This window comes from Thermobia domestica, chromosome 6 (assembly GCF_964235325.1).
Source record: "Thermobia domestica chromosome 6, izTheDome1.hap1.1, whole genome shotgun sequence".
In the NCBI taxonomy this organism is placed as follows: domain Eukaryota; kingdom Metazoa; phylum Arthropoda; class Insecta; order Zygentoma; family Lepismatidae; genus Thermobia; species Thermobia domestica.
Genome location: NC_137459.1, coordinates 172,671,316 through 172,814,360, shown reverse-complemented (window position 1 = coordinate 172,814,360; position 143,045 = coordinate 172,671,316). Strand labels below are relative to the sequence as shown.

The 143,045-nt window shown below is 35.7% G+C and overlaps 1 protein-coding gene across 2 annotated transcripts; it reads left to right on the top strand.

The window, feature by feature from the left end:
• The first annotated feature begins 68,749 nt into the window (after positions 1-68,749).
• On the top strand, positions 68,750-141,373 carry Jwa (PRA1 family protein Jwa). 2 transcript variants are annotated; one of them, XM_081762457.1, is made up of 4 exons: positions 68,750-69,249; positions 99,178-99,395; positions 104,865-104,981; positions 128,997-129,040. In XM_081762457.1, the coding sequence occupies exons 1-4, from the start codon at positions 69,059-69,061 to the stop codon at positions 129,023-129,025; spliced, it is 555 nt and encodes a 184-aa protein (XP_081618583.1). In that variant the 5' UTR covers positions 68,750-69,058; the 3' UTR covers positions 129,026-129,040. The 2 variants fall into 2 exon arrangements, with proteins under 2 accessions (XP_081618583.1, XP_081618581.1); XM_081762455.1 differs by lacking the exon at positions 128,997-129,040 and adding an exon at positions 137,457-141,373 and having other exon boundaries at positions 68,756-69,249.
• The last annotated feature ends 1,672 nt before the right edge of the window (positions 141,374-143,045 follow it).

The following is a 143,045-nucleotide window of genomic DNA, read 5'->3' as shown; positions in this document are numbered from 1 at the left end:
CGTCAAATCTTTTGGTTTTCGCTGGACACACGAGTTTTCCAGATGAATGTTCTTGACACAAAATACATAGGTTCCAGTTAATAATGTTTTCAGGTCTACACTCACTACACTTGCAAATCTTGGTCAAGACCGATTAATTGACACTTCTTTCCCTTCGACATGGTTTCTCTGTGAAATGTGTTCCAAACATATCCCAAGTGGAAGTTAACTCAAGGGCGAACGTAAAAAGACACAAAACAAATAAAACTATTAATTTTGTAATTGTTAATGACATTGAAACAACAATGATAAATGTGTCATTTGAAAGCTCTTGAAATGCGGGATTTTTATTATTTCAAAGTGTTTTTGTGAATTCGTACTCGTTTCATAGTTATTCACCGTTAAACGCAAACATTGTTTTCGAGTAATTCTTTCTTTTCACTTTGAGACGCCATTTTTAAAAATGGCGGACATATATATATAAGATATTTTCTATATAATTTAAGACCTGGAGTATGTTCTCACAAATAAAGCACGAACGAAGTTTCTATGTTGAACGGTAGCCAAGTTTTTACTTTTTTTAATTTAAGGAAATTAATTCAGCTGGCGGCCATGTTGATGACGTCATACCAGGCAAACCACGTCCCCAGAAGTTTGGGTCTATATCCATATTTTATCCTTACATAAGTACACATCACTCCTGAAAGTAGCATGTTGGTATCACATTTTGCACGATTTTTCCACTAAGCCACCTAACTATAGGACCTGTGCCTTAAGACTTGTACCGCGAAATGATTTTTAAGTCTTGTGCTGTTTAAGTCTTATGCCGTTTAGGACTGGTGCCGTGTCCCCACTGTATAAATAAAACTAGTTGTAGGAAGAAATAACTGAATAGGAATCTGTTAAGGTGTATTTATATAGTTTAATATTGTGGTCTCAATAGGGTTTCTCACCCCAAACCTTGTGATTGTTTTCACAGGACATTTTGAGGAGAGGGGGAGTTGTGTGAATCACAATGTTTTGGCATTCGGGATATAAGTGGTATGTAGTTGGGATCTTGGAACCTTAGGTGAACGGATAGTTTAGTAGAATGCTTGCAATAATCAGTTTGATGCTTTATAGCTGTTTGTATTAGGCATTCTTATTATGTAAGCGTTTATTTGTCATCTCGTTGTTTTGAAGGGACGCATCCCACTCTCAGTTCCGAGAGCATCTCTCTCTCTTTTTCTCTCTCTGTATCGATATAGGGTTTCCCAAAAGTACGTATACAGTCCCGTACTGATCAACCCATTGCTTTTTATATCATTTCATATTGTTATCCATCAGGTAGACTTAGTCTCTTTATTGTTTGTTTTAAATGCCTTTTTACTTATATCTTAAGCTTGGAACAGCCGAAGAAAATAAATCTATAAGCTAGAATGTTATATTTGATCAATTCAGGGGTGTATACCTACTTTTGGGACACCCTGTATATACAGAGAGCGGAAGAGAGAGAAACTTTCGAACTGAGGGTGATTTTCGTCTCAGAGGGTGATGGACGGCAAAAGTGCATAGTTTTGCGACATTTCTGACACAATAGTCTCTGCAATATGCATATTTATGAAGAAATTTGCCTATTGTAGAGACTCACATGTGCAAAATTCGGGGAAAATTTTGTTTTTCCTACTGCCGCCCTCTGATACATACACCTGATTAGATATACCTGCTTCCGCGTTTTCATTGTTTCACTTCTCTAATAAATGTCACTGGAATATTTACGTCGTTTTCACTTAACATATTAAACGGGTAATACGCTTTATTTTACCACCTCTCATGTGCTGTATGCATTATTAACAAAAAAGATACTCGTTGGAGTGGATTCGAACTGACGTCCTTTGGATTTATAATCTAGCGTCTTAACCACTGATCATTCGATGCTTGGTAAGTTCTTAGTTGTTGGCATGTTTGTTCGCATTTGTATTTTAAGTTCCCACTTCGACAAGCTTTACCCTTTTTTCTCCGTTTACTAGCTGTTTCTGAATTTTTCTTTTGGTGTCGTCCTTTATTTACATCATGCGCTATTTATATTCACAGTTTGTGCCTTCTTCAATGTCTTATTCAGATTTTGCTTTTCTCCTTACCCGTCACTACACATTTGATTGATTTAATTCTCATATTCTCCGTGGATAAAGCGCAGGATTGCCAGACAAAAAAGAGATGTACATTTACTTTCCTGACAGACAATACCACAACCTACGTAAAGTTTTTTTTGCAAGTTTGTTACCACTCCGTGAACGATTTTTTAACCACTCCCATTTAGTAATGTCCTTTCGGACCTGACACATCTTAGTGTCCATCGGTGTACTAAATTTCAACTCGAGTTTTTGTTTTTGCAGCGCAGTGTAAATTGTTACAATCCTCATCCCCTTATAGGATTGTCCTTTCAGTCAAATGAATAAATGCTCCATTCGTATTCAAGAGGTTCAAGCCCCCCAGTCGATAACCCTTTTATCTCTGAGTAGGAATTGTTGGGGAATCCCAGGGACAAGGATTCTCCTTGACAAAATTTTATCCCCCAGAAATGGAAAATTTTCATCCCTGCCAGAGATCGCATTTTTTCTTCTCCAGAAATTTTTCTAGTGGTCGTGTAGATATTAAGAGAAAAAACTTTTATCTTGTAAACGAAAATACTACAATTTCGAACAAGTCTTATTTTGTAATGTATGTGCACACTGAGTTTGACTAGCAAACATGCAGCTACTTCTTCGAATTCGATGTTTTCACAAACTGGCAAACATCCCAATCAACGTGCATCACGAACCGACTAATTTGCAAAATTTGATATGTTGAATCTTCGTGTCGCTGCTTATATTGGATCAATTTGCATTCTGTACTGTGAACATGTGAATCCTCCATTGAGTTTGGCTCGTATTTTTATTTTGAGTAATTCGCAAATAACGCAAAATTTATGGCTTTAGCCTGGAGTGTATCTAATCTAATCTAATCTAATCTAATATAAATACAATAAAGAGTTTGTTTGTGTGTTTGTCTGTCTGCCTGTGTGCGGGCTGGGAACCAGACAATTGGACCGAGAGTTAGTAAATTTTGGTCAGGGATACGTTGGTCCAGGCCCCAGAACAAGACAAAACGTCTTTTTAATTCAAACCAGGGGGTCTGGTTTGCCGGGGCGCGGCGTTTGCCGAGGCATCTAAAAGTAGTAGAAAACAACCGATATTAGTGTCGAATTCATAGTTTCCGCAGCCGCTGAGACCAATGGTGAAACTCCGATCGCATTGATCCCATTCGGCTGCGGGACACTAGTTACCGGGGGGAATACCGAGACATTTAAAAATAATCCAAAATGACCGATATTAGTGTCAAATCCATAGTTTTCGCGGGCGCTGAGATTAATGATGACTCTTCCTTTAGCGATGACTTGCAAATTCAGTTACCATGTATGCGAGCCGGGGCTTCTCTGTGGGTGGGGGTTACCGAGACAGGTAAAAATAATCCAAAATAACTGATATTAGTGTCAAATCCATAGTTTTCGAGGTCGCTGAGCTCAATGGTGAAATTCAACATTGCACTTACTTTGAAATTTAGCCCCCATCAACTAAGAAACGGGAGCCATAATTGAGGGGTCATCGAGACATGTAAAAATAATCCAAAATAACCTATATTAGTGTCAAATCCATAGTTTTCGGGGTCGCTGAGCTCAATGGTGAGATTCAACATCGCACTTACTTTGAAATTTAGCCCCCGTCAACTAAGGAACGGGGCCCATAATTGAGGGGTCATCGAGACATGTAAAAATAATCCAAAATGTCCGATATTAGTGTCAAATCCATAGTTTTCGCGGTTGCTGAGATGAATGGCGATAGTTGATTTCCAAATACAGGCCCCATCGGCTGGGGGCCAGAGGTGATTTTTTTTTTAATTCGAACCAGGGGGTCTCAGACGGGCGTTCAGCGGGATATGCAAAAGTAGTAGAAAATGACCGATATTTTTTTCGTTGTTCTGTTTGTTTAGATAGATGTTTTATCTGATTCATGCCAAGAATGGGTATATTCAGCTAGTGTACAATAATGCTCGAAACTTACATATGATATCCTATAATTCTTTCCATTATTATGCCTAACTCTTGTATTATGTATATGATGTTTTGTTATATTGTTCTCCCGATTTTTTTTTAACTGGACGTTTCGGAACGTTTGTGCTGATTATAGCCCAAGTTTCGTAGAAATTAATATGACTTTACATACGTGCATTACAGTTATATTTTCTAAGGAACGCACAAAAATAGCTATTGCACACATTTATGTGGTTTCTTGCAAATACGACATGAATATTTCCAAGAGATCAATTACGTCGTACAACCATTACAAAACTGCACACAAGGAGAAAGTGTAACATTTTGTCACGTACAGGTGATAAACTATGACAAGTTACAGACACGTTAAAATAATTGGAATTGTTGTGTGAATGAGGTATGTCTTTCAGTTGTACACATATGTTTGACTCGCTCCTATGTTAACAAGTATCGGTCGTATTTTATGTTTACAGTTTTGTTTTAGCTGAAATATTAAAATAATATAAGAGGTACTGGGTACTAAAAACGAAGTAAAATATATTTCCTTCACTTTAAATATATTTTTATATATACACCAGCAACAAGTTGAGTATTTAGTTCTTAAATTGTTCCCTGATCATAAGAACATGCTGAATTGTATAATTCTGGTCACATAAAGAGGGACAGCCTTCCACAGACTGAGTCCAAAAAACTGACCCAGGGGTGTAGATGAAATTCCGGCAGAGTTAATTTTAGCTAGAGGGAAAAATTGTAGAACAAGATACACAAACTCATTCTCCTTATCTGGAAAAAGGAGGAATTACCACAAGAGTGGAAAGAATGAATCATTGTACCAATTCACAAGAAAGACAACAAAGCGGATTATAATTATTATCGAGGCATTTCTCTTTTGTCAACATCCTATAAAATCTTCTCAAACATTTTATTAGCAAGATTGATCCCATATGCGGATGGAATTATTGCAGATTATCAGTGTGGATTTAGACGAAATCAATCAACTGTGGACCAGATATTTACCATGCGACAAATACCCGAAAAGAAATAGGAATACAATATCCCAGTACATCAATTATTTACTGACTTTAGAAAGGCTTATGATTCTATTAGGATATAAATATTATAAAACATTCTTGAAATTTTGGAATACGGAAAAAGCTAGTAGAAAAATCAAAGATAGCAACAAGGGCCTAGAGCTGAATGGTATTCACCAGGTTATGGCGTGTGGTGATGCTGTAAATCTGATAGGTGATGGTAGGAGAACAATAGAAAGAAATGCAGAGACATTATTAAATGCTTGCAGGTTTAGAAGTAAATGCAGAAAAAACTAAAAACATGGAAGGTCACCGGAATACTGCAAATTATGGATGCGTCAAAGTATCAAATAATATTTTATATAAAGTGGATACTTTTAAGTATCTAGGATCAATATTAACAGACAAAGATCATACTAAAATTAAATGTCGACCAAAATCACGAAGAAATTAAATGTCGACTGAAAGCAGAGAATTCCCCTTATTATTCAGTTCAAAACCATTTGTCGTCACAAATTCTGTCGAGGAATTTGAAGCTCAAAATATATAGAACGATAATCATGCCTGTTGTTCTGCATTGTTGCGAAACAAAGTCGCTTACTTTAAGAAAAGCACGCAAACTGAAAGTATTTGAGAACAAAATCCTGAGACAAATATTCGAACTCAAGAGGGACGGCAATCGTGAGTGGCGCAAGGAACTGCATAAGAAGGAACTGCATAATTTATATCGTTCACCAAACATTGTTAGGGTCATCAAATCTAGGAGGCTCAGGTGAGCCGATCATATAACGATAATGAGAGAAAGTAGAAACGCCTTCAGAGTTTTGACTGGAAATCCAATCGGAAAAATTCCATTAGAAAGACCTAGGCGCAGATGAAAGGACAATATTAAGATGAATCTCGCAGAAATAGGAATACAAAGTAGAAACTGGATTCAGTTGGTAAGGACAGATGTCATTGAAGAGGTTTTATGAACGCAGCATTGAACTTTCGGGTTCAATAGGCCATAGAGTTAGTTAGGTAGATCTTTTGCGGTAAAAAATATTCTGTGAAATATAACGGAAATTAAGAAGGTTTAGTTTTTGTGTGTATGTAGATAGATGAAACAGAGCACAACTGATACGTATGCTCAAAAAACATATTCTGGCGATACAACTAATTGATGAAGAAATGATCCCAATAAATTCCTTCAAATTACAAGCATTTCATATGTCAATGGAATAAAAAAACATCACTGGTAGTGATTAGTCTCTGAAAAAGACGAAATTCATTGGTTTAAGTTCTGACTCTTTACTACTACTACGATTTCGAATATGTTATTATTGCCCATATTTACCTTCATTTTAAATATTCCCGCGCAAACAGCAGCTTGCGTGTGTCTTTTCACTAATTTCATTTTCACACCTTCATTCTCACCATCATGATTAATCCGTTTGGGTAGAAAAGCGTGATTAACTAAGGAAAATCATCACAACGCTGAACACGAAAGTATTTCAGACTGACCTTTTCTGACATTAGAAATGCCCCTAAGTTTTACTCAACACCTTCGCATATCACATCGTCATTAGTAAATTGTATATAACAACTTTCTTTAGGTAATAAGTAAAATCTTGTTTTAACACTTATTGAAAATGAGTTGGAGCTGAGCGAGCAAGAAAATTTTTAAAAAATGTATTTCTTTGCAAACCGACAACAATATTGATTTAATAGGGCGCCAATTCTTTTACGGGGTGCCGTGTCATTTACTCTTTTTCGACACCTTTACTTTCTTCTTGCTCGTTCGGCGCTCCCTTGCTATCAGCGCCCTGGGCAACCGTCCCGTTTGCCCTCATCTAGCTACGGCTCTGCACAGACCTACATAAAAAAATTAAAAATATATATAAACGCTAAAAGATACAATAAAGAGTAAATATATTTTCCACCATTTATATTAATGGTAGATAATTATTTAAAAAATAGCATCAACCATTACTGTAAAAGTAATTTCCTTCCGTCATTAATCAATCAAATGTGTATACGAGGGTCATTTAGCTTGAAGTGGTAACATAGTTGTGAAATGGAATGTAGTGAATCACTCACCTCAAGAAGCTTACAGTCCTTCGATGTAGTCTCCGGCAGCCTGTTGAACCCTTCGCCAGATATCTGGTAACCGTTGAATACCTGTCAAAGCCCCACCTTGTGAGAGGGTGTTGACAGTGCGCCCTAAGGCACGAACAATGCTAGAAATATCTCTGAAACGTTTGCCTCTGAGAGGTTCTTTCATTTTTGGGAAAAGATCAAAATCATAGGGGCTCATATCCGGGGATTATGGCGAGTACTCCAGTACCTTCCTCCAGTAACAGAGTCTGTACTAGATTGGCTGTATGGCATCTGGCGTTGTCGTGTATGAGAATTGGTTTAGACTTCAGGAAGTGTGGACGTTTGCGCCGCAATGCTGGTCGCAAATAGTGACTGAGTTATGAAGCATAGTATGCAGAATTGACGGTAGCGCTCGGTGCAACTTGATGTGACATGATAATGCCTTCGTGGTCTATGACATTATCATCATCACTTTTCCGTTTGATGGCTCTTGCCTAAGCTTTCTTGGTCGTGGAGACTCTGGGTGGCGCCATTCATTCAACTGATGTTTCAATTTAGGTTCGTAGGATCTTCCCCACGTCTCGTCACTTGCAATAATGGGGTGCAAGAAGCCATTACCTTCCTCATTGTAACCTTGAAGGTCTAGGCGCGCACATTCCCACTTATGTTACTTTTGAAACTCGGTCAGAGCATGGGGTATCCGTCTGGCTTCAATTTTCCGCATGCCAAGATCTTGTGTTAGCATTCGGAACACTGATCCAGAAGAAATGATCAGATCCTTAGCCAATTTACTACAAGTCCAGCGCCGATCACCGTCAAGCAGCGTCTGTAGTCTTCCAAGATGAATTTCTTCCGTAGCTGTTCGCATACGCCCTCCACTGCGAATTTTGTCTGTTGACTGTCATCCCGCCTGAAATGCTGCAACCCATCTCGCCACTGTCCGATACGGTAGAGCAGCTTCACTACAGGCTTCTACTAATTCTCTGTGAATCATCCTAGCATTTTGCCCTCATGCAATCTGGAATTTCATAAACACACGCTGTTCTGAACGCGTGAACATTGAATTAGGGCGGTTATTTCACACGACAATCACTTTAACAATGTCAACTGACTCGTACGCATCCACGTTTGTCATTTGTCTCCTGCCCACACGACACTCCAATCGTTCTTCAGTTCGTATATATCCATAAGCGTGGGAGCGGGCCTACCCAAAATTAAAATCCTAAAGCCACCCCTGCTCGCAGACGATGGAAAGAAAAGCGAAATAGGCCTATAGGATAGCACGTGGCCACCACTTTGACACTCATCGTCTGCTGATGGATGGTTTTTCCTCAATGGCGTGTTGTATGACCTCAGAATAGGTTACACTGAGGTGATCAGGCTTTGGATAATCTTCGACATTTTTACAGCCTGTATTAAAATTCTGGAAACAACGAGTTAGCGTGCTTTTCACTGGATCTTCCTCTTTTGCATGATAAATATATTGCGTGGTTCCCGAGTGTTGTGCCCGAGTTCGAACTTTTACAGTAATACATAGTTTACATTTCAGACGTTGTTGAGCACTCATCGTCATTCCCACTAAAAACTCATTTAATATATTGATGGAACGGCGGTCTCCGTGTTAAGTAGTACGCTTACTACAATACCTCTTGAGCCAATTTGACCTTTATTTCCTTTCGATTATTGCGTATACATACGCCTGCTGTTTGTGTTGTGAAGATATTGCGAGACTTAAGATGCTGCCTTGTAATATGACTCATATACAAAGCAACTTCAATACCCATCTTTCATTTGGAAGTTCAATGTAGGGGTTCTTGGCTTAACCCCGGGCCATAAGTATTTATAATGGACATCCTATCTTGGTTTTCTCTGGGTTGTCCCGTTTGCTCCCAATTTCTCATTTAAACGATTCTTCCATAATCATCCACTTTCGTCAATATTTCATTTCCCTTAGCATATAAGGCATAAAATGGTACCTAAAACTACAAATAACTACGTATTACATTTCATTTTCATTTAAAGTTCTATGATTTTCGAAGAAATATTTCAAAGATGTTATCAATGTATCAATGTCTTTGTTTTTATTATAATCCTGATTATGCGTAAGAACATTAATCTTCTTAGAGAGTTTAGTGTAAAGCTTCCTAGAACATGATTGAACATAAAAGAGTTTTAAAATGCGTAGTTCGAACAAATTAGAAATAAAACTTAAAACTAATTTGGTAAGATTTATTGATTTTTCTTTGTATTTCAAATTAAAATAAAGTGAGAAAACTTTAATGTCGTCCGCCTCACAGAATTTGGATTGAACCTTTACCGTTTTTTCTTGGGTCTGGACAGTAATATGACTAAGAAATATATCTTGACACTCATCACCTCCCCAACATCAGCAGATCCACCAACATCGCCTCTCGTTTGACCTTCATTTAATAAAAAAAAGAGAGAGAGAGAGAATGACAGTATATATTGATCTGCATTTTATCTTACCAGGATGCTGATTTTTTCTGCAGCATTTTATTATTCTCAAAGATACTGCTCTTTATGATTCATTCAGTTCTTAATAGTATATGGGTCAAGTAAATGAAACAGAGAAAGATGGTTAAATGAAGCTCTTTTTCGATCATTATGAACCTATCTTTACAAAATTCTTAGAATGATGTGCAACACTAGTGCAGACAACGAATTAACATCCCAGTGTCGCTTTGGGGGATCAAGAGCTAAAGACGTAGTATCCTAATGAGGAGCATTATATTTGTTATATGCTAGGTTCTACATACAGCATAGTTAGTTGATTTTGAGTTTAACGTCCCGTTCGGCAGCGAGGCTATATGAGACGTGGACCTACTGATTAACGTGGAGTCCAAACCACATGAGCTACCGCCGGAAATCGAATCCGGGTCTCCCACGCCAAAGGCGCCTACGCTAACCGCTTAGCCACGAAGGAGCTCACACATACAGCATAGTATGCAAGTTGTACTCCAGTGTACAGTACTGGTCTATCCCCATGCAATTTCTGATGTTTGGAGGAGCTCGAAAAAGTGAATACCGTACATAAATTAAAAAATAAAAAATAAAAACGTACAATTGCCTTCATTAACGTAACCAGATAAAAGTTCTTCAACAGATAATCCGTAGCCAGGTTTTACAGGAGAAAAAGTTTGACGATAATTTTTGAGAATATTGTCATGTGCGTACATTTCTTTCCTTTTTAGGTTTCCACAGAGCTTAATTTGATTGACCATTGAAATTTGATATGATGAGTTTGAATCAATACTGTTGTTTTTCTTATTATCATCTTTCATCTTAGTACAATGGCTCAGAGAATAGATATAGCTACGCATAGATATAGCCATGTCAAGTACTTATTTTTTCTCTTTCTTTTGATTTCAGAGCGCTTTACAACACAACTTGTCAACACAAGAGGACTTCATATGTATACGAGGATATTTTTATGACAAACATGAAAAGAGGTGCAAAAACATTGGAGGAGGATATTTTGTTTTCGCATATCCATTTCGTAAGTGTAAAAACTTGAATTTTATACATCATGATACATTCTGCAATTTCTATTACGTCTGTTTGTCGGAAGTGTCTGTGTTATTTAAGTGTCCTCGAGGAACTTACTTTAATAAAGAAACAAATCGCTGTGCAAGGGAATTATCATCTAATTGTTACAGACGAGGAGATTTTTTGTACTATTCACCATGCTCAACATTAGGCACATTTCCAGTATCTTCAAATTTGACCATGTATTATGTGTGTATTCCGGACAAAAAAGGATTACTTGTTCAAAAATTTTACACATGCTATGAAGAAACTATATTTTGTCGTGTCTTACAGAAGTGTACAAAGATATGGTATTGCATCCTACTGACGAACAAAAGGAATTTCATTACTGGTCTTCACTCACATGCCTCTAGAATTTTACAGATCTATTTAAACTATTTGAGACGTCCCATACTTGAGCACGACAAAAGAAGAATTCAAGGACATATAGCATACAATTCAACTACAGTCGGTTACTTTGACAAAATTTCACCATCAATTATCTTAAGTTCAACAACAGAAGAACCATTATCAACTACAGATCTTCATTCGGACGATTCAATATGTACCGAAGAAGGGCGATTTGCTACTAGGGAATGTAACAAGTTTTATGTTTGTACTCTAAATGCTCGTGCACAATTTGTTAAACAACATTTCGTATGTCCAAGAGAACAAATGTTTAGTAAATCAATGAAGCATTGTGTTCATGACATTGAACAGGAGTGTTCTGTTCGTGAAACAACCGGGAATCATATTAGTGAGGAACCTGATTCATTTTATTTCTTTCCAGCTTGTGAAGAAATTGGACAATTTCCTATGCCCAGAGATTGTTCACGTTATTACATATGTACGCGTAATCAAAATGGAAGACTTCACCAAGAAATTGTCTCATGTCCTCCAAACACAACATACAGCATAAAACAACAGCTCTGCGTACAGGGTGCGCCGCTGAACTGCGATCTTGAACAGATCTCTTCAACACCTTCTTCAGAATGTAACGTGGAAGGCAGATTCCCTGCTCCAGACTGTAGGAGATACTATAGTTGTCTTCCCGATGTTAATGGAGTTTATGTTATGATGATGTTTTTCTGTCCTTCAGGACACATCTTTAGTGCCATAGACGATAGATGCGTTAGTTCTACGGAAGCTAACTGTAACCAAGAAGAGGAGTACGTAAAGTCAGAATCTGTTTCAGGTAAGTTGAATTTGTTCTTTATATGGAATTTGATAAGAAAATATGTGAAAATGTTTACGACAGTGTGTATGGTGTATGACAATTCTTTTAATATGGGAGTCTCAAACGTCAACATTTTGACTCTTTCTTTCTGAATACGTAACTACAGCAGAAATTTGCAATTAAAACAATGAGATATTAAGTGTCACGACTCAAACGATAGCTTTCTTTACTTTTCCAATGTTGCATTACATAAACTAAATTTAAAATTTCAATATCTATTTTAGAAAAGTAATTTTAGTATTTCTTATATGGTAGAATTGCATCAAATACATACATGGCAAAAGATAATTTTTATTACAGACTTCCAGGGTTTGTAATAGATAAAGAGTAGGATACATTTAAGTAGAAACCCATGTCTGGAAACCATATACCTGCCACATTGAAAACAAAAGAAAAGCAAGACTGAAAAATTCGTACTGTGTATCTGTTTATTGCATGCAAGTGTTATAAAGAGCAGGGGTAGAAGATGATGTTATGTATCTTGTACCTCTTCTGCCTACCACTGCACATAGTGTGTGCTTATTCGTGTTGTCGGCAGTTTGGAAATCAGTGGGTAACGTTCATCAACAAATGTGATCTTAGCAGTACGGTGCCCACCACACTTCGCATGTGCTATATGTGACAATCTCAACAAACATTTTGGGGAGATAGATAGGACAAGATAAACAAATGTTATGATCTGCATACTTTCCTGATTTAATTCCAGTTGATTTTGTTCTGTAGAGTCTAGGAAAAGTTCAAGTTGAATTTAGAGGACCTCATTGAATCAGAAAATTTGCTTGCGCGTGATACGGCCGAGGTGGGAGCTATTCACCAAAGAACACAAACGTTCAAGCATTTATGCTAGAACATAATTACTTCGCAGGTATAATGTGTGTATCGTCATTGGTGGTCCCAAGTAGAGTCACTTGTCTAAGTGTACACGGACGCAACGCAACATGTTTCCTTACCGGTGGCATCAGATGTATTATGCCTTTTCTCTCTGCAGACGGATTATTTTCACACTTGGTTTCCTGCTGTTGCTTGATTTGTTGACTTAATTTGCTTGATATGCAGTAGACAAATGATATGTTTCAAGACATGGGCTTATATCCAAACTGTACTCTGCTCCGTGCTCACTACAAGCCCTAGAAGTCTAGAACAGGTTTGTTTTATCACTCTAAATAAGATTCATAATGCAAAGACATGGCATTCAATGTGCATCAACTACCCAACATGATGGCGGCATTGGTAGGTAAGAGTTTTGAGGCTCCCAGTGTAGATATTACAATTAAGTGTAAAATTTGTGACAAAACGGAAACAATGCGTCAAAGGTATGTAAACCATGAGAAATTAAAATTAGAAACAAAAATACAATTATCACAAGAGCAACATCAAGAAAAATGCCAATTTCCAGTTCAGCAGTGACAAATGACAATCAATGTTTAATGGAAAGTGCTGAATGTAAATGTAACACACCTGAAATATTAAGTGTATTATATGAAGAACTATGTGCTTTAAAGTGTGAAACAGAATCTTTGAAAGTTGAAAACATGGAACTAAAAAAATAACTCAAAGAAGTAAGTATACAAATTGACTCTGTAGTACAGGATACTGCTGGTCACGATAAGACACAAGTGGGGACAAGGTCTGTGAAGTTGGCCTACCCAAATTAGCTTACCCACTTTTATCTACATGAGCCGTTAGTTCCTCGTTAGTTCCCATTTGTTCTTACTAAAGTTACGTTAGATCCGCGATTTTAAAGAAATTATACACAAAAACCTATGGGTAGCCAACTTCAAATGTGAAGTTATAGTACCCAACAAGCTTTCCCACATTTTCGGCATAAATCGTTAGTTCCTCGTTAGTTCTTACAAAAGTTATGTTAGTTCCGCGATTTTAAACAAATTAGAGCATAAACAAAAATGTGTGGGTAGGCTAACTTCACATGTAAAGTTGGCGTACCCAACGAGATTTCCCACATTTTTCGACATGAATCGTTAGTTTCTCGTTAGTTCCCGTTAGTTATTACCAAAGTTCCGTTAGTTCCGTGATCGTATACATATTAGAGTATAAATAAACATTGGTGGGTACGCTAACTTAACATCCTGGCGTACCAAAGAAACTTCATGAGTGGCTAGTTCTTCGTTAGATCTTATTGAAATGACGTTAGTTCCGCGATTTTATACAAATTCTATGTAAATAAAAATTAACCCTTTCCGTTCCAGATGTCATTTTCATATGTGCGTGCTATAGCATTTTATGACATGCACATGGATGTCACTGGAACTGAAAAGGTTAATGGGTACGCTAACTTTACATGTGAACTTGGCATACCGAATCAGTTTACATGAATCGTTAGTTCTTTTTAGTTGCCGTTAGGTATTACGAAAGTTACGTTAGCGGAACTTTTTGTAAGAACTAACGTGTAGTAACGAGGAACTAACGATTCATGTCAAGAAATCTGGGAAACTTGTTGACCCAAACTTTACATGTGAAGTTAGCCTATCCATAAATTATATTTATGCTCTAATTTGTATAAAATCGCGGAACTAACGAAACTTTTGTAGGAACTAACGGGAACTAATGAGGAACTAACGATTCATGTCGGAAAACGTGGATAAGCTTGTTGGGTACGCCAACTACACATGTGAAGTTGGCCTACCCATTGTTTTTTGTGTATAATTTCTTTAAAATCGGGGAACTAACGGAACTTTTGTAAGAGCTAACAGGAACTAACAAGGAACCAACGATTTATGAAGAAAAATGTGAGAAAGCTTGTAGGGTACGCCAACGTCACATTTGAAGTTGGTCTACCCATTGGTTTTTGTGTATAATTTCTTTAAAATCGCGGAACTAACGTTACTTTAGTAAGAACTAACATGAACTAACGAGGAAATAACGGCTCATATATATAAAAATGGGTAAGCTAATTTGGGTAGGCCAACTTCACAGATCTGTGAGTACATAATAAAAGGGGAAAAGAAAAACAAGTTATTTGAAAAAAGTAATACACTGAATGAAGGAGGTCTATCTACAACATTATATTCTGTACCAGTGAACAATAAATATGAAGTTCTATACTGTGAAGTGGTAGAATATTCAAGTGCAAGGAAGAACTGTGCCTATGTACACTCAAGAAGAGCAACGGGAATCTTCATATCAAAAGCATCATCATTCATACATAGGGAAGAAAAATTCAAACCAGAAACAAAAGAACGTCGCCGAAGAGGTGAAGCAAAACTCAGAGGTAAAAGAGGAAGTAACTTTGTGTAAATTGCAATTAAATAACAAACGACGCGTTTTGATTCTTGGAGATAGTCATGCAAGAAACATAGCTAATCTACTACACGAAAACCTACAATCAAATTATGATGTGAGCTGTATTACGAAGCCTGGGGCGGGAACTAGTGAAGTGTTGAAATATTGTGTATAGCTCTAGAAAAAACATGACTTATGAAATACACATTAATAGTGATTGCGGGAGGGAATGACGTAGCAAGGAATAAGGGCCAGGAGGCAGTGCGAAACTTGTGCAAAGTGCGTACGTTAACAAAGACTAATGGGAATTCCATACAGTAGTGGGAATTCCATACAGACATGACCTGGCAGAGAATTCATGTGTAAACACACTACTGAATTGCACCAATCGTAAAAAAGCAAAGGTATGTAAGTCCTTCCCAAGTGTAAAGTACGTTAGTTTGCAGTTCTAGATAGGTCACATTTCACTAGATATGGGGTACATTTAATTTTATACGCCTTATGAGTAATAAATTTGTTCAGCTCATAATCTCACAGTATACTGCCTCAGGTGATGCAATACCTCTAGCTCATGCTAAATATTTAGATCAATAGAGTTTAATGATGCAGACCTAACCAAAAATGTTAATGTACAACAAAGCCACTCTATTGATTTTCAAGTGGGCTACTTAAATGTTCAAGGAATCAACAACAAACATGTAGTTTTAAATGAATTTGGGAATGATAATAATTTAGATGTCTTAGGTTTAAGTGAACATTGGTCCAAAGAGGACGAAATTGTGTTTAATAAATTAGATGACTATGTACTTGTTAAAAGTTCCTGTAGGAATCACCGTGGTCACTGTGGGGTAGCTATTTTTGTTAAAGAGAACTCTTATTTAAGTGTAAGAAATTAGACCTTGACTTTCTATGTACGGAAATCGATTTCGAGGCCACATGTATCGTTATTAATTGTTTTAAGTTGGTTTTCGTATCATTATACAGATCCCCAAACGGCATTCCAATAGTCTTTCTACATAGGCTCAAGGAACTGGTAAACTTTTAAAGTAGGCCTAGCTTTAAAAATTTTAAGATAGTAACAGGTAATGATCTAAATTTTTGATTTTGACGTAACAACAGCAAAGAACACTGTAGATGAATTTTAAAAAAAATGTTAAGGCAATTCAATTATAGTTACAAATATGGAACCAACAAGAGGTCTAGCTTGTCTTAATAACATATTTATAAATTTCAATTTAAGCCAAACTTTTTTTGTTGTATTCATATTTCCATTTTCCAATCATGATTGTGTATGGATAAAATTGTATAACGCAGTATTAAGTAAAGAGATTGATGCCGTGTGCACAGAATGTAAAGTAGTTTTCTCTAGGCCAATAACTTACGGTAAAATATCTGAGTTTAAGAATTCACTCTGCAACATGAATTGGTTTGAATTGCTATCGAATTACAATGACTCTAATGCACTGTTTGAACGCTTCTTGAATTTATTTCTCTATAACATTAATATCTTCATCCCACAAAGAACTTGTAAAGTTAATAAGAGTCTACTTAAAAAGCCACATAAAGAAAATAATTCCAGCTGGTATACCCCTCAACTTTACTCAATGAAGTGTAAGGGGATGTTACATTTAAGTACATATAAGCGAGAGAGAAATGAAGTGACTAGGTCAGTCTATCTCAAAGCTAGGAAAACATATAAGCAAGATGTTAATGAAACGAGAAGTCAGTATTATTCGGCAAAAATTGAATCGTCTGTTAATAAGTGTAAGCAATCTTTGAATGTAATTAATACTGCAGTTAAGAGTAATCGGGACCGCGTTTACCCCCATCCAGAAGATTTTAGTAATTACTTCGTGAATTCTGCAGATGAGGTGCACAATAGTATTGACAAACCTGATATAACGACAGTCAATCTCATGGAACAATCTATAAATCTATACAGGGTAATTTTGTATTAAGAAATATATCTCCCCAAGTAGTTCTCAACATTGTAAATAACTTTAAGTGTTCAAACAGTGTTGATGTTTATGGATTATGAAGTAATGTAATTAAAAAGTTATTGATGGTGTTGTTCTGCCGCTTACCCATTACATTAACCAATGTCTAACACAGGGAATCTTCACCGAAGTTTTGTGCCTGTCTATGAAAAGGGACCCGAAAATAGTACATCTAGTTGTCGACCAATTTCTCTGGTATCAGTCTTCTAAAAAAATCCTGAAACTGAGTGATTCACAGTTTGGTTTTGTAAAGGGTAGATCTACTGTTGGAGCTATCGATTCGTTAGTAAGGAAGGTTATTAGAGGCTTTGAAAATAAGGATTTTGTTTAGGTAATATTTTGTGATTTAAGCAAAGGCTTTGATTGTGTTGAACATACAATTCTCCTTTTAAAAAATAGCGTACTACGGTAGCAAGGGTTTGAGATTATTCAAGTCTTACTTAGAAAACCGTTAGCAAATTGTTTTGGTAAATAACAATAAATCTGGTATTGAGTCAGTTAAGTACGGAGTACCCCAAGGTTCAGTACTTGGGCCACTTTTATTTTTACCAATGATAAATGATTTATCTTACTTTTTATCTGCTTACTCTATACTATATGCTGACGATACCACCTTCCTAAATACTAGTCCTGATCTTAGTGCACTTAATGCTTTAACTGAAAATACATGGGATCAGGTAGTGATATGGTTTAAGGCTAATTGTTTTTTACTTAATGAGAACAAAATTCAAGATATGACTTTTAGTCTAAAAGAAGTGCCTGTTGAGAATAACTTAACATGTGTAAAGTTTCTAGGTATCTATATTGACAACAAGTTATCGTGGGAACAGCATATTAATTATATTTCTGGGAGACTCTCAAGAGTAATATATCAGTTAAAACAACTAAAAAATCATGTCCCTGATAACTAGTCAGATCAGCTTACTTTGCTTTTTTCAGAGTATAATTTTGTATAGTATATTATTTTGGTGTAACAATTGTCATGTAAATAGCATTCTTTAATACAGAAAAATGCTACCAGATTTTTTTTCACACACAGACAAATTAGTTCATTGCAGATCTTTGTTTATCAATCTTGAAATTATGACAATAATCAATCTATACATTTGCACAGTATTCCTTTATATTAAAAGTAATCACCAAAATTTACAACTCAGGCAAGGCATCCATTCGTACAATACTAGAAGCAATAAGCTCACATAACCCATATCAACGACTGTCCAAATCGTTAAATAGTTATGAGATATTTGGAATGAAACTGTATAACAAACACTAACAAGTGATAGATTTAAAATTAAGTTATCAATTGGTTACTTAGAACGCCCTTTTATTCTTTACAGGAGTATTTTAATTGTTTAGTAGAAATGTAACGTATTTCCTAATCCAGCATTCAGCTAGTATTCAAAACGCATATCGTTATTATCATTTATTTTGTAATGTCATTTCATCGTTAATTTAGTTATAGATTATTATTCATTTATACTTATGTATCAATATTATATCTCATTTTGACGTTGTCTATTGCAATGTATAGCTTAACGACATTAAAATTCTTTATTATTATTATTATTATTATTATTATTATTATTATTATTATTATTATTATTATTATTATTATTATTATTATTATTATTAAAATTTAAAGCTTGAAACTTTTCCACCGTATATAGGTTCATACAATTTAGGTTATAAACAAAACTTGCTTTAACCCTTTCACAGAGGAAGTCGACTTTTGTCGACAGAAAGAAAATTTCCTTAACATGCGAATGTCGACTATAGTCGACGTGTTAAAATTTGTTTGTCCGTATCTTGGCTTTGTCGAGAGTAGTCGCCAAAGTTGTACCGTTCAATTTTTTGTGTTCTATTGTTTTCGATAAACAATAGAAATCACACAGAAAACCTTTGGCGACTACAATCGACAAAAATTTTAACACGTCGACTATAATCGACATTCGCAGGTTAGGGAAATTTTCTTTCCGTCGCCTTCCACAGTGAAAGGGTTAAATACGAATGAATAAATATTAATCTTACCCTAGAACTTTATGTGCTTTGAATGAGTACCAACTAAATCTCTCCTAGAACTTCAAGTACACTTTAGATTTCCTCAATGGATTTAACCCTTTTCGCATAATTTGAGCAAAATTACAAGAGAATTAATCTTGTAATTCGTAAATACTACGAAGGGACTGAGATAGAAAAAGAAACCATAGCAAAGCAAATACTTTAAAGTCGTTCTTAAAAACTTAAAATATATTGTCTTCAAAATTAATCTTGCTGGTTTGTGTCATAGCTTAACTTAAATTTTGATTTTCCTTATTGTAAACTCATTTTTTAATTATTACAACCTTTTAGCAATGTTATATTTTTAAAACATAGTACATTTTGTTTACAGAAACGTGATCCCAAAGCCGACATTTGTGATTCTAAAACGAGTACGTGATTTTTAAATTTACATTTTGTTGTTTTTTGTTCATTTTACATTTGAGTGTTTATTGTATGCATTGTATTGGGTACACAATGCTATTTTTTATACACAATCGTTAAGATCATTATCTTGAAATCAGAGTCTTGTTTGCATGTAATAATTTGAAATCTAAAGAGGACCATGCGACATATTAAGCACTATTAGAATTTTATCAGAAATCAGTGGCGGATTAAGCTTCGTCGGCGCCCTAGGCACAAACTTAATGTGCGCCCTCCTCAAAAGAAAAATAATATTTGCAGTATCTTAAGGTTAATATAAAATTAGTGAACGTACTGAAATAAAAAGAGAAAATCAATAATAAAAGTAATAGGCCTAGTACAAACAATTCATTTTATGTATATGCTATACCTAAAATTATGTAGTGTATTGAGAAATTATTTCACCAGCCACCACTCACCAGTCATAAATGCTGCTGCTTTTGTTTCATTTTCGTTGCTGCAAACTCGTGTATAAGTTCTTCAAAGTTGATGTGTCCATCAGTCAAGATGTCTGCTTTGATGTGGAGAATAGATAACTCGTTCAGTTTTTTCTTGCACATGGTTGAACGGATATAAGTCTCCAGTCTTTTTAGAGAGGAAAACGAACGTTCAGCTGAACAGTTTGTTACGGCAGTACACAAAAATATTCTTAATGCAATCTCCACATTTGGAAACACAGACTGCAATTTTTCTTTCCGTATAAACGCTAACATTTCTGTTGGTGAGTCTCAGATTCATCTGGTTTTCAGAAGTCCCGCGAAATGCACATATTCATTTGGAAATGTTGAAACTAGATGTTTCATATGCAGCCTGAAGATTGGCTGCGCGTTCAGAAATGACACAAAAATGAAACTTTGCAGAACTTACTAAAAGCCATGAAGGTGTCAGACATTATTTTATTGCTTTCCTTACTTCTAATTAATTCAACGTGCAATTTATCAAGAATAGGAAGAAACACCTCAACTTTAAATTTTCTCTTCCTGTTAGAACAACCTCATTGTCTCTTGCTTCATCGACTTGAATGATACGTTTTCTAAACCTTTTATAACTACACTAGTAATCCATATCAGTTTTCTTCATGGATTTTTGCTCATAAGAGTTGAACATGTCACGAAGAGAAGTTACAAAGTTCACAAGTGATTCAAATAAATCATGTACTATTGTTAAATCTATGTTGACACTTTGTAATTTCACGGTGACACTCTGAAATCTCTTCACTATATCATTCCAAAAAGTTATCATGAAAGCTGTTTCCAGCCTGTTTAGTTGATTCAAGAGGGATAAGGCCTCATTTCGAACTAGAGGTTTCTCAAAAGGATCATCGCTCACATGAGTAAGGATCTGAATTACACTATCCCAGTTTTCATTCTCCTCTCGTGCTGACCAACGTGTATGTGATAAAGATTTTAGTGTTTTCGTTCCTGGATACATGAAATAAGCAAGTAAGATCCAGCGTTTTGTTGAACTGGAAAAAAATTGTAAACATTTTGAAGCGTAGTGAAAAAAGAACATGCTTCCCTACAACTGCTTGCTGTATTCCGACAAAATTCAAAGAATGAGCTGCGCACGGCACATAATACGCTTTAGAATGTATTCCTTTAATTCGAGCTTGTAAATCTCTATATGTCTGCGACATATTGCTGGCATTGTCGTACGACTGACCTCTGCAATTAGTAAGGTCAATAGAATGTCTAGTCAAAATATCTATTACAGATTCGGCTAGATTTTCAGACTTGTGTCCTGGATTTGACAGAAACGAAAGAAACCTTTCAACAGGTTTACCCTCTTCATTCCCATATCTTAACACAAAAGCTAACTGATCAGTATGCGAAATATGTGGAGTTGAATCAACTATTATGAAGAAATATTTGCTTTGTCTTATGTCATTAATAATTTATTTTCTCACTCTATAAGCAAGCAGTTCAATAACTTCATTAAAAGTTGTAGAAGACAAGTAGCTTGTATGACTTTTGCCCGGATTTCCATACCGTTCAATGTGTTCCGCAAGAAATGGATCAAACTCGGCAATAAGCTCTAAAGACATCATGCATTGCCCGTTGTGCAGAGAATTGAATTTTTCTTCGTGACCACGTAAGAGAAGCCCGCGACTTGTCAACTTATTTACGACAGAAAAAAATATCTTCTTAAGACACCGACACAGTACATATGTTCTGTCTGAATATGTGACTGAAAATGGTTCTCCAAGGTCCCAACAAATTTCTGCCTTGTTAAGAGTGCCAACTCGCAGTTTTTGTGTTCTTCAGAATTTTCGTGTGATGCTAGATCATTTGAAATGTTTTTCCAGTCTGAAATGCCGTGAGATGCAATCTTTGTCTTGCCTTTGAACAACCTACATGATGCAGAATAAACGGCGCCAGTGGTATACGAATATACCAGGTAATTCCGCCAAATGGATTCGCCATTTACAAGTTTACGAAAAAGCGCACTCTTATTTAAAAATCTTGTCTTAACTGCTATGAATCTTTGCGATTTAGAAAAACCGTTTTCAGTATTCTGATTAATTCCACGTCTTAGAAGAATGTCAATTGGAAACTCATTCAGACACCACTCGGCAGGATCGTCACCAACGAAATTTACACTCTCACTGTCACTAACTCTTACGAACTAAGGAGACACTACTTTAAGTGCACTTTCTTCTTCAACTAAACCCACAATATTGTCGACATTTTTCGTTTCATAGAGTTCACCCGATGTAACCGCTTCCACTTCAGTTACTGAACTGCTTTCGGAAATCTCTTGTTCTTTTCGCCCAAAAAATGTATCCACTTTACCAAGCTTTTTCTGTAAGGTTACTTCTCTTTCACGATTTTAGTTTGCAAGTTTACGATAAGCCGTCCCACTTAATTTTTTTTTCGCTTCATGCTGCTGGATTTAAAAAAAAACAGCAAATTTCAAGAGCAATAGCAACCAACTGAATGCACCAGAAAATACAATAAGGCAAAAACTAGTTGCATCGAATTAGATATCTGCGTAATTATTTATTGCAAAGCACAAATACTTGTCTGCGTATAACAAAAGTAGCTCCGAGTAGATTAATAACACGGTTCAAAAACAACCACTTTTTGCGACCCATGCGAAAGATGCACTGACTCACTTAAGAGCAGTCTCAAAAATGGCCGACTGAATTTTCTTTCGCTCTGTCTTTTTATGTTTTTTAAAAGACTGACATTGTACAGGCAATGCGATTATGCGAATTTCAAACAATCAGTCTTCTTTGTCGCCTAGCCATTGGTTTCGCAAGGGTGGTGAGAGATCGACGGTTTATTTACAAAAGCAAACCAGTAAAGTTGGGTAGGCGGCTTGCATTATTATCCTTGTAGGCGATAAAAGTCACAGCACGGGTTAGAAAACAAAGCGATTGATGCCTCAATCCGAATCTGGAGGAGGCAAAGCAGACGAAACATTTCCCGATAACACATAAATACGATACACCAAGGTTTCTTTCGTATGAGGGGCAGAGTTGGCGTGGGTCAATGAAAACTTGACCCACGACCCACTGACCCACCATCCATCGTGACCCACGACCCACTGACCCACCACGAACCACTCTGACCCACCACCCACCGTGACCCACTCTGACCCACCACCTACCATGAACCACTCTCATCCACTGTAACCTACTCTGACTCACCAAAATCCATCGTCGTCAACTCTGACACATGATCCATGGAAGACTGTGAAATTGTCACTAGTCTGAGTTGGAATTTCTCAAGCACCACTCTGTTACAATAACGGTGGATCTGACGTTTACAATATCAAATGGTAAAGTGTTTGTCAGTGAGGAAATTGAAGCACTTCGAGGTGGAGGGAAATTAGTGTGTGCCTAAAATGTACTTGTACTAAGAGAGTATTCTTGCAAGTGTTAATTTCTCACACTTTCCAAAAGAAACTTCTATCCGCAGGAAAATACCACTGTACAATATGGTAAATGTTATGATTTCTCAGTTCACAGTATTTTTCTCACAAAAGACTTGAAAAATCAGCTTTTCATAGCATATAAAGGTGCTCGGGTACCTTCTGAGAGAGCATCTCTATAAAGTATGCTCATAATTGTAATTTGTGTAATCAATAAAATACCACGTTAAATTTAAGTTACAAATATGTATAATTGCAATTATTACTAACATTTATTCAAACTAGTTTACCTTCTAGTTTATAAAAAGCAAAGAAGAGATTTATTAAAAATTAGACACAAAGTTGAATAACACAAATAAGCCATTAGTAATAAGAAGTATACATTTTCCATCACTCGTAATTTGCCACCTTAAAACAAATCTGAAATCGGGTTTATATCCTGTTGGCCTCCAAGACACTTTCGTGGCAAATCATCCGCAGCGGAATGATGTCCATCCTTCAGCCAAGAAATAACTAGCTCGTCTACTTTGAGCATGTCTAGCATTGGACCATTAACATTGATGAGCAATGTTAGTTAGACGATGTTTGAGCACTTAGTCTATTTCTAATATCAGTCATCTGTATGTAAATTCATAAGGGGAAATCCTAGTTCGCACTATGTCATGGAAATTGATAATACTTCTACCCGATTTCTGGAACTCCTCATCGACACTCTGCTTGTTAGACTTAAGTCTGATAACGATTTTTCTCGGTCAGTTTTGAAATACTCAGCAAGAAGTATCACTTCTCCATCACCATACATCTTTTCCATATCGACCATGTCAGTTGGCAATGTCGACTCATGGGGAACAGAAACTTCATCTACCACACCTTCGATAGGGAATCTTGTACATAAATTATCAATTAAAGCCTGATAAACTGACGATTTCTTATTTGTTTATAAATTTAATTTTTGTAATTACACATGAAGGTTTGATGTCATTAACAAGTTCCCTCCCCTCTCCTAGAATGCAAAAGGGAACGAGGTTCCGGGGAAGTGTTCAGAGGTGAATGGAATTTCCCTCCTTCTTTCCCTTCAATTACCACATTGCTGTTTGCCATATGAATTTCAATTAAATTATCATAGTATTATTATTTCCTTGTTGAATTGTCGATACTTTTCAGTGGGAAAAAGGATGAAATTTGAAAGTCCCAAATCAAGGTAAGTAGACTAACGTAAAAGAAAAAAGTGTAAAATTTTCCATATAATTATGCGTACAATCCAAACTTAATATTTCCGTGTAATTAAGCTTACAGTACAAAATTTATGTCTATTTTTCTCACAACTTTATGGGTTGATTGCCCTGTGCTGTAAGCGCTCCATATAATAAACATAAGCTTCAGCAATTATTATAGTAAAAAGCAATGGATATAAAAGCAAAGCACTGCATTTTTTGCTTCTGAAATTTTTTCTCAACTAATATCGATCGTTTTCGGTCATTGTTACAAACCAACTCACTACCAATTTTTCATATATAGAAAGTGCCCCCTCCCCCATATAGGAGAATTTAAAAAATGCTAGGACACATTCTGTTTATTTTCAATAAGGAGTTAATACACTGAATTTCAGATCCGTAAGTTTAACGGCTTGCAAGATACTCTTCTTTTTTCCGCAAAACTTCGGATTCTCACTACCTCCTTAGGATGACATTATAATGAAAGCAAAATTATAACACCCCAGTTTGGATTAAGAACTAATACTAAAAGTCATTTCATTTGACTTTGCAATTTGGCCGGGATGGTCAAGCACACATAGTTACATTCAATTGTTTATATAATAATTTAAATATTACAGTGATTCGAAAATGTATTTTGCCCAGTAGTTAGCTCCTCTAAAAACTGACAGGCCTCGAAAGCCAAGCAGTATTATAAGTCCTATTACAATTATTACAATTACAAATATCAATATCCAAAAGTGCCCGAAGTTATTTTTTCACTTAGATATACTCACCTCAGGTAAGTAGACAGAAACAAATGGAAAAGGAAAGGAAATGAAGATTTTGATAGTAAAACGCAGACAAATTTATGTCTTCAGAAGATACTGTCTACAATGCAGTGAGCAGAGTGAATCGGTGGGTCGCAATGGGTCAGGGTGGATAGTAGGTCGCAGTGGGTCATGGTGGGTGGTGGGTCGCAGTGGGCCACGATAGGTGATGGGTCACAGTGAATCACGGTGGGTGGTGGGTCGCAGTAAGTCACCGTGGGTGGTGGGTCAGAGTGGGACAAATGCTGTTGACCCACGGCCCACTGACCCACTCAGAAAACTTGACCCACTTGGCCCACTCCATCTCTGATGAGGGGTGCGGTGGCTCAGTGGTAGAGCGTTCACCTCCGGCGCTTGGAGTCCCTGGTTCGATCCCAGCTCGCGCCGTCTGGACTTTGTGGTGGACGCACCTTTGGCGCGGGAGACCCGGGTTCGATTCCCGGCGGGAGCTCATGTGGTTCGGATTCCACGTTAATCAGTAGGTCCACGTCTCATATAGCCTCGCTGCTGAAAAGGGACGCTAAACTGAAATTCAACTCAACTCAACTTTGTGGTGGACAAAAACCATGTGCGTGGGTTTTCTCGGGGTTCTCCCGTTTCCTCCCACTTTCTTCATTCCAACTTTTCTCTCACCATCACCGTCTTTTTTAGCCTAACTGGCATATTCGTGGGACGTAAAACTTAAAGATTTCATTTCATTTTTCTTTCGTATGAAGCGAAAGTGTTGCAAACCACTGATTTGAAACATTGGTTTCAAAGGTCTAAATTGTTAGTGTGGACGTGAGACATTTTTATATTCTGGAGAAAAGATTTGCAGCCCCCAAGAGTTGCCGTCCCTAGGCACGTGCCTAGTAGGCCTATTTGGTAATCCGCCACTGCCAGAAATTAATAGCTGTTCTTTCATTTTAAAGATATTATTTATTGAATGATAAGGTTTTCCTAAGTACAGTGTTCAGTCGTTTCTTTACATACGATTTACATTATTTGTATAGAACATAATTGTTACAGTTTAGTAACTTAAGTGTCTTACATTTGTCTTATACATCAATGTATAGTTTTAATTAATATGTTATGTATCACATCTTGATTTTTCCTTTGTGGACTGTATTTTTAGTATATTCATTCTGGTTCTATTACAAAATAAAAATTATGAATCTTGCCTTAGTATATTTATACTTGACTGACAATAAAAAATGTATTACAACAATTGAATCATATTGCACTTTTTTGTATGGAACATGACTTTTATAGGTTATTTGGGCCACATGGTGATAAATAAGAGCAATTATTGAAGTGTTTTATTTTACAAAGGGTTCTCTATGCACGTGGCTGATCCCTGATAAGATGTCATCTTTTGAACAGGTCGCAGACAAGCGTTAGCTGTATTGTGAAATATCAATGAAAACTAATACTTGCCAAAAACGTAAAGATAGACGATATATTAAATGTAGAGAAGTGTATTAGTGGTTCGGCGAAAGATAAAGATAAGAGCCACTCCCGAGTTATTATGTGGAATAGGTTGGGAATGTACCACATTATACTGTGTATATGGTTTAAGTACAGAAATGTGCAGGCTGATGGCAAGGGAAGATTGTTTGTCGCGTGTCATTGCATTACATTTGCATAAAAATATTGAACTTTTTTTTTCATACTCGAAAGTTAGAAAGTGTCACTTATCATTACCTTTAACCGAGCCAATCATATGTTGAAACACCTTTTCAACCTTAAAATATCGTCAAGATTGGTAACTTCGTCCAGAGTTTGGGACAATACAGTTGTACAAATTTGTGGTGATGATTGGCAACATAAAACCCATATACAAGTAACATGGTGCTGCTTAGAAATGTACTAAAGAAACATCAAAGCAATTACATCATATTAAGGAAGCAAACCCATAATCCTTTTGGTGATCAAATTATTCCATACATACTGTGATTACATAGTTATCAGGACAAAATTAGGATGCAATAAGATCGTTATATACAGTATAATAGTCAAAATGTACTGTGCATACTATTACAAACTACAAAACTGCAAAATTAAACATACTTTTCATACCTACTTAATAAAATTTTATTTATCACTTCCCTGGTATATACACTGAAATGTACGATGTTCTAAAATAAAAGCCTTTTAAAAATAATAAAATTAAGTATCACATGGAAAGAGTATTAAGTTTTTCAGTACACAAAATAAACAATGTACATGAATCATTTCCTTCACATGTATCACACATGTAGTAGTGGTTGTAGGATATCTAGTTTCACACTCCTCAATTCCATGTCAGAGTGAAATAAACTTAAGCTTATCAGATCCCCTGTACGTGCTGTATTAGCATTTGCATATTCCACAAAGATCTTCATCGTATAACTCCCCTGTGGAACTTGTAGCGTTACCGTTATTCCCAATTTGCCATGGCTCAACACTTTGATCAGGAACAATCTTTCTACCACTCTTTTTTCTGTGTTTTAATAGTTTTGAATGGAGACTCTCGAACACTCCTGTAAAGCTATATAGTCGACGGTAATATCTCAGAGTTATCTATCTTTCGGATAACAAAGTTACTCCAAAGACGAAGTTACCCCGTCTGACGGTATCCATCTTGTAATATAAATGACAAGTTTAAGGATCATTTCTGAGATGCCAGCTGCAGGTATGTTTGCCTTTAAAAGAAAACAGTTATCTACAATGGTTGCAATGAGATTTAGAACAAGCTATTGTGCCAATTCGATCGAGATACACCATTATAAAAATATGACGTAATTGTTGTTACATTTGTTAGTAAGGTGAGGGAGAACCTGTGAAGAGAACACAGGAAAATTGAATTTGATGTGAAGAAAAGATTAAGGAGTTAGTACTCTGGAAATACAGTAAAATTGTTCCATTTATTTTTGAATCAAATTTCGGAAGGGTTTCCTAGTACTTTATGATACCAAATTTGAGGTAATATGTTTTAAGGTAAAATGTATATATGTAAAATGTGTACCTAGTTCCCTCATACCTTATATTCAAATGACATTATTTATAATTTTTACCTTTTTCTTATTCTTGCAGAACGCCTATCTAAGGATACGATGGTCTCAAGATATTCTGTAACAGGAACTTTTCTGGAGGACGATCACTTTCTTAAAACTAAGGACACTGAACCTCAATATTATAAACTGGAAACAAAGGAAACTCTAATAAGCACCACAGAAAACATAGAACCGACTATTTATATATCAGCTTTAAGAACGACAAGTACTTCTTTTGCTTCAACTTATCTTACGTTAAATGAAACGAATAATGACCTAGGTATATTCGGAAAACCTGAGCAACCGTTATTCACTGCATATCCTACATCACAAGATTCTTATACAACAACATTCGAGAAAGGACACATCACAGAAGTAGAGATTATGCATAGTGATCACTTAATAACGGACTCTACAAGACAATCTGAAAAGTACAGCGAATCAAATGTTGAGGGTATTACAAATGAAACAATATCTACAGCAACAACTACGAATATTGACAAATATTCAGCAGCACCACATCTCATGAGGCACTCGAGTGCTCGAGTTATGCAACTAAACACTACAGTTTCGAAATCAATCTCCGTATACAAGGACAATCAATTTCTAAAATATACAAGAAACATAGAACCCCAACATTATAAACTGGAAACAACAGAAAATGCCACAACTACCACAGAAAATACTGAACCAAGTACTTCAACTTCCAGACCAGAAAGCACAAATATTTTCTCCATTCCACATTACTTCAGTTTAAATGAAACTAATAATATCACTGATATGTTCGGAATAGCTGGAAAACAGTGGACTACTCCATATACTACATCAAAATCTGTTAATATAACAAAATTAGGAAATGATCACATTACAGAAACAGGGGCTGCGTACATTGATGACTTGACAACTGAATTTACAACACAAACTGAAAAGTACAACGAAGTGAATGTCGAGAATATTGCGCATGAATTGACATCTATGGCAAAACTAAAAACTACTGATAAATATTCAGCAGCAACAGAACTCGTGGAGTACAAAACAGCACAAGATCTGCCACTAAACATCACATTTTCAGAATCTGTTTATATATATAAAGGTAATCCATTTCTAAAGTCTACAACAAACGTAGAACTCCATCACAAACTGGACACAACAGAAACAGCAACAACTACCAGAGGAAACATAGAATCGATTATTTCTGAGTCCGCTTTAAGAACGATAAGTTCTTCTTCCACCTCATCATACCTCATTTCAAATGAAACGCATATTGGTACTGATATATTCGGAATAACTAGACGACTGACTACTCCACCTACTAAACCACAATATTCTAATATAACAACACCCGAGAACGAACACATTACAGAAACAGGGATCACTAATATTGATCAATTAATGAAATCTACAAGACAAAGTGAAAAGTACAGCAAATTCAATTTTGATAATATTACAGATGAATCAAAGTATACAGCAAAAATTACGAACATTGGTAACTATTCGGGAGCAACACATCTCATGGAATATGAAACAACACGACATATTCCTTTAAGTATTACAATTTCTAAATTGATCTCTACATACAGAGATAAACAGTTTCTAAAGTCTACAGCAAAAACAGAACCCCAATACTACCAACTGGGAGTAACAGAAACTTTGACAACTACCAGAGAAAACACTGAACCGATTATTTCCATACCCACTTCAAGAACAATAAGTACCTCTCCTACACCACATTACCTCACGTCAAATGTAACGAATAATAGCACAGATGTATTTGGAATAACTAAACAACAATTAACTACTCCACATACTACATCACAATATTCAAATAAAACCATGTTCGAAAGTAAACACATTACAGAAACAGAGACTACACATATTGATCACTTTGCAACGGAATCTACTGAAAGATATACTGGAAAATACAGGGAATCAAGTATCAAACATATTACAAATGAATCCCAACATTATAAGCTGGAAACAACAGAAACTTCAACATTTATCAGAGGAAACGCTGAGTCGCCCATTTCTATACCTACTTCAAAAACGACAAGTTCTTATCCCTCATCCCTTCTCACTTTAAATGATACCAATAATAGCACAGATGTATTCAAAACACTTGGACGATTTACCACTTCCCATACTGGACCACTGGATTCCAATATAACAATATTCGAAAATGAACACATTACAGAAACAGACGCTACGAACATTTATCATTTAACAACGGAATCTATAAAACAAACTAAAAGGCATAGTGTACCGATAACCGAGAATATTACAAACGAGTGGATATCTACTGGCAAAGTTACGGACATTGGCTACTACTCAGTGCCAACACGCCTCACAGAGCATGAAAGATCACGAGATATATCACTAGACAACACATTTTCAAAATCGACCTCCACGTATAAGGACGATAATGTTCTGAAATATACAACAAACACCGAATCGGAACATTATAAACTGGATACGACAGAAATGTTGACAACTACCGTAGAATACATTGAACCAAACATATCTATATCTACTTCAGAAACGATAAATAGTTCCTTCTCTTCACATTATTTCACTTTAAATAAAACGAATAATGATACAGATATGTTTGTAATAACTGGACGATTGAGCACCCCTCATACTACACCACCATATTCCAATATAACAATGTTCGAGAATGAACACATTACAGAAACCGAGGTTACACACATTGATAACTCAACAACGGAAACTACAAGACAAACTGAAAAGTACGGCGAATTGAGTATCGATAATATTGCGAATGCATCAATATCGACAGAAACGACGAACACTGACAACTACACTGCAGCAACACAATTCCTGGAGTATGAAACAACAGGAAATATACCATTGAACATTATGTTTTCAAAACTAATGTCCACTTATAAAGATGATAAATTTGGGAAGCCTACAACAAATGCAAAAACCAAAGATTATAAACTAGAAAAAGCAAAAGTTTCACCAGCTACGAGAAAGGATACGAAATCAACTATTTCTATACCCATATCAAGAACGGTAAACATTTCTGCTTCACTTCGTGAAACTGTTAGCCAGTATGAACAAGTGACTAGAAGCAATATATCGCAAGCATCACGCAGCAGTATACTTTATACGCCTCAAGATATCTCAACAATTACTAAACAACATTTACCGATATCAAACACATTTTCTAAATGGAGCACTTCTATCTATAGAAAACCATATGTTCCAACGTATTTAAGTACAACTCAACTTGATCTTACTCGTAAGATTTCAGAAGATGTGTCTAAATTAACTACCAGCAGTTTTGTAGAAACAAGTTTGACGAACGTAACGAGCACTTCAATATTAATACCTAAAACTACATTTGTAGGAAATGAAGTAAATCAATCATCTAAGGAACAAGAAAGAATTTCAACGGGTATAAGTCATGGAACGCTCTTTTTGTCGAAAAGTACGTCAGCAGCAGGTAATTATAATCTTGTTGAGAGATCAAAAACTTTAGAAATAGCTCAAAATACATTGATTTCTCTAAATAGTACAGTTCTTCATACTATAACTACAGAAACAGACTTTACACCAATTTCAGCTTCAAGGAAAAGTGAAAGTAAATCGGGTACAACCCCTGAGACGAGACCAATTGATATCAGGTCGGAAGTATTTACAGATAAATCCTGGACTCCCGGGTTGGTTTCAAGAACACCTCCATCAATATCACTTCCTTCAAGAGAAGAAGATCATACTACAAGCTCTTTGAATAAATCAGATGAAAGAAAATCACAAACGATATCGTTAGCTAAAGCATTATCAGAATATTCTTTGTATTATTATGAAGAATTAAGTAATTGTTCTAGTGAATACTCGGAGGAATTATCTGATGAAATTATAGATAATAATATCACCGTTAGTGATTTGAAAAGTCAGTCAGAGCTGCGATCATCTACGTATAGTTATATAGCTATAGGTGCTACTTCAAAACTAAACGATGGTGACTTCACCGTTTCCGATGCAACACAATCAACCACCACCGATACAAATACTCAAATTGAGAGAGCCACCTATGGTAACCATAATAACACACTTAATTTCTCACAAACAACTCGAATTTTGATACAATATATCAATCAGTTTGTTGACCATGATGTGCCACGTAAACAAACCAATCACGAAAACTTTCGGTTAAAAAAATTAACTTCAACAGCCAAAAACTATCAAACGACCGATGATTTCCTAAACTCAGAAGTCAGCACTGTCTCTAGTACGCACTATTTGAATACTGAACTATTAAACGTGAATACAAATACAAATTCTAATTCTAGTTCCTATACAGAAACTACAGAAAAACCAATATTCAATTTCAATTTCGATTCGTCACTATTTTCATTTACTGACTTTATTAGACAACTTATGTCATATTTTACAACTCTGGAGACAAGCCATGCAGATAAATAAGCAGAATCAAGTTAGCTACTCCCAGTGAAGTGTTTAAGGGGGGCTTCCGGGCTTAACATTTCCAGGAATAAAGTTGCAAAGACCCCCCCCCGAAACAAAATCGTAAATACGCCACAGGCTACTCCATTCACTATAATAATTGATCTTGCAGAGTCTGTTAGGCAAAAATTTGTTACACTCAAGTAAAATATATGTATATATTCCTGATCAGTTTTAGGTAAAAATCTTGTAGAGAATACATTTGAATTTTTATTCTTTTAAAAAAGAAAAATCAACATAGATTTGGATTGGGGTAATGTGTAACAAACAAGGAAAAATAAAAGAATCAATAATTACAATGTTAAGAGAATACCGTACGTGGGTGTCATTCCGTAGCGGTCTCCTCAAATTTTGCGTATCACAACGGAACGCAATAAATAAATAAATAAAGACACCTGCACCTGCAGTTATAGACCCTATGACGATTATCGTAAGCCAAACGAAAATTTTGCGATACGTTGACGCAAATCGATAGGGAATGAGACTCCTTATGTGAAACGCAAAGTATTAGTTGTTAATACAAAATAATATTGCTAAACTACTAGGCTGAGATTCTCATTGAACAGAACAAAAATAAATAGTTGCAATAGTTTGTCACAGACATGTCAAACTCATGGCTTGCATATCACATGAGATTTTCAAACTGGTGATCACTTTTTATTGACTTATTTACTTATCTCTTCATTGTCATGCAAAAAGTTTGGTGATCAGCAAAAAGTGTTTAATGAATATCATATGTATAACGTGCTAAATCGGTCCTGTTTTCAAACATGCAAAACTTCATGGTATAAATTTCACGAGAATTATAAAGTACGTAGCTCTACACACTCAAAGGCTTATTGCATATATAAGGTTCGCTTTGGTCGCTCATTTCTCGTATGCATTTTTTTCACTTTTCATAATTAACCCGCGTCAGGTACCATGGGGTCAAATTTGACCCCGGTGTTCTTTCCAGTGCTGTAACTTTTAATTCATTCGAAATAGCTTCTAGCCTCTTTTTTTTTTTTTTTTTTTTTTTTTTTGTATTTTCACTTTGGTTTCAGACAGCAATTATGTTTAGTATATACTTATGCTGGGGTTTACCTAATAAAGGGAATTTGTTAGTATAAGTGTGTGGGTTCAAAATTGACCTCATAGTACCTGACGTGGGTTAAAATTCAATTTTTAAAACGTGGGCCTGGGCGCAATAGTGGTCTAAGCAAGAAAAAACAATTCAAAATGAGAAAGACAGTTTTAAAGTGACCATTCTATTCTGAACATTATTTTACAGATTTTATAACTGACAGTTAGTACAACCTCAACTTATACGCTGCACTGTATTCCTGGATTTGTTCCAGAAGTTGAGATTTATTGTGCATTTTTTAAAAAAAATATGTTGTGGACCTAGAGATGTCAATGTTGCTTAGAGTATCATTGCACTCAGGTGCACAAATGAAAAACAAAATATTGTCGTGTATGTAATTTGTTAGGATTTTATTATAGTTTCTGGATTTAAGAAAAAAGAACATATGCAAAGCAAAAACTATTACCAAGATGTGGATTATTGTTGAGAAATGCATGTACTGCACTTTCGAATTTAGACTGAGTGCTGTGTCCTCTAAGGAAAACTTATCGGCTAGGCCACCGCCATATTCGTAAATTGGAACATACAGTTCAATCTACATGAAAATATTTTAGTAGATTATGTTAATACTACAGACCTTATACACTGACCAGCAAGAACAGTATGACCACCTACCTATCTCCTACGTCCACCTTTGGCTTATAGGACAGCAGCAATGTGGTTTGGCATGGAAACAATGACATCTTGATAGATGACTAGATTGAATTGAAATTCACCATTGTGCTCCTTGAAACACAGCAACACAAGCCTTATGAAAAGGAGTGATATCCTGCTTAAAGATGTCATTCCCAGTTGGAAATATGGCCAACATGAAGCAATATATATGATAAACAATGACTTGCTGATAGCTAGAAGCAGTTATGATACTCGTTGTACGCACTACCGGGCTCAAGGATCACCATGTAATGATTCTTCAAATCATAATAGAACCACCACCTCGAGCAGTTATTCCTGTGGAAAACACCGGATTCTGACCCGGCCATCAATTTGATGTTCGTAGTATAGTCATTCATCGGACTATTCAACATTATGTTATTGCTCTGCGGTCTAATGACGATGGGCACGTGACCATTTCAGTCGTAATCGATTATGTCATGCGGCTAACATTGATATACATGTTGGACGTCGGGTGTGGAAGCCCGTATTTTACAGTGTAATATGGATAGTGTACTCAGACCACCTGTACTTTGTCTCCAGTTAAAGTCTGTTAATCTGCTGTTAATTGTGCCCCTTCCTATTGTGCCAACCTCGATACTCTATGACGTTCAAAACCTCTACTGAGACGTGTCCGCCTCCTGTCTTTTGGTTTGGTGCTGGTTCACCGCTCTTTTCCCACTTTTGGAAGATGCTAAACGACGATATCTCGCGAACACCCGACCAGTAGCGCTGTTTTCTAGATGCTGGTTCCCAGGTGACTGACCAACACAAACGGGCTCCAATGAAACTCTGATACTTCGTTAGCCTTCCCCATTCTACGCACAAACATAGCCAGCAGTTCTGTGTACCGCGCCTCTTATGTTAGTCCAACGACTTCGTTTCAAAAGTAGAGAGTGATCATAATGTTTTGGCTGGACAGTGTTTATATATGAGTGTATCTACCGTTAAAGAAAAGTAGAGTGCTCGTAAATGTTATAATATGTATTTATTATTGTAATGTGATTTTCTACAACTTTTGTAGCCTTTGTTTTGTAACTTCTCTCGTACATGTATCTTTGTTATTTTCTGAAAACCTGTTTCTTTAGTAAAATTTTATTGTTGCGTTTTCCAATTCAAATAGCCAACTATTAAGTGATTTTGTTATTTGGTTTCATCCTCAATGATGATCTATTTACATACAATTTTTTTTTTTTTTTTTATACAGCAAAAACAATATATCGTCATTTCATAGTCCAATTGCTGCAGTGCTCGTTCTTCGCAAGGGGAAAATAGGTTTGTTAAAATAATTGAGCCTCCTCTAACCCTTAGGATACGCATTTCAATGAAAGTTTAATAATAGAATCCCAATAAGATATTCTATTTTTGGCATATAGTTTGAAACCCCTTCACATTTAATCACAGATACATGATGAAATTCCAGCTTGCTATACGTACTAACTAAATTCCAAAATTCATTTCAAACTGTTATGCAGTTTCCTCGTGCTAATATCACAACAGTAACATTGCTTCAATTGTGAAAACTAAAATTACAGAAAATATCCCATTCCACTTCTTAAACGGAAATTCTCAAGAAGGCTGACACGTGCTCACTTATTTTTAATTATGAAGCTAACCAAAAAATTAGTTCTTGAACTCTTTCACCCACCAATACGAACATTGATATGTCACCTGAGATGTGCCCGAAAGATCAAAAATAGTCCCCATCAGCAACGACGACCTTCTGCCAACGTTCTGGAACGCCATGGATTCCATCACAGTGGAGCTTACTGGACCGTGAAGCGAAGAAAGTATCAAGTGCATTTTGCACCTCTACTAGAGATTTGAACTGGCGTCCTTTAAGGTGATGATCCAAGGAATAGAACGGGTAATAATCGGAGGGTGCGGTGTCCGGGCAGTATGGCGGATCCAATAGTGTTTCCCATTCAAGACGTAGAATGGTATCCCGGTTCATCTTAGCCGCGTAGGGCTTAGCGTTGTCCTCTAACAGGAAGAAGCCTTTTGCGATTCAGAAGTGCTGGGTCCAGAGTTTTCAGTTTTTCTTGACCATGACTCAACTGCTTGAATATAGTTGCATTGATGTTCTGACCAGCTGGTAGCAGTTCCCGATCCACGATGCACAATGTCGCTAGCAGTCCACATAACACACACGACGCCCTTCATTTATATAAAAACTCTTTATGATATTGCAGCAACTATGGCGATGCCGTGTTAGGGAAGAGGACAGGGATTCAGGAAAGGTGTTGTCCTGGTATTGCCTAGTGTGACTGGTGAGAAACACTGCAAAACTCTGATCAGGGTGGTCGCCAGAAGATATCTAACGCCGGCGTAACGACTGGGAAAATGTTTTTACCCAACCGATAATATTCTTGCTATTGCAATCAGCATACCATAGTGTGCAATATTTGTGATACCAACACTGAGTGTAGTTAAGTACATGCTCCATGTATACATGTACTTCTTCCCGCATGTGGGTATATAACCCCACATATCATGTTTCGTCCGCCATTTTGAATCTGCTTACGCTACAAATATCTATCACAGCAAACCGTACGTATTGTAGTCAAACCGTACATTTCGCCTATTTTGGTCCATTGTTCCTTTAAAAAATTGCTGGGAATCCCTCTCCTCCTTTGGGGAATCCCTTGAGCCCTCAGTGTACTGACTGTACACAACCGATCACTGCAACTTTGGATTCTCTGCGCACTGTTTCTTTGTAGCCGCTGTATATATATATATATATATATATATATATATATATATATATATATATATATATATATATATATATATATATATATATATATATACCCAGGGTGTTAATTAACTATACCGACAAACTGAATAAGAGGTGATTCCTCACATCAAAACAAGAGAAAAAGTTCATATGGACCTATGGCAAAAAGTACATATTTTCAGAGCTAGGGCTGTCCAAAATCTTGAAAAAGCTAAATTTCAATAGGCCTTATTTCGAATTCCAGAAACTGTGGATGATAGTTCTTATACGCTTAAAGGAAGCCACGCATACACAATCCAAATGTGCATATTTCATCAATTGTCAATAGGTGTCGAGGGTATTCCCTACAGGGTGTAATTCTCAGATATGCTCTCAATACAGTTTTAAGATATACCCTGAAGAGGTAAACTTTGAAACAATGGACATCCAATGCTTTGGAAAGACGTCGGAAGGAACAGGCATCTCCATGTTTTTTTTTTTGTGTGTGTGTGTATGTGTGTGTGTGTGTTCGGAATAACGTGTGATGCGATGTATTCGACAAGGTATATTTCTCGTTTTCTTCACTTACAAGCGTGAAAGAAAACATTACAGATGCGTTTTCCTGAGTACGAGAGATCGTGCTGCTGACGATCCTTAACACTTCCGACATCGCGTCAAAAGACTCCGTGTTCACTGCTGTCAAGGCTTATCGTTTGCCTACCTTGGACCAATCGTAAAGTTAGGACATATCTCAAAATTCGGTTGATGGCAACTCTGGGAATTTCACCCTGCAGGGAATATTTTGTACACATATTGAACATTAATGAAATGTGCATTTCTGGATTGCGTATGCGTGACTTCCTTTATGCTGATAAGGACCATCATCCACAGTCTCTCGTATTCGAAATGGGGTTTCTTGAAATTTGATTTTTCGCGATTTTGGATAGCCCTAGCTCTGAAACTATGCACATTTCGCCATAGGTTCGTATGAACTTTTTCTCTTATTTTGTTGCAAGGGATCACCTTTTACATTTGTCGGTATAGTTCATTATATATATATATATATATATATATATATATATATATATATATATATATATATATATATATATATAAAATTCACCGACTGCTAATATAATATTTCACCGACTGCTAATGATATTTTAACGTTTTGTAGTTGGCAACTCTGTTTGTAGGAAAGAAGTGAACAGAAGACTGGTGTTGTGTTCCGAGACAGAACTGACTATAAGTCCAGTAGCAAATTATATACAACGCTTGGATACCAAGTTTTAGCTTATTATCCATGACCCTGATTTAACTATAGCTAAAAAAAACTACATGTTTTTATTCTAGGTACCTGCAAACTTGTCTTTTATTTCACAATAACTGCAACGAACGAACTTAGGCTCCTCTCTGCAAATTAATGAAACTCCAAACAATGCTACCAACTTCATTGTTTCCTGTTGCTTAAAGTATGTATGCACTATGTGGGTTTAAGCTTCGTCCTGCTCATATTTTCGGACTGCTCATATTAAGCTAACTTCCCCTATATATATATATATATATATATATATATATATATATATATATATATATATATATATATATATATATGTGTGTGTGTGTGTGTGTGTGTGTCTGTATCAGAGCAAAAAGCATAATAGATATCGAGATGCTTTTTTTCCGGCTGATTTCGCTTACAAATATAGGTTCCACATCCTCCATTATCTTACTTATCTGACCAGAAGTGTTACAAATCAATAATTTCCGTTCAATGTTTGTCGCAATAGGACGAAAACGGTAACAGTGAGAATAATGTTCTGCAAACAATCCAGTCTCTTAAGGTAACGTACTACGACTATACCAAACAATCTACCAAAGTCGAAAGTAGTTCAAATTTAATATTACTTCAGGTTTCAATACTGATTCCCACAGAACAAAAACAGTAAGAGCTATCGAGGTACGACTTTCTGAAATCGATTCATCGTCCTAACAATAGATTCCATCTTCTTCATTAACCATCTTTTCAAACCAAAAGTGGTTTAAATTAGCCATTTCCAGTTTCGACACTCGTCGTCATTGAACAAATTGGTAATAGATAACGGTAAGTGCCTTTCTGTAATCGATTCAGTGTCTCAAGAAAGCATATCACTTTAATCCATAACATTGTACGAAAATCGAAAGTGGTTGAATTTTACTACTACTTTCGGTTTCAAAACTGATTTTCACAGTGAAAAATCGGTTCTGAGATATCGAGATGCAGTTTTTTGCAATCGGTTCAGCGTCCAAGAATAGATATTACCTCAACCATTGATCCTCTATTCAAACTGACGATGAATTTCAAGTGGTGCCACACCACGCAAATGGAGAAAACGACGAGTATCGTATCAAAAACTGTCATCCCTCTCATCGCTGACATTAAAGTTATGTGTGCCTTGCAATGTTGTCATCTCTTTCATGCATTGACAAGAAATACTAGCGTGTTCTAAAACAAACACCACGTTTCTATCTGTTACCAGTCCTGAGAAAAACATGGAGGTATTATAACTTGAATGCACTTCGTATATGCAATACAAATTCAAGAAGTTGTATATAGAGTATGTTGAATGGATTATTCAATATGCGTCAAATATTTTCTGAAGTCAAAAGCCTCCTATTCCTGATGTAAATATCAGGAAATCTAATTTGTAAAAAATCCATCAGTAGATCAGTAGGTAAGTTGATAATTCAGGATAGGGTTGCCAGATTTTGTAAACGAAAAACCCGAACACCAATCTCGGGCTATATAGGGGTCTATAAGGTAGAGGTTTCTACTCATTTGGTCAGAATCCATTAATTACCTTTCTCTTACAGGTTACTACTCACAATTTTCCAGTTCATTGTATACACAGTTAACACAATGAAGTTCGCTAGGAATGTATAAAGAACGTGAAAAGGTAACATAAGAAGAGCTGCCTGGCGTCTGTTATTCCCAATTCCGAATTGTTGTGTTTAACAGGTCTAACCGTCTAACTAGGGAAGTTCGCTAGGTGTTACTCTGACTTCATATCGATACTATGCTCAATCGACTCGTTTTTACATATGAAACAATTAAACAAACGCAGAAATCCTCGATCGGAAGCGTGTTCGATTTACGATCGTTTAAAGTTCAAAATTGAACAGATTTTGCAAAAAGTTTGAAGTAACTATTTTTTTAGATACATGCTTCATTTTTGGTATCGAGGTTTTTTCTTGGGTACCCAACACAGCAGTGAGGTCAAAACATACACAATTTGGAAGGTAAGGGCACTTATTTGGGAGAGGGCAAAGAGTAATGGTGTCTTACAACTTGCCTCCTGTTTGGCACACAGTATCTACAAGCGAAAAATATGTTCTTGCTACCACGATTCGACTGTATTATCATTCAAATATCACTTTCCTGTGTGGTCACCTTTAAACTAGACAATGACATTAGTCTCCGAAACGCTTTCCCAGGCGTACGAAATTCAATGAAATACGTCCTGTATTCATAATTAATCTTTCCCTTCTGTAAGTACGAATGAGACCAATATTTTCTTAAAAGGCTCTGTCACTAATGTGTTGTTTTGCCCATAGAGATGCGCACGAGTCGAGACATGTCTGAAATCTCGACTCGACTCGAATTCGAGTTGAGATTCTAGTCGAGACACACTTTGTGAAATTTGAGACGAGTCGAGACAAATGTATATCTCGACTCGAATTTTCGAGTCGAGACTGCTCGTAAAAATCTCGACTCGACTCGAATGTCTCGAAAACCTTTCTATAAGTTTTGATATTATTTTGAAGAAAGTATTCACTGAGAAACACTCGGCACGAGAATTTTGGAAACTACTGGACTTATCGGGTGTTCGAGGAGTGCTGTGGTAAACGTCTTCAACAAGTGGCGAAACCAAGAAGAAACGACGTCCAAACGTCGAGGGGTTGCGCACCCCTAACTCATTACAGATGTCGGACGTCGTAGGCTGGGCAGATTGGTAGAACAGGCAGCGAACTGTGGCTGAACTCACATCAAACTTTAATGCTGGCCAAAGTGCAAGTGTGTCTGAACACACAGTACACCGAACACTCCTAACGATGGGCCTCCGCAGCCGATGAACCATCCATGTGCGAATGTTAACACCACGACATCGGCAACTACTACTGAAATGAACACGCGACCATCGCCACTGGACCTTGGCACAATGGCAGAGCGTTGCATTGTCTGATGCATCCCGATTTCTTCTTTATCATGACGATGAGGGGAATCCGTCGTATTCCAAGGAAAAAGCTCCTTGACACCTGTACTGCGGGACGGAGACAAGCTGGCTGCGGCTTAATTATTCTCTGGGAAACTTTCACGTGAGTATCAGTGTGTCTTATGGAGCTTGAGCTAGGGTTGCGCACGAGTCGAGTCGAGTCGAGATTTAAGCTTGTCTCGACTCGTCTCAAGAAAATGTTATCTCGACTCGAAAATATGTTTCTGTCTCGACTCGACAGTTTCTATCTCGAGTCGACTCCAATTCAAGACGAGACGTCTCGAAATTCGAGTCGAGACAAAATATACGAGTTAAAATATACGCACACATCAGTCAGAACATTATGATTACCTACCTAATTGTCAGTATCTTCACCTTTGGCACGGATAACAATGGCGACGCGTCTTGGCATGGACGCAATGATCCTTGGAATGCATAGACACAGGTCATCTAATTCCCGTAAATTCTGGGGAGGGGGCGAAGCGCTCTGACGTCACGTTCAATAACATCGACCCAGTGTACGAAACAGAAGGCAGTTTGCAAGTTGTAAAACACCATTACGCTTTGAAGTGCTTAAAAACACAAGACCAGATGAACAATCACTTTTCAAAGCTCAGTCACATTTATTCACTATGTTCATCAATTAGGCTATATACGAAGACACTAAAATGTGGAACGTTAACGATCCTTATTAGCGTTAATACCACATCCGTTATAATGAGAACAGATTTGTGATCTGAATACCAACCTTAAACCATACGTCCAAAATGAAAATTATTCATGTTTTTGATACCTATTGCAACACTCAGTTGTAATATAGAGAGTGAGAGTGCGAAAGAGAGAGATAACATACTGTATACAGAGTGCGGAAAAATTCCCGGAACGGTCCAATATCTCGCGAAGTATAAATATCACCAAAACAAAAATAACACATGTTAAATAGTTTTAAAGAAGCTATCCAATGATAGAAAACGCAATCACCTATCCCTACCTCCTTGGTGACTACGGGGGATAACTTTAAAATTTTAAATGGGAACCCCTATTTCTTATTTCATATTTGGATTCTCCAGAAAAAGTGATAGTGATTTGATCAAAAATTGAAAACAGTGTGTGCGAAGATGAAGTTACATGGAATACGTACAATATAGATAATTGTTTTGCAAAGTAGCTTTATGAAGTAGTTCTTAGTAGTAGGGTTATTTACAACAAAAATAAGCCATTTTTGTCACCATTTGTATTTTCTTGCAAATTAATAAATATGGACAAATGCATTATTTTATGGAAGTTAAAATGTATGAATTCGTTATGTGGGTAAAAAAATCACATAAAAATTTTACTCTGCGTGGGAATCGAACTCACGACCTTTCATGCCGCAGTCCCGTACGCTAACCGCATGGCCCAGAGCTCAACACTGAGGGGCCACATTTTCATAAAGATTTGCCGCCTCCATTTTTTTATGTGTCGATTCAAGTGCTATACGTGAAGGCACTGTTTTCAATTTTGGGTCAAATCACTGTTATTTATTCTGAAGAATCCAAATGTGCAACAAAATATGGGGATTTCCATTTAAAATTTTAAAGTTACCCCCCGTGTGGGAATGGAGGGTTGCGTTTGGTATCATTGGATAGATTTTTCAAAACTGTTTAACACGTGTTATTTTTGTTTTGCTGATCTGTATATTTCGCGAGATATTGGACCGTTCCGGGACTTTCCCCGCACCCTGTATAAGCTTGTATTTTTAATTAAAACAGTTAGTGTAAATCATAATCTGGATTTTTATAAAGTAAATTAAACAATCATATAGAAAATGTATACAGTTTAAAATTGAATTAAGTTGCAATTCCAGAATCTGTAACATTATACATTTCTTATTTATTTACATCGAATGTTAACTTATTGTATAGTTTATAGCATGAGTATCAGCTGATATGTAACACAAAATTATCTATAAATTGAATTTAAATAGGAAATTATATAGTTGCTATAAGAACAAGTTTATGAAAATGAACTGTATAATAATGGTTGTATTTGAAACAGAGTTTGCGTAATGGAGTAAATATTTACACCGCCAGCTTTGCAATACTGTGCGGTTTAAATTCTCAATCTCATCAATTTTACTTATTTCGCTTGAATGTTTATGGAATTTAGTATAGCATTATGAAACATTCAACAACTGATCTAGTAGTGAAACATATTTAATAAGATTACCGCACATTACGGTAGATTCCGAGATCGCTCCCAGCTTTGCGAGCACTTGATAATATTTTATTATTATATTAGATAAAATATTATGTGGAAGAGCTAAATTAAATTAGAAAATGAAATGAAATATTTAACATCCCACTATTACGCCCTTTAGGCGGGAAGGTTCTAGATTGCTGTTCCTCACATAGAGGAGAATTTGGATTAGTAACCAGTTTGGTTCTTTTCTTTATCAAATCTCAATACACAATTCATATAGTAATGTCGAGCAAGCGATAGCGAGTGAAGGCAGGTTAACCAGGTTGATTGCTTTCTTCATCACCACTCAATTGGTATACGGACCAGTGTTCTAGAATCCTGCTATTTTAGGCTAAGGGAGAAGATAATTAAAGAAAAATGATATAAGAATTGGTGGAATGAGAAAGTGGAAGGAAAAGGAAATGCTTTGAGAAAAGTCACGGACGTAATGTTGTCCACCACAAGCTTACTTGGACGGAATGAAACCAGAGACCGCATGCACCAAAGGTAAGCGCTCTACCAGTGAACCATCGCGCCCCATAAATTAAATAAGAAAGATAAGTAGTAGGCATTTTATAATTGAATATTGTATGTAAGAAACTTATTGTCCATAAAGATTCTTTCTCTTCAAGCTTTTGTAATTGATGTTGCAAATTGTTCGATGCTTTGCAATGCGGGTCAAAGGAATAAATGCATTTTTTCGGGATAGTATCGTCTGCCCCTTGCTGCTATTGGTGGTATAAAAGTAGTGTTGAGTTAATTTTTAGTTTCTTGTTCCTTTTGTTATGTGAATATAGACTAGACCAAATTTTTTTACTGGTGTCCATTTCAGGATCACTCGGTAGCATGTTTTTAGTGGAGGAATGTTACGTGAATATAGATTACACCAAGTCACAAATATTTTGACAAAGATATACATTTTTATTACACAAATAGTTTCTGCTATTCCTTTTACTGCAAATGTTTGTTTCTAATAGTGATTTTTATTCGTATTGTATCCGTGAATACACATTCAAGACTTTTTTTTAAAAAAATAAGTTGTTTAATAAGGCACTGAAAAGTGTTGGATTTTGTAACACTCTAACACTTAAAAACATAATACTGAGTGATCCTGAAATGGACACCAATAATTAATTTACGTCTAGTCTATATTCACGTAACACTTTCAACAGCGAGGCTATATGAAACGTGGGCTTACTAATTAACGTGGAATAAAAATAAAAAAGTCTAGTGGCTAGCGCGAGTGTTTTTGGTTCTTGTAGTCTCGGGTTCGATTCCCGGTAAGGGTCGATTCAGGTTAAATTTTCAGGGGAGTTTATGGGAAAAACGTTAAAAAATATAATTGCAAAAGTCTAATGCCAGTGTTTTGTAAGCTATTGACAAAATAATAGAAAGACAAGAAAGAAATTCTCTTGAGAACTGAAAGTGAACAATGTTTTCGCATTTATGCTTAATTTGCTACTAGCGTGACACATTAAATTGAATATAATATAAATATTAGACACAAAATTCGCTACTTCACGGTTGATAACATGGTAAATGCTAGGTATTGTTAAACATTAAACGTAACACCTCAATTTTATATCAATAAATAACTTAAATAAATAAATAACAAGACAGAACAATACTATTAACCTATATTTGCATAGTATATAAATTAAAAACACGTTGTTTATCATAACGAAAAATGGCTGAACCGTTTGAAATGAATTTTATGAACATAGTTAACACCTACCTCGGACTGGGTTGTTGTCGCGCCATTTTTATTGAAATGCGTATCCAAACAGAAGAGAGGGGGTTAAAATGTATGCCAAAAATAGAATCTCTCACGTTTGTGAGATGAAATATGATACATAAATTCCTTATTTAAAACGAGTGTGCACGTGTCCGATCGTGTTTAGAAATTTCGGTACTAAATGGAGAAGAGGGGCAATTTGTATCGTTTTTGCTCAATATTTAAGAATGATGACATCGAGATTGTGTCTTGTCTTCACAGCAAAACGGATGAAGCACTTGAAATTATCTTTTAAATATACGGTATTTAGCATTTGGTCCAGTCGGATTCATTAACACATATGTCGTAAGAGGAACAGATGGATATAAACACGGTTGAAGTGTTAAACACGGTTGAAGTTTTAAAATATGTGAGCCCATCTTCCGTTGTCCTTAAAAATCCACTTTTGAGGGGGAAATGGGGCAAGTTCCAAATAAGGCGGTCAATATGTAAAAGTGACGTCGTGTTTGTCTGTCCGATCATCACGGGAAATCAAATCAGCCGTTTGAAATAAATATTTGAATACATTTAGTACTTGGAAGAAAATGGTTAGCTGACGTTCACTAGAAACTTGACAAAACTTCGATACAAATTAGAGGATAGTCAGCTATGCCTAAATCTAATATTGTAGGTGGAAGTGAAAACGACGAACGAAGTAACAGCGGATTAAAATTTAGCATTAGAAGTCATTGAAAAACAGAATGTGATGCGCGAAAACGAGAAAAAAAAGGAAAAACGTAACGTTGCCGACGACAACACACTGGATGGTACTTATCAAAAGACCCATAAACGCTATTCATTAGCTCATTCTTCACGGTTTGGATTGCAAAAAATAAAACTATTTCTTCGTGCTAATACGCCTCTCAAAACGAAATGTTATATTTCTGCAAAATTTGTTTTTCTCACATGACTGGATAATTTTTAAACAAATTCTATTGTGCTGAAGAAAACAAAACCATATGACAAGCTGTATTTGATCTGAAGACCCCATGATCTTTACTACATGTTGTTATTCATTACATCAGCGAGACGTTGTTTGCAATGACACTGATACATTGAGTGGTTTGTTCGAGAAAGTTGTTTGTCTCGATTTTTTTTAGTCTTTAGGTTTTTCGTAGACTACATGAAAAAGAAATACATTTTTCGCTTAGATATCCAGGAATCCTGTTTTAACTGATCAGAAAACAGCAATCTACTGGTAAAATGATATGGGGTAATGTGTAGTATTTTGTTTTCACGCCATCGATAGCAGCAAGGGGCACATGAATTACATAAAAAGAGAGTGTGTTGTTATGAACTACTAATATCTTTTTCAAAAAAACGTACGTGTTACTTCGTAGCTCAGGGGATAAGTGAGAGATTACAATACACAAGTTCGCACGATCGAGTCTTGTCCACTGCTATGATGTTTTTTTTTTCATTTTCATTGTTTAACGGTGAAAGTGACGTAGATACATTTTCATTGGCATTCAAAAACAAGAATGGAAGCGAATACGTAGCCCTGAAAAGGGCTGTTTATATATAAGTGTCTAATAGGAGGTCCAATGACCTTCTACATCGATGACTGCCTGGAGCCTTCTGGGCATGCTTTCGGTAAGTCTGCGAAGAAAGCGTTCACTACGGGAGACTTCCTCCCAGCTGTTTTCAACGATTTCCCATAGTTGATTTTTTGTGGATGGAGGCGGGTTAGGCCAGTTCTCCTTCATCACCCTTTTGACCTCTGCCCATACTGTCTCAATTATATTCATATCGGATCCACGCGGTGGCCAATCTAGGACCTCTAAATCAGCCTGCTGCGAGAGCCAATTCTGAACTAATTGACACATATGAACCGGAGACCTGTCGTGCTGAAACTGCATTACTCCATCGGGGTAGATAAAACGCACAGATGGCAACATAACATCCCGAAGGATATGTAAATATTGCTCACCTGTTAGACGCCCCTCTACCCTATGGAGTACTCCAAGACACTGTGATGTCATGAAACCCCAAGCAGATACAGATACGCGTCCACAGTGACGTTTGTGGAAAACGTATCTGGGATCATGCCTGGAGCCTCTCGGACGATACACGACTACTGGGCCATTATTTGAGGAAGAAAATGTGCATTCGTCTGTTAAGACAACATTTCTCCAATCACGGCTCACATTTTCTTCCGCAAATTGAAGCCGTCGTCTTATATGCTCTTCCGAGAGGAATTCTTTCACCGCAGCACGACGGGCGTGAAGATTAGCTTCCCTAAGACGCCGTACAGCAGTATCTCGAGAGCCTGGAAAACCTTATGCGTGCCGAAGTTGTCTGGCGGTCATGTTGGGATTAAGTCGCGCAGCAGCAACAAGCTGCGCATCCTGCTCAGGTGTCGTCACACGACGCCTACCACTACCTCGGCGCCGCACAGTTTCTCCAGTCTCTCGAAAACGCTTTATCCACTTCTGTGCTGTTCTTGGTAAAACTCCACACCTTTCAGCGGCTTGTGAAGCGCAATAGCCTTCTTGCACTAAAGCAAGAACACGCTCTTTTCTATTCTCAGCCATTTCTGACTTCTACCCTTTTCACGAGTTGCACGTTGAATGAGCACCCCTTTTAGTTGAAGCTATTAAACGACATGCGCAGTTGGTTACTCCAAGAGCTAGTAAGATAGTAGTTCTTATTTGCTAAGAGGCAGAAAACACGTTATTTCGATATATGTTGTTTGACTACAAGGGAGCACTTCACAACTGATTACTGAGTGATAAGATCTGTGGTATTCTGTTCAACTTTCCTTTAGGCAATTTTAAACGTAATAGACAATATTTGTCTGACCTTGTGAGTGCCTGAGGCAGAAGACAAAATCGATGAAAATGTTTTCAACATAACATTTTCGATTTATGTTTATCTCGTATCCGTTTTTGTTACGATTGCCTCCTTTAGAAATATCAGCTCTTTTTTTGGGCCCGTAAAGGAAATGCTATTGCGGTTTTCCAACGTTCAATATTTTTGGCAAAATTAACACTTTCAAATAAAGCTAAACAAGCATATGTTTCACAGACAAAACAATATGTAAAGTTCTACTTTCCAGTTAGGCAACATTCCTTCAAAAAATTGCAACTATAGTTTGCATCTCAAGTAATAGGGTAAATGCGCCAGTAGTCGACCATTTAAGGAGATTTTCAACTTTGTTAAAGTATAAAACAATCATTTTTTACTAATAACTTTTAATGCATATGTCATTAGAAAGGACACTGTTTAAATTTTACGTTTGTGTAGCTCGCATAGGAAATCTTTTATACATAATTACACAGGAAAAAGAAAATACCAGAAACCCTGAAAAAAACAGTAGTCGGCATATGAAAACCAAAGGTCAGCCATTACTTTAACCACTACTCAGCCACACTATAGAATTGACTTTTTTTAATGGAATTTTAGAGATCAATTCCTCAGTAGCAAATTAAGGGGCAAATATATTGCACTCAGAGTTCCTACAAAGACAAACTACGTGGAAAACAGGCCCGCAACTAGAGGGAGCTAGGGGGCCTGGCCCTCCTAAACTTTTCGTGGCCCCTCCAGACCTCAACACAAAAAACACAATTTAGATATGTGTAAGAGATTTTTAATGACTTGCCCCTCCAAACCTCTGTGGCTAGAAGCAGGCCTGGTGGAAAATATATTGCGATACAGGAAAAAAGACTTCTTGTATGATATTTACCATAAACTAAGAAAAATGTGCCTCGGCCTAGACTAGCCTATTTAAAACTAATATATAGGCCTATTTATATTTACATTTATATTTACATTGATATTTATATTTAGCTATGACATTAACCCTTTAATATGAAGTTCATTAAGCACATTCAGGACACATAAGCACTTGTTTAGCAGGTTCCTCGTACGATAATTCACTGAGGCACGTGCATTTTAAGTGGTACCAGTGATCACAAAAGTGACACCCAAAATATTTAAGTGTATCGTTCTCAATATCACTTATGAATTCTTCTTCAGGCCTTAGACGGCATTTCAACAACTTCTTGCGTCTCGTCTTTTTAACTACTAGTGCTATTGGGCTTGACAGTCCTTTTCTTTTTGTTTGACTTAAATTTTTTCCTTTCTTTTGTATTCTCTCCCTTTTTCATTTTAGACGTTCCTCTTCTAGTTTTCTTTTCTTTTCATCCTTTACCATCTTATAATTTCTCCATGCTTGGGAGGATACTGCACTTTGAACTTTTTCTCTGGGCACATGTTTGGTAGTTTTGCTTTTGATTGGAGCTAGCCAGAAAAGATGCTAATCAAAGCCAGATGATATGGAAGTATTTTACGAAGGTTTTCTTTGAATTTCTTCTGAGATCATATGGAGTTATTTCTGGCTCTACTGACTGTAGAAACAGAAGCAGACCTTTCACCTTGCGTCGCTTCAGTACAAGATGCCATAACGGATATGTTGTTTTCCTGGTTTGAGTCAGACGTAACGTCTATTTCTGATATGGAAGATATATTTGTGGGCTCTAGATGGCCAATTGCTAAAATTTGGTATGGTCCAGGACTAAGATATCGAACATTTCACTAGCAAGTATCTACTGATAGCAGATCGATCCTCTTCGGACAGAACAATAGCCTTATATGTGTTCATTAGTGTAGAATAAGAAGACTCTTTGGATAGAGTATCCTCAACGCACCTGATTGCAAAAACATCTGACACTGAGTCTATTCCAGTAGATGTCTTTGGACTGGTTGAAAGAAACGCTAAATCACGCGTTCTTAAACTGTTAGACATATTTTCCTCACGCTCACAGTGAGTTAGAATGTAAATATTTATGATTATTCTGTATTGTTTCGGCAATCAGGCAACTCTAGGAACAGAGCAGATAAGAACAGATAATAATAATAATAATAATAATAATAATAATAATAATAATAATAATAATAATAATAATAATAATATCTTAGTATCAAACTTTAAGCGATTTTTATATGATGCATATATTCATGAAAATAGTCACTACTTGTTATGTACTCATTTGGTGTTCCCCTAGGGTTACTAGGAATTGAAATCAGGATCTCTGACTGTGCAGTCCAGTACGCTAACTGTATGACCACAGACCACGGATCTGACAAAAAACATATTCATAACGTTTTGCTACCCCTCCTTTTCCCGTATCGATTAAAGTACCATCCGTGAAGGAATTGTTTTCAATTCTGGGTGAAATCAGTCACTTTTTTCTGGAGAATCGAAATGTCCAATAAGAAATGGGGGTCCCACTTTAAAATTTTAAAGATACCCCTACCGCCAAAGGGAATGGGGATAGCGGATTTTGTTTGGTATAATTGAACTATACATATAAAGCAGAAACATAGTGTGCTAGCGTTTCCATAGTGTCATCTTCGTATATAAACAGATGGTGAATAAAAGTGACAGAGGTTTGAAAGCTGGCAGTTTATCTGATTTTGTTTTTATAACCAATTCAAATGTTAAAAATGTAACGTTGTATTTAGAAAAAATAAAATATCCTTATGTTGAAAGAAAACCGGACTGGGAACCGAACCGTCAATCATTACTGTAATTTCAAGCGCCTCGCTAAACCCACTTATTTTCTTCTTAATTTACGTCGCGAAAGGCGGCCCCGAAGTTCACTTACCAAAGTCTACTTTCCCCTTATCAGTAATTTCTGTATATTTCCTACTTGGTTATACACGTTTTACAGTAACCTTGAATGATAGGGACACAAACACAGACACGTCGAGAACATTTAAAATTCCAAAAGTTCTCCCACCGGGAATCAAACCCGGTACCCTGTACACCACAGACACACATGCTAGCCACTAGACCACACAGCCAAGTTATAAAGCCAGCGCGTTTTAATAATTCTACTGGAAATGCACGAGATATGCACTTGTAATACATTGAGTGATTTATTCGAGAGAGGCAAAGCACTTTACTTTGAATTCATTTCTTGGTTTCGTTTCTACTGTGTTTATTCTTTGTATTTTTCGTACACTACTTGAAAAAGCAAATACATTTTTCGTTATGGTGTCCAGAAATACTATTTTAACTGATCATAAAACAGAAATCTTTCGGTGAAATAATATGGGGTAATGTGTGCTATTCTAGTTTCATACCGAGTTCCTTCGTAGCTAAGCGGTTAGCATACGCACCTTTGACGTAAGAGACCCGGTTCGATTCCCGGTGTGAGCTCATGTGGTTCGGATTTCACGCTAATCAGTAGGTAAACGTCTCATATAGCCTCGATGCTGAAAGGGATGTTAAAATCAACTCAACATTATTTTATACCATCAATTGAAGGAAAAGGTAGACGATACTATCCTGTTAAAAACATGAATTTATTTCTTTGGCACATATTACAAAGCATCGGACTATTTGCGACACTTCAAGAAAAAGATGCTTTATGAATATTAAGTCGCTTCAAGCGTTCAAATCGCTTTGTAAAAATCCAGATTATGAATTGCAATAACTTTTTACGTTGTAATTAAAATAACAGCATATATTGTTTTCTATCTCTCTCACATACTTTCTCTCTCTCTCTTTCTTTCTCTATATATACACACCTGTATATTACAATAGGTATCAGAACATGAATAATTTTCATTTTGGACGTGTGATTTAAGGTTGGTATTCAAATCAGAAAGTTGTTCCCATTATAACAATGTTAACGTTCCTCATTTTAGCGTCTTCGTATATAAATGATGACAGGGTGAACAAATGTAACAGGCTTTGAAACGTGATAGTTCATCTGATTTTTTTTTCAAGCACTTCAAAGCAGAACTTTATATTTAAAGAAATGTTTCCATGTGTTGAAAAAAATCAAAATTGCCGGGAGACAGATTCGAACTGCCGCCCTCTGATGCTAGACTTTCAAGAACACTACTAAACACACTTGACCACCAAGACAATTCATGAAAGAATACGTTGTAATAATGCTCATATATCGCTCCAAGCGCACGTTCACATCTGAAGTTTTAAATAGTCATTTTCTCCCTATATCAGTAATTTCAACTGAAGATATTGACTGATTTTGCATATTGGAACTGTGCATGAAGTGTGAATTGCATATTAAACGCAGAAATACGTAGTTGACTCTTCAGTTCATGTTTCTGTTCAATAGCTTCACATGTTAGTGAGTGTTTCCTAATACCTGTGTCATTTTCCCTCTTTTTTCCCACGGGATATTCTTCGTGTAATTATTTGACACACTAAGGTTTCATAAAATTAAAGGTTTTTTGCTTATAATTTTCTTATTTTGCTTTATTTTTCTCTAAAATAATAAATAATTATGCATTATTACACTGCTTTGTTAAGGAAAGCACAAAGAAGCGATAATATAGTCAGAAAAGCGAGTTATTAATGAAAATGTGGAAGTTACAGTATATGCGAACAATTTATTGCGGATGAGGATACGCGGAGTATGACAGACGCAATAGTGTTTTCTATCCGAGGCGTAGAATGGTGTCCCGGGTAATCCTAGCCACGTGGGACTTACCGTTGTCCTGTAACAAGAGGACCCCTTTGCGATTCAGAAGTGCTGACTCCAGATTTTTGAATCCCAGCCCCCGCCAAGTGAACTTTGTGGTGGACAAACACTGTGCTCGTGGGTTTTCTCGGGGTTCTCCCGTTTCCTCCCACTTTCTTCATTCCACCATCTCACTCATCTCTCATCATCACTGTCTCCTTTAGCCTAACCGACATAACTGTGGGACGTAAAATTCAAAGATTTCATTTTTTCCCCAGATTTTTGAGTTTTTCTTGAATATGGATCAACTGCTTGAACATAGTTGCATTGATGCTCTGGCCAGCTGGTAGAAGTTCCCGATGCACAATGCCGCGAGCAGTTCATCAAACACACAGGAGGACCTCCTTCCTGGTGCAGTGCTGGTTCCAGCTGGTTTGGAACCTGTTCATGGGATTCTAACCAATGATGACGGCGCCGTGGAGCTTCGTAGAGAAACCACTTCTCATGACATGTCAACACCCTGTCCAGAAATGACTCCTTCGTCATACGAGACAGCAAAGAAACACCGATGCCTGCTCGCTTTGCCTTCTGGCCCGTAGTCAAATTATGTGGGACTCATCGACCTAATTTTGTAGTGTTTCCTAAGTTGATGGAGATGTTGCCGAATGTTTTCTTCACTCACCCTGAATTGTAGTCTCAGTTCCTCACATTTCTGTCCACTGTTGGCCTCAACTGCTGCCTGAAGATCTTCATTTTGCACATGTGTTGGTCTTCCGGCATGTGGTGTGTCTTTGAGTTTTTTTTTTTTTTTTTTTCATTCGCTCAGCCGCGTTACTGTCAGACGGTGCCTTGAGCATTCAAAACCGGCGAAGTATAATCATTGCGAATGATTTCTCTTTTGGGTTTATTTATTTCATAATTTTGAAGAAGGAAAGGGAAGGGGAAAAGGACGTGAAACCAAAACAAGGGATTGGACAAAAAATAAAGATAAAACGAACAAAAAAAACTAAACTTAATATTAGCTTATCTCTACTTTCATTTTTAGTCTTGTGAGATTTTGTGTGTTTTTTGTTTTAATGAGTTTGAGTTTGTTACGTGTGTGTTGTTTTGTATGTCGTATGTTTTGTGTTTTCGTGTTTACCTATTGGTCATCTTCTTCTTTCTTCTTTTCTTCAGGTTTTCACTCTGTATGTTTGGTTTCTCTGGTTTCTGCCTGCATTTCTCTCCTGTGAGTTCTATTTCACATTTGCACTATTTACATTGGCTTTTCACCTTTATATTTTACCTCTTTTTACTATCCTGCATCAACACTACACTACACTCACTACAGATATTGACACTGACTGCTTTTGATGAAATCACTAACCTTCACCAACTAGTACTTACACTATGAAACAAACACACTACACTTACTTTTATCTAAATTTTCACATTTTCAAAACTTTTAATTTCCTGATGCTTCTATGTAAGCGTTTCCTGTTACTTTTGCTTTGATGCTTTAGTGTTCTCAGTTGCGTATCAATGCCAGTTTCCACCCATTTGTGCTGGCTTGAGGTCCAGGGCCCACTCAGAGCACTTAGTGCAGGACCTGGTCCGTTTTATCCTTCGGCCGGCACGCCCGGGATGGGCCGTCCTATTGGCGAGAGTTGCTCTATGTTTTCTCTCTGAGACACTATCCTCGCTTCACCTCTACTCATGCACTCACGCAACATTCACTCTTGCACCGGAGTTCCTTTCCAAACCGAGAGGCAGGAGGTGCAGCACGCATTCTGGTCCTCGGCGAAAGCACGGTAATCCAGTGCTTGGGTTCCAGGAGTCTTTTCTCCGGTCCGAGGACTTCTTCACACATTCTTCCACTTGCACTCATCCTTCTATTCTTCTTCTGTAAGTTTTTCGTCTTAGTTCGGAGTATTCATTTGTCAAATTTTCCAATTTTTTGCAGTCTTCCTCTACTTCTATTATTTCTTTCAGCGGTTTTTCTCTTATTTGAGTTCTTAGTTCTAAAATTTCTTCTAATAATGAACACCACATGACATGGTGCTCAGGAGTTCCTTCTTCTTCGCATTCACACGTTGGGCTGGGTCTTAACTTGATTCTGTGGAGGTGTTGTTCGTATGGTCCATGGCCTAATAGATAACGAACCAATCCATATGTTGGATTTAAGTGATTTATTTTTAGTCTATCGACGATGCTAGGAAAAATTCTATGTAATCGTTGCGCTCCACTGTATTCCTGCCATTCTTTATCCCATAGTTGTATTATGTTGTCATTAATTTCTTTCTCATCTTTTAGATCCCTGTTAAAAATTTCTCTAATTTTCCTTTTCTCTTCTTTCCTTAGCCAGTAATTAGTTGCCCTTTGCAATAATACATTGTTCATTGGTTGGATACCAAGGATTATACAGAGTGCGCTATGCGAAGTAGTGTTAAAAGCTCCATACATTCTGATTAATAGGTTTCTTTGTGGTCTATTGATTTTATTTTTGTAGGTCTTATTTCTTAATAGTCTATCAATCCAAACGCTGGATGCGTACGCCATGGTAGCTGACAAAATAGTTTCTTGGTATAGTCTTAGTATTTTTAATGCTAGCCTGTATCTGTTTCTTGCAATAGTGGTCAATTTATTCGCTACACTCTTTCCCCTTTTTACTATATATTTCAAATGTTCATCAAATTTTAGTCTATCGTCTAGCATTATGCCAAGGTATTTTATGCTTTGCACTCGTTCTATTCTTACTCCACTTAATTTTATAGTCGGATTTCTTTGTAGTTTTGTGCCGAAAATTAGATATTTGGTTTTCTTTGATGATATCCTTAATTTACTCTCCATACTCCATTCTTCAAGTGTTTCTGTTATCTTTTTAACTTGTTCTTCTAATTCCCTTCGGCTGTTTCCTGATGTTATTGCGACGTCATCGGCGAATGCCACTATTTTATCGACTTCTTGCTTTTTGTTTATTTTTTCCAAGCAAGGTTATAATTCTATGTCCCATAGTAGGGGTCCTAATATTGATCCTTGCGGGCATCCTTTCTCTGTTTTAATTACTATGTCGCCCTCTTCATTGGATATTATTATTTTTTCTGTTTTCTAGATAGTTTCTTATCAAATTCAGTAAGTATTCTGGCATTTCCAGTTTTTTTTTTTTTTTTTTTTTTTTTTTTTTTTTTTTTACATTTTCAATCAAGGATGGAAACCATAAATTATCAAATGCTCTTTCGATGTCAATGAAGAGCGCTAATACACATTTCTTTTCGTATATCTTTTCTTTGATATCATCTAGAAGAGTATTTATGGCGTCTTCTGTTGATTTTCCTACCCTGAATCCAAATTGTAGTTTGTCTTCAGTTACGTTTCTGTATTTTTGAATTCTGTTTAATATTACTCTCTCAAAAATTTTTGATATATTTTTTAATAAGCATATAGGTCTATATGAGTTTACTTCTGATGGATCCCTTTCTGGTCCTTTTGAGAGAATAATTAATTTTGATGCTTTCCACGGCTCTGGAATTTCTTGTTTCTTTATTAGTAAATTGAAAAGCTTCGTTAGGTAGGGGACCCATAAATCTTTAGTCTTCTTGTATATTTCGTTTTTGATGCCATCTATACCCGGAGATTTCTTGTTTTTAAGTTTTCTAAAGATCTTTTCTATTTCTTCGTTAGTGACTTTGTCCGATTCTGGTACAGTTCCTGTATGTTGTTCACCCATTTTGTTTCTTAGTACTGTGTTTCTTTCTGTGTCGTTATTGTTTTCATCTCTGAGAAAAAATTTGTTCGCTAAAACTTTTAGAGTTTCTTCTCTGTTTGAGGTGTATGATCCATCTAATTTCTTGACGGTATTTAATACTAATGGGTTTATTTTTTGTGTTATGAGTTTGTATGGAACACCCCATGGATCTATTTCAATATTTTTCTTGAGGTAAAGATCCCAACTCCTTTTCTTAGCCTCTAATATCGCTTCCTTATATTTATTCTTTGAGTTTCTATATTTTTCTAATCTTCTTTCCTTTAGTATTGGGTTATAAGTTGCTTGATAACTTTTCCGGGCTGACGTTGCAAGTCTCTTTAATCTTTGTAGTTTAGGTGTCCAAAAGTCTTCATATACTCTTCCTTCTTGACTTTCCGGAGTAGCCTCTTTTAAAGCTTTTTTTGATGCTTGTTCAATTTCGTTGATTATTTCGGTCAAGTTTTCATCTTCATTTATTTGGGGTAGATTTAATTTGTTCTTGAAAGTAATCCAATTTGTCTTAGCTATATTAATTTTTTTTGTTCTTTTCCATTTTTTCAATTTTCATATCAAATATTATTTCGTGGTCGCTGAGAGTGAGTTTATCTCCAATCTGCCAATTTTCAATCCTACTTGTTATTTCAAATGTTCCGCATGTCACATCAATATGAGAGCTGCCTCTATTCCCTACAAAAGTTGGTCTGATTTCTATGTTTGAGATTACAAGTCCGTTTTGCATTACAAAATCTTCAACTATTTCTCCTCTATCTTCTGTTTCCGGGGCACCCCATAAGATTGATTTTGCATTTGTATCGGCAAGGATTAATATTTCCGTATTATTCCTCTGCCATATTATCTCTTGAATTTTGTCTATGAAGTCACGTGTTTCTAAGCTGTATTGGAAATACGCATTTATTAGCCAGAATTTCATGTTTCCACACTTAACTTCAGCTGTTGTTATCCAATTGTTACTATATTGGGTTAGTTTAAGTACTTCAATTTCTCTATTCATGAAAACTATAACTGTTTTAGATTCCTGTCCTCCGTACATTATTTTTGAGCTTGCTGGAAAGGTTGTTAATTTAGTAAATATGGTTCTTGTATTGCTACGATATCAATCTTTTGGATTTCTGTTAGTCTTCTAAGTTCCATTGTCGCTATTTTACTTCCTTGTGCGTTATTCTGCATAATTTTCAAATACTTCTGATTTTTATCCATTTCTCGTATATATGTAGGCATCCGTTCCTGATTTCGTTGGGTCGAAGTATACTCTACCATGCGCACGCACCAGTTGTTTGTAAACATTTTCTAGCGTCCAGTATATCCCTCGTCTCTCAGAAACCTCATCCACTAGATCAAGTAATTCCCATCCGTTTGCTGGGAGATCATAAATTCGCAGTTCAATTCTATCGGCTTCCTCCAAGGTTGGAAATGTTATAGTTCTTCCATTTATATGAATATATCTTACTATCTGTCTTAGTGCGGTCATTAGGATTTGTTTTTCTTCCAATTTTGCTAGCCTATACATATGGTTTATATTTTCGTATAATTGTACATTATTTATTAAAATTTCTTCATTTGATGGTTTTACTGGAGTATTTTCTGTACTTGAAACTTCCGGATCTTGGATTTGTTGTATATGTTCTTCTTGAATTGGGAAAAGATATTTTTTTCACCGTGGACAAATGATTCATTAATGTTAGGAGTCTGTTGCATACATTTATAATTCTTTTCGTTAAATTTATTTTTCCTATTCTTTTTTCTATTTTCTAGAAGTGTTTCTAGTCCTCCTTTTTCCTTGTCGTTTTTTGTTAACTTCCCCATTTCGTTTTCTTCAGTTTTTATTTTCGATTTTTCATTTTCTTTTGTATCATATGTTTGTGTTTCTTTATCTCTCTTTTCTTTAAGTAGTTGTCTTTTTCTTTCTAGAAAATTGTCCAATCTTTGTTTGTCCCTACGCTTCTTACTTGGGCTTTTTCTCTTTGTATTTATTAATTCTTTCTTTTTACTCTCCATAGTTTATTTAAGAAATTATCCTTTCTCTGTCTTTGAGTGTTCATCACTTCGTGATCGTCGTTATACTTGTTAAACCACCGCTGCATTGTCCGCGTAGTCACGAAACCTTCACCAAAGGCCTTAGTCCAGTAAAGATAGCCCATTTTTCTGCCAAGAAAGGAACAAATTAGTAACAAGCTGAAAATTGGTATGAAAGTAGGGGGATGTGTCAGGAATAACATACTAAAAATCCCCTAAAATCCCACTGTAGCTTTTCCCGCAATTTTGAAAAATGTCCGCCATCTTTAGATGACGACAAGGAATTTATGGAAATAGTCACCCTTTATGTTTATTCTTCTAGCCACCGTTCTAATTATCACAAAGCCATGAATCATATATGGTTGGAAAGCTTGAAAGACAGAGAATCTAAGTAAATAACATATATGCCCATCGTCCTAAATTTCTAGAAGAAGAGGAAGAAGAAAACAGCTTTTTATTTAAAAAAGGATATTTTCAGAAATCATGAGAAGTTTGCAACACTGACAGTTATTGTACACCAATGAAACACAATCAAAAGATACTCTTGATTTTTATCTCAATAATAGCCAACAATGACACAAATCGGTGCAATACAAGCCGAGAAAAAATATAACTTATGTTACTTTCTGATATCTTTGTACAAAAGTGCATAAGATGACATACACTTTCACGGTTCTAGTCAGCTTCTTTTATCACATAGGACCAAGAGTTATATATAATTGGAAATCTTAAGAAACGTAAATTCGAACGAGGTAACACTTATACTAAGCAACCCCAATTTGTGGAAGAAGCGCAAAACCCAAAATTTCGGGACAAAACGTGATTTTCGCATAAATTCCTTAAAACTTGAAACACTGACAATTATCGTATGTTAACACAACTCAGCCACCGTTTTCACTATCATCATTATTAATTTACTTTTAAAATGGCCAACGTTTTACCCAATTGAGTGAGCTTTTATGATACATAGTTTTACATCACTTAAATATAACACAAAAATCATTTATTGACAGCATTAGAAAGTAGCAAAAATTGGTAGTCTCCTATTCATAGGAAAATCGTAATTCACAAACTTAAAATCACTCTCAACTACAATAGTCATTTGAATGTCATTTTTAAAAAATGTCTTGTTTAAACTAGAATGCAATTTTCCTCCTAGTATTCTTCAAATCAATTTAATATTTACATTACACGTTAGTATGCACTTTAAGAACATTTTTGTAACTAGTCCATTCGGACTTATTTTTATTAAAAATCAATGAGGTTATCATTATCTCGTTCATCTCCATGGTTTTCAACATTTGGTTCTGCATTCACACATCCAATTCCTCGAGAATGACATAAATTAGAGCACACAATTCCTCCTTTCCGACAACCGTACATACTTTCACAGCCCTTTTTACACTTACAGGATATTACACGGAGCGGGTTCCTTGGTCATTCTTGCTGGTGCGAGAATACCTCCTGATGTTGTCCATCCATATTCAGTCGCTCGCAAATCATTTCCACGGTACTATTGAACCTGATGATATGGTGTTTCGCAGCATCACTGGTAGGTGGCAGTTTTGCCAATTGTATTTCGTTCTGAATTGGGAGCGACTTTCGGCAAGGATGTATGAATGATACTGGAATTCATCCAGTAAGGCTACTATTGCTGGAGAATCGTAGTGTGTTAGTAGAAATGATGTGCCAGCTTCATAGATTGTACACTAGCATTATAATGGTTCAAAACTTCAAGTGATCGGCATAAATCTTCCCGTTTTTGAAGTAATCGTAATGGCTTTTTCTTTCCCTGTCGATACAAACTACATGATGTGTCGCATCCAGTTAAAGCATGGTAATTGAGCAAAACAGTTAGTATATTTGTCTGTGTATCTTACAACTTGTTAGTAGTAAATTCTTTACTCACGTCTTGTACACGTCCAATGTCGTACTAATTATTTCGAAATGTGATATCGTACTGATTATTACCTTGTTCAAGCAAAATGATTAAAATGTCAACATCCTCGCCATTACTATGACGTGCCTACAAGGATTTAAAGGCTTGGCTACAGCAGTTTTAGCTATAAGTGCGTCAGCATCACTCCTTGCTTGCTGGGTTTGAATTCCAGCTTGTGTCAAATTAACCATCAACTCACGGCCGAAACAATCCTTATTTTTGAAATTACTTAAGAATTCATCTTTTTTCGTTAATAATATGGTTTCAATTGTGAATAACACCAAAGCTGATTCGACCTTTGACTCACGTTGCTCCCGCTCAGCGGCTTTTGTACATTTTTTCAGTGCAATACCCATAAAAAATAATTGTTGCTTTCGTTCCTGAGTTTGTGAGTGCACGTCAAGGTATGTTCCATGTTGTGGCCAGGCCAAACAACATGATGTAGAAGCAAGCCTCCATCTATAACGTACACAGTGTTTTTAACTTGAATTTTAAAATTTGTCCGATATTCAAACATGTCGTACAAAGCGGACTTTTTCGTTTTTTTCATAGACATTTCTGTGAAGAGAGAAAGTGAATAGGGTGCAAGCTCGTAAGCAAAACACTGCTGGAGTTCTTTTTCTTACTTGTTCTCATACGATTCCGTTGAAGTATGGTGTTTACAGCCAGTAGCTCATCACGGATACGCACTACATTGTGCATTACGGATAGTGCGATGACTTTATCTTTTTGTTTAAGTTTCACATTTCCCACAGTCTGTCTAAACATTCCTTCCATAGCAGCCAATCCGATTTCCTTAGATTTATCAGTTGACCATTTCATTACCTACCATGCCAGTGCTTAGGGACGCGAGCTCCGGATATGAAGGGAATGGAGAATGCTAGCAAAACCAACGCAAGCATTTCTTTAGATGTAATATATTACACGATTGACTGCTTTGGTACAGGTCCACATACCGACCAGTGTGAAGTTCATGCCTATCTTTGTTTAATAATTTTTCAAGACATTCTCCTAAGTGGTACGCTGCTGGCACACTTGACACACACCTAGATATTATCTTTTCAGTCATGCCTCTCCCATTGGTCAGTCCACCGCTGCTCTTCATTGCTCTCGCTAAAACCTGCTCAATCGTCATATCAGACCATGTACCACTCCAAAGTATGTCTTTTCTACGAATAGTGAAGTAACCGTCTCCTGCAAATAGCTGGAACTGATGAAGATCCATTTCATCCTCCAACCGCAACATTTCTTGTAAGTACAGATTTGCGTATTTAGCATACAAAAGATGCTCAGCTGCATAGAAGTATGGTAACGTTTCTTACATGCAGTGAAGATAAAGATTCCAGTTTCCAGTTCTTTCGAATTAAAAGACGCATAATTTCTACAAGCTGAAAGTACAGAGCGAATAACTTAGAGATACGGCTTGTTTCTGCAGCAGCGTCAATTTATAACTTCAGGTCATTTGCAATCTTGATTGACTATGAATGTTGAACAACTACATCAGTATCGATATCTTCTTCAGTCCTCAGAGGAACACAAACATTACGCAATTGACGCACAAACTCCTCAGTGCCGTCTGATTCATTAATTAAACAGTATATATTGCAATTGCTAAGGGCCGTGTTGTGTTAAAAAAAAATGAGCTCGCAAAGCACGAGCAATAAGAATGGCCTGGCTTTATCTGTGGCATGGAGTTACTAGTATACACAAAAGACCAAAGTTCTTCAATGCCACTACCTTTCATTATATATGCAACTGTTTCCATAAATGACATTATAGAGTGAAAAACCCCGAAGTCTAACAACCACTGACGGTAATTCACCAGAATTTCTACATGCTGCTACAATGTCACATTTTTTAGGGTACAAAGGTTGATATAACAAGACAAAGCACGCTTTTTTGCTTATTTCCTGCACATTCTTTGCTGACAAACATAAGCGCCGAGTATACAGCATCCATGCTTATTGGTTGAAGATTGATGAGAGGTTGAATTACTACTTAATATGTTCGATACTTATGGTTGTTGCTTGTCACCAGCTGCATAAATCCATTCCAATTCGGGCAAGTTAGTATCTTCAACCACTTGAGAATCATCCATGTTAAATCGTACAGAAGGTGGATTTTAGTTTGGATACTCAGAACACGAAGGTATCTGAAATCTTCAATGATTAAATCCGAAAGGCCATTACCTTTGCGTGTGTACGTTAAAAGTGGTATATTCTATTTATTCTTTGGCAGTGTACGCTTTTTTGACCCCAGGTATTGCTCAATGATATGCGAGCGACTGAATATGAATAGACAACATTAGGATGTATCCTCGTACCAGCAAGAATGACCAAGGAACCCGCTCCGTGTAATATCCCGTAACTGTAAAAAGGGCTGTGAAAGTATGTAAGGTTGTCAGAAAGGAGGAATTGTGTGCTCTAACTTATGTCATTCTCGAAGAATTGGATGTGTGAATGCAGAACCAAATGTTGAAAACCATGGAGATGAACGAGATAATGATAACCTCATTGATTTCTAATAAAATAAGTCCGAATGGACTAGTTACAAAAATGTTCTTAAAGTGCATACCAACGTGTAATGTAAATATTAAGTTGATTTGAAGAATACTGGGAGGAAAATTGCATTCTAGTTTAAACAAGACATTTTTTAAAAATGACATTCAAATGACTATTGTAGTTGAGAGTGATTTTAAGTTTGTGAATTACGATTTTCCTATGAATAGGAGACTACCAATTTTTGCTACTTTCTAATGCTGTCAATAAATGATTTTTGTGTTATATTTAAGTGATGTAAAACTATGTATCATAAAAGCTCACTCAATTGGGTAAAACGTTGGCCATTTTAAAAGTAAATTAATAATGATGATAGTGAAAACGGTGGCTGAGTTGTGTTAACATACGATAATTGTCAGTGTTTCAAGTTTTAAGGAATTTATGCGAAAATCACGTTTTGTCCCGAAATTTTGGGTTTTGCGCTTCTTCCACAAATTGGGGTTGCTTAGTATAAGTGTTACCTCGTTCGAATTTACGTTTCTTAAGATTTCCAATTATATATAACTCTTGGTCCTATGTGATAAAAGAAGCTGACTAGAACCGTGAAAGTGTATGTCACCTTATGTACTTTTGTACAAAGAGATCAGAAAGTAACATAAGTTATATTTTTTTTCTCGGCTTGTATGGCACCGATTTGTGTAATTGTTGGCTATGATTGAGATAAATATGAAGAGTATCTTTTGATTGTGTTTCGTTGGTGTACAATAACTGTCAGTGTTGCAAACTTCTCATGATTTCTGAAAATATCTTTTTTTTTAAATAAAAAAGCTGATTTCTTCTTCCTCTTCTTCTAGAAATTTAGGACGATGGGCATATATGTTATTTACTTAGATTCTCTGTCTTTCAAGCTTTCCAACCATATATGATTCATGGCTTTGTGATAATTAGAACGGTGGCTAGAAGAATAAGCATAAAGGGTGACGATTTCCATAAATTCCTTGTCGTCATCTAAAGATGGCGGACATTTTTCGAAATTGCGGGAAAAGCTACAGTGGGATTTTAGGGGATTTTTAGTATGTTATTCCTGACACATCCTCCTACGTGCATACCAATTTTCAGCTTGTTACTAATTTGTTCCTTTCTCAATCCTATCTTTACTGGACTACCTGGCATATCTCCCGCCCCGCTGCAGCGGCGTTTGGCTCCAGTTTGAACTCGTACAGCATACACGCTTATGCGTACAGCATACTCGTACAGCATACATACTTATGGCGCTCTGTGGAGATTCCATGTTCACTCGTCCTTACGCAGGTTCACGGTGTAACTGAACTGCCCCAACAGGGTAGTATGTTGGATATATCCACACCAACAACTGATCTTCGCCTTATCTCCATTCGCATTCATCTCACAGTGTGAGGGACAATTGAACATAGACGTCCACAAAAGGGTCAGAACTTTCTTGGTTACTTTCATAAATGCGACAGACACTCAGATGACCTTCCATATTATTCTTACAATACTAGCAATGAATTGTTCGAAAGATGAAGCAAGTTCTTCACATCAAACGTATAAAACACGTGAGAGATCTTTCGGACTCTTAGATGAATTTGCGGAAGTAATATTCTATAGTGAGCAAAAGTTTAAGAACCCCTTCGCCAGAAGATGGAGTTTGCTATTACACAATATTTTTCCACTGATGTAAATTTGTGCTGGCAAAAAATATGGTTTTATATTAGGTGTTCTAAATTCCCCTCCCCTTGTTACGCTATTCTTTGCAAACTTCTTGAACTCGTTTTCGCTAGGTTATAATGTATATACAGGCACAGTTCGATGGCAATGCCTATATTAGTGGACATTTTCTATATTATCACATATGTCTTGTAGTGTCAGGTATCAAAATGGATTTTAGTATCGCTGTTGCTTTAGTCCTCCTTAAAGCAATGTTTTTTGCTATTTTGGAATAACTAAAAATTTTAGATTTTAACTTATTAGTATAATTCATCGATTTAAATGGCATATAATTTTTCATTGTATGGAAGCACATTGCTAATTCAGCCACTTGCACCAATTTTTCCTGTTCGGAAGATTTGGGAACAAAATAACTGTCCTGTCTTTTTGAAGTATTCGCATGCTATTTGATCTTTTATATCCGCTCTTTCCCCCATGCATTACACTTTACATTCCACTTCATGGTCATTTCTTCCTTGTTTTATAAATGACCATTCCACCGAATATTTCTCCTGAAAAGAACACTTGCGCTTGGGCATGATGGAGACACTTTATACACCAGACACCAGCAATGCGAAACAAGAACGTTGACTTCACTCTACACCAACAAAGAAATTCAATTCACTCCACTTCACTTGCAAAACTATGTAAAGTAAACCCACTGGACTGGATAAAACTCTTTTGATTGTAAGATTATGCCTCAGAAGACGGTAGGATGAAATAGACAGTGAAATACAGTTAACATGCAGCGAGCGAGAACAATATCGCCATTGTTGATTAACGTTCCGCGCTACCCATGGGTGGCGATTAGGGGGGCAGTTTCCCCCCACTTTTTTTGAAGTGACCTTTTAATGTATATAGTTTCATTTTTAAATGTACAGTTATTGTATATGTTACTAGTCTTAGAATAAAAATCATACCATATAATATTTGCCGTTGCTTGAGTACGTACTGGTTGTCTTTCAGTGGAGTTTAGAAAGCTGGAGGAATTTGGTTTTAATTGCCACGGAAAGAGTGACGTAACTAGGGGAGCAAACGGAGCTTGTACCCCGGGCGCCGGATCGGGAGGGCTCAAAATTGAGCAAATATTTGGGAGAGCGTTTTGGTTTGGTTGGTTGGGGGAACGCTAAGGCGGGTTCTTTACCCGGGTGACAACTAGCGTAGTTTCGTTGCTACACGAAAAATGGCCCAAACATTACCCTATTGGAGCGCTACAATTCCAGCGTACTTTTATTTCTTCTTACAATAGCCCGATATGTTAGTCAGCTGCTTTGAAACTAATGGAGATAACATTTCGAAAAAAAAATATTCTTTAATAACACAAAAATTGAGTTGAGTTGATTTTAGTTTAGCGTCCCTTTCAGCAGCGAGGCTATATGAGACGTGGACCTACTGATTAACGTGGAATCCGAACCACATGAGCTCCCGCCGGGAATCGAACCCGGGTCTCCCACGCCAAAGACGCGTACGCTAACCGCTTAGCCACGGAGGAGCTCCAACACAAAAATTGACAGTTCCTAAAATGCCTTTTCTTTCTAATAATAAGGAATACAGAGTATTGATTAAAAATAGAGTAATAAGAAACAACTACTTTTTCATTGTTTTGCAGTGTAATATACGAGTGAAGTGGTGTGTTTAGGGGTGTACGAGTGTATATACAGTACAATTAAATTTAGTGAATTCAACATAATTCTAGGTTTTAGGATTCTTTTGTATAACTGGAGTGTAGAGTGATTCTAAGTATTGTTGAGTTTTCCAAGAAAGTGAAAACTGCGCCTAATGGCAACGAACATGTATTGTAGAATTTAAAATACAAGTTGTTCATTAATCCCCAGTTTCAATATAACTTTTGCGAAACAAGCCTCATTATTCATTAGTATGATTAATAATATCCTTTCTATTTATTTCTTTTACAAATTTATTAAATAACTTGATAATACAATTTTCCAGACAGAATTATAAGATGTTCATGAGCAAGGAATCAAATCTCTTCTTACACTTACGTTGTTTAAGAGTACAAAGGGCTAGTACCTACTTGCGTTGTTCTTGTCAATTTACTTAATAAAATATGAAATACGATATACGGTATTTTAACTGAAAAAATAGTATCCTATTAGTTATACAACCTTTCGTCAAACAAAGTGTTAGAAACAACCAGGAAAACTAACAATGATATATAAATATTCAGATTATGTCTTGCCCCCCCACTTTCAACATCCAATCGCCGCCACTGGCGCTACCGATTGAAGAACAAAATAACTAGTAGGCCTAATCAAAGCCTGCCACCGGGAAAAATATGTTCTTTTCTATTGAAAGTGGTATTCAAGAAATTATTGCCATAGCTTGTACCCTCTTGAATATATTTTAAAAAAAAATCCTTTTTCTTTTTTCCTCTCGAAGTTAAACAACCCATGAGACGAAAGAATGGATGTGATTTTCAAACTCTTTGTTGTTTAGTAAAATTGATTGTCTACACAAATATTCCAAAATACTTTCGTTTTTAGGCGAGACATAGTAGTTCTTCAGGTTGAATTTTTTCAATCTGAAGAACAAAAAACGGGACAAACAGGCGTCCCGATTGCGTTTTCGGGAGTTCATTATTTCAGTGAAAACTGGAACTGTCCCGGAAAACTATAACGTGTGGTAACCCTAATTCAGGAGGACTACAAAATGCAGTAGTGTTGGCAACAGTGCAATGTATAAATCTCAATACCGAAAATCCCTTATTTATAGAGGCTAGTTATGTGGCTGCTTCGAGGACTTTTTTTTTTTTTTTTACCTAACTAATTTGTTTCAGAAAATTATTTAATAATCGAGGTTCGAGTGTCTCATTTTAAGTCACTTCCTGTATGCAGACTGTCGATAGTAATTTCAAGTAGGGTCTATTTCAGGAATTTCGATTTCGAGACCCTTCAGGAGTTAAAAAATTAAATTGCAATTAAGTGCCGCTCGTCCCTGGGACATGTCCTTCAGCGAAAGTGTCCCAATGCAACCCGCTAACATTTCAAGCTAGAGCAGCCCCCTAACAGAATTGATAGAAAGTCTGTTTGGAAGGCAATGGCCCTACTGAACCACCCAGTAGCGTACCCAGGAATTTATTTCGGGGGGGGGTCCAAACTAAATATGAAGCTATTTTATATTAAAATTGCTAAAATTGCCCCTAAAATTAGGCTAAATTTTTAAAAAGTCGAAATTTCGGGGGGGGGTCCGGACCCCCGTGTCCCCCCCCTTCCGTACGTCCCTGGAACCACCCTTGTATAAACAGCGTTATGTATGTGATTACAACTAAATTCTAGTTTGTGTGTAATTAAAGAAAGCGATTAACTAATCTACGTTTTTTTTTTTTTCGTTCAATTATAGTTGAACTTTTAGCGACTCATTTTGAGTTCATTAAAACTCCAATTACATTTGTGAAACTTATTGTAATCACATTGGTAGAAACAAAAATAATAAACAAATGTTAGTAATTAATATTTATAATTCCAGGAAAGCATTTCTAGCGGCTTCGTAAAAGATCTAAACTTGGGTAATTACCTCATTAGTATGGTATTGAATCAATTGTACTCCTAACCATAACAGCGGGATTGAAATAAACAAAAATATAAGACGCGGTAAATTCTTCAACTTAACAATTCCAACAATTTTGAATTGAGCTAGAGGCAATAGACAGACAATATTCTACAATATTTGTATGTAATGGAAGTAAATAAGGGAGAAAATCGGTTGTTGTTTTGAAGTTATTACGTCACGTATGTGTCAGTCAGTGTCGCACTTTGACCATCATAGATGGTGAGGCAGAACTTCTTCGCTAATGTAGGTGGGAATGAAAGAAGATTAAAATTCTTTACGTGTGTACATTTCGTTTATAAAGTTACTATATAAGTGAAACAACAGTTGTAAAATCAAACAAAATCAAGATGGATAAAGTGTCGTCAGAAGTTGAAATATCGCCTTTAAGAAGTTTGGATGATTTCCTTTTGGAATCAGCACGGTTTCAAATCCCGAATGTTAAAGATTTAGACAAATGGGCCAACAGAATTATTAACAACCTTCTGTATTATCAAACTAACTATTTTTTGATGGCAATAGTTATATTTCTGCTTGTTGGGTGAGTATTAATTTAATTTTGTATATAGCATTAGTGTAGTATTAAAAACTGTTTTGGAAAGATAAATTGCTGAGGATGAAATTATTTCCAGGAGGAATAGCTGTCAGTGATGGATGGATTTTGAGTCGTGTAGCATTTAGAAGAAAAATTCCTTTTATCACTTCGTTAAAAGTTTGGTCGTTCATATTTATAGCCTAGGGAATAATGCGAAAACATGATCGCTGGGGTGTTATGGAAATGATACAGTACTAAATACTGCTTCAGGGGTAACTTGGAGGTTCAAATTTTAATTGTATGATATTCATTGCTTATTAATAGTGCAAGGTAATACCCATAATATAAAATACAGCTGTCATTGTCTCCAGATTCTCAGTTCTCAAGTGATGCTAAATTAAGTGCAAGGGAACACACAACGGCCAAACTGCTCAGATGGCAGCCCGGGAAAGACTCACATGAACCTCTTTTCAACGTTGTATTGCTATTATTCTTTCTTTAACGATGGCTATTCACGTTGGGGTATTTTAGTTTATCCTCCAATCGTACACATATAAGATCTCCAGTGTTCCTTCACAAAGGCAAGGTTCTAGATTACTGGTCCCCCTTCCCATTCAGCAGTAATAAAGACAGAAAACAACGTGCCCTGCGGGGCTCTAACCCGCCTTCATTCGCTAACGCTCGCTCGGCAATACTGTGTAAATTAAATGTTTAAACTTTAGTACAGAAAGAAACCAACCCAGCTACTAACCTACATGGGGGAACAGTAATCTAGACCTTCCCCTTCACAAAATATAGCTGAGTGAACGAAAGGGGTTAGAAGCCCTGCTGGGCTCGTTGTTTTCTACCGTTATCACAATTTATACAAAAACAATGTACTCGGTTCTGGAGCCATGAAATTAGTTGGGCGAAATTCTAAATGCCATCCTTCACTTTTTTCATATTCTCATGTTGACATTTCGTCTGATTCTGTTCATTTTCCTGTATCTTTGTATTTCGGTGCCCAAACAACTTGTACCGGTAATAGTTAAGAACAGCTACTTCTCATCTCCCATGCACGAGGATACATCTTACTGTTGCACTACCTAAACACCCTAAGTACAAGGGCAAGAACTCAGTCTATTACCTACTTTTTAACATCCTAGATAGTCAATGAATAATTCCTGAAAGTATGGCGTTTCTCGTCCTTCCCTAAATGGGAAGTGCGGCTCCTTAACTATAACCCTTGTACCGTCTAAAACTGCACTTGCCATATTATTTTAGGGATGCATACATAAATTAATGATTTATGTGTTTCTTTAATAAGGAAATTCACTTCTACTGTCTTATGATAGAAGTTACATTCCTAGATGGACAATCACTTTAGTAATGATTAACAATTGTAGGTGTCAGAACAGTGTCTGGTTTATTACATAAAAACTCGCGTCAGCGATGGTGGGTATGTGCGTGAACGAGGATAGTTGACACACACTGTGTTCCACATGTTACTACATGCCTCATCTGCAGGAGAGCTTTATTATTACGGATCCTTACTTAACACACTACATTGACATAGGAATTCATTTCTTTTTGAACTAGTGCCATAGGTTAACGGACTTGGGATTACATTTGTTTAACATTATTAGGGATTTCAAAGGTAAGATATGCAGCATCTATTTTGATTCCTTATATATATGAACAGTAGATATTTCTGTAGTAAATTTTACAGATCAGTGATGCGTGAACTAGGATAGCACCAAATCAAATAGATTAGTATGTAAACAAAACATTAAGTACTGAAGCAAAGGAACAGAGGGAAAAAAAGACTGTTTTACATGTTAGTAGTGCAAGGCGGTGTGTTTAATGAGTTAGTTTAAAGCTCAACAATTTAAACGAAAGTAGCTGTACAAAGTTGATGGAAGGTAACATAACTGCAGAACGGACAATAACCGTAACTAAATGCTGTTATCAAAACTGAAATATGCTATACTTTGGCTAAAGTTTCTGTAGATGAATACGTAGTTACTTGTAACTCGAGCAAGTACTGTTTAAATTGGCAGCTTCTGGTCTTTCCTCCAATGTTGCACTAGGTTATTTTATTTTCATCTTTAAACATGTACGACAAAACTTCAAGTATATTAGCGTTCATACTTGTTCTTTTGTGTTCAACTTCGCAGCGAAATTTTCGTTTTGAGTGCAGGTTCCGGCAAATTACAGAGAATCACATTTTCGTCATTATTCGTATAAAATATTCCATCAGATACTTTATAATTTATGGACAAAAATAAGTGCGTTACATGTTAGTTCCCGTGATTTTGATTGCAAAAACTACACCCCTGGAATAGTTACATTTTTGTAGTTGTTCCTTTCGTTTGCTCTACTAACTAAAGTAAGACCATCTTTCTCTTCCTCTTGCTAGGTTTATCGTGCGAAATTAGATCTTAAGTCTCCACAACTAAACTCCTAAGATAAAGGAAAATAATAAAGTTTTTTTTTTTTTTTTTTTTGGAAAATTCATACCGTATATAATGTTTCTATGAAACAAAGTAGATGTTTACATACAGATAATTCCATTATCATGTTGATGACCTTCAGTAATTTTATTAATTGCTGTTTCTATAGTTTTAAATGTCACATCGTCCAGCTGGAAATAAAATGCTAATAGTTATAAAGTGGTGGAGCACATGTAGTTTGCAACACTATGTGAGATGGTAACACTGACGGTGCGTGTGCAGCGCCTGGCCATTGTAAGTCATGCATTAGGTGATGGTCTTTAGTACGTGAGGCGGGATAGTACGCAGAGGCGTGTGTTGAAGTGGGTGGATGGTGATGTGCAACCTCTGAGACATCCCTGACTTTCAAAGAGGCCAAATTGTGAGTGCGCGATTATTTGCTGCAAGTGCATCTGAAGTAACTAGTTTGTTAGGTTTCTCCCGAGGAAGTGTTCAAACTGATCCACAGAGAACAGATATAACAATCCAATGTAATCTGAACGTTCCCGACCGTGTTGCGATTTCCATACCGCTGATCCCTGTGAACAACGCTTTAGCATGAAGAAAATGGCACCGAGAACATGAAAAGTGGTCTGCTGATGATTGCAAATTGGTAATATGGTCTAACGAGTTCTCTTTCACCTGATTTTCAACAAACAAGGGGGTTCAGTGGTAGAGCGTTTACCTCTGGTGCGTTCCTCCCTAGTTTGATCCCTGGTCAAGTAAGTTTGTGGTGGACAACTTCATATCTATGGGTTTTCTCGGGTCACTCCCACATTTTCGTTACATCAGTCATTCCATCATACACTTGCCTAAATCTTCCGTCTCCCTTAGCCTAAAGGGCGTAATCGTGGGACGTGAAACTGAAAGATTTCATTTCATTTCAACAAACAAAAGGCAATGCTTGACTAATGGCTTTATGCTCCGCCCAAGGTAGGCTTATGCTCCTTTCTCTACCATAAAACATGGTGACGGATCGGTGATTCTGTGGGCCGCGATTTCCTGGTGTTCCTGTAATTACGCTCACATGACATTACTACCAGTGATTCTGTGAACATTTTAGATGTCCACGGGCATCCAGATGTTGCATACTAAAATAATTGTTTAGTGGAAGAATGATAGATGTAGCGTAAAGTTTGATCTTACACTTCATGTGTACTCTTTCTTTTCTTATAAAAGCAATCTATCATTTTTTCCTAAGAGTATAGATGGCAGAACTTAACAATTACTTATCGTTTTCCAGGTGTAGATTTACACCCGATGAATAGTAGCTACATAGATGTAGTTCCTTGTAGTATTGGACTCCCTTCTTAAAATTTAGATCCACTCCAATAAAAAATTTTGCGTGCTCGCCTAGTGAGCACACTAAATATGCTATTACAACTCCTTCGTGTTATATCTATTAAGGCTTATAATAATCTTATACAAAAAGTCACATTCACTTTTGATTGATTGCATCCAATTTTGGGCGTGTTTCAGCGCGCTGTATCTCTCCATTACGAGTCCCAATATTCAGATAACTGGTGTTTTTTTTCGTGGTTTCGTTGACTTCATGGAATGTCTTGCTTTCCTCGCTGGTCTCGTGGCTAGTGTATACCGTTGGTGCACAAATCCCAGGGTCAATTTCTGGTGGGAGATCATCGAACACACTACAGTAATATCGCTTTTAAACTGTAAATTTCGTCCTTTATAGCTTAACCTATGACAGGGAACGTAAATACAAAATAATCATGATGTATCTTGAGACAACAATGGAAGAACACATGGACAAAGCGTTCGTAAAGGCACCTCTGCAACTATCATAATAATTTCCTGCATTGCTTGTTGCGTGTACACTCGAAAGTTTAAAGAACAGCTTACCTGAGAATTCAAGTATACGAAATGGTTAGACATTTCAAGTCTAAAGGGCGCCATAGACGCACACACTTGCATGACCAACATGCATGAAAGATTCGTTTCATCATGCATTTAGCAAGGATTTTTTACCCATACACGTGCCAACTTGCTCTCCCACTTACTAGAAGAATGAATCGGAGGAAAGAGTGATGTGATTACTTCCGCTGTCATGATTGGCAGAGAAAACAACCACTTTGCATGAACGAGCAAATACACACGGTACACATGCATGAAGAACAGCAAAACCATCATGCATGTTCACAGAAGATTTTGAAAACTTTAAACATGCATGAATGAGGCCGTACACGATCAACTTGCCAGTGGTTTTGTCATTTTTCATGCATGTGACTGCGTGTACGGGGCCTAATACGCATGTCATTAGGTTATCGTCTTGAAACTGATGATGAATTCGTAGAAATCTTCCAGCACACAAAACTCGTGAAAATCATAGAAAATATTCCGATGTGCACTTGAGAAACTGAAAGTTTCTTTACCACATTGAACAATATAAATTCCATAAATCAGAACCGTCTCACTGTACTAGCTATAATATCAGTAGAAAAAAAAATGGTAAATACTAGACTTCAAAAGAGTTATTGGCAAGTTGGCTGCCTAGAAGAGCAGGTAAATTTATTTCATATATAAATGAAATTTAGCATTTCTTGTGAATGGATACTTTTTATTATTTATATGTGTTTACTTTCATTGATTTTATACTTTTGTTTATTCAGAACACTGACAGTACTAACCGACCATAGAAATTACATTTTCTAACGGCTGTGAACTACCGCAAATTATGTCACGAGACACTTTGATCACAGACCAGTTCTCAGCAAAATTATAGTGAAGCACGAAACATAGTTGTTCAGCCTCTACACATCCCTTCACTCCTGCAATGTATTGGTGCAATTTCTTGAGATGATGGTATGATAACTGAGCTTACTGTCCGTTCCCGAAATTCGTCAATGAAAGTATCAATGGCAACATTGAGTTTGTCTCACAGAGGAAGTGTCTGCAAGGCGAACCCTTTCTTTCCAGGGCAGTCACCATATTCCTGAAACGAACAAGTCACTCGTTGTACATCAGTGTACTCGTTGTACTAATTTCTGTAGTAAGCAAGAGGATTCCGTTAATTTGTACAATATACCACTATCCGGAGAACGGATTTTTTTCAGTGTAGAAGGGTCCGATCCCCTCTCTGATGATATATATGTATATCTTAAGATTTTATAACTTTCGGCGAAATTTATGTGTTTCATATGTATTCCGTGCCGCGAGCTACTTGATATTTTTCAAAAATATGTCCCTGCCAAATATCAGTAACTTTTGTGAAAAAATTGTCATGTTGATAAACGTTGCTGTACTTTTTCCGTAATGCTTAAGAAACATTGTTTGGGATAAAATAGGTCAATAATTGGGGATTAATTCAAAATTGAACCCCAATACTTTCACTTAAATGTCATAATTAACATTTAATACTAATTCCTTTTTTTTTTCTTTTCTTTCTTCCAGTTCGCGACTTGTATTGTACTGAGAGAAAGATTTGATTTAAATTTAAAAAAAAAAAAATCAGCAAAAATTATTTTTTCCACCCTGCGTGAATACTAAATGTTGGCGAAAGTTCCTTTAATACTGCGGGTCATGTAACTTTTCACTTTCACTGCTTTTTCTCCTGGAACTGATATAGTTGCGGTGTCTTTTTTGTTGGCGCTGTGGCAAAAACAGGCCCATTTCTTTCAGATAAAATGACTATGCAATTTAACATATGCTTCCTTCATATGACCTTAATAGTGATCCGGTTTTCCAAACACTCCGTTTGCAGATCTCACCTTTCTTGTTTTGTATACTATATATTTTGTTGCAGATGGAATGTGGTGTAAAAAATTGCACTTTTAAAAGAACACTAGGATAATTGTTAGAACTTGCTATTTTGCATTATAGGATTCATACGATTCGACAGCTAAATTAATGTTTGATAAAAATTCCCAGCAAGTTACACAAGCGTAATTTAGTTCAGTATTTTGTGACGATGCAACTTTTATTTTGAAGAGTTTGGTCAGTTTCGATTTGGTGTACTCGCCCACAGCCGTAGTAATTTCGCTGTGCTTTCGTGGTACATACAGCTTACGGCGTGATTTCACTGACCATGGTTTCTTAAGAGGACTAACATCAACCTGGTAACTGACTGATTTAGGGGTCAGGGAACGTAATTCTTCTGCACATCCAAAATCTTCATCATTCACACCATGGAAGACTTCTTGTTTAGTTCATGTCATTGTTGATATTCTGTCAAAGCATTTGGAACACAGAAAGTCATGGCAGGAAACACCTTAACTATGAAACAGTGTCTTGAAATGAGCATTGTTATTCACAACCTGAAGAATTTGCTAGTTTTTTATATCACTCTTTTATGGATCGAACTCAGTTCTTTCCACACAACGCCGTACAACTTAATCAGCAGGATTCTCACAAAAGCTTACAGGTAGAATTGGACCACAAATTTGGTAAAATGCTCTCTTTGGCTGTTGAAAACTGACCCGTAAATTCACGTGTCCTCCTTTTTATATGGTAGGCTCAATGCACAGAATTATCTGGATGGTCCTACATTGTTTGAGAGGAGCTATGTGAAGAAAATCTAGAAGAATAAACACATTTCATCAGTTTCATCTTCGTTTAATTTATCGTTTTTATTGGTCTGAAAGTAGACTTATTACAAAACCTTGATGAAAAATTCCAGTATCATATTGACGTGTTTTTATTTTCATGATTTGCAGTACCCTCAGAGATACAACTATTATACATTTCTCAGAATTTTTGGGTATGGTGTTTGAGATAAAAGAAAGATAGAAAAAAAAAAAAGCACTTCCATCAAGACGTAAGCGACGGAAGTTAAAGGATGAACATTGTTTATAAAATCTTTTACACTTAAAAGTGGAAGTTCTTTTTTATATATATATATTTCATAATAATAAAAAAAATCAGAAGGCTATAGCACAAAGATTTGGGCACATATCCAAGTTCTATATTATTAAATTATTATTATAATCAAATTTCGCTGTTGAATATCAAATTTCACTCTTAGTTTTCTTGGCTTGCAGATATGTTTAACTTATATGTGTTTTCGTGATAATCCAAACTTTCAATACACGAGTGTCAGTCTCCTAGATTCTCGTAAACAACTATAAAGATTATCCTAAGTCTATCGCAGATAATGATTACTGAAGTTCATAATTGATTTTTTTAAAACATAGTGGCCCTAATTGATATATCACATGACTACCTTTCCATTTCAAAAAATATCACATATTTCAAAATGGCGGATTTTAACCCTCGCAGGACCGAGGAGGGTTACAAAGTGCCACTGTTTGGAAATTAGACATTTTAATCGTGAATATGTGTGACCTCATACTCAATAATTTTATTTTGTGTCAACAAGTTTATAAAATATTTATTTCCACGGGACAAAACTTTCTCTTCTGTTTCCTCTGTGAACAATAACAGTTCGAAAATGGCATCTCAGAATGTGCTGAGGGCTTGGGCCTGCGAGGGTTAAGATGGCAGCGGAGGTTCGTGATCTACTCCGCCCATTCTTCTTTTGTCAGTACGCAAACTACCACCGTTTACGTTGTCTTTCACTATTTTCACGATTCAACAGTTTACTTGATGTATTTCAATAACAGCATAGCCCTTCTCCCACCAATTTTGGCCCCCTCCCTCACCTTTTTTATGGCGCTTAGCCGCTATAACTTTGCACATATACATATTTTCACATCCTCTATCAAGCGCACTATGTCTCATCCCGCAACTCGATTCATCCCTTTGGATCCTTTACTTGTTAGCTCTACTTTAGTAAAATTGCTCTCGTCTGTACAATAGTGTTGCAAACAAACAAACAAACAAAAGTACGTTTCTCAATGTGATTAGAATGAGAAAGTTTTGAAAACATTGAACCAAAATCTAGTAAGTAGCTGTAGGCTGTAGTTGAGGTCCTTCTCATTTATTTAACCTTAATGTGACAGATTTGTCGAATGGCGTTAGTAGAACAATACAGAAAATTTCACAATAATGTACAAGACAATTTGTGAAGTTTTCCAATACAGAAAATTGAACAATAATGTACAAGACAAACATTAACAATGCAGTAATGACAAACTAAGTATTAACCTTAAACTTTATATATAATTCCTATTTTTCTTTTTTTTTTTTTTTCTATATGCAAGCATGGTGACTATTAAATAATAGTGATATAGTAAAGTAAGTACTCACAGATGGCCAGAAAAGTACAATAGAATTTAAAAATTCAGATGAGCAAATATTTTTCATTGTGAGCAAAAATTGAAATCCGTTGTTCATGAGAGATTCCTGTTGAATTTATTTTGAACGTTTTCGCCTTTTATAGGTTACATCTAAAGCATCTCTAGCAATAGTCCAAGGGTAATCAGTCAACATGGTAAGACTGAACTTTCGTTCTTATCTTTTTTCTCCATGGCTGCAATATCTTGATAAAAATGCTCGCCATGTTCATTACTTATTGTCTCGTAGTCCTCAGGAAAGAAATCTAGATGTAAATGAAGAAAATGGAGTTTTTATGGACACATGGCAACCAAGTTTTTCGTAGCATGACAACAACTTAGTGACAAGTTCTTTGTAATTTGTTGCTCGGCGTCTTTCTAAGAACTCTTAAAGCTTTCTCATCTCCTTTTAGTATTTTATTGAACTGTTGATCTCTGAATAGCTGTTGAATCTGTAGGTCTATAAAGATGCCCTTCTTAACTTTAGCACTATTTAATCAAAAGTATTTTTCTTTTAAGTACTTATAGGCCTTCCCTCGTAGTTCATACCCTTAACAAAACATTTCATAAGACCTAATTTGATATATAGCGGCGAAAGCAACTTTCTTTAAGAATCTACAAGCGGTTCATGTTGCACGTTCTTCACACCTGGTTTGAGGGATTCTCTACTACGCCAGTCACTTTGGCAGCAGTGAGAGGCAGCATCTCTACTGTTCCACTCACAAATAAAGCAACAATATTTTGTATAGTCTAATTGCGTATCTAGCAACAGTCTGTTACTTTAAAGTCATCAGAAATTAATCACTGAAAACATACTATTTAATGGCTTAATGGCTTGCAATTAACTTTTCAAGTTTTGGTATTACCTGACCAGCGAACGAGTGCGGGCGGCCGGTTTTGGAACTAAAATGCAAGCAGCAGTGTTTCTAACCGGATTACTTGTAATTAATCCATCAGTTCTTTTTGTCCTGTTCACAATAAACCATTTCACGCATATGCATATGTTCAAGTGATGACAATCACAGTCTCAAAAACTTATGGAAGTTATTTCCAGAACATTTTAAATGAACCCCCCCCCCCAAAAAAAAAAACATAAATGAAATAAAATGCATACACCCTCCATAGTAATTTGACGAATAAAATAACCTCAATGTTGTACAAAGGGCCCTAAGAACTTCGTAGCATTCAAGTGTAAGGAATTTCTACTACTCCTATTAACAAAACCTCGAAATTCATCTTTGTGAATCATACATTTGGCAACTGCGCTTTCGTTGTTTAAAGCAAGTTCTACTGTGTAGTTTTGAGATAAGATGTTTCCGAAATTGCGACCAAGTCAGACTATGTGAATTCCAATCGATTGTCTTAGCAGTCTTGAGTGACAAAAGTCTTTTGCATTGAGATCATATTCGAATGTCCTGCAAAGTCCGGTGAGGGAGAAACTGATAATCTTTCAACGCCACACTCCTAACCAATTGCAAAGGAGTCTTGGATCCGCTCTTCATTGAGATGGTAGACAAAGATAAACTTTCTCCGATGTCTAACATGTCATAATTTAGCATGGTTTGGTAAAGAAATTTCCAGTATTTCTGCCACATTTTGAAAACTTTATTTAAAAGAAATATACCCAATGTTGCATTGGGGCAGAGGGAGAGCGATTAAAGTTTAAAGTTGGATACCTGACAATTGAAAGTTCCTTATAACCAGTGAAATTCAGAAAAAAAGAAACTGAATTACGTATTTAAAAAAAGAAAACATAAAACACATTTTCAGGTTAACTCTTAGAGGTGTTATTTTATTATACGATTAATACTACTTCTGAAACTGATTAGAGTCAATATGTATGTGAATAACAAAACAACTTGCATAAGTTTACAAAGTATCAAGTTTGAGAAGAACAAAGTTTGTCTTCCAATCTTATATCATTGCTCAAAGATACCGGTCATCAAATAATTGGCCGGGAATCCCGCGGCCGCTTTTTACATCAATTCATGAAGACGACGAGTGCCAATATTAGGTACCTAAGTTAGTATATAATAATAATAATAATCCACCTAACTTCTCGCAACCACACGCAGCACATATTAATACTTAGACTTGAAATGAAAATATAATTGGTTAAAGACGATTACCTTTGCCTGAATTTCATAATATTGGAGTTTTCAGATAAAGGAGGGGGAGCGTCGGGTTTTATTAAACAAGACCGTAGCCTTCATCTGATATATTTGAGCTATAGGCAACTTGTACTTACAGGCTAAACTTAGTCTTCTGAAGTAAATCGACAAATGATTATGTAGTACAGACACAAAGATAATACGAGGCTCCCAAGTTTCAAAATTATATTGTGTGAAAGCAGTTCATAGAATCAATACTTCTATTACAAATTTACCGAAGGGCTAGATTTCGATAATAGTGAAAGTGAAGGATTGTAAAATTAAATTTTGGGCTCTCACTGGGAATCGAACCCTGAACCAGGTACAGCAAAGGCACATGCGCTATCCAATAGACCAACGGAGAGGACTTCCACAGTTCTTGAGTGGAAACATATCGGAATTCTTCCCTGGCCAAAACTCGAGAATATAATTTATTTGTCAACCGATAAACATACACCTAAAACAAACACAACCTTAATCTTAACTTGATTTAAACTTACAGTTACAAGGTATTGCGCAACTCTCTAAGCTGTTAACCCTATATTAATCTTCTTGTCATTGACATCGTTATTCCTGCGTGTTACAGGATGCTTCTGTTTTATGATTAAATCAAATAAAACGTAATCAATTTTTTATACAATCTGTTTAATACACGGTAGAAACTCACTGAATTGTCAATTGTCCTATGTTCTTAAACTGCTAATTTTCATGCATATGTCATTATAAACAATACATCTGCATTACTGCAAGAGTCGTGAACCATTCCTGCATTCAATAAGAACTATGTAACGTATGGTGTTCTTTAGTAAGAGCAGATTAGGCTACGTATAAAATCTAAAGTGAAACCTTTATAAACCATTGGATACACTGCAGAGTGACACCGTCCGCTCCCCCTGTCCTGCCGCGCTTGCCATGAAACTGATGTTAACACAACAGCAGCGCCTTCCGTCAAGAACCGCACTAATATCCTGGTCAGGTAATGAGTCATATGAACTGCATAACCAACCGCAATGGAAGGAAACTAGTGTCCAATATGTAAAAGCACGGCTTTTAAATTCGACTTTGATGAATCTATGAAGTCTCCACTCCGTAGGATTGTAATTAATTTTGGAAGCCTTCATGAGGCCATTCATGTCTAAACATACACAAGTGTGTCTTGCATTGTAAAAAATGAAGTGAAATTATTCCTGCAGTAAATTTCATTGTTTTAACCGTGACGCGAAAATTTTGGGTTTGCTTTCTGGTGAGTCCATATCACTAATGAAATCACTTAGCTCTTCTTGAGTTAGTCTTATGTGGTTCATGTGAAGATACCTTTACGAAAAATTCAGGGACCTTCTAACTACTTGGTTCAGAGGACCCAACCTCTTGATCATTATCAGAAAAATGAAATGAAATCTTTGTTTTACGTCCCACGGTTATGCCGATTAGGCTAAAGGAGACGGTGAAGATGAGAAATGAATGAAATGGTGGAATGAAGAAAGTGGGAGGAAACGGGAGAACCCCGAGAAAACCCACGATCACGGTGTTTGTCCACCACAAAGTCCACATGATCATTATCAGAAGAAAGGTTGTGTTCTTTGTGTGGTTGAGTGACCCATAGTCCTTCTTCATATAGAACTGGACACATTGCAGATGAAATGTTAGGGTAGATCAATGTCCGCTTCTTTTTCCTGGAAATTCCCTTCTGTACGGCAGGAACTATAGAAAAGTAGGAATCACTGAGGTGTATGCTTGGCTCTGTCCAATTCTGGACAGTGAAGAAGGTATTGAACGTATCTTCCTTTCTTTGGTTGTTGATTTTTTTGATTGCTCTCACAAGTGTTGTAAACATTGTGGGATGCCCAAGCTTTATTTTGATCTCCAACTCTACGCCCAAAATAATAATGATAGGCTTTTCTGATTAATGGTATTGTATGCTTTTTTTTTTGTGAAAAAAAGTCACTTTCCCACACACTCAGCAGAAATTATCCACGCTGTTTACACAGTGTTGCGACATTTTTGTCTATTTAAACTAAGCTTGTGAAAAACTGAGGTAAAAAAAAAAAAAAAAAAAAAAAGCCCAGCGGATTTTATTGAGCAAAATTCCATTTTATTAAATTGTGTATGTACATTTCAAGCTGTATTCCTATCCTACCTAAAAATAGTACTTGAGTATTCATGTTCTGTTATACACATTTTTAGTAAAACTATTTACCTCCCTTATTGCACAAAAGAAATCCGTGAAGACCTATCCGCGTTTCGTAGGACACAGTTTGCACTTGTCATTCGCTTATATTTCGATTTCTACAAAGGCGGAATTAGACAGTTAACAAAAAGGTGGGTAATTCTATATAATATAGAACAGGAGTAAAGTTTCCTATTACACTCAGGATTCAAGAGCCAGCCGTCCTGATTGAAGATTTCTGTAACTTCTCTCAAAACATGCCAGGCAAATGCTAGGATAGTCAGGAGCCAAAGATGAAAGTAAGCGACTTTATTAACCCCTTTAGCACAAACACTATCACTCACATAATCAGTTATTGCTCCCTACAAACTACATACATACTTGCCTCAAAGCGTTTTTATGTTCAGAGGGTATAAACGTTATAACAAAAAACATTTTCCGCTCTTTGCTTTCGACGATATAGGATTATGATGTGCCTTGAAATTTGCAAATTTGCGCTTGAAAAGAAGCTATGAGTTCTGGGGTATCATTATTAAGTCTGCCTTTTGACAGGTTTTGGAACTAATGAGGTTTTTAAATTTTAGGTTCGGTCTTGGACCAACTTCTTTAGCTGTGGTTCTTTGGCCTCTTAGCAAAACACCAAAAGTACCCTTTTTATTTTTTAAGCATATGTATGTGCTATGATGATTCAAAAACAAAAAAAGTTTCATAGTTGTAACTTACGAGCAATGGCACAATTTGTAAACAAAACCTAAAACTGTATATTTCCGTACATGTAAAAAAAAAAAAAAAAAAAAAAAAAAAAAAAAAAAAAAAAAAAAAAAAAAAACTTGCTTATTTTTTAACCATACCATATACGTGTTTAGATGAATGTACAAAGAAAGTTTTAAAACTTTAGCAATGCCACAATTTGTTAAAAAAAAAACCTGAAATTTGCTTTGTTTGTCCATTAATGTATGACAGTGTAACAGTGTAACCTTTGCAAGGTTTCTTAGAATCTACTGAAAGAGCAAAAATTAAGCTTTCATTTGACACCTGGATGAGTCCAATAATTTGAAAAATAAGGAAGTTATGGTAATTTTAGTTCCATGATGCTGAGTGGGGGAAAGTGAAATTGACTCCAAATTCACATTTTTCAAAAACTTTTCCCGGGCCCAATTCCTCATCCAAAAAATCGGAAAAAATTAATTTTATTGGTTTTTATGTTTGAAAGATTTTTGAAGAGAATCTGAGATATTGAAGCACGGTAATGTTTTAAAATTAGGTGATTTGACATGGAATGACCCAAAAATGTGAAGAAAGAAATTATACAATGGTCCCCTATCCCCTTTAAACAAGAATTCTCAAAACTACTGGAACAGGCGTCCACTTATTTTAAACGAGTTTCATATTCGTAACTTGACAGGATCTTGAGATACTCAATTTTTCGCATATATTTTGACCCTCCTCCATTCCCCGTCCCCCTGCCTTTTAGAACATGCATTTTAATCAAAGTAAAATAATAAAAGGCAGTTTAACTTACATGATAACTAAATCTAAAACTTCATTTAAAACAGTTTAGCTTTCCCCGTGATGCGATTACAAGCAAGATCCTATTCATTCTTTTTAATTGATTGTAATTGAAAACTGTTACAGCAAATTTGATAGAGCTCAATAGAAATTCGTTATGCATGATTCCTAAACATTTTTTTTTAAATTGTATTCTGTTCCGGTGATTATCTCAATTGATATATGTATATTTTAAGCCAATTTTCAAAATAGTCTTATACTAACAAACAAAATTGAAAAAAAAGTAATTATAAACGCATTATTATTATTATTATTATTATTATTATTATTATTATTATTTCAGTTCAAGATTTGAAGTATATTTTTGGAAGTTTTTTTTTTGGGGGGGGGGTATTGTGTTTTTTATGTGGGTTTTACAAAAAAAGGGGGAAAGGGCTTATGCGTTGGGAAAATTTCAGCAACCCGTGGTACAGTCTGCAGCAAAAAACTTGCAACATGAGCATGTAAGTTTACTGTAAAACTACGAAGTCTTGTGCTCCAAAATAAATGTGCAGGGGAGGACGCCGAGGTTTCTGCTGGCGTGATTCGTGCCACTTAGACATTATGTTGACTCCCTACGCTGTTAGGCGTAGTTTTACAATAAACTTACATGCTCATGTTGCAGGGTTTTTGCTGCGGACTGTACACAACCTGACTGTCAGATGTATTCACTCCAAGGTATCTGTACCAGAAAAGTCAACTTTGAAGCAGAGGACATTTTTAAATGTATAAAGTTTTTGTCACGTTTTAAAATACGTCTCCGTATACCTAATTCAACTTTTATTACGTTTAAATATAATTGAAAAGACACCTTGAAACATCCTAAAATGAAGATAAATCGAATACAGTTTCGATGGTCGCCTCCCATCATCCTCAGTGCAACCTGAAAAAAAAAAAAAAAAACCTGCTTAATATATTATTAAATAAACGTAATACACGTCATAGATATGTTATCAGAAAATTATAGAACATGAAGAATATAAACTGCGACAAGAGTCGTGTCTGATAGCCTATCTTGTTTAGGGAAAGCTTTTAACGTGTATGGAATCAAATCTCGTGGCTGATAATTTCGATCTACTAATTGGACACTAGAAACAAATTAAAGCACGGCAACCAATACGATTTAGTGAAGTCACCGAAGAAGGTACATGTATAGTCACAGGATTAAGTCGTTTAATTCTTGCTTGAAAACCGAAACAGTGTAGACATATTGTTAGTCCTGGGTGGATTGATTTAAATCAGTCTGATTTAAATCACGATTTTAATCAAGATTTAAATCACTTGATTTTTTTAATAAAAATCGTTGATTTAAATCAAATTCTGAAATAAATTAATTTAAAGTGAAAATAAGTAAAATCCCGTTTCTGTTCTGTTATTTCGATTATGGAAGATAATAATCATAATACAATAAGACTCAAATGTATGTACAGCACAGTATGAAAACGAGTATCATGCAGAGGATGATTAGGGAAAATCCTGTTTTGAACGGGTAACGGGAAAATCCTGCTTTCTTCTCTTCGTAACATAGGGTTTTTAAATCGTTAATTATTCCAACGGAGAAATCACCATCGACATTTAAGAAAAATTTTTTTATGTCCACGTCTGTTTGTTTGTCTCCAGATAATAGGGACGTATTTAGAGGGGCCCGATCCCCTTTCCAACTAATAATAATAATAATAATAATAATAATAATAATAATAATAATAATATAATAATAATAATAATAATAAAACTTTAGGCGAAATTTATGTACTAAATACATAGCATAGAAGTTCCTCGGGATCGTAATAGGGCAAATTTTGGATGCGTTAAAATATCCAATAATACTTTTGATAAAGTGGATTCTTTCAAATATCTAGGATCAATATCAACAGACGAAAACGATATTTACGAAGAAATTAAATGTCGACTAAAAGCAGGGAATTCGTGTTATTATTCAGTTCAAAATCTCTTGTCACGAATTCTGTCCAGGAATTTGAAGATTAAAATATATATGCCTGTTGTTCTCAGGGTGTCTAGCAAGCAAGCATAATCAAATTCCCTGACTTTCCCTGACAAAATTATAATTTTCCCTGACTCTGTCATTCTTTTTTCTTAGTAACTCATGAAAAGTAACTTATATTTAAATCATGAAAATGAAATCTTTCAGTTTTACGTCCCACGGTTATGCCGGTTAGGCTAAAGGAGACGGTGATGGGTGAGTGATGAATGAAATGAAGAAAGTGGGAGGAAATGGGAGAACCCCGAGAAAACCCACGACCACGGTGTTTGTACACCACAAAGTCACACGGCGCGAGCTGGAATTGAACCAGGGTACCCAAGCACCGGAAGTGAACGCTCTACCAGTGAGTCACCACGCCCCCAACGTATATTTAAAGTGAACTGTAAGTTTTCACCATTGTTTATGTGCTTATACAATATTCTACGAACGTACAAACGAACCCATTCATTTACCTGTAATTTATGACTATTTTAGTGGCATCCCTTCACCCGTCAGAGCCTGGAAAAGATTTTTCCCTGACCCTGCAAATTCCCTGACTTTCCCTGATTGGTAGACACCCTGCTTCTATTTGGTCTAGGAATTAATTCGTGCGGTTGGTACGCACACATTGAAGCTGTAGTACAAACACAAAATACATAAATACCTTAAGAAAAATATTGTCCATCGCTAGCCACCACTTTCGCCCATCTGTCAGGCAATGTACGGATTCCGTGGCGAAAGAAGTCCTCATCCTTGGAAGCGATCCAGTCAGAGACCCATGTTTCGATATCTTCTGAAGAAGTAAACCGCTGTCCAATCAAATCGTTGTTCATGCAATCGAACAAGTAGTAGTCCGAAGGAGCAACGTCTGGTGAATACGGCGGGTGGGGTAAAACTTCCCATCCGACATTTTCTAAATAGGTTTTGACCGGTTTTGCGACATGTGGGCGAGCGTTATCATGTTGAACAATAAGTTTATCATGTCTGTTCTCCCATTCTGGTCGTGTTCTGGCCAGAGCTTGCTTCAAACGCATTAATTGTCGTCGATAACCTTCTCCATTCATAGTTTCACCCGGTTGCAGCAGCTCATAGTACACCACACCTTTCATATCACAGCATAACCTTTGCACAGTGAATATCTCGTTTTGGTTGTGATGGACCTGGTTCACCTGGTTTCACCCAGGCCTTTTTTCATTTAGGGTTCTCGTAATGGATCCACTTCTCATCACCCGTAATAATTCGATGCAGAAACCCCTTTCTGCTCTGTCGTTGAAGCAGCAATTCGCAAATGGTTTTTCGTCTTTCAACGTCTCTGTCTTTCAATTCATGTGGAACCCAATGTGACATCTTTTGAATCATTCCCATGGCTTTCAAGCGTTTGGAGACTTGTTTGATCAACGCCTAATGCTGCTGCAAGTTGTTCCTGCGTTTGACACGAATCCTGCTCGAGCAATGCTGTCAATTCTTCGTCTTGAAATTTTTTTGGCTGTCCAGCTCGCTCTTGGTCTGCCAAGCCGAAATCACCACTTCTAAACCGTGCAAACCACTTCTGACACGTTCGCTCAGCTAGAGCGTGGTCACCATACACTTCCACCAAAATACGATGACTTTCAGTCGCACTTTTCTGCATGTTAAAGTAATGCAGCAGGACACCCCGCAAAAACACTTTATCAGGCACAAATGGCGCCATGTTCACTTAACTACAAACTGGTGTTGTTGACGCTTTAATCCACTGCCCTATACTACGAACGATACGCGATGACAGGGGTTTGCAACACATGTGTGGATACACGGAACTGTGGGACGCTCCGTTCGTTGCGCCATCTCTTGTCCACCCGCACGAATTAATTCCTAGACCAAATATATATTTGCGAAACATGGTCGCTTACTATGAGGGAAGAACGTAGACTGAAAGTATTTGAGAACAAGATCCTGAGACGAATATTCAGACCCAAGAGGAGCGGGAATGGGGGAAACTTCATAACGAGGAACTACATAATTTATACGGTTTACCAAACATTGCTAGGGTCATCAAGTCTCAGGTGGGCAGGTCATGTAGCCAGGATGGAAGAAAATAGGAACACTTTCACATTCTTAACTGGAAGACCAATCGGAAAACGACCATTAGGAAGATCTTGGCGCAGATGGGATGACAATATTAAGATGAATCTCGCAGAAATAGGAATACAAAATAGAAACTGGATCCAGTTGGCTAAGGATAGAAGTCAGTGGAGAGTTTCCGTGAACGCGGCATTAAACCTCCGGGTTCCATAGGCCATAGAGTTAATTAGTTAATTTTGGGCGAAATTTATGTACTTTACATGTACTTCGTGCCGCTGGCTAGTTTCGATTTTTTTAAAAATATACTCCAAATATCAGGAACTTTCGTGAAAAGAAAAGTGTCATGTTGATAAACGTTGCTGTACGTTTTTTCCTTAATGCTTAAGAAATAGTTTCGGATTGAAATAGCTTAACGATTGAGGATTAATTCGAAATTAAACCAAAATACTTTCACTTAAATGGCATAATTGTCATTTAATATTAATTCCTAATGTTTTTTCTCCAGTTCGCGACTTGTATTATACGAGGAGAAAGATTTGATTTAAATCAAAAAAATCGATTTAAATCAAAAAAATCAACAAAAATGATTTTTATTAAAAAAATCATGATTTTTTTCCACCCTGGTCCTATCATAAAACTGCACGAAAGTTGATTATATATATCATATTCCTGTATAGTTTGTAGGAAGTCTTATTCAAGATTTTCTATTTTATGGCCACATTTTAGGAGGAATTTCAGAAACCATTTAACTGGTATATCATCTCTTGATAAACACCTAATGATATGTGGTTAATATTTGGGGTAGAATCAGTGACTATTTTGCCTGCATTGTTTCATTCATTAAATTATTTAAGACTTTGAGTTATTACTTGGATATACTTTTCATAAAATTTGGGTCCGTCTCCACTTTTCCCCATTTCTTTGGTATTTTGAGCCAAAAATACACAAAATTTTGCAATTATTTTAAGCGTTAGGTAATTTCGACAATTAAGTAAACTGAACTATTTTTTTTTCTAAAATGATAAGCTTTGAGAACTACAGAATTGTAACTGTTTAAGTACTACTCTTTAGTACAAGGTTTCTTCTGTTTGCCGAACTAGTTCAGTGTCAGTTCTTAGTCCAATTTCTTGTTTCATCAATTTTGTTGTTTGCTAATGTATGTTCGGTAGAGTTTACGTGTTCTTTGCTAATTGGCATGTTTTCCTGTCATAAGAACTGAGAGGGCGAGAAGCAAACTGTAACGTCACAGATTATTCAGTTGAAAATGACTACTTTAGATTTGTTTAAGCCTAAGTATTAGAGATGCAAGGGCTCGGAAAAAAACCGGCTTTTTTGGAAAAAAACTCGGTTTTTTCTGCTTTGCTTTTTTGCTTGGGAAATTTTGGGCTTTTTTGAAAATTTTGCTTTAAACTGATAAAGCAGACTTTGTTTCGCTTCTCTACAACAACAAAAAAAAAGCCATTTAAATAGTGGTTGATGCAGATAATAATATGAAACCTCGAAAATAAACCATGAATTTCAAAAAGATTTTTTAAAAAATTCTTAACATTTACATTATGAATTCCAAAGGATTAACCCATATATGTAATAATATTTTAACCTCATATACAATAAGTACTTTAAAAATGATACATAAATAACTAGCAGGGGGCCGCGGTGGCTCAGTGGTAGAGCGTTCACCTCTGGTGCTTGGGGTCTCGGGTTCAAACCCTGCTCCCGCCAAGTGAACTTTGTGGTGGACAAACACCGTGTGCGTGGGTTTTCTCGGGGTTCTCCCGTTTCCTCCTACTTTCTTCATTCCACCATTTCATTCATCTCTCATCATCACCGTCTTCTTTAGCCTAACCGGCATAAGCGTGGGACGTAAAACTCAAAAATTTCATTTCACAAATAACTAGCAAAATTGTATGTAGTATTTTTACTTCAAAATATCACACACGCTCTTTTTGAAGCAAAATAAAGAAAAACATTAGAGAAATCTGCTCATCTAGAGCTTCGTTTCGGGTGGTTCTGTACATTCTTGAAATTTTTTAGGTAAATTTTAACTTTTATATACATTGTATGAATATTTCGAACAATTTTTTCACTGATTGATCACATACGTAATAATGTTACCACCTATCAGGTGCTTCGGATGTGCAAAATCGGTAATGCTCCAAATTCTGTAATGCACTGACTGTTCCTTAAGCTTGTTCAGAATCGGGAAAGTATCGAATTTTCTGTTCATGGATCATATACGTAACAGATGGTTCATCCGAGCGTATGGTTTCCTAGGCTGTAGAATATATAACCACCATCACGGTTTACCCAATGCTGAAGGTTTCTGAATTTTTAACAAGAAAATTCAACATATAGTTACGAAACTTTTTTTTTATATAAAATAAAAGCTATGGAATACATTTAAAAAGAGTGGAAGAATCAATCACTCTTCCAATTCACAAGAAAGACGACAAATTTGATTGTAATAATTATCGAGGTATTTCTCTTAACATTCTATTAATAAGATTCACCCCATACGCAGATGAAATTATTGGAGATTATCAGTGTGAATTTAGTCGAAATCGACCAGATATTTACCATTCGACAAATACTCGAAAAGAAATGGGCATATATTCCCCAGTACATCAACTGTTTATTGATTTTAGAAAGGCTTACAACTCGGCAAGGAGGGAAACATTGTATAACATTCTTGCAGAATTTGGAATACCGAAAAAGCTAGATTTATTAAGTGTTTAAATGAATTCCAGAGTAAAGTCCGAGTAGAAAAATGCGAGCTTCCATGTCGAAATTGGCCTGAAACAAGGATATGCGTTATCGCCGTTATTATTCAGCTTTGTTGCGGAGTACGCTATAAGAAAAAACAAAGATAGGAACCAGGGCCTAGAGTTGAATGGTATTCACCAGGTTATGGTGTATGCTGATGATGTAAATCTGATAGAACGATCGAAAGAAATGCAGAGGCCTTAGTAAACACTTGCAGGGACATGAGTAAATGCAGAGAAATCTCAATACAAGGAAGTTACGGCAAATAACGAATGCGTTAAAATATCAATTAATACTTTCGACACAGTGGATACTTTCAAATATCTTGGATCAGTATTACCAGACCAAAATCATACCCACAAAGAAATTAAATGTCGACTAAAATCAGGAAATTCTTGTTATTATTCAGTTCAAAATATGTTGTCGTCGCGAATTCTGTCAAGGAATTTAAACCTTAAAATATATAAAATGATGATAATGCCTGTTATGCTTTATGGTTGTGAAACATGGTCGCTTATGCTGAGGGAAGAACTCAGACTGAAATTATTTGAGAATAAAATTCTGAGACGAATATTTGGACTCAAGAGGACCGGGGATGGCGGAAACTTCATAAGGAAGAACTACATAATTTATACGGTTTACCAAACGTCGTTAGAGTCATCAAGTCTAGGAGGCTCAGGTGAGCAGGTCATGTAGCCAGAATGGAAGAAAGTAGGAACGCTTTCAAATTTTTAACTGGAAATCCAATCGGGAAACGTCCATTAGGAAAACCTAGGACCAGATGGGAGGACAATAATAAAGCAGAAGGATGAATAAGCAGAAATAGGAATACAGAGTAGAAACTGGATTGAATTGGATAAGGACAGAACCAATGGAGAGCTTTTGTGTCCACAGAGAAAGAGAGAGAAAGAGAATACATTTAAGTTAAGCACAACTACACAACAAACATGAGTGAGTGGTTAGCATTCACGCTTCTATCGTGAAGTCCGGGATTCAACCCCGCATTCGACCATTTTGACAAAAGTTTTTCTTAATTCTATCTGTGAATGTAGAGATAGTGCGTGTACTGTGTGTCCTGGCCGACTTACTTTCTAATCGTTTTTAAATCTTTGTTATTATTAATTACCAGCAGTGATGGGTTTGCGAAGAGGGTTAGGGTGGGGATGTCTTTCGGATTAAAGACTCTACCCCGAAATTAGGGAATTTCTAAAACAAACTCAATATTAGTTTTGCCTTTACTCATAAACTTCAATCTGTCTTCAAATAAAAAATAAAAAAAAATAGGAATTTTTAGAAAAAATAAGCATTAATAAGAAAAGCCCCTCCCAAAATGCTTTTCTAAATCCGCCACTGATTATCAGTATAAAATGGTCTTCAAGGTTGTATCTGGTGGATTATAGCTCAATATACAAACGAAACGAAATATTTGTTATGCCTGTACTCATAAACTTAAGCTCCTCTTAAATAAAAGTTAGAAATTTTTAGAAAAAAACAAACACTATTCAGAAAAAACCCTCCCAAATATTTTTCTAAATCCGATACTGAATATTTCTATCAAATGGTATTCAAGCTTGTGTCAGGAAGATTATTGTTAAATCATTGCACAGCTACAGTATAACAGAAATGTGGAAGTACGCTCTGACAGACATATAGAAAAACGTACGCTCTGATGGATATATTGAAAAACATAAGTTTAATTATGTACTAGAAGCTAGAGACTAAGCTCTAAGAAGTGAAACGCGGATGACTAAAAAGAAATGATCTAGAGAAGAAAAAATGTCGATAATTCAGAAGTTAAAGTAAGGTTAAATAGCTTCTAAAATTGCCCTCAAATACTACGTACTTTATGTTTACTTTAATTCATAAACCATGTGCTCCATCCATCATTATGGTGAATTCCAGAGCGAAATATGGCATTCAGGTCATAAAATCTTATTTAACTTTAGAGTATACTATAAGAAAGCTATTTAAACAGAAAAATCATGAAAATGAAAAAAGCCAAAATTTCCAAAATTCTCGTTTTTTTCCCAAAAAAGCCGGCTTTTTATGTGCAAAAAACCATCGATTCAAAAAAGCCGGCTTTTTTGCATCTCTACTAAGTATAAAAAGATTCATGTTCGCGGTTGTGTATAGAAGAATATAAACAAAAGTAGTTATGTATATATGTTCCAGCATAACTCTTGAACACCTTGAACAGTTTCAACCAAACTTGATACTCCTTTTACTTACAACCTGGAAAAGAATACTGTAGGTTAAGTCTTGGGGGAGGGAGGAGTAACATAAAAATGATCAGAAATGACCGATATTAGTATCGAATTTATAGTTTTTGGGATCGGCAAGGAGAATCGGGACACTTCTAATCTATATATATAAAATTGAAAATCACTATGCTTGTTACTAAATCTCCTGAACTGCCTGACCGATCTCGAACAAATTTGTAACATTGAAGAGGTTCGAGGCTGGGCTGGTTTTAGGCTATTCACTTTGATGGTAGAACTGAGGGATGGGGGAGGGAGTATAAAAAATAAATAAAACTTAACTCCTGAACCACTCGACCGATCTTGATCAAATTTTCAACATAGATGAGGTTCAGGCCTGGAATCGTTTTTATGATTTAAATTTGATGGAGCAACGTAGGGGAGGAGAAGGAGGGGGAGATATATGTATTAAAATCAAGTTGCTAGTAGTATATGCTAGTACCATATAAGCTCAGCACTTTGAGGAAAGAGGGTGACGTAAAATAATCAAAAGTGACGTACATTAGTGTAGAATCAATAGTTCTGGAGGTTGCTAAGGTAGTTGGTGACACTGATGCCACTTATGTCCTAAATGTTGCCCTCATTGGGGTAAGATTCCCTAACGTCCTCGGTGGAAGGCGGGAACGTGTGGAAGTAACAAAGAATGATCAATATTAGCGTCAAATCCATAGGTTTCGGAATGATGACACACCCATTTCCGTTAAAGTTCAAATCCAGTCCCCATCGGAATGGGGATGAGAAGTGTTGAGAAATAAAATGTGTAAGATGATCAAGATTACTGTCAATTAATAGTTTTCGGTGTTGCTAAGCTGTTAGCTGCTAATCTCGATAACATTGAAACCTAAGTTTAGGCAAGAATGTCAGCCGCCTCAGAAATTTACAGGGGTAACGCCGAAAACGTTACTCGTGATTATTTGTTTTACTAAATTCTTTACTTTTGATGGGCAGTGTTGTAGATGTCTGTTGGACCGGAATTCGTATTCTATGGGGTAGGGTGTTTCAAAAATCATCCAAAGTAGAGTATTTTATGGATTTTTATCATTGCAGTTTCGTTAAAATGCATAAGGGGGAAAGGGGATTCATATATTTCCCACACACCTATTCTTCATGTGCGAAGAACGGACATTTCAGGTAGTATATGTACGAATTGTTCTGTGGATAGAAAATTCCGTGATAGGGAAAATTGTCAGGATTCATCTCCTAGGTGAGTACAGTTTGCTCCGTTCGCATTGAACATGCACTTAATACTATTTCGAGGCGAAGCCGTACAATTGTGTGGAGCTTGTGAAGCTATACACAATATTCAACATTTGCTTGTGGATTGTCTTCGTCATTCTCAGCTTCGAACTGACTTTGCTATATCAACATACTAGCTCTACCTACACTGCTCGGAAATGACCACTGAACGATTTTTCTCTTTTGTCACCTCCATATCCTATCCGCAGTGTGATTGTCCTAGTATTTATACTTGACTTATTTCTTGTTTCCTCTTACATGTTTGTGTCCAGTCTGTCACTAAACGCATTCTTCGTTTCCTTTTCAATTGAAAATCCCGATAACTATATGATTTCTTTTATCGTTCTTACTAACTTGAACCTTTCTCTATCCTTGCCACGTAGCCCTGGCAGAAAATGATTAATATCACACTGTATCACTAATTTTAGTCTAGTGCTTTATCATTGTGTTTGCATGTTTTCTATCTTATATTTTATTTCGTGGTAGGCTTATTACTAAATTTTAGACATTGGTAGGTGCAAAAAAGACCTTGCAGTATAACGCACCCACTTCCAATCTCTTACTCTTACAATTTGCTCAGTAAGTCTCTGTTTAAAGTAAGCTGTGTTGTTTTGTTGCCTACAAAAGGATATGGCCGGTCAGACTACTTTTAGTTGCTATCGTACGATCAGAACATTAGCACCCATCGCTACTTATACTGGTTTTCTAGACAGGAATTTGCTTTTCTCTTATTTCAAGAATAGATACCGCACAATGCTGATTCATCACCAGAAACAATGTGCCCTCACCAGGAATCGAACCCGAGACACACAGTAATCATTAGCCTACACAGGAAAACATAAATCTCAATACAAAATCTGATTTGATTAGCTTGAGAGAAAATTCTAGATCAAAATTCACCTCGAAATTTTGATACTCATACCTGGATGGGGTTTGGGGCTAGAAAAGATTGCGCAAAATAAACAGAATTAACGAGGCAGAATGTGTAAGACATTGAGATAAGCCGACTGGTTTGCAGACTCAGGAGGAGGCAGTTGTGCGTTCAAATCCGCCTGGAGCATGGGAATTCATCATAACTTCACTATGCATTTCATTATCTACTTTAGCTTAAGTTGAACATAAAACTCCACTAATCATATAGGGATTGGACTAATGTTCTTAATGAGCCATCTAGATCAAACAGCCTAATAGAACTCTGTTCTGTAGTGGAAAGTTTGTAAGTAGAGTAGAGCTCCCTCGTGGCTACGTAATTAGAGTAGGCGCCTGTAACGTAGGAGACCCGGGAACGATGTTCGTTACATCCAGGGCTCCTGTCTGGGAAGTTTTTTTCTTTCTTTCTTTCAACTATGTTACGCGTAATTATAGGAAATTATAAGAATACTGTTGTTTGTGCACTTGTCTACCTCATAAACGTCAGAGCAAACACGATAAGAAATATCAAAATAAACTGTTTCTGATATGGATTCAACGTTTAAAAAATATCTTCCTCCTTTGTCCTTATTTTTATAACCAGTAATAGATCTATAATTTACAGTTTTAATGTTGAGTCTCCATAGTTTGCAAGTGTGCACCGTAGTTCCACAATGCGAAACGAAACTCACCAGCTTCAAAATATCAATTTAGATGAATAATAGTTTGTTTTTTCTCTTTTCCTATTTTTTCCCCATTGTAAATTTAAAAAAAAAAAAATCTAAAAGGCTATGAATAATTTTGAAGAATCTAAAAATTTGATTTTAGTAAAGAGAAAATTCAAACCGTTAGCGCAGTGAGTTTTCCAGCTTCAACGAATAGTTTGTTGAGTTGATACAATAACATTCGAGGAAAATGGTTTTAGTAAAAGGCATAGTCCATACCAATTCAGGGTGAAGAATTATCTTGATAGTCTCACATGTTATTGAATTATAACGGATAATAACATTCAGGACAGAGTAAGAAACCTGTATTTTTTGTTGTCACCCCCCCCCCCCCTAAAAATACTAACAACCAAAGATTGATTTTCATGTGGTATTTTCGGCAGAATATTAAAATGTTATGTACCTGGAACGGTTGAAGATATTTTGTTGCTTTTAGTTTTAGAAAGATAATAATTTACTGATTAAAATAATATCCTTCGTTTGGAAATATATGTTCAAGTTCTTGTGCTGTAGGTTTCTGATTATAAAAAATCAATGTCAACTTTTTTACTGTTGAGCAGTACCCTACACCACTACATTCCCTAATAAAAGTTACTGTTCACCGCACTAAACTTTCTCGACCCAGTTCCTTACAATAAATCATTTTCTGCAGCAGTTATTAATGAAATATCTTCTAGGGAATTACAAAAAAAAAAAAAAAAAAAAAAAAATCTTCTGCGTTTTGGGAAAGCTTTACCGAAAGGAAACTCATCACTTGTTGATTTTTCCATAAGAAATAAGCTATGCCATATGCTAGGGTTATTAATGAAATATTTGTTTATAGAATAACAAAATCGCATGAGTGATGGTTTACTAAATAAATAAATAAATAATAATAATAATAATAATAATAATAATAATAAACCGTCAACCCCTAGAGTAAATTGTTCCTTGTGGATATTCTTATGCAAGTGGTTTATGTAACATTACCTTTAAGAATAATAGTGAAAACATTATTTATGAAATATGACCAATATCGTCAGTGTCGTTTTTGAGAAACAAGTCTGAAAAGAAACTCATCCCCAAGAAGAAACTACTACTTGTGTTTTTTTCGTAACAAATAATTTACACACTATTAATAAAATATGTATTTATGAAATGTAATGAAAATGGCATGACTCGTTGAGAAAATCGTCCGAAGAAACCCCGAGAACAAACAACCCCTCGTACTCTTTTTCAAGACACGTGACGTATGCTGTATTGTCATGTTACTAATGAAGTATTTATTTATGAAGTATGAACAAAATTGCGTGAGTAGGTTTTGAGAAAATCGTCGGAGAAAAAAAAAACTCACTCCCAAGAATAAATTATCCCTCGTATACTTTCCAGCACGAACGAGTTGCATTATATTATCAGGGTAATAATGAAACATTTATTTATCAAGTATGGCTTTTTTAAATCGGCCGAAAGGAAACTCGCCTTCGAGAATAAACTACTTGTCGATTTTTCTCAGAGAAATGATTTATACTACATAATGGGTTTGTTTTTGAAAAATTGATGAATGTTTTTGAGAAAATATCATTTTTTAAAATTTTTACCCTTAAGTAAACTACTCTTATTTCTGAGGATAGAGAGAAAATTCGAAGAAAAAAAAACTGGAGGATCACGCAAAAAACGTAGGAGTTTAAAATGTGGTTGAGATACGTTAAACGGTATGGCGTCTAGGTGGGTGTACATGGGGACGAACGAGCGGGTAGGTGTCGAAAAATCACTCTTTTGGTGTTTATGGGCGATGAAACATGTAAATCCGTTGAAATTTCGGAGTCTAGTTTTTTTCACGATCACCAAACTTTTTTCTTTCCTTTCATTGCGAGGTGTTTGTGGCTGGTGTATGACTGTAATTGATGACTTGCAGAGGTTATAGATCTCAGTTGGGATTTAAATAAAATCATTATATAAATCATAACTTTCTATTATCACATGGACCGGCTGCTGGATATAGAATTCCTCGTGCAAAAGAAAGCAATACTACCACCAGTGCTCACTTGCAATTCGCGTTATTTTAGACTGTGGGTTCCCTAATTCCTGTTGGTTAAACAGGAAGCAATCACCAAATGTCAAAGGAAGATGTTGATGCAATTTAATACGTGTCATTGAATTGCTAATTTCAGATTTAAGCAGAGTCCACAGAACTGTTATGCTTTGGAAGATGTAATATGTTTCGGAACTTAGTATGTTTACAACTGTCCGTTACTTGACTTTATGCACAATTAAAATGCCATGTGAAATAAGACAAGATTTTGATTTCATGAGACCATTATGTGAGAATGTGGTAACGTAAACACTGGTTTAATGTATAGCAAAATTTTCAATTTATAAATCATATTAAAGTCAAAAGTGGAATTTCTGCTTTTCCCGGTATGTAGTACTGTATGGTACTGATAAACAATAAAAGAATGAAATAAAATAAATTGGGATAAGAATTTTTGGAAAAGAACAAACTTATTTTTGATATTAAATAAATAATAAAGATCTACAGTACGAGAATTCAGACATATTTTTCCAAACGAATGATGTCATTTAAATCAGTAAATTATCTTTCAAATAAAACAAATAGTAACAAAATATTTTGAACCGTTCCAGAGATAGGACATTTTTATATTTTACCGAAAATCGCATGTGAGAAGTGGCGGTCTATATCTCAGACTAGGATTAAAAAAGAAAAAAATACTTTGCCCACTGGCAGCAATAACTTAGAAAATGTAATGGTTAGATTTTTAACTACCTTATTATTTACAATTTCAAATATAAAATGAGTTACAGTCATATTTCATGGGGAAACATACGCCGAATGTATAGTCAGAAACAATATTAAATATAGGTTGGAGCTATCGTTTCTGGTATCTCCAACCTATACTTAATATTATTTCTGACGTCGCATGTATCGAAGTCTTTAAAAGTAAAGTTGAACAAGTTATTTTTACGCTATTCCCAAGATTCTAATTTCAAGGATATAACAGGAAATTGACCGGTTTAATGCTCGTAGAGAAATGTTCCACGAATTTAGAAAATAAGTGATCTTTCATACCAAGGCGCTTTCATATCTTTCATTATTCATTTAAAGTGACACTGTGTTCTTGCCTAGAAGTTAGACAACCCCAAACCCCAAATGACAAAATGTATAACCTTCGTGCACTAGTGTTGTAGGTAACTATAAGACAAAACTAATAAGTTCGGTTGTTAAGCTTAAGCTTAGTCAAACAAGTATATTCGATAACTAGCCTCTGATAGAACCTAGGATTCATTATTCCTTTGTATTGTAAAGAAACTTTAATTGTAGGATCTTGTACAGGAAAACAGGGTTGTAGTTGAATAAAAGAATCATAAAAAGTGAAAATTTGTGCAGTTTAATCTTTTTGAAGAATTCTGTAATTGAATCTTTTTGAAGAAGTCTCTTTTAGATTTATTTAATTAATTGTACTATTTTGTATGTTTCAGCGTTATACATCCAGTGAAAATGTTGTGTGGAATGTTGGCAATGGCAGTTGCTTTCGGTCTCTTCTTTTATGTGACAAATGCAAAGCGAGCAGCTACAAACTTCAAGAAAGCGCACCCAATCATAAGCTTGTTCCTGATATTTGGAGGCGGATATTTCATCGTGTATATGTTGGGTTCGGTATTGGTGTTTCTCTTTGGAATTCTTCTTCCAATTGTAGGTGAGTTTTCGTAAATATATGTAATCCTTCTTAATACTGACATGTAAAATTCATGCTTTCTTTTAAATATTTTACTTGTTAAACTAATTATTATGCTACTGACCAAACCAGAAAAAAAGACCGTCACATCTATGTGATATTCAGATTGAAGAAATAAGTATTACAATTTACAGCGTACCATGTGTTGTTATTAAAAAAAAAAAGTCCCAGTTCATCTTACTATCTATTTAAAGTTCCTTTACGCTTCAATCATATAAAGTAAAACATACCTAGAGTATGAGCGAACTTGTAATCGATTCTGCGTCCTAATAGGTTCCATTCCCTCCGTTAACCCTCTGTTCAAACCAGAAGTAGTTCAAATCTGACATTTTCTGTTGCAATGTTTATAGTCAGAGAACAGAACGGGAACAGGTAGCAAGAAGTGGTTTTTCTGCAACCGATTCAGCATTTCAAGACAGCATACCATGAATATTCGCAACAGTCTACCTAAATTAGAAGTGGTTCAAATTTACTAGTACTCCCGGTTTCAATACTGACTTCCACAGAACAAAAACGATAATTGACATCAAGGTACGGTCTTCTGCAAGCCATTCAGCATTCCAAAAATAGGTTCCATCTTCTCAATTAAGTCTATTAAAAACCGGAAATGGTTCAAATTAACAATTTCCGGTTTCAACACTTATCGTCAAAATTCAAAATTTCGTAGTAGCGGCAACTGGTTTCGTGCAATCGGTTCAGGGTCTCAAGAGAGCATATCATTACAACTTGCAATACTCTACCAAAATCGGAAATGTTTGAAATTTACTACTACTTTCGGCTTCAATACTGATTTCCATAAAGCAAAAACAGTACGGGTTAAGGTATTAGAAAGGGGAAAACATGTAAAAATAATCGAAAACTACCGATATTTGTATCCAGTCGAGTTTTCGGGATCGCTGAGATGAATAGTGACACCCTCGTTGCCGATTTAGTCTAATTTCAACATCCAATGGCATGGGAGTGAGAAGGAGAAAAAAAAATCCCAAAACCGACGGGTATTAGTTGTTTGAGATCGTATCACAGGAAAAAGGCTGACCACTTTAGAATTAACTTTGAAACATAGTACCTACCTCAGGCTAAAAATTTTTCATGTCACGGTGGGGGTAGGGGACTTCCAACATTTATACCAAAAATAAACTATATTATGGATTTTCATTATTGTACATTCATTGAAATGCGTATCCTATGAGGAGGAAGGGAATTAAATACGTTCATAAATCTGTTCCCTCCGTGCGAAAACCGGGGATTTCAGCTTGCATTGAATAGTAATGATATCCCTATTACACTTAGAATTCAAATCCTTGAGCCAGTCACCCTAACTGAGGACTTCTTTGGTTTTCCCTCAAAACACATCAGACAAATGCTGGCTTATTACCTCAAGATCAACACTAAGAGTGGTTGAGAAAAAGGGGTGTAGCATTAGCAATTTCCTCTTTTCAGTATTGTGTTTTTCAATGTATAATTAACTGATATAAGGAGAAAGATTTTTTACTAATATACTTGTAATGTACTACCAAAGCAAAGGGAGTGTAGTCGTATTGCTTTTTATATCAGATTACGGTGGAACACCATTACAGAGAATTGGATCGATCGTGAACAAAATTCGTTATGCATGATTCCCAAGTCCTTTTTTTTTTTTTCTTTCTTTCTTTCTTTCTTTCTTTGTTTCAACTCGATTCTGTTATGCAGATCACTTAATAAATACATATTTATAACCAAGTTTGAAACGGTGTGTACTGGGAAATACGATTGAAGAAAGTAATTCAGGGGTATAGAAGCAAAACCTGCGAAATCCATTTTTCAATTCTATCAGGAGACGAAACAAAAGAGACTCCCTTATGTTTCAGAATTGTCGATTTTTTTTTTTTTTTTTTTTTTTTTTTTTTGTGTGTGTGTGCGTGTGTTCACTACTTAATGCAGATGAGTGAAACCTACAACTAAAGAAAAACAATTGTTCAACAATTCTGAAGCATAAAGAGTTACTTTTGTTTCGTCTCCTGATAAAATTGAAAAATGGATTTCGCAGGTTTTGCTTCTATATCCCTGAATTGTAACCATGCTAAGGCTATCATTTCAAAAATTTAAGTTTCGAAATATATTTTTGGAAATGGGTTTTAGAGTTTTATTGTGAGATTTTGTGGATTTTACTCCCCCCCCCCCCCCCAAACAAAAGCCCACTGGGTAGTTTGGGGCGAGGAAAATTCCAAGAACCCTGTTTGTAATTAACTCACTGTTTACATTTATTTGTTCCACGTATTCTCTTCACAAAGTCACGAACGTGATTAATATTTTTTGTAACAAGTTGGCATTTCTAAAAGCAATCGTTGGAGCTTTTAAAAATTTTAAACGGAAGAGTGTAAACATGACCTGTGATATTAAAGTGACTATTTTCAGAGTTTTTCGCGTTATTTCTCCACAGCTAAGTAATAGTAAATTAAGATATTTCGATATATGTATTTTTTATATATATATATATATATATATATATATATATATATATAATATTGTTTTACCACTGTAATCATCTTAGAAGGAATGTATTAAACTCAAACGGTGAGGATCTAAATGAAAACATGTGGTTAGTAGAAATCTGCGGGCACATAAACAGTTGTGTTAGTCATTCTCATATAAAACTCTACTACTGGCGATAAGCTCCATCTGACAGTGCTATGTGAGAAGTGCATCGCAGCATGGTAAACTTGCGTGCGTGGTGTACTAGCAGTAGAATCCCGCTCCGTGAAGAGTTTGGTTGTTTGCAATAGTAATAACAGTGTAGAGTTTCACAATGGGACTCGTCAATTTCATGAGAATCGTAAAAATAATAAAGAAGTTGCATGTCGAATATGACAACGTCGTCAGAGAACACAGTTTGTCAATGTATTGTATGACATAACAATGCACAAATACATTGGTGAGGAGAGACAAATATGTGAAGAGACATAGGAGAAGTGGACGGGTTGTGAAAAACAGAAACAGGTCGTTGGAGAAGATTTATGACGACTACTATAATTATGGCTCAATTCCTATAGTAAACTGACGAGACGATATATGGACATTAAAAGTAAATCCAAATGCAACATAATTGTAAATTACATCAATAAGAAACAGTAACAAAATGCATTTTTCAAGAGCATCAGACAAGTCACAGATACAAAGTATAAAGCAGTATGTATGTATGTATGTAATGCCACAGTTCCATAGGGCAAAGGAATATAGTTCACCAGGTCAAAGCGCCCGTTTCGTACATGAACAAACTGAAGGCTGAATACAGGATTGTTGCCCTACACTTCACCATGTTCGTTACACGTACGGATATAACAGATCATCAGATTTTATCAGAATGCACGAGAATTTGTTGAAGACGTAAGTAGATATATTAGACAGGAGACTTGGATGCACAACAATGTATTTAACCAATAATCAAAGTGAGTTTTATTATGAGATGTCGTCATTGTCCACACTATCTCAGAGGAAAGAAGTAAATTCTTGACATATTGCAGTCGGTGTCCACCAGGCATCCAGTTTATGTGGCTATCTAAATGGGTGGTAAGTTAACTAAGAAGCTATACATATGTTTTCAAGAGGTACAGTCAGAAATAATATTGAGTAGAGGTTTGAGATATAAAAAATATCTCCAACCTATACTTAATATCCTTTCTGATTGCACAAAGCAGATTTGGTCCATATATTGCCAAGATATTTCATCAAACCTGTCATCGTAATATTTACGTGGAGACAAGAAAGTGACAAAATGATGAACATACATATGAAATCTTTCTAACGGCTGTCCTTGGTAAGCATATCGGAGATGGGAAGTTCTTGTTATATGATTCCTGGTCAAGACTTGAAGACCGTTACCTGTTACAAGAGCTTGCCGAACAAAGATGTTACGATGAAGACAATACCACACAGGATAACGAAACATTTCCAACCTCTTGATGTCTGGTTCTTTTGGAATAAAAGTTCTGTTTTCTATGGATCGTTGATTTGGTATGGCTTCAATCTGTTTTCTATGGATCGTTGATTTGGTATGGCTTCAATCTGTTTTCTATGGATCGTTGATTTGGTATGGCTCCAATGTGACAAACCCCAAGTAGATCTACACGATCTTGCCCTGTTTCATTATTAAGCTGCACTTTGTGATCTACAATCAACTTTCAGCACTGACCTACAAGCTTACGTTGCAGTATGCTTGCAAAAGGCCAGGTATGATATCGGTTCTGTAACATCATCGTTTGGTAATGTCATTAGTGTAGCATTTGATAAGACTGTTACCATGCAGAGGTGATGCTGACGGTGAGTTCGGAGCGATTGTCAAATGTGATATTGTACACTTCCATTTCTGCTACGTCTTACATCTACACTTCGAGGACAAACTGGTTCTTGCACACTTCAGTCAGCCAGTGTAAAAACCTAATGTGTTTTCAAGTTCTTCCATATTGTATCACTTCACAAGTATCATCATCGTCTCGACGATTGCGTTTGTATGCTGTCCCTTAATATCATGATTACTTGTGTAGGTATCTCTTTGTTATTCTCACTGTCTCTACACAAAGAAGGTTCTTGTCCCCAAACGCATCGTTTTGCATAGAGATTGCTAATACCACTATTTCTGTGACCGCTGATTTCTGATGTCCACATGTTTTCATTGGAATCTCTCTGTTTGAGTCCAGGTACGTTCCTTGTTGGTGTATAACCCCTATGTGAAATACTGATATATTCTATGTCTTAAATGCAGAATGTTGATATAAATATAGAATATGTTCAAGGTTGTTTTCAAATGGTTCATGGGTGTTGCGATGTCACAGAAATCTGGAAATTTAGAATTAAATAAAAGGCTGAGATCATCGCTAAGAGCCATTGTAATTGGAAAAGTGAAATAAATCAAATAAATAAATAAGTTACTTTATCTTAATTGTACTCAGCTTCGAGTAACCTTTCAACTTATTTCTGACCTTGCTTTCGGTGCGAGCGGTCCCGGGTTCAATTCCCGGTGGGACCACTCGGTTGAAAAGTATACAACGCTTTTTCAGGCCAGCCACCCTGAATGAGGTTTTTCTGGGTTTTCCTCATTCACACCAGGCAAATGCCGGGGTAGTACCTAACTTATAGGTCCCAGGCCGCTTCCTTCCTTCCCCAATCCTTTCTTCCTTCCCTTTCCCGGGATAGTGTGCTCGCCGAAGGACGTCATCCCTCAAGTACGTGATGGGCTAAATGACCTTAGATGCCGGAAGCCCAGAAATCTAAAATCCTTCCTTATGTTTGACCTTTTAATCAGAAAGATAAAAGTAAATTAGCTATTATTCTCACTATTTATATTTTCATTATATACGAGCTTTTTTTTAATTATTATTATTATTATTAAAGTGTCAGTGTAGTTCAGTTTTTTGGATTATTATATGTTAATATATTTTCTTGTTTCAATTTCAGTGATATTCATCCATGCGTCAATGAGGTTACGGAATATGAAGAACAAAATTGTGAATAAGATCGAAATGATTGGTTTGAAGAAGAAGACTCCAATGGGCATTTTTCTTGAAGCACTGGGTATGGAACAAGAAGCTTTTTCTTAAACAAAACTTTGTAGTTGTTTTTAATATACTAATTTTAATGGTAGCGCCTTCATATGCTACTAGGTACTCTAAAAATATTTGTATATAGATCCATAGAAGATTGAATTGATCAATTTATATTTGAAGTCGTTAGAATGTGACGATGCACGGGGGAGTAGTTCTTTCAATGCGAAAATTTAGCATATTATCCTCTTAACAGTCAGAATAACGTTTTATGTTTTCAGCCAGTGATTAAACGACTGAGTGCAACCATTAAGACAAATGATTTCAGGCTTTTTTAAGAAAGTCATGTTTTTATATACATTATGATCAATTTGGATTGTTATGAAGTATAGTTTCGGTTTTGAGAAACGTTACCGAATATACTAGTCTGAACAAGAATACCAAATATTCTTGTATGTAATTGTATAAAGTAATCTTTGTGTCCAAGCATCTGGAAGCGCTTTGCTTCTTCAGCTGAGTATTATTGACTATAGTGTTTCTGTAGTAACCTTCTTGGTAAGCGCGTTATTGTAAATATTTATAAGAGCGTTATTTTTCTATTGTGTTTATTATTTCTATATAATTTATTTGAAACAAAGTTTCCTCTTCCTTTCACAAGCAATTAGATTTGTCTGTAAATATTATCAGTCGCACCAGCATACTAATCGTCTGACAACCACGTGTAGACGTTCAGTGCGTAGTTCTTTAGTTTGAGCAGCTATTAATAGGACTATGTATAATTTCGTTTTGGAAAATGTATTGATTGTTAGTATACAAATACTAAAATGAATTTTTGTTAGGAATATATGTTGTGAAGATCACTTATTATCACTATTATTGTACCTTAACAATTAATTTTGATTAACGTAAAACGTGGCTGCATTCGTCTAAATATCGACGAAGGATTAACTTTTTTCTTTATTTTTTCTTTGTGTGTACTTCTGTATTATATTCTTAATAATAGCATACCAGCATTGCTCGTACTAATAATAGCTTATTGATTCGAGTACCAAAGCTATTACCCAAGTCACAACTTTTTGATTTGAAGTTTATATTAATGTAGGTATCGTTGACTTACACAGATTTGTTTTCAGACTTCATTCGATACTAGATTAAAGTTATGATCATAATTATCCTTAACAAGATTATACTTCAAATATACGAATCACACACACACATACATACACACCTCACTCTTCGTACATTGCATACACATACAAATTCGACCATCTCCTTTAGCCTAACCGGCATAAGCGTGGGACGTAAAACTGAAAGTTTTCATTTTACATACAAATTCGATGTCGCATTTCATTATACTAGTAATTGTAATAACTTAACATTTTTGTATCCCGTGTGTAACCCCCGTCCCACACACGCGCAGACACATACACACACACACACAACGTAATTCGGAAGATTCAGTTCTTTAATATTGTATACGATGTAAAAAACAGTTTTTACCAACATATGGTACTAAAGTCTGTTGATTGGCATGTTTTGTCTCGATGCAAATTTGGTGAGAAATATTTATCTACGAATGCAATACTAATTCCGTTTGCCTGAGTGTGCATCTGAAGATTTATTACAACAATGTATATGAATTTGCAAGGATCATCTCTCCCGTTGTTTGGAGAACAATAGGAAGAAAGAATAAATTACTATTTAGTGTTATACGATAACATCATTAATTATTGCTAGAGCAATAGTAGTACATTCTTTAAAGTAATTGTCAGATTTGCATTAGGATGAGTCATTCCAGCACTATAGGTGATAAGACAAAGGCTTATCCTTTTTGGCACTGAGTAATTCAAAATACTTAAGTTATACCACACCCTCCTTTTATCGTCTTTCGATGATTTGAGCAAGTAATGTAGTTGAGATAATTTGCCTTTTTGTGTGTGAAATTCTTTCCTGTAAAGTAATGTAAATACCGTAAATAATTACAATCCATAACACATTTAAATGAATGTTTCATTTTGTCAGATAGTGAAAACTATAAATATGAACATAGTTCATTCCCCAGTTCAACGTTTCATGAAATACAGTACAATACTCTAAGAAGATAAGGGGCGCGGTGGCTCAGTGGTAGAGCGTTCACCTCCGGTGCTTGGGGTCTCTGGTTCGATCCCAGCTCGCGCCGTGTGGACTTTGTGGTGGACAAACACCGTGCTCGTGGATTTTCTCGGGGTTCTCCCGTTTCCTCTGACTTTCTTCATTCTACCATTTCACTCATCTTTCATCATCACCGTCTCCTTTAGCCTAACCGGCATAACCGTGGGACGTAAAACTTAAAGATTTCATTTCATTTTTTTCTACGAAGATGCTGCATAGAATTAAATTATTTGCGTATAAAATAATACTTATATTTGAAATTTGTTTGTGGACGTCGGTATTCATATATGTGTGAGTGTGCACGCGCGTTTGCTTGTGTGTGTGTGTCTTTATTAGCATAATGATTCTTACTTTTTAAAGAAGCAGTTTTGTATGTTTATACAAAATTGAACTGGAGCTCCTCCGTGGCTAAGCGGTTAGCGTTTGGCGTGGGAGACCCGGGTTCGATTCCCGGCGGGAGCTCATGTGGTTCGGATTCCACGTTAATCAGTAGGTCCACGTCTCATATAGCCTCGCTGCTGAAAGGGACGCTAAACTAAAAAATCAACTCAACTCAACAAAATTGAACTGTCATTTTCTTCGTTCATACATTTGAAGCATGTTCTGAACTAAGCTTTAAGGAAATGTTCGCATATAATCGTCAGCAAATTGGACAATCGTGCTAAAGAAATAATTGAATTTTTCCTAGCGACGTGATTTTAGTAACTCTTCTCGGGCTATCAGCCAGGTGAAGGTATTGACGTCCGACGTTTCGAATGCAGACATCACATTCATCTTCAGAGATTGTAATGAAGAGACTGGAGACATGAACATGTATATATAGTGATTACTTAGGGGTAGAGCTATGAATGGGGCCTTGTAATTGACTAAGGGAAATACTGGCTTCTGATTGGCTGAGGGATGCCTCCTGATTGGCTGTTGTGGCTACGAGATTGTTGTATGTTTTTTGTTCCTGGAAAGGGCCGACCAGGTTGGGCTGAGTTGAAACCTATGATCTCTATTGAGACTGTTCCTTTCCCGTGAGATGGCTATGGTTTCCTTTATTGTTCTGTCCCAAAAGCCTGATAGCCCGAGAAGAGTTACTAAAATCGTGCTAAAGTATGTGTCTATCACCTTTGCTTTATTTTGATAAGATGATTCATATTTTATTTCGAAAGCGACTTATTGATGTGTGTATGAAAGAGTTTCTTCACAAGTAAAATTCTTTTAATCAATGGAACTAGAAAGTTTTGAGTAAGGAATGGAGGGGTGAAGGGAAATGCATTTTTTGAGAGGAGACAAAAGGCGGCAGTACAAATTTAAATTGCACGCGTATTTTTAATTACTATTTATTGAAACAACGTTGTCCACCACAAACACACGTAGTCTAGGATCGAACCAGTGTAGGGATTCCTCCTTCAGCTTTTTCGCCACAATACATTCATCAGTCAACCAACAACCATCGTATACAAGTTTAAGTAAAATTCAATGTGTATTGGACTGCAAGGATTACTCCTGCCTATGGGGCAATGACTGTAATTTATGTATGGCAAGTTTGAAGAACAAGTTAATTAGAATTGTCTCAGTAGCGCCAAATTTGAAACACGGTCATATCATAGTTTTTGCGTGGAGAGTGATAGGAAGGGAGAAAAGCGGGAGAATTATTGACGGGCAGACGGCAGCAGGGGAACTTCCATTGTTGATCCGTTAAAAAAATCGACTTCAATTTTCACGTTGATTAGTCACAGTTTACACAAACTTTTTCTCGTTGTAGGTACTGCGACAGTGCTAGTATGATGATTAAAACCATCGTTTCACAATTCCTACCGACTCAACGTACCAAATCACATCCATTACAGCATTTTATTTATTAGTATTATTATTTGCAACAACTCCATACATCGACACTCTTTTGAACTTAAGTATGTTGTTCCACTGTGTGCAGTCATCAACAACATTGGGGATCGTCTAATGCATTTTTTCCTGAACTTTAAATTGAGTGAGTTAGAGTACGGTTTGCTATAGCTGGGAGAAAATCTTTTATAGTTAGAGAAATGTATAGTTAAATCTTTCTATCCATTACAAGATACTAACGAAAGAAATTATATAGATAGTTACCCGCTTTTGCTGGGAACTGTACTACAACGTATTGTCAGACTTATTATCAAAATCTCCCTACTTATCCTGAGTCTTGATGCACAGTTAGATTATTTACATTCAATTAGCAATAGTATAAGGACTTCAAAACAATGTTACTTAAAAAGTAACTTAAAACAAACTCTAACTGCACTACTAAATAGCAGACATTTACTTTGCATTTCCAGATGCAACATTCCTCTTTTGTTTCGCTTTTTGTGTACCTACAATATAGACATTTATTTTATAGTATATCATTTTGTCTCGTCATGAATTAGAAATGGCTTCATAGTAATACCAGGCCTTTATTTTACACTTTTCATCTTAACGTCATCTCTGACGTAGCATATTCTATTTCATTCTTAGGGGAAAAGAGTTTGCTTTGTTAGAAAATTTAACTTCATTTTGTCATTTTTTTTATTTTTTTCAGATTGCAATATTTCATTGTTTATAGATTGCAGGTATCTTTGAAAGTATTTCAATAATGAAAGTCGACGAGCTGGTTTTTAACGTACATGTACACACGGTTTCATAAACTTCAATAGCATTCACATCACTCTTGTGATTGTGGTTCCTGATTTTAAAATAAACAAACAAATTATAGCCATATCTTCTAGCAAATAGCAGTACGCATATCGCATTAATCTTGTATGTGATGCTGTATCATAAGATCAAATATGTTTACCTAACTTGAAAGTAAGAAAGAAAGAGAAAAAAGTAGAGAGATAGTAATTTGCAATTTGACAGTCTTTATTGATTCATACAAATAAAACTAATTTGAAATGTAAATGTATTGACAAATATTGTAGTGGAAAATAGGTCTGTAATTGATCATATGATCAGGGGTTGTCAGAAATTGAACATCATCTGTAATACGTTACGTAGTATTCCACAATTGCTTTTGGATAATGAAAGACACCAAACCAAATGAGTAGATATTATTAATTTCCTATTGTACTATATTCATTCTTACGTATATAAGTATTATAAGTATACATAATGCAAATTACATAAGGAGCACGGTGTGTCAGTGGTTGAGCGCTCGCCTGTGGTGCGAAAGATTCTTGGGCAAATCCTTAGCTGTGCGAGTTTGTGGTGGACATCATGTCCGTGAGTTTTCTCGAAGTTCCTGCGATTCCCCTCATATTCTCATTCTACCAGTTATATCTTAATCGTTCACTTTCCTTAATCGCCGGTCTCCTATTGCCTGAAGACCATAATCGTGAGACAGATTAAAGATTTATTATTTTTCATTTAAGGAATTACATAAAAGATTTTTCTTCATACAGTAATATTTACACATAATTAATAAAGTGTGGAAAATTTATATTATTACGAATTGTAAATTTTGTATGACATTATATCATACACAAATTTATTTGACTTGTATCATAAGTCTCATTTAAATATTTTTATTAGTACTTTAAATGCCTTTACTAAGTAGCAGATGTTTTGATACTTTTATACCCGACTGCTTATAATATACATATGGTCTCTGAACACCCAAAAAATCTAATCGTGTAATTATCAGTTCTTTCTCCACTATGACAAAACCTATCGCCGTGACTCAGTGGTAGAGCATTCACTTCTGGCATGTGGAGTCCCTGGTTCAGTCCCAGCTCGCGCCAAGTGAGCTTTGTGGTGAATAATTAGTGTGTGCGTGGGTACTTTCTGTTTTCTCCCACTTTCCTCATTCCACCATTTCATTTATTCTCATTATCACCATCTTCTCTAGCTTGCACTGCATAACCGTGAAACTGAAAGATTTTACTTTATAAAACCTATGCATTCGCTCGACTTCCTCTTTAAGTAACTCTCCCTAATGGAGTATTTTGATAAGTAACTTAGTGTATGTAAATTCTTTCAAGCAAAGCTTCTAGTTTCCCTGTTGGGCACAATAATCTCTATATTTACTAAGCAATACTCTTGAAATTACATAAACCGTATCTGTAGTATGATATAAAATGTAAGTCCAAGACTATATTACGAAACAGAATTACATCAAAGTGAAACTTAAAACTGCTACAAAATAGCGTGCCATTCGTTGATAAACACTAAAATTTTTGACAAATATCAACAAATCTCTCTCTCTATCATTGGTTAACATATACTGTAAGAATTGCAACGAAACTCTACGTTTCATTGCCTGATACTTTCCCGTAGAAGTGAAATAGAATTTAATACTCCGAAGACTTTTACTATTATATTACGGAGAATATATATATATATTGTACGCATGACTTACAAAAGTCAGAAACTTTGTATTTTTTACGATACAGTTCTTAGTTTTTAAATTAGATTTATTCATCCATTGAGCCTGCTTTCAACCGTTTTTATTTTCTAAGTAAAGCATTTTCTGGACATACGTCCTGTGCATTCCACATGCCAATACAATGCCACAATATATCATACATATTCTGAACTAGCAACACCTTCTTGCTTTTGTGCACAGTAATTTATTGAAGCTTTACGCACTACAGAAACTTTGCATGTAGAAATGTGAAGGATATGTGCGCTTTATTGTTCTTTTCTTTCTGCTTGGTTACTTTGTATTATTTACTGCGTTAAAATATCTCGTTCAAGTGTACTGAATAAAACCACCTATAAGGACCGCAACACTTACTTAAGATGGATTAATATTTGTGGATCATTCGTAACAGCCTTCAGTTTAGTTGTTTAAGGGGGCTATACATATATGTTAAATTTAAACCTCCAAGCTTACCCCTATTAGCGAAGCACCACATCACTTAAATTGTTTAATATTAATATATATCATGTGGATTTTTTCTGGGAGGGGGGGGGGTACTCACTCCAGAATTTCATCTCTTCTCTGAATCTGAGTGCATCGATCTGAGGAAATTGAGTTGACATGTGATGTACTAATAGTTACTAATATAATCAAGGTTAGTTCAGTTAGAGCGGTGAATATTTGTGGAAAGGAGATAAAAATATCCTTCAAATGATAAATCCCGTAACCTCTTTTTGATGTTTAAAATTTTAAATGGAATGGCGGCCTTCACCATTGCAATGGTGCAGGGTATTCTTGTTTTCAGAACAAAATTGATGGTTATCAGAATTTATTATTTAAAAAAGAATCATAAACAAATGTAATTGTCAGTTTAGCTGTCTCATCTGGCATATGACTTACTGCTGATATAGATCAATCCAAGTAACTTTGAACTAACAAGTTAAATTGTATGTTATATTTATTAATATTTATGAAGAAACTATGTAAGTGAATAGTGTGTTATCGTTCAGTGGTTTGTTCACATGAGAAGTGTGCAATAACAGAAACTGAGAAGAAACAAGGCCGCTCATAAAGAATGAATTGAAGGATTAATATACTCATTTACCCTAGTTCTCCCCACTCATGTAATGGCTAGCGCGCGCACCTTTGATCGGAAGTCCCCAATGAGAGATATTGTGCCCCTAATCTTACATTAAAGTGTATCTCTGCCTCATATAGCCCCAGTACTGAAAGTAGCCAAACTCCCAATCTGCCAACCAACACAAATGCTTTGGCCTTGGTTGCCATGTGCATTTGCACTTACACTTACACGGATAATACCTGTTACAATAATCATTCGTTTCATGTCTAGTATTTCTACATCATCTTTGTATTCCATTTTCGTATTGTATGTTGTTTCTGATGTAAATGTTCTTGTCTATACTAGAGCATTGTTGCTCTCTGTCACTAATATTGCAGTTGTTATTGCTGCTCCTACCACATATTAGGTAGGTTACCACTATCACCACCTTAATTCTCAAATTTTACGTCTCTAACCTTTACCTTTCTCTTACCCTTCCGACTTACATCTCTTCTGTCCTTTCTTACCTTAGCTGAATTTTAATTTTATCCCCTCTTTTGAACTCCCATTGCTGGTCCAGTGACTTGCTCGTGCGCTTTTGGTGCACGTGATCTCAGATTTGATTCCTGGTGGGAGAGCAATTTTTTTTTTTTTTTTCATAATCATTCATTTTCATTAATAATTCGTCTCCTATAGCGTAAAGGGCATAAGTTAGTTGTGGGACGTTAAACTAAAAATTTCATTTTTTATTTCTTTACTCTTTTCCTTAATAGTATTAACGTCTAGTTTTATCTGAAGTTTTCTATCGAGTTCCAATTCATTAAACTCAGATATTGGGAATAGTTATTTGGTATCTCTTCCAAACATAAATTTGATCAATTCGTAGTTGTCAGTAGGAGTATCCAATAGGTTGCTATACAGAACAACCATACAAATTTAGAGATTAATGAGCTTTTAGTAGTGTCATAGTTTGCTGTTGGCAAGCATCTTACCTACCTTTTCCTATTCTTGGGTTCGTGTATTATTTGGAGAACAGAGTTCTGAAATTTTCATACGTTTGCATATGTGATTCAATATTTCCATACCATGCTTCACTTGACTGTCTTAGCCTTTCTATTATTAGCGTCTTACCGCTATAGTCTAGCTAGTTCAAAATTCTCCATTTCTGTAATAAAATTTGTAGCATTACAGTTTAAGAATATTACCATCAAATATAGGATACATATTGTTGAGTTGTTTTATACCTTTTAACCATTCTATCTTTACTACAGGTCGATTCCTATTGCCGTGTTAATAAGTTTCAATGTGAGTATTAACTTCCGAAAAAGATGATTGATTATCTACTTGACCTTGGACGTTTCGACTCCGCATTCATTGCAGATTCCTTCATTTTGGTTACAATCTTGACCAGATTCTAATGTGTCTCTTTTAGGTTTGGCTATTGATTTAAAGTACGGTTGTTGGTGCTTTGTTTAGGGAATGGATAGGTTAATTCTGGTGTGTATTGATAGATGTTAGGTTCAATGAACTGATAATTTTCTGCTGGATTAGCACTGTCTGCGACAGGCCTTGCTGGGTTTGGTAATATTAGAATCATATGTTACTTTAATACGGTTTCTCTATCACTGCCCGCAGATAAGCCTAGCTCTAACACATGGATTTACTCCCAGACCGCCTTGAGCTTCGTGAGCATTTTAGAACTTTCGAACCTCACGTCACTAATAACGAGTTACTTTGACTTTCAATTTTTTTTCAGTTCGCTTTTGGAGTCGTTCATACTTACATCTTACCCATTTTTTTCATTAACTTTTCAACACTTTTTCAGATACATCATATATTCTTTCCGTAACATATTTTACACTACACCATTTAAGTTTTCGTTTACACCTCCTACTTCTTGCTTTACACTATTTGTTTAGTGCTATGGTAACTAACATTTTCAATAGTAGCTGAAAATTGCTCCCTGTCTGCTTACTGCTAATATCTAACTCTACATATTAATCGTACTATAAGCAGCTTGGGGAATATTTTTAGAGGTCATGTGCCTCCATAGTTGGCACTTACAACAGTGATGAACTTACCTGTGACCTTATCGCAGCATAAGAGTTCGTGGCTCCTCTTTTTACATTTGTTGTCTCAATTTAGTAGTTACACAAAAAAATATTTATAATTAAGAGGTAATTTAACGTAAACAGCAAAACATAACTAAAAGTTTCTAATTTTTCATTACTATAATTTCCACCAAAGGAAGAAGAGAGGCATAAAAATATTAAAAGAAGTATTGGATAGCGTAAAACCTATTTTTTCACTACTATATAATTTAGAGAAACTAAAAAAAAAAAAAAAGTGTTTGCATAGAATAGAAACAACATTCACTTTTTATTACTATAAAATGTACTGAAGGAGACATTAAAATATATTTAGAAAAGTGTTTTTATAGTGTAAAACCTTTACTATAAACTCTACTAAAGAAAAACGTAGGAATAAAAATAAAGAAGGGGTTGCAAAGCATGAAACTTAAATTAGTTTTCATTACTATAACTCCACTACAGTAAAAACAGACATATTTGACTTGAATTATAACCTTAAGAATAAGAAATTCTGGAATACCTCACATTATATTTAACCTGAAATATTTTCCTGACTTCTTTTTTTTTTCTTTTTTTTTAATTTTCTCTTTTTACTAAATTACTTACCAAACATGTTTAGCATGTGTTTTATACTTTTCAAGAGTCATATAATCTAGTTGTGCGTATCAGGATGTATGTACTGTGTATTTTTGTATGCTTCGAAACTGACTACTCAAATTACACTTTTCATTCAGTGAAACCTTTAAAATTTTGTGTAGCCAATGGTTGCTTCCGTGATTAGTGCAAGCCAAACCACTCTATAAAAGTAATATTTATATTATTTCTGCTCCGTTGACTTTTTTAAAATTACTAAAACAAATTTATGCTAGTTTTGTTTAATTTTTGAGTGGTCAGGCAGACAAATGAGAAAAAAATCGTCATTGATTTCAGGTTTTTTGCAAGCACTAAGCGTCCATGTATACTTCCCGTTTTACTTAATAGCATCTTAATGTTTCTTAATGAGGGATAACGTATAAAGATTGAGTTAGAATGTGATAAAATTCGTGATAAATGAATAATGCATGCTGTAAGAAGTTCGAGACAAACTTTAAGCCACTGCTTGTTACGTGGTTCGTGATATTAACAAGCCACATATAGCTTTCAGTAATGTAGTTGAAACAAAAGAATCTCAAGGGGGGTGGGGGAGATGAATTGCCAGAAAATAGTGAAATCATAATCAAACACACTGGAAAAGGTAAGGAGAGAAAAAAGAATGGAAAAAAAGCTAAGAAGCGGTCAGATGGGCGATCCTGCATGCAAACATGGAATCCATGTGACTGGTGACTTCTAAGCTTTTTTTCTGACCTTTAATTCCTGTTTCTCTATACTTCCGATTTAGTGATTTGGCGAATACACTCCTACTGTATTTTATCAGTCTGTAATTATGATTTCACTATTTACCGGTAATTGATTATATAGAATTACTGAACGCTATATAGTGGGGTAGCTTAGCGAAAAAATATTTCACTTCCGGATACCAGTCTGTCCTTTTCAGCACAGCAAGTATAGGTCATAAGAAATCGAAAAAGACCGGGACACAGGTTTTCCCTGGTCTAGGGTGGTCGTGGCTGCCATTTTCCAAAATGGCCGCCCTGTACCACAAAGTGTAGGTCTAAGTCAGGTGCAAGTATCTCAAATGAGCAATATCGGTGTCTGTTTATTGGTTTTTGATGACGCTGAGTCGATTGGAATAGTTTCTTAACATGTAAAATACATAATGAATGACAAAGCCGCCATTTTTAAAGATGGCGGACCTATAATGCTATTTATGAAAGTAAATCAGGGAGTAAAAGTCCTACAAGTGTAAATTTGGTGTCCATTTATAGGTTTTCGAGGTCGCTGAGTTGATTAGAACAGTTTTTGGAATGGTGAGATATATGCTTGATTGCCGGAAGCCGCAATTTTCAAAAATGGCCGACGTATAAGGCTCAAGCTGAGCATAAATGAGGAAGGAAAAGCGCTACATGTGTAAAATTCATGTCTATTTATAGGTTTCAGAGGTGACTCAGTTTATTAGAATATTTTTAAGTTGTTTAATACTGAAACAAATACATTTACATTTATTAAGTGCATTTACAATAGTTAATAAAGGAAAAAGTTGTCAATAGTTTGAACTTAATTTTACGAAAAATCAGCTGTAGAGCAGTGTCCTTCGCATGTGCACAGTTGGGAGCAAGGTAAACTCTTTTTCACACACTTGCATGTAGAGCAGCGCTTTTTGCAAGAACATGCAACAAGTTGCTTACAACTTTTGGGATATGTCTGGAATTGTTGCCCAAATAGGTGTATACTGATCACTTCGTTTCCATCGATAGCTGTCTGGATCTGGTGTCATATATTCATGATTTGTACAATTGTGCCGTAGTTTTGCTTGCAAAGCAGTACGCTTTATATGCTGAATAAGTGCATTCTTCGTAGGTGGTATGTTTTCTATTGCGCGATTTTTCTTCGTGTACAGTATCCGTCTACACTCGTTCACATCATTCAAGTGAGACGTTCTATCATATAAGAGAACGACATACCGCTCAATAACATCAAGCATCTCTTCCTCTACCTCAAAACCCATTTCGTATATATGTAGAAATGCTGAATCCATTTCTCTGTACTGCATCTATGCTTTCCACGCTGTTCGTTTACCTATTCCGCAGAATGCTGACACAGTGTCACACCCACTAAAAGCATGAAGTGCAGGTAGATTTTTCTGGATCTGGGGACATAGGTGGGAGCGAATATCATGAACTGCGATATAGTGCCTGAACTTTTCACATCGATAATCAATCCATAGTTCATCAAGGTGCTGTATCTTGCTAAACACACCGATCGCAATTACTACAACATCTGTGTCTACTGTTCGAATACATACTTTTCTGTGACCATGCTCAGCTGCATGTTTGACGTGTAACATAAGTCGTCCATCTGCTTCCTCATGGCGTGATGGTGAAATACCACTCACATCTAGCACTAAGGATGAAGTCACAACATTCTCGCCAACAGTACACACAACTTTTTACCATCATATATTTCTTGGATGAGCAGCTACGCTAGAAGCGTAAATAACTCTTCTTTGTTACTGCCTTCTTTCAGAAAGTCACTAAAATTTCTAGGAACTTGAGTAGATGGCCGAACACGTACGTAAACGCCTCTATTGCATTTTCTTCTCTGCCTGGTATCGCTCTTAAGAGAAGTGGACTTGTACGTATCCAAGACGACATCTACTCGAGTTACGGTCTTCAACACATAATTTATATATGGTTTAAAAACATGGTGGAAGTAGTCTTGAAACGTTTTAGATTTACCGACCTTAAGAATGTGCACTATAGCCGCACCATCTAGAATAGTAGCACTGAAGTCAGGTGCGTCAAATCTCTCCTTCTATTCGATGTTAATACACTCCAGTACGTCTTGTTTGTTAGCAGATTGACAAAGATTTCCGTTGTCAGAGAGAGAGGGGGGACATGGTTGGTTCTCGTGAGCAAAGAACTGATAAAATATCACTTTCACGTGATTGAGATGCGATGAACAATTTACAAAAGAGATTTGAATCTCTTCGCAAATTCACTATCTTCTCGTTTGTGGCAAATTTCTTCTTCACGGGTGTGTTGAATATTGAAATATTGTTTTTCGGAATGAGATCGTGTATCGAGAGTTTAACATTATCGAGACGATTTGTTACGTATTCCTCATACTGCTGAAGTACTTTCTCATGCAATTCTTTAATTCTCTGTCTCATTTCATCTTTTGGCATAATCTGCCGAATGTCAATTGATACCAAAGCATCGCCTTCAAATGGAATTCCATGTTCATTTAGAGCAGCAATAAAATTTCTCACTTATTTCCGAAATATTTCATTATGAACATTAGTATCATCGTGATAATCCAGTGGTCGCGATGATGTTGATTGCGCTTGGAAAAATATACTCTCCTCGGATTTCGATAACATTGCAGAAAGTGTAGGACTTGCCAACATCCACTTCAATAAAGCGTCTTTGTTATCCAGAATTCCTATGGCAACTCCATTTCCTTTCACAAGCTTATTGTTTTGTTCGTGGTATTGGTCATCGGGGGTAGATGAAAACAATGCTCCAGTTCTAGAACTAGTAAAATGGCCGTTGCAGAATTCCGCGTAAATCTCTGCATGTCTGGTTGGTAACTCCTTCAGAGTGCGAACAAGTACAGGCAACCACCGAGAATAATGAACAGCATCTAGGACAGATGTCCATGGGCATAAAAGTTCTAATGTCTCCAAAAACATGTGGTAATTAGATGTTCGGATGCTAAAAATGAAGCATAGAAACAAACTTTCCAGCTGCATGACTTGATTCCAGAAATTTTAACACAGAAATGTCATTGTCATTGTATATATATGGGAGGGAGCAATGTGCAGTTATAAAAATTTTCTTGAAAAACCCTGATAAATAATAAAGATACGCCAGGGAAATACGGCCATGCCACACGATATTGATTTCCTTGACATTTTACTACCAAAAATAGATGTGAGACAATTTTATTAATGAGACTATATTGATAAATGACAGATTGTAACGAATTTTTCTGACCATTCCAAAAACTGTTCCAATCAACTCAGTGACCTCGAAACCCTACAAATGGACACCAAAATTATACTTGTAGGACTTTTACTCCCTGATTTACTTCCATAAATAGCATTATAAGTCCGCCATCTTTAAAAATGGCGTTTTTGTCATTCATTATGTATTTTACATGTTAAGAAACTATTCCAATCGACTCAGCGTCATCAAAAGCCAATAAATAGACACCGATATTGCTCATTTGAGATACTTGCACCTGACTTAGACCTACACTTTGTGGTACAGGGCGGCCATTTTGGAAAATGGCAGTCACGACCACCCTAGACCAGGGAAAACCTGTGTCCCAGTCTTTTTCGATTTCTTATGACCTATACTTACTGCTCTGAAAAGGACAGACTGGTATCCGGAAGTGAAATATTTTCCCGACTTCGGAGGTTTAGCTATCCCACTAATAAGAGAAATATTTGTAAAGTAGGAATCATTGGAAATGAAACCTATTTTATAAATATATGCATAGTTCGAATATAACTTGTTCACGTAACAGGAGGGATAATTTTTACATGCACAAATAAATACAATTAAGTGTATGGCTTTAGAAAGAAATTTTCACGACCTTAGAAAGAGAAAATAAATACATTTCCGGATTTGAAAATACGTCAATAATGGAGAAAAAATAATTTATGGAATCTATAATAATAAATGTGTAATTAGATTATTGTTAAGTTCTTATTTTCTTAGTACCTCCATTTTGACCCGGAAATACCTTGTTAGTAAGTTTGAAGATCACTTCAAGATTAATTGAATTGCGTTGACTGATAGCAAATAATTGGTGCATAATGTCACTGCTATGTAGCAGAACAGTTTCACGTAATATTGCTGTAGTTGCTCAATAGCAGTTTTGTAAAATATAATTTTAAGATATTTCAGTGTTAATCTTATGAAACCCTAATAGCAACCGATTTGAACATAGTAATAAAATTATATTATCGTACTTGTAAATATTGTAAAATACGAGATAAGTATAAAAATTAACAGTTGTAAAAATATGTCTAATCTAATCTGTAAATATGATGGTGGATTAAAATAGTATTTTGTCATATATTATGCTGTTAACGTAAGGTAGATCTAATGTATCGATCGAAACTTCAGCTAAATATGATATACAGAACGTGATAATTTTACTATAGATTTGCTATCTTGTGCTACCATTATTGGCAACTATGAGTAACTTCAACACGTTACTGAATCATACATAAGTATGTGTAATATGTAATGTTCGTAAAGCGAAGTGGCATAGCTTTACCTTACCACAACAGTTTCAGAATATTTTAAAAATCTGGAGAACGCACTAGTTTTGTATATTCTCTGAATGATGAAATTAGTTCGATAAACAACAAACTTCGTTTATTTCAAAACTTTTTGCAATATATTTAACATTTGTGATCTATGACTTTGCAAGTGTACCTGTTATAAATTGCTTTCCTTATACATATATACTTCCTTGCTTATATAGATCCAAATGAAAATCACTAATTTTCTTCTCATTCTTACATAGTCGGTTGAAGTTCATTTAAACTACTACTCTGTGTGATCTCTTTCTGTGTGCTGTTGAATTCTTCAGAATATCAAATCTTTGCGTCCAGTTTATGGAAAAGAATTCCTTTATTCCTCCTACTAAACATTTCGGAGCTGTGATTAAATGCATATGTTTGTATATATATATATATATATATATATATATATATATATATATATATATAATTTTTAAAACTTTGTGTAATTTCTCGAGGTGATTATTATTAGAGCGTAAGAAACGTTGATTCTTTAAGAAACTCATGGATTTTAGTAGGAATGTTATAAGTGATCAATAAAGAATTACCACTGTGTATTGCTTGATAAATACATACGATTGTATACATTTGAACTACTCGTGTAGTACTGACCTTAATCTAGAAAAAAAAAAAAATTGCTTTCAAAATCCGTATTTACATATGTATGTGCATTTATGCATTATGAGTAATGTATGTGTATAAGAATATTAAATTTGTTTTGTAGAACTTATTTTAAAAAAAAAAAAAAAAGTAGATTTTTCAGCGAGATCTTTTCTACTAGGGAAAATGTGTTAACATTTTTCTCTTGTATGTAATTTCACATTGAGACCTTTAGACGTGTAAGCATAATGGGAAGAATGTTCTCAATATAATATGGCTTTTTGCAAGTGCATCTATGGATAGTAAGTCTAGAATATCATTGTTACATGGGACATTGTATATTGCTTCTAATCTTACATTGTATACAGTGTATATTGTTTCGAATTTGATAGTAACTGAAAAAGAAAGAAAGAAAAAAAATGTTCTGTTGGTGGATACTTTCCATTACAATTACTTCTATTTATCTGTGTGCACTAAAAGCCATATTCTAGTATGAGACATTCTTAGATATATTTAATTCGGTTTTGTTACTAGCTGTTTTGTTCTGAATTTCATATTAATGTTTTGTACTCCGATATACATACATATTATATATATATATAATATAATATTGTTTTCATAGACATATTTACCAGATACATGAACACTCATTGTCGTTTCGTGTGGTGGTTATAATATTTTGCATGGATTGTGTAGAAAATTTTTTTTGTATTTAACAAAAACTTCGAACATGTATAAGAATAAATACTTTATCTTGTGTAGGTAATACTTTTATTTTTCTATATTTGCTGAACTTTATCATTAAAATACCTAAACTAAATCCCCATAATCAGTATTTCACATGGGGCTATGGTTGTCACTTGTGGAATTGACAGATGTACTGCAGTGATTACTTCCAGGATTCCATTACTCACCTCTTGACAAGTATAGAGGCATTGAGTTTATCTCATTGAACTATCTGATTCAAAATACTACACTGAAAAGGAAATTGTGCTGAAAGTGAACCAGAAACAAGTAATAGTAATTAGCGACCAGAGCAATACGATAGTTTTCATTAAGCAGATTGATAGTGAAAGTATGACATTGGTAAGAGTATGTATGTATTGCAAATAATCCATGAGACAAGAAAATTGAAAATAATCATATCGTGTGAAAAGTGCTGGCTGAATGTCGAAAGGATTAGATTGCATCTCTAGTTGCTAACTGGAGAAATGGTTGACCACTAATAGATATTAATAAAACATTGAAATTTTGATTTTATCATTCCAGCAACATCCACTTTTTGGCATTACCAGAGTTACGTATTCTGACGATATTAACTTTTTATCAATTTATCGAGTATTGACACAATTAAAGTAAACCGCTTGAAGAACTTTCTTACAAACAAATTTGAAAGGCACTTACACCCTGTATCCTGTTAAACGGATTCATTGAAAAACACTAATAGTTGGATTTTTGTTTATAATGCTGTCAGTGTAAGATTAAGGGAAAAAATGGGAATATGATAGATGGAAATTAATTACACAAATAATTGTATGCAAACACACAAACACAAACGTCTGAATCTTCCAGTGCGTGTTTCCTAGTTCGAAAATCATAAGGTGTTGTGTTTCTATTATAATTGTATCGTCATCGTCTGAATATGACAATGGTGCCAGTGGTGTTATCTCAATTCTTGTCCAGAGTGGCCATGCCCAAGTTTAATTTTGATTCTTCGTTCGAATAAAAAAGGTCTCGCATGCTTGCCTTTCTATGGATGAGACGTTTATTATTATTATTATTATTATTATTATTATTATATTATTATTATTATTATTATTACTTTATCAATGCTGATTTTGTATCTTTGAGGTATTTTCAAGAAACTGATGTTTAAACATGTACGTATTTGGTATCACGCATAAGTTCTTTTAGTGTGATGTTCATAAGGAGGATCTTCCACTCAGGTCAATCATATTGGGAAGAATCAGGCTTCTTATTATCTTTCAAAATACTTAGATATTTGAAATCATATGCGGTGGATGAAGTGTGATAATCAAGTATGAGGTTGCGTTACTCGTTAATACAGATAACAAAATTGGCCCCCTTAGATGTGGAAAACATGTATATTTTAATTCTCTTGTCCTTGTCCATGGACTGTACGCGAGCTTTGTTGTTCCCGCTGGTCTATTGGCTAGCGCGCGTACCTTTGGTGCACTAGGTGCCTGCTTCGATTCCCGGTAGAAGAGCTTTGAAATTCTAACACAAGCTCCTTGCTGAGTATATAGTTAGCGTGTGCGCCTTCAGTACGTCAGAGTTTAATTTGATTTTCTGTAGGAACTCATGTGGTTCAAGTCGCACTTTAAGATCTAGGTCCACGTCTCATATAGTCACAGTGCTGAAAGGAACGCTATACTCCATATCAACCAACCTAACATTACGGTGATTCGGATTGCACCTCAAATAGTAAGTCCACAGCTTCGGTGCTGAAAATAGATGTTAAACTTATCGACAAATGTACTCAAATTTCAACAAAATCCAAAATTTCCGTAAAAGATTGTTTGGATCAAGTTTACAGAGTAATGGATTAGCTATAAGAAACCACTTATCCCTTTTTTAGTAAATTTAGTGCCGAATCATTTTGAAGGTAATAATATTATTATTTCCAGAATTACAGTACACACACATTACCGATTCGTAGATGATATGATTTATGTATATATGGATGATGCTTACTTAGAACATCTATAAAAGTCTAAACTTGATACACTCCAAACCTCTAGTTCTCGACAGTATCGTCGCGAAGAAATACTTTTAACTCGACTGCGACGCAGTCATTTGACGCATGCATATCTTTTGCGTGAAGATGCAGTTCCAGAATTTGTTTTTTTGTGAAGACCTCTTATCTATTTGTCATCTTCTTGTCGACTGCCCCACTCTGGTTCGCATCAACGACGTTACAAGCTTCCTGAAGACCTGCACTTGTTCCTAGGTGACGACACTTGTTTCCTTCCTAGACTGCTGCTGCTTTTAAGAGAGACCTTGAGCTTTTGCATGACATCTAATTTTATCTCGTGTGTGGATGTTATTTTTCGTGTATTAACTTATTCCTAGTTTTATTATTGTGGATTTTGTATTTAATTTGTTTTTATGATTAAGTCAGGTCTTTGTATGGGTGCAATAAGACCTAGCCGTTGACGCACCCAGAAAATATCATACTCTACTCTATACACTCCAACATTTAAGTAATAAAGGAACTTAAATAAACAACTGTGTAAATTTACTGGAATTGACTCTTCAATATATACACGCAAGTTGAACATTCTCAAAACTAAAGCTAAAATTTGGACGTATTCCTTCCACAGTCCCTCACTTCTGTATTCCAACGACTACGAATATAGCTATATTAAAGAACGAAAATAAAGTTAGTAATTAAAAAAAAAAAATGTTACATCAGGTGGGAAGATCATTTAAAACGGACAGTGCCAAACAAAAGAAAACAATAAGAAATCGATAAGGTTACCTTTACTTCATTCTGTTTTAAACAAGTTACATAAGGTTTTCAGATACGTTGAACACAACATTATCTCCCCCCCCTCCTCTTGCCTAATAGAACAGAAAACACTTAACAGGACATAAATGTTTGCTCATTAATCCACTGGATTTCGCATGTGTCCCTCAAGTCTTATGGAATCCCAGGCATTTTGGTGGGCGTATTCGTGACGCTAAATACATCAGATATTTGAAAATACCTAAACGTTACAAAATACATTCAGAAATGGAAATGATCAAAAGAGCTTCATCGTTCATAAAAGCCAAGCGCATAGACTTCTTTCATTTCAACGAAAAAATCAAAATTGAAATCCAACATGTAATTCTAAACAGAGCTGGTGTAGGATCCTTGAGACCTCAGTCCTTACCAATACCAAAAGTAGTAGTTCAGTGACATAAGATACTGTGAAAACTTGTACTGAAAATTTCAATATGTTAGTGTATACATTTATTGCGTGTGTAATTGATTCCCATCCATCATATGTCAAATATACTATTTTTACTTTTTAATCTATGCTTTGACAGTACTAAAAGCATAGTGAGCAAAAATTCGAAGACTACTTTTTTTTCTTTCTTTCTTTTCTTGAATGAATGAATCCGTAACTGGATGCAAGAGAGCAAAACGAGTGCCTTTTGAGTTTATTTAGGATTTAATCAAGTTTACACATCATTGATACGTAATCTGGATGAAGTGTTCGAAATTTTTGTAGGGGGCGTGTGATCCCAATAGTGTTACCAAGATAATGTAATCCCAATAGTGCTATCTAGATACTCGTACTAAGAATATTCCAGGTATTTCGTTTTCTGAAAGGAGGACGTTATCACCAAGCCAGCAACTATAAATTGAATCTAGTGAAGATAGTGATATCATGATTGATACTGCAATATGTTGTATGTCAAAAGACAGTCGTGTCAAATGTTTCATCACATTGTAATAAAAGTTACCGGCAACAGCTTCCTGAATGACGTCACACGAATAGCAACAGAGTTATTTCCACACTGGTAATATACCCAGTGTTATCGGACTTGGAATTTGGTTACAGCTACATACCTCTTTTGCTCTCCTAAGAACTTGATAATATGGCATATTGCAGTATCAGCTACGATGTATATAGAAACGAATGATAAGTTAAAGGAAATCGAAAAGTCGAGGGAAAAAAAATCTGCTTTATTTCTAATTCTAGATTCTTTATTCATTATTTCAAGTTTCTTATGCTTCTGGACTTAGATGTTACTTTATGCGTCTAATAAACTATTGTTTGTGGTGCGCCACTCATAATCTTGCATTCGCCTTCACAGCTAGTACTCTGAAGTTCGTTGTAGTTAAGTTTTAGAAACGTAGTAATTTACCTGTATTTTGAAAAGTATTTTGTGAGAATCTAATTAGAAATAGTTTAGCAATATTTGTACCTATATTTATGATAGAAATGAGAGAATGGCTTCTAAATGGCTGAAACACCATTTGGTATTCTGGCATCTGAGCTCATTTGATTAAATATGGAGACACATGAGGTTCGGATCCTAAATTAGAATGTAGATCCTTACGCATGTACCACTAGTGCTGAAAGGGAATATTAAATGTCAAAAAGTAAATTTCGAAAAATCGCGTAAGATATGTACTACTTGATATGTAGTGTGTTAACTGACACTTGAAAACTCCATTGATGAACACTTGAGATTTATGCCAGATTCAGTTCGCATGTTTTCAGTTACAGCTATTTCTGTTGTTTCGTATGTCATTCCGTCTTGAGTGCACTTACCACAAACTATTTTTGGCTTCTAGTTCATTTCGAGTTCGTATCCTACATAGTAATAAACTTCGGGATTTAATGTGGCATTGTATGTGCGTATTAATCGATAATTTGTAGGTATATTCCACAAAATAATAGCTGTAGTTTTAAAACTTAATGCACAATTATGTGTATTTTGTTAGGAGAATGCTTTTCTGTGTGACGATCTGGCATTGAATATCCGTCAGATTTTGTTTTTGATAAATTTCCCTGTTACAATTTCAACAAATTTTCTTTTGCGTTGTTATATTTTAAGAAATTTTATATGAAATAATTTGATGCGATTGATGGGATTTTAATTTCTTTAAAATATTCATGCTGTAATTTCTTATTTGGTAATATAATTTAGAAATGTTTATTCGTAAACATTACCTTAAATTATTGTATATTCGTGCAATTGTAAGTGTTAATGAAATGTTAGATATTTCTGGGCACACACAAATGTTGACTAATGTAACCCTCTCCCCCACACTCACTCACTCTCTCTTTTTATTTCTTTCTTTCTTTGTTTAAATCTATATGAGGATGACCATTTTTACGTGAGAGCAAATTACAAGCGTTTGAATAAATTTGAAACTCTTTCAGTTCACTGATGTAAACGAAATATATACTGCCAAGTAGGAAATTTTTAATTAAGCCATTATCAACTTTTCCCTGCATGTAGGTCTCAGTGTGATCGAAAACCAGAGCAAAATATCATGGTCAACATGTTTTACCTTAAAAGACGAATATCTATGTACTTGGGTTGATTCTTTTTTTCTCCAGTTGCTGTATTCTTTTATTGCCTATATATATATATATATATATATATTGTCGCAAAAATTTAGCCAAATGATCACTTTTATTATTTTGTGAGTGTGTCTGTATGAATATCCTACCATTTCACTTTGTTTTCGTGTTAATCTTTGCCAAATACCATTGAGAAAATCGTGCTTTGACTAAGTAACAAAATACGCGAGATTATTAATCAATTTGGACTCTTTCCGCCATCCTTTCTGAGATTCCTGAGTCCCAGTATGGAAGGACAAAAATAATACTAATTAAAGGCTCAGCTGTTATTCTTGCCTGTTTCTCTACGTGCAGTGGAAGCATCTATTAACTGTTATGTAAAGTACTAATATTTTTTTATTTTCATTACGTGAGCTACGTTTTTTTATTCTATTTTGTTTTTTAAATCTCTTGACTGGTCATCTACCTAGAAACCCAAGTATGGATGAGTGTTCGTAGGAAGGTTCTCTGAACCTCCACAGACTTTTGTTTGATCAAAGTCTCTAGTTAAGGGTCTTCACTACAGCGAAATTAAGCTACCACTAATCTTAAGAATTTTTCTGTAATATCTTCAAAACAAATAAAAATATTCGAAAAGCAGAAACGTAGTGCACCAGACAATACGATTTTGCTGTAAGATTGTATTATCTAGTTCACTACGTTTCTGCTTTTGGAATATGTACATTTGTTTTCAAGATATTACTGAAAAACTTGGAAATCAGTGGTAGTTTAATTTCGCTGTAGTGAAGACCCTTAAAGTGAAATAGAGTATCATTTTCAAGGTATTAATTTTTTTTTCTGTCTTTCTTTCTTTTCTTTACTTTTAAAAGCTCTATAGGAAGCTTTTGTCTCCACATACACATGCGTATTACGTTACGAACTGGCAATTAGAAAATCCTAATGCTCTCCAGCGAGTAAATCCTTTTTAGTTGGTTGTACATTTAATCTTGAACAGGTGTAACTTTTTTCATGAAATGCTGTGAATCTCGTAGTTTTTGGGAACATAGATTTAACAATAACTTGACTTCAGGAAGTCGTTTAGAGGCTACTTCGGGGAAACTGAACAAAATTTTGTTTCGTTTTACCCAGAAAAAGACAGTAACTTTTACTGAATATATATTTTTCAGTTATTCATTAGATATCTGCAATAATTTTCATATTAGAGCCATGTCCCATTGCAAAGGCATGGCTTTTCGGTACAACTAGTTCCTGGTTTTGTTGTAAATGTACTGTATCACTTTAGGAAATATACCAATGACAACAGACTTATTATTGTGAGAACCAATTGAAAAATGTTTATTTTCTACATTTGTCATGATTTGTGGACACTTACTTGCTTTGTATGATATTTCATACAAATTGTGCTGTGTGATTTAAGGTTTAGGAAAGCAAAATAAATTTGGATATATACCACATATATGTTAGTCCATCAATAGATACTATATGGCGTAAAGAAATGTAGCAATGTATGTAAAATCAGTGCTGACTAGTCGTGTAGCCTAATAATAGTTCAATAGATAAGTCAGTGTAATTGTTATTTACAAAAATTATCAGCAAAAATTACAACGTAATAAAAATATTCGAAAGTAAAAGTAGTTAAATCCCGAAACTGAACCCTTTGATGAACTTCATTAATCAAATTATGTGCTATTGAAATAATTGAAATCTGAAGTTATTTTTTAATGGTAGTTTAAAATAAATATGTGAATATGTTTTTACTCTTCACTTAGTTTAAATTTTTAGCTTATGGAGCTCACTACTGAAAGTGCGTTAAAGTTTCAGCTTCGTTTGGTTCACGTAAGTGATACTTAAGAAGAGAGAATTGACAATGGTAGGTTTCACCTTAATACATGTGTAAATGTACTAAAAATTCAATCTTAACGTAGAAGTAACTTAATAATTGGTTTGTGGATTACTATGGGGTTGTATTTTTTATTTATTTATTTATTTTTATTGACCTGTAGATTTAGAATTCGCTATAAGCGTTTATTTTGTATTTTAATGTACAGTTTTGTTTGAAGAACTCACATTCGTCTACTACAATTATAAGCCCTGCACTCACATTTTTAGTAGTTTCAATACGTACACTTACAGAAAAAAAAAAAGCAACAGGTAAGTTCACGACTTCTCAGAAAATCTAATAACAAAATTGTACATTATTGGTATAGAAAACTTAGAAACTTTGAATTTTTATAACTAATTCTTTTTAACTAGATGAGCTTAAATATAATCATGATAATTTATGGAGTGAAACAGTGAGCTTGTTAAAGCAGTGCACGGAATATATTACGATATTCTGTACATTCTTCTGAGATGAGTGAATGAAATATACAAATACTAACGCACGCATATAATTAAAGTATTTGAAGAAGAAAAACTTTCGGAGCCGTTAGTCGCTTTTCTTTCCAACAACTGTTCACGAATTGAGATTGACAAGCTCACAAGGGTTACTGTTAGAAGAGTAAGCGATACCGAAACAGATCGTTGTTTACTAGATTGAAGAGCGTCAGCATCAAAAATGTTCTGGTGTGCGGGAGAAAAATGAAAAACATTTGTCATCTAACGGCTCTAGCCATAAATAATATGTAGTTCGAATATCGCAATTTGTTCCTTACATTCTTCGTTACGTAAGCAAAGATATAAAGTTGACTATAAAGTATTGAGTCTTTGAAGGTCAAAATTGAAAATACATTTATTATTATTATTGTTATTATTTGAAAATAACATGAAACCACATATGCGTCATTTTGTTTGATAAGCTTCTGCCATTTCTCCGGCAATACCGGCCTGTTGCTATAAAACAGTGGTTTCTGGTCAAAAAATGTAGCATGTGGTTTTCACAGATCTTTTAAAACTAACTTAACACCACTTACGGAGTTCTGCAGAAACAAAACAAATGAAAATCTGGCAGTAGCAGGTCCGAGCTATACGGTGGATGCATTAAAATCTCCCAGCCAAATTCTCTTTAATTTCTAACCTGTGGTTAAAGAAGTATGCGGTCTGACGTTGTCGGCGACGACACCCTTTCTGTTGACCAGTTCCAGCTAGGTGCACTCGCGCTAATTGTCAAGGGAATAGGTTCGAATCCATCGTTCTGTCCGGCGGCAGCAGCTCGTGATTCATGGTGCCCTTTAAATCCGACTGAACTCACAACATAATCTTTCTGGGCGTCAATGTGGGCTTTGGCCCAGACTGTAGAGCTTCTTCTGCTTCGATCACGATTTTTCGCATATTGTTGCCCTAAGTTACCGGCTTTTCATTACTTCTGAGCAACCACTTCAAAAATTGCTCGAGTTAGTTATGTTTCAGTAGAAATTCACAGATGGAAATTCGATTGAGTAAATGTTTTTTTGAGTGAGATCATGTGACACTGAAACGTACAGTTTCTTTTCGCAGTCTAACTTTCTCCAAATGGTTCGACACTAATTGCTAATGGATGTTTAGATCATTGTCAATGTTATGACAGCTTACAGACGGCCTTGCTCGAGTTTTGCCAAAATTTCATCTTTTTTTTTCTTTTTTCTTTTTTTTAATTGGTCACCCACTGCGAGGAAACCTTAGACATGGAAATTTTCAGAACAAAAGTAACTGGACTATGTTTTAGCTGTTACTTTGGGTAACGTATCGTTTCCAAGAACAAGACAAATTTGTTAACCTGTCTGCGCAGCATACAAGTGTAAAATACTGTACAGGGAGTCCATAAGGTCCTGCAGGAAAGTAAAACTCTATAACTTGGAAACTACGTAATGTATTAACAAATACTTTTTGGTGTACTTACAGAAAGGTTCAAAGTTTTGTTTCAGCTAGTTAAGGTTCATCGCCAAACCTCCGATTGTGCACCATTCATATGTAAACACTCTTGCAGTCTTTTTGGGAAACCAAGAATTGCGTGTTGGTGGTGCTCGTCTGGAATGTTCAAAATGACATCAGTTATTTTGTTCTTGAGATCGTGCAGATTAGCTGGCTTCTGCGAATACACCTTGGTCTTCACGTGTCCCCGCAGCCAGTAATCACAAGGCTACAAATCTAGTGATCTTGCAGGCCTAGGTGTGGGTCCTCTTCGGTCAATCCATCTCTCCTTAGATTCTTCGTTAAGAAACTGTCGAACTTGAAGGGCATAGTGCGGCGGTGCCCTATCCTGTTGCATGTGGACCTCATTAAGGATGCCTAACCTAGTAAGTTCTGGCAAAAGGAATGTCTGTAACACGTTCAGATAATTGTTACCATTTACCGTCTCTTCCTCGAAGAAAAAAGGACCGATAATGTGGTCCATTGAAACAGCACACCACACATTGACTTTGGGAATACTTCGCTTGTGCTCCTCGAATTCACGTGGATTTTCCACCCCTCAAATTCGGCAGTTGTGCCTGTTCACTTTTCCCGACACATGAAATGTGGCTTCATCTGAAAACAGAAATCGAGACAGGTCACCATCTTCTTGTAAGCGGGTAAGCATTGACTCACAGAATTCCATTCTCATGTCACAGTCTTCCTCTATCAGTTCGTGCACAAATTTTAACTTATAGAGCCGGACCTTCAAATTCTTGCGTACGATTTTGTGTAACGTTGACTTCGGTATTCCCAGTTCCAATGACCTACGTTTAAGCGACTTCATTGGACTCCTGGCTACGCTATCCTGCAACGTGTGAATCACATCGTCACTCGTTCCTGGCCTTCCACTGCGTGGTAAATCTGACACACTTCCCGTTTCTTTGAAGTTCTCGTACCATCTCTTGATACTTGTTTCTGCTGGGGGTGTTTTTCCATACGTTGTTTGGAACTTTCTCGGCACTGAAACGCAAGATTTTAATTCCACAAACCACAAAACACATTGTGCCTTTTCTTTAATAGACGCCATCTCAAGTCACGTGATTACCAGCGCAAACATCATCGAGCATTGTGCCCAGAACAAAACTTTAAACTTTTCTTCTTCCAACCCCAAAAATTTATACACTTAAACGTATACTTTTCTGCAGGATTTTATGGACTCCCTGTATAACGTAATTTTGCGGAAAGTTCGTTCACTCATCTTCACGGCTCAATACCTTACGTCTGATTTCAAGAATTCCAATACTTTTGCACACCTACTAGCTTCAACTGTCAAATGACGTTAGGTCAGACCTGTTGTGACTCTCATACCGAGAGGTTTGGGACACTAACGCCATCTCGTGTGCATCAATACTTTTAGACCTGATATTAAGGATGTGCAAAAGCTGTTTACTATTACCCTATAAAATGTCCTATTTATAGTTGTTCATGCCGAGACAGTTTGTCAGTTCCGATGTCCGAATGAGCAATATCTACTTTATTTGAATTTGGAGAACTGGTCTTGTTTCAAATAAAGTAAAGTTTGTCTTTAAAAGAATTGTAAAATTTCAGTTTGAAGGCTAAGACCATATATTTTTCTGTGAAAATTTATAGGCGTGCCATCTTAAAAATTGTTAATCTAATATGACATAAATTTTTTGAAATGTTAAAATAATTTTTAACATATTTTCGAAGTCGATTATAATGCATCATAGAGACTTGTCCGCAAGGTTCTGAAGTCGCCCCTTTAGTAGGAAACTCAGTGTGTTCAAAATGTATTACTTATGCAATGAAAGTAAAGTGTTCTAAATATGACATGGAAAAATGTCTGTTTTTGTCCTTAATACACTGCCTTATTGTGTTTACAAAATTACACTTTGCTGTATTCACAATAAAACAGATGAAAAGCTTGCTTCTACTTGCTTAAGACACAGTAGTTCTAACGTTCAACATAGAGGGTCTTACCAATTTACTGGAGACACCTGGAGAAAGTGTAACTTGCTATATTAATAAGGCGTTGGACCACCTTTCGCCCTCAGAACAAATCTAAAGCACCATAGAATGGAGTCACGAAGGTCGTGAAAGAGAGCATTACTACATACTGCTTTCAGTTCTATATTCAATTCCGTGAGGGACTATGGCGGCGGAAATCTTCGCCGGATTCATGTCTTCAAAACGGAGTAAAATTATGTTCAGATCCGGCTATTTTGCGGGAGAGGAGGTGTTAAAGTTAATCTCGATGTCCCTCAAATCACGCCCTAACAGCTCCAGCTATGTGAATGGACGCATTATCACCTGGAGTATGGCGTCATTGTCCAAAAACATCTGGACCGTAGGACCTACATGATTCCCTAAAATAAAGACATAATCACGGGCAGTGACGTGTTCGGAAAGCGTTAGTACAGGACCCACCGTAAATCCGGATATTGCAGCCCATAGACTCACAGACCTGCCGCCAAGTTCCATAATTGGACGGAGACACCGCAGATCATGCGGGTCTTTGGACATTACCCATACAAAAAACACTGCTCGTGGTTTGAAATAAGGTGAACGATGACTATCCTGACCATATTACACGTTTCTAGTCATCAGTGATCCATGTTGCATGTTTGCAGTACCTTTGGCGTAGTGCTAAAGCGTTATGGTCCCTCATCAAAGGATTCACCTTTGCAAGCCGACCGCGTATGTCCATGTCATGTAATTCGCAGCGGACTGTGATTGTCGACACAGGCAGTGGGAGGGGCTGGTTAACTTCCTCCGTCACGTGGACCACAGTTACACGATATTTCTGAGTGACAATCCACTTTAATGTTCTGTAGGACTTGCCACTGAAGATTTTCTTCTGACTAGTGTTCCTCTTCGCCGATGTGGTTTTGCCATCAGTTATTGTAGCCCGTTATCACCTTTGGCATTGTCTCTCAAAATACAAGAAACACATTTGATTACTTTCGTTATGCCCACGTCATATAACCGAACGCTAACAATTGGGTCTACGTCAAAACCCCCACACTCAAGAAATGTCAAAACGCCCACACGATCGGTCATAACTCCCACACAAATGGACAAATCCCCCAAACGCACGAACGGTCAAAACCCCCACACTCAAGAAATGTCAAAACGCCCACACGATCGGTCATAACTCCCACACAAATGGACAAATCTCCCAAAGGCACGAACGGTCAAAACCCCCACGCTCAAGAAATGTCAAAACGCCCACAAAATCGGTCAAAACTCCCACACAAATGGACAAAACTCCCACACTTAGCAACGGTCACAATCCCCACATAAATGGACAAAACCCCCACACAAATGGACAAAACTCCCACATGCAGAAATTGTCACAACTGCCACACAAATGGACAAAGCCCCCACACAATCGGACAAATCACCCACACTCTGAAATGATCGTGATTGCACGTCTTTGTTGCGGCTCTTTACGATGCCCTCTTTAGTGTTTCTGTCATTACAAAACAGTGCAAGAAGAATAGTTGCAACATCAGTTTAAGTGGAATAAAAAATGTTATTAAAAAGTACAAGGGCAACATACACCAGGATCATTTCAGAGTGTGGGAGATTTGTCCGATTGTGTGGGGATTTTGTCCATTTGTGTGGCAGTTATGACAATTTCTGCATGTGGGGGTTTTGTCCATTTATGTGGGGATTGTGACCGTTGCTATGTGTGGCTGTTATGACCGTTGTAGGTTATGACCGATTACCAGTGTGGGGGTTTTGGTTGTGGGGGTTATGACCGTTCGTGTATTTGGGAGATTTGTCCATTTGTGTGGGGGTTATGACCGATCGTGTGGGTGTTTTGACATTTCTTGAGTGTGGGGGTTTTGGCTGTGGGAGTTATGACCGTTCGTGTGTTTGGGAGATTTGTCCATTTGTGTGGGGGTTATGACCGTTTGTGTGGGCGTTTTGACATTTCTTGAGTGTGGGTGTTTTGGCTGTGGGGGTTTTGACCGGTTCCCTAACAATTTGCCCTCTTTGGATATCAAAGAGATCTCCCATTTTGAACTATCACCGTCTGGCCAAGTCTCTCTCTCTCTCTCTCTCTCTCTCTCTCTCTCTCTCTCTCTCTCTCTGTCACACGTACACACACACACTCTTTCGTTCTACTGCTCCTCACGTACTGCGCGGTTTGCTTTAACACACCACCACAGCCTCGTGCTGTGATTGCTGCCTTACCGTTGCCAGCCCAGATATGTGACGTATTTCCAACTTCAGGTGTTTCCATAAAATTGATGAAGTTCTGTATATATGGCAAATTACATACAAAGGCATAGGTAATCCCGGATTTCCTAAAAAAAAATAAATAAAATAAATAATAAGAATAATAAAAGAAAGAAAGAAAAAGAAAAAAAGAAACATTCTAAAATAACGAACACTGTGCACGCTTTGAGCATTAGTAGCTGCATTGACTATATGTTGATTACTTCATACACAAAATTAAAACTCATCTGTGTTTGTGGTAGTAGTAGTTCTTTCTCCATTAAGCAGTAATTGTATTAAATCAAAAGAAATTAGCCTGTATTGTAACAAATCCCGTGTTCAATCGTGCTTAAACAAACATACTAAGGTTAAGCATGTAAATGCGATAGCTCAACATTGAAACCAAGTTGACACATTCAGTTTGATGTAATGACAGGGAAGTAGCTCATATGCTTGTGCTTCCTGTTTCACTCTTTACGATTTTCTGTTTTTTCTGTAAGTGCACTCTGTCTAGAGAAGTTGTGCTTATTAATCGATATGATATATATATATATATATATATATATATATATATACTCTTATTACGAAAAACATTTTTCTTTATGACATATTTTACTATTAGAGTGTAGATAAATATGCTATTCAATTAATTAATTTGTATTATATTACTGAATGTGAATTGTGATTGTCATTCCAAAAAATCATAGTCTTAGCACGCACTTGTATTAGAAAACAGCAGCATTAATGTATCAACCGTTTGATTTTAATTTTTTTCTAAAGATGCTTTTGGAGTAGTCTTTCACTAGTATTGAATGATATGGCTTACTTTTACAAGAACTGTAATAACCAACCAATGGGCTATAATCGGTGGAATATACTTGCTTCATGCTCAGAAAAAATAAAGCTTTTATAGTTTCCTTTAAATGGTCAAATATTGGGATTCTGTGGTAATAGCTATATTTGCAGATTCTTATCTCAAAGACAGAAAAGTTTCTACTACTAATCCAGATATACTCCGAAAATAAGAATAATTTATGTAAGGATTTGTTTCCAGATATGTTAATATTAACGAGCGAAATTAAATCAGAAATTACTGGACTAGTCTTATCCATAAATTCCGTCGTCCAATAAATAAATCATAGATATAGATGCTAATATATATTTTATACTATTAAAAGCTACAAACTAATTTCAGTAATAATTGTAGCATTATGTGTAACTTCAAATATTTTTAAAAAGATGGGCGTGACTACAATAAAAGATCATTTGCTATAAAAGTTAAATGAGAGGTTTTCATATATATATGAAGTTAGATCGACTCTTCTACATCAGAAACGATTGCTATTTGTGAAAATTGCTGAAACACTTATTCTATTCATTTGAAGGGGCTGACATTTTGAGCTAATCAAATTCAACTCTGGGCATTACCTGATAGGGTAGCAAGGAAACAAACAAACAAAAAAGGATATTGAGGAAAATATTCTTTGAATGGTCTTTAGAAGATTTTTTTTTTAAAAAAAAGGTGCAGTCTGTCTTTATGCTCCTTTATCCAAAATGGAGGAATAGGAAATTTAAAAAATTGGTTTACAATTAAATCTTAACCTATCCCAGTATTTTCAAATAACACTAAAATATGAAAAATGTCGAAACCTTTATTCCATTAATTTGAGGGGTTGACATTTTGAGCTAACCAAATTCGGCGAGGGGCCTCGCCAAAAGTGATAAGTGGGATCAAGAGTAATATATCCTTTGAAAGGCCTTTGCAGACAAATATTCTTGTAAAACTACGTCGTCTTTATGTGATGATTTTCCAAAATTGCATATCTATAAGGCAGTTTCTGATAGTGATATAGTGACCAGTCTTTGACTAAGTATAAGCAACTCAAAGGAAAAGAAATTCTTTATTAATGTTACTACGTAATGAAGCATACGTGAGTTGAAACTTCACATTTGTGGATATTCCGTAGATCGTTTTGTTTTAATTTTCTCAAATATTCTTGATTTATCGGCGGGGAAAGGAAAATATTCTAAATGCTGTATTAATGCATGCATTTGTGTAAAATAAAATTGGCATTGCACTTTTAAGCATATCTTTTTATTCTGTAATATTAACTAAACTCCATGCTTGTGCTTAACGCATCATAATAATGCTTGCTTATCTAATGACTGCATTAGTAGTATTATATAAACCACTGATTGTATTTCTTCTTATTCCAGATGTAAAGCTACAGAGAGATGTTCCCCTTAAAAGTCAAACAGGACATCTTTTGTCGGACTTGTATCACGAAAACAGGAGGAAAGACTAAAAGTATTTGGTAGACCAGTAATATGAATTGCCTTTTGTCCTTTCTGTCTTTGTATTGTCAGCGAAAACCGAATCAATTGATCTTCGTGGTGATCATAAATAGTTTCAGCATAAAAAAAAAAAAAAAAAAAAAAAAAAAAATCACTTCTTTTGTGCTGTTTTATGAGGAAACTATAAAACGAATTGACATTGAAAACCGTTACCTAACGGTAAATTTCAAATATTTATGACAATTTGTGAAAAACAGTGTTATATATTACGATTTTTTTATATTGGTAGTAGTATGACGTTGTGCATGAGTGAGTTGAGTTGAGAAACCCAAATAAATGATATTCCTGTACAGAGCGACCGCTTATTCCGTATATAGAAAATTCAGCGTAAATACTATTATGCTTTATGTTACATCAGTGCTAGATGTATACTGAATCTTCCGTAAGAATATCATATGACAATTCACAAGAGTTTGTTGTAATATATTTAATTAATTTGTATGCAGGCAAAATCATGTATTTCGTAAACTATTAACTCGAAACATGTTCCGTAAAGTAAGACAAACTAGTGTGTGTATGATTGCATTTCCAGCTTTTACATGTATTGTTGAACACGCATTTAAGTTCATAACGTTAGAAGCACAATATTTGAGTGAAATATATATGAAATGAAATTAAATCGTTACCAGATGTACGTTCTATCACAGCGGAATATGTACTTAGGTTGAGTTAAAATGTGACTCTTACATACGGGTAAATTTCTTGGCATCTAATTCAACATAAATTATTTCCTTTGAAATACGGGCAATGAAATATTGTGGAGATCAGTTAATTGCACATAGCACCCGTTGTAAACAGTATGAAGGTAATTTGAAAGCAATCCAATTGATAGTACCAAAGAAAAGAAAATGAAATTCACAGATTTTCTCGCACTGCTTCCAAATGTCATATGCAATTTCCTGTTTTCGCATATTGTTCTTATTGTAACTGTCACGATTATTTAAATCGTATCTCATTGTATTCGTATTTTAAACATAAGTGAGTGGCATATCAACATTTCTGCCTAATAGCCTAAACTACCAAGTTAAACCGGTACTGCTTATAAGTCCGTAATATCATCGACCTATATGATGTATTGTTTTGAAACGTACGTAATTTGAGAGCTCCCATTGTGACAAACACAATATGAATTATGTCTCTGCATTAATCACAACTAAAACAGTGATAAAAAGAAAGAAACACACAACTCAAAATTTGGAGCGTCAGAACGTTTAAACCGTAAGTGCGAATGAAATGAAATTGATATCCAGGGAAAGCCTATCTATGTAAGTATTTTTGAGATATAAATCATGGGTTGCTGTTTCGGCATTCGTCCTCATTATAAATGCCAGAAACATAAAAAGGTAATGAATATAATATTACGAAACGTAAAAAATTACGAATTGGGAGACAAGATGTGGCATTGTTTGTGGACAAATGGAAATGTTAATTGTAGTTTGGCTGAAAATGTGTCGTTCTGAAACAACGACGCATTAGCATCAAGTACGGACATCCCACAGCCATGATAATGGCGTGTCGTAAAGAACACGTTTTCCGGTAATATGGCAATCGGTGTCAACATACATGACTGACTACCAACCATCCTACGTATACTGTTACAAAGAAACAAGAAAGTTGAAATTTATTGAGAAGTCATGGCCAGGAGTAGGTAACTTTCTCTCTCTGATTTACAGGTTTCTTGTTAGTTTTTAATAGACTATCCATAGAATAGTTGGTGGCCAGCCACATGTATTGACACCATGCAGTACCGTCAGTCGTGTCGCCATAATGACCGAAATCCTGTTTTTTACGGCACGCGATTATCACTGTCGTGGGATGTTTGCACTTGGTCCAATGTGTCATTCTTATTTCAGAACGATACATTACCATTACAGTCTACCCATTAACATTCCTGTTTGTCCATAATGTCCCACCTGTCTCCAATTCGTACTTTTTCACGTTTCATGTATATATGTATCAAATAAAGCAGGTATTCTGGTATTCGTGAGGACAAATGTCGAACCACCTCTCCATGATTTATATCTAAAAATATCTACATAAACAGGCCTTTCCTCGGTAATAATTTTATTTCATTCACTCTTACGTTTCAAAAGTTCTGATGCTCCAAAGTTTGAGTTGTGCGACTTTCCAGACACCTTGCATTTAACGTGTTGTATTACATTCTTCCTCTGTTCTGTCTATTGAATTACTTCTACTTTTCTAGTCGTTAGTGTTCTTCTTTTCACTGTACCGATCACGGTGAAAGTAGATGATAAATTAACGAAAATAAAATTTTCCCGAAATTCTTGGAAATCCTGCAATATTTCCAGATTTTTACATCTGACGGCATTAATAGATTCTTTGAAATTAGTGTTCTGGCGAACACAGTACAATTTATGTCTCTGGTAAAGTTCCTAGTAGAGAACTGGAAATTTACAGCTGCCATTTGGAAGAAGACAGACGTCTTTTAATATTCATTTCCTGACATCTCTTGACGATTAGTTTTCAGTCATGTAATTTATAGAGCATTTCATTACGGAAAGAGCAGGATATAAATCAACATCGTACAATAATTACAGCAAGAGTTACAGCTGACTGAACTAATCGAATAGATTTTGATCATGAACTGATCACGATTATTTAATCGTGTTAATTTGTGTGAAAATATCTTTTGTTCGTTATTTCACATACAAGTTGTATGAGGTTCGACGTTGCACGTTTCACATAAAATAATCAAGTAAAATGCCATCAAAATACTTTTTTTTATGGAACATATACATGGTCCTTTGTATACCATAGTGTCCACTCAGCTGATCATGTTTTTATAAGAAATAAGTAAAAGAAAGAAAAAAAAACGATTTATTTTTCCAGGGTGTCCTCTGTATACAAAATAATCGGTATGATGCAAGAGTGTTGCGAGTAATTGTTTTACTAATGGTTTTTCGGTCAAAAGTTCTGATGCTCCAAGCGACATTCATTGAAGAAATAATAATAAAACTATGCATTTTTGAAACTGTTAATTTTTCCGTGTTTACAGTATGAGAATTGCATTTTTTAAATAACATTCGTACTTAATCCAGTGTTTATACATAATAAATTCATACTTATGTTATATTTGGTCATTGTAATCCGTTGTGAAGCTAGATTGTTTTCTAGCTCGATTTGTGTGTAAATGATTAAGTACTTAAATAACTAAGTGTATATAATGTGACATAAACTTGAAAGCTTTTATTGTCATAAAAGAAGTTTCGAAGTGTTCATCGACTATCTGTATCCTCTGGCAGAATGCATTTTGCCTGCGATTTAACAACCTTTATAAATAATTTACTATAAGAATTTGCATTGTTTCCACACAATAAATGTGCTTGCTGAAAGATAATTTATTCCAGAATTTGTGTTGACCAGATTTCTTCAATAATGTTATACATGTTAAATGTTAATTCATACAAGAGAAGAAAAAATATTTAAATGGTTTCAGAAACTAACATAACATTCTAAGAGTATAACACATTTTATAAATTTGAACATATTTTTTGCTTCGTTTCTTAGAGGACATAAGTTCTATCTTATCGCGAGAACAAAATATCTAAACAGTCGCCGCTATATACATAGACAAGTTACAGCACAAAATTCATTATATATTGATGTTCATATATTTAAATACAGAATTACAAGGTAGAAATAAACTCAAGTCTGAAATTATGGCATTAAAAATGTGATTTTATAGGTAATCATTCGTATGTAAAACTGTGGCTATCATGCCAATGTAAGGTATTAATAAAGACTTTTATTAAATGATACTCAGTGTTGTTATTCTTTTAATGAGAACTTGTAATAGAAATCGAGTCGAATTTTAAAACCTGTCTATATATATATATATATATATAAGGATAATGCTTTTTAAAAGATCGGGCCAGCGTGTGAAAATAATAGAAAAAGAGCAATTAAAAACGTTCTGTGAAAAACACATTTACCAAGATATAGCATGGATGGCTTTAGTATAAGTAGTGGCCAAAGAAACACAACAAAGATGAATCTGTTATTATTGTTTTATTATTATTATTATTATTATTATTACTAATAACAATAATTCATTTGTTCGTTTTTGTTGCTTTTTGGTACATTAATGAAATCAGTACACAACTTACAGCCGCTTCTTTACTTGATTATATCTGATAAATAGAGCCCGGATTTCCATGCACAAACAAATCCTGAGATATGCATGCAAATCAGCACGAAAAATATAAAAAAATATGCATTAAAATTTTAACATATGCACTGAAATACAGGTATTAAGAAAATAAAATTTCAATTTCTTTCAATACCCTAATGACCTCTGATGCAATGAACTATGAATATCTTCCTTAGGATTTCTTCTGTAAACCCTCTGCGTTTACCAGTGAGAAACGTTTTGTTGACCGAAAAGTTTATTTCTTTATCAGCAGAAGTTACTGATGCATGTGAAAAATACCAAATGTCTTCCTGTGTAAGATCCTCTTCCAATTCTATGTTTTCACCATTAAGTACAACGTTAGATTGTTTTGTACCCGGGATTTTTGTCTAATACTTGACAAAGTTTATCTGGCCCAATTTCGCAACACTATTTCGCTGAAATATGGGTGAACAAGAAACTCAACATTTCTTTTTTAATATTCTACATTTGTGTTTTCAAATTGAGTCTACTTTAAATACACGGTGTTTCAAAACAACACTGACAACGTTTGGGAGGTGATTCCTTACACCAAGATAAGACAAAAAGTATAGACAAACCTGGGTGCACAAATGCTTCCTTTCAAAGTTATAGGCTGCCGAAAACATGAAAAAATGAACTTTAAATGTCCATAGCTCCAAAACTATGGGACCTACTGTAGTCTGGTCAAGACTTCACTTAGGAACTACTTTGTGACCTATCCAAAAATCCATGTTTGGGAATCCTAAGGAACTCACGAAACAATTTTTATAGAGGAAGTTTGGCTACAGGCATATAATTTGAAGTACTCATAACTACCTTTATAAAATGGTTGCAGAAGTACCGCAGGATTCTGAAACATAGATATTTGGATAGGGCACGTAATAGTCCCTAAGTGGTCTTGACCCGACTTCGTTATTACGGAATTCATACAGAAGACAGAAAATTAACAATGTGTTATTATGTTCTTCCAATAAATAATAATAATTATATATATATATATATATATATATATATATATATATATATATATATATATATATATATTGTGAATTTAGTTTCCTACAACTTACGTAGAGCTGCCTGCCTTTTTTGTATCAGACAATGCTGAACTTAAATTTGTCAATTCATTTCGGTGCTCTTGAGAAAAAAAAATACGAATGGTGTGAACATATATTTAATATTTAATTGCTATTGTAAATTCACTATCCAGTGTGAATACTTGAAAGTAAAAATTATGTATCATCACTGTATTACTGGCTCGTGAGAAGAGGCAATAAAAC

Excerpts from the sequence above, each read along its gene's own strand:
- Jwa (XM_081762455.1), top strand. The coding sequence starts at position 69,059 with ATGGATAAAGTGTCGTCAGAAGTTGAAATATCGCCTTTAAGAAGTTTG. Across the intron at positions 69,250-99,177 it reads GTTATATTTCTGCTTGTTGG|CGTTATACATCCAGTGAAAA; the intron begins GTGAGTATTAAT and ends TGTATGTTTCAG. Across the intron at positions 99,396-104,864 it reads AATTCTTCTTCCAATTGTAG|TGATATTCATCCATGCGTCA; the intron begins GTGAGTTTTCGT and ends TTTCAATTTCAG.